At 39.3% G+C, this 144,179-nt stretch overlaps 5 protein-coding genes across 10 annotated transcripts; 3 read left to right on the plus strand and 2 right to left on the minus strand.

Moving 5' to 3' along the window:
* Window positions 1-3,829: 3,829 nt before the first annotated feature.
* On the minus strand, window positions 3,830-9,178 carry SMN1 (survival of motor neuron 1, telomeric). 2 transcript variants are annotated; one of them, XM_083884607.1, is made up of 9 exons: window positions 9,130-9,178; window positions 8,881-8,952; window positions 8,659-8,784; window positions 8,182-8,382; window positions 7,657-7,803; window positions 6,570-6,641; window positions 5,952-6,062; window positions 5,021-5,106; window positions 3,830-4,390 (listed from the first exon to the last, which is right to left on the minus strand). In XM_083884607.1, the coding sequence occupies exons 1-8, from the start codon at window positions 9,166-9,168 to the stop codon at window positions 5,050-5,052; spliced, it is 825 nt and encodes a 274-aa protein (XP_083740733.1). In that variant the 5' UTR covers window positions 9,169-9,178; the 3' UTR covers window positions 3,830-4,390; window positions 5,021-5,049. The 2 variants fall into 2 exon arrangements, with proteins under 2 accessions (XP_083740733.1, XP_083740732.1); XM_083884606.1 differs by having other exon boundaries at window positions 3,830-5,106.
* A 1,592-nt stretch (window positions 9,179-10,770) lies between these two features.
* SERF1A (small EDRK-rich factor 1A) lies at window positions 10,771-15,158 on the minus strand. The gene is made up of 3 exons (XM_083882920.1): window positions 15,049-15,158; window positions 11,812-11,920; window positions 10,771-11,282 (listed from the first exon to the last, which is right to left on the minus strand). Exons 1-3 carry the CDS (start codon window positions 15,053-15,055, stop codon window positions 11,210-11,212), a joined length of 189 nt encoding a protein of 62 aa, XP_083739046.1. The 5' UTR covers window positions 15,056-15,158; the 3' UTR covers window positions 10,771-11,209.
* Window positions 15,159-15,619: 461 nt separating this feature from the next.
* BDP1 (BDP1 general transcription factor IIIB subunit) lies at window positions 15,620-67,616 on the plus strand (the record flags this gene model as incomplete). 5 transcript variants are annotated; one of them, XM_083883956.1, is made up of 42 exons in its annotated part: window positions 15,620-15,795; window positions 19,987-20,539; window positions 21,234-21,340; window positions 22,328-22,387; window positions 22,743-22,883; window positions 23,791-23,924; window positions 24,905-24,999; window positions 25,559-25,613; window positions 26,290-26,433; window positions 27,997-28,281; window positions 28,610-28,784; window positions 29,812-29,971; window positions 32,337-32,413; window positions 33,790-33,931; window positions 34,073-34,149; window positions 34,737-34,896; window positions 35,315-35,397; window positions 36,587-36,815; window positions 38,270-38,454; window positions 39,107-39,320; window positions 40,359-40,546; window positions 41,123-41,198; window positions 42,702-42,817; window positions 43,524-43,749; window positions 44,261-44,445; window positions 47,581-47,773; window positions 48,758-48,969; window positions 49,889-50,279; window positions 52,311-52,427; window positions 52,695-52,731; window positions 53,141-53,224; window positions 53,874-54,105; window positions 55,030-55,187; window positions 55,823-55,964; window positions 56,530-56,716; window positions 57,990-58,050; window positions 59,569-59,758; window positions 61,179-61,383; window positions 62,277-62,319; window positions 63,126-63,420; window positions 64,626-64,854; window positions 65,205-67,616. In XM_083883956.1, the coding sequence occupies 42 exons, from the start codon at window positions 15,620-15,622 to the stop codon at window positions 65,331-65,333; spliced, it is 6,948 nt and encodes a 2,315-aa protein (XP_083740082.1). In that variant the 3' UTR covers window positions 65,334-67,616. The 5 variants fall into 5 exon arrangements, with proteins under 5 accessions (XP_083740082.1, XP_083740084.1, XP_083740083.1 ...); XM_083883958.1 differs by having other exon boundaries at window positions 49,889-50,195; XM_083883957.1 differs by having other exon boundaries at window positions 43,527-43,749.
* A 619-nt stretch (window positions 67,617-68,235) lies between these two features.
* MCCC2 (methylcrotonyl-CoA carboxylase subunit 2) lies at window positions 68,236-104,576 on the plus strand (the record flags this gene model as incomplete). Its single annotated transcript, XM_083884134.1, has 17 exons — window positions 68,236-68,367; window positions 71,829-71,895; window positions 75,162-75,246; window positions 75,493-75,594; window positions 76,208-76,335; window positions 78,667-78,779; window positions 83,745-83,858; window positions 88,996-89,060; window positions 89,967-90,066; window positions 90,997-91,092; window positions 92,288-92,360; window positions 92,560-92,636; window positions 94,675-94,741; window positions 95,012-95,168; window positions 95,953-96,067; window positions 97,349-97,434; window positions 104,145-104,576. The coding sequence occupies 17 exons, from the start codon at window positions 68,236-68,238 to the stop codon at window positions 104,260-104,262; spliced, it is 1,695 nt and encodes a 564-aa protein (XP_083740260.1). The 3' UTR covers window positions 104,263-104,576.
* A 6,644-nt stretch (window positions 104,577-111,220) lies between these two features.
* On the plus strand, window positions 111,221-112,053 carry CARTPT (CART prepropeptide; the record flags this gene model as incomplete). The annotated part of the gene is made up of 3 exons (XM_083884286.1): window positions 111,221-111,364; window positions 111,521-111,604; window positions 111,946-112,053. The coding sequence occupies 3 exons, from the start codon at window positions 111,221-111,223 to the stop codon at window positions 112,051-112,053; spliced, it is 336 nt and encodes a 111-aa protein (XP_083740412.1).
* Between the last annotated feature and the right edge of the window lie 32,126 nt (window positions 112,054-144,179).

Below are 144,179 nucleotides of genomic sequence, written 5' to 3' on the forward strand. Positions count from 1 at the left end.
GGCTCCGGAGGGGATCGGGCTGGGCTGGGGCAGAGCCGTGCCCCGGCCCCCCTGGCTGCCGGCACCCCCGGCCCGGGGCGAGGGCGGGATCTCTCCCCCAACTCTGCGCTGGGCCTGACAGAGCGGCTGCCAGCGGCTCCGGCCTGCAGAGTGAGGCGCCATGGGGCACGGCTTTGGAACTTGTGCGGCTGCCTTGGCAGAGATCACTGACCACTGCAGGCCTGGGAAAGCTTTAACTCTTTCCTGACACAGATTGATATTTTAAACTCTAACCCCTTGTTGGGGGTTAGGTTTGTTCTTTTTTTATCTTTAAGAGTTTTTTCCCCATAAGTCACCAAGGAGACTAAGTGTTAGATACTTAAGAGTACTTGACCAAAACAAAGAGATGGCCAAAGCTCGGCTGGGGAGGTTTTTCCTTACCTGTTGTAACTCCAGAAGGGAGGGGGTAACTGCCTTCCCTGATAACAAGCTAGCTGTTAAAACCGGGTGGGGCATTGTTTCTTATCTCCGCTCAGTCTTCCACTGCCCCCATGGGAATATCTTCTGTTAATGGACCATTAAAGCTCACTAATGGCATGACACATTTCATCATCCTATTGTGAGATGCTCCACCCAGGGAGAAGGAGCCAAACCATTTCCACCTAGATAAAAAGGAGCCACAAGTGTCACCAGGCACTCCCGTGTTTCCATGGGAAAGACTGGACCCACCTCGGGACCCCTGGCTCCACAGGACCATCTCTGCTTCCAACAGGCCCACATCTGCCACTCCAGGAGGGCTGACTTTGGACTGTTTCCAACACCCTGACCAACAGGGTGTCAGGTTGTAGTTCTGACCCTGTCAAAGTTTTCCAGGATTGTTTGTTTGTTTCTTTGCTTATTCTTTTGTATTATAACATTTGTATTTTTAATATCCCTAGTAAAGAACTGCTATTCCTATTCCCAAAATCTTTGCTTGACAGCCTTTTAATTGCAAATTTATAACAATTTGAAAAGAGGAGGAGGGACTTACATTCCAAAGGAGACTCCAATCTTCCTGGGCAGATACCTGTATCCAAACCAAGACACTCTTCTCGGAGATGAGAGAAAAGGCTAAGTTGGAGACATGTAAAAGGACAATATGGAGATCTCAAAGTCAGTAGAGTGACTTTTTTTTTAAGTGATAGAGATGACAAGTTGCCTTGGTTCTAGGCTGAAAATCTCCTATGGATTATGGTAACAGGATAATCTTTTCAAACGTGGACAATATAAATTGGGGAGATGATTTGTGGATTTGAGCAAAGGTAGCTGTGATGAACTGAGTAAATATTTTTTGTGCCCCCATGAGAAGTTGAACAGAGAAAGAGGAGAAGAAGCCTTCTGCCAGTGAAGTGAGAAGACCATCTCTGTTCCCTGAACTGAAAAAAACCTTTTTTTTTTTTTTTTTAATAGCTCATTTTTAAAACGTACCACCCCAATTTGTGAAATCCATGGCTTAAAGGTAGTCATGGGAAAGGCCTACATGATATAAGAAGTTCCACAGATTGTCTGGGCAGGCTGCTTTTGTATGAAAGTTACCAAAGCACAGTAGTGACTTCTCTCTCTCAAAGACTGATTAAAAAATGTTTTGTAAGTAGTACTGATCTGGAGTTTTGAGTTTTGCCTCTTTACATTGTTTGTAGAAAATGAACAGTTTGTAGTGAAAGGGTTGGTTTTAGAAATTCATTTGTGCTGGGTTGTTTTTTTTTTTCCTTTCTTATTTTTCTCCTCTTAGTGTATGTTAATAAAATGTATCTGGCTTTGCTTCTAAGTTGAGCCTGCTTTTGCCTTTTTCCTCCCAAAAATCCTATCTCTCTTAGCAAACAAATTTGGCAAATGTAAAACCACCACACAGGGCCAAACCTGGGAAAGGAGCTTTGTAACTTTGCTGCTAGTTATATTAGCTTATATGTCATAGCTGTTCAAACTCTGTATTTCCAAAATGTTTTTTGAATGTAATTATTTTCTAGTAGAGTCTTAAAACTACCATATTATACATAGGCCAGGGAAAATGTTTTTTTCCTGTGAACAAAAAAAGTCTGTCTTATTATCTGCCTTTGTTTTTTACATGCATTTCAGTATATGTAGTGACTTAATTACAGGAGCCACATCTTGTAACCAGGGTGACCATAAGGCAAGGCTGGAAAGCTCATGTGATGTACTCAGGCCTGAAAGAGATTGCTGTGCTTGGTATGTCCAACTCTGCAGAGCTGATCTGATGTCTGACCTGCAGTGGCTGCCCAAGTGGGTGTTTTATTTGCTTTGTTCTGTAAGAGTGGCATTTGAACACTTGTAAACACACCAGTATCTTATACTACTAGGCACTGATACGCCTGCCAGAGTATCCTATATCAATCTCCTCAGCCTGAGTATCAATCACAATCCTCAAATGTGTACAGTTCAAAGTTCTACTATTTTTTTCAACCTAGCAGCAACAAATTTATTTTTAATGTACCATACCTCAGCTTCACTGTTTATTTGTTCACGTTTCATATAGCACCGGAGCATCTTTAAATCTTTATTGACACCTGTTTGATTTTGCAGTGCAAGTAGCAAACTATGGACATTTCCAGAAGCTCGGAAAGCTGTTAGCAAATCACTATGTTACAGAAATTTCTTTAGAATACTTGATAATGTGTCTGCTTTAAAAGAAGTGCCATTATCTGCATATTCACACATCAGATCACAGCCAGAGCAGCAGCAATGATGGATTTCATCACTGTTTCTTGATTGTCTGGTCCCGTGACAATAGCAAAGAGGGGTTGGCTCCTTGATACAGAGGCCTTTAAAATAATGATGAAAGATCTCTAGTGGAGGAGTTTAAAATTACGTTAGCATTGGGTTTTGCTCCTTTCACCACTTTTTCAAGCCTAGAAAAGTTTTAAAGTGTTAGGGTTTGGGGTTTTTTTCCCTTGTCTTCTTGTCTTAGTAACTACACACCTCCACTGCAAATAAACACTGTCCTGGTTCCAGCCAGGATAGCGTTAATTTCCCCAGCAGCCAGGAGAAGGCATGACTCAAAGTCCCAGATTATTCTATACCACCTCACATTTTCAATGGGGATGGAAGAAGGGACCTTTCCAGGTCACATATCCTGGCAGTGGTCAGCTGTTGTTGAGAGTTCTCAGTGTGGTGGGCACTCATGTACATCCTTTTATTAATATTCTATTCAGTCGTCTTGCTTGTAATTAAATCAGTTACAAGAATCATTTGTTTAAAACATAAACCACTTTACCGAAGTCAGAACTGCAGTGAAATTGTTGTAAGCTAGATTTTACTAGTGTTAAGAACTGATGAAGGCCACTTTTTGTAACAATGCCAGACACCAACACAACTAATTGAAGACGAGGGCAATCTCAAAAGATGATTTGGAAACAATTGGAAAAAAAAAAAGCCTTCAAAATGGCTTAGGTAAGTTATGAATAAGTTGATGAATAAGACTTTTTTTGCTCAATTACTTGTGGGAAAACTGATCTTCTGACACATGACCACAGCAGGAAAAGGAAGTGAAGTTCACACCTATATTTCCCTGAAAAGCAAACCACTGGCATTAACTAAATCAATGCCTAGTTTTGTGGCTACAGCCTCTATTAAGAGTAGAGTAAAATTCAGGCCTACATTGTAAGGGCTAAAACCTATGTTCATACTTACCTTTCTACAGGCTTTCCCTAATTTGCTTTCAGTAACGGTTATCAGAAAAAGGCAACATATCAAGGCTTTCTGCTGTATTTCAGCCATTCATCCAACTGAAACATGCCTATGGAAGCTCAAAATAAAAACCACCCCAAAACAAATTACATCCCTAAACTCAAAGTTTAAAAAGTAGAACTTTATTCACACATTTGAAACAAGACAATAGCCTTTCTGAAACCAGCTGTCGTATTTCATGATTCTAATCAGACCTGTAAGATGTCCCTCCTATTATGACAGTCCACTGTTTTCCATGTCAGTGCCACCAGTGGCCACTGTAACACACAATGCTGCTGTAACTCTCTCCTAAATAAAGATACCATAATTATTCGTTCTGGTGCTGCCATTCAGACAGAATGTCTGAGAAATGCAAGACATGTTGAGAGATAAGTGGTATTACATGGTAAATCCATCATGTGGTAAGAAGACTAGAAACTGCCTCAGGGAAGTAAAAAGTATTTTGTTGCTGCAGTGCTTTTGAAACACATTTGACTGAAGGTCTTTAAGAAATAGCTCATTTCAATGCACATTTAATTACTAGTCTGAAGTTATTTATTTATTAATGGGGACAGCTCAGCGTTAAGAAAATATTACGGCTAATTGTCTTGATAAAATTCAGTTTTTCACCATCAACCACCAATGCATAAGTGATATACACCTCTCAGTGGGAAAAATTTGTACCTGGCTTTAAAAAAGAAGCAAAAATTAGTATAAAAGAGCTTTTTGGTTTTAAACATACGAAGAATTACTCAATTGCACAGAAATTACATGTCACAGAAAATCAGAAAAATATCCCCCAGGAGAATATAGCTTTGTTTCATCAGGAAGTGAACAATACAGTGGAGAATTCTGGACAAAGCATTTCAAATAAAAGCATGGGCACTGAAGTACTGAGAACTGAACTGCTCAACATTACCAAACTGAATTTGTCCTGGAAAGAAAGTTTAGCTACAACCTACCATTCCATCTGTGTAAGGAAACACAGATGAAAAAAACTGCATTTCACTTACAACCTTTTGTTCCCAAAACAGCTCACTATGAACCATAAATAATTCAAATAAGCTGCACTGTTAATCCTGATGTACATCGATGCTGTAGTTAAAACTCTGATCAGAGGAATTTTACTTTCCTTCGTTCTAGCCACAAAAATAAAATTCCACAGCTGCTCAGAAAAGCAGGGATTACAACTGGCAGAAGTAGTCTTTACAGAGCCACAAGGATGGATGCAAGTCCCAAAGCCAAGAGGTTTTTGAAAGAAGTTCAAAACTTGACTGTATCTTCATTTACCACAAATTACCATTTACCATTTACTTACAATCCTTCAGAACAATCGTGGATATTCAGTTACTTTGCATGTGTTTGTCTCTCCAGCGCTGCTTCCATTCGGCTTTGTTTTAAACCCTACAGGATACAATTTAGTAAAATCTTGGTTTGCCAACATGCAGATAAAAGCTTTAGTTGCAGAACAAAAACATTTCTGGATAATATTTTTCAGTCCTCTACAAATCGCAAACAGTTTTTAACCTTCTTTGGAAATCAGAATGGGCAGTTTAAAAACAATAAAAGCCACAAACTACATGTCTTCTTTACAATTAGAGGCTATACAAAATACTTTTAAATATATACTTCTTGTTCAGTTGAAAGTAAATCCCCAATTATGTATAATCTGAAGCACCAAATCCCCCCTGTCCAACTTCCTCAGTGCAAAGACTTCATTGTGTCATTTTCTTTCTTCATAAGTGCACAGATGAAAACATGAATCAGTAACACAGGTCATAGATTTTCACTATGCTGACAGCCTCTACTGGACCTTTACAACGGCATGAAAACATTTACTGATGAACAATCATTGCAAAAGTGCTAAATCTGATTTCAAATGTGATACTACCACTCATACTGTAAGAAAATACATAGAGAAGTATTGAAAAATAAACGTATTTACTCCACTTGTCTACAAAGACAGAATTGGTTGTTTTAGAATGGCTGTAAAACAGTGGCTGTAAAAGTGCCTGACAGTCAAACGAAGTACTAGAACATCAACAATATATATATAAAAAATATGCTGGCTCGTGTGAATTCTACTCAATGACAATACTTATACAATACAAAGAACTCTTAAATGTAGTGACTGTAAATTAGAATAAGACACCTAAAAAGCAGCCCCCCGTATGGCTTCTTGCTGCAAACGGGAGCACCAACAGCAGTGCAAAATTACCAAGACACTTCAAAACCACTGCAGCACATACCAGGTAATATCCAGTGTGGTAACCACTCATGTACCAGGCTATCAACATGCTCCCCAATGCTTCGTCGTCTTCAGCAGTGTCTGGCCTCATGGGTGGTGGTGGAGGAATCAACTAAGAAATCAAAAGGAAATGTCTGTGTTTCAATAGTTCCCCAGATTAGAGAGCACCTAATTCTAAAAGATTAAATCATAAAACATAAAAATAGGAACATATACTCAGTTTGTTCTCTGAAAAGGAGTCAAAGATGGTGTTTTATTACATGAACACATGTCATTTCTAAAGCCTAGGAAAAACAAGACTCCCCAGCTTAACTGTACACAAAAGTGTTACTAGCAGAAAATACTATCTTCTTCAGTGAAATACTGTTAATATAAAGTGTAGTTTCTTCAAATAATTTACACTCTGTTCTCACCACTGTCACAGAAATGACTGCAAAACCGACCTTGTATGTCAGATTATCATAATATTTGCAGCTGAATGTGTTAACTAACACATGAAAAATACAGGCAAACAGAACAAATGTGTTCTGAAAACAAAGGCAGTGAGCACATTCAGTGAGAAAACCTGAGAACACCAGAGAACACCAATACCCATCTTCCCCATTCTTCTGTTACTTACTGGTGGTCCTGCTGGGAAGGGTGGAGGCCAGCAAGATAAAAATGATGGAGGTACCTTGAATTTTGATCCAGACTACGTGGGGAAAAAAAAGTGGAACAGTACAAATTAAAAGGGAATTTGAGGTATTAGGATTTGACTTAAGAGAGTTATGTGAAACAATTCACGTACCTTAAACAATAGACAACACACCCCAGCCATTTAATGAAAATACAGACAGTAGCTATTTCTGAGGCACATTCCATAACTTGAGAAGTACAACTTAGGATTACTCATGTCACTGAGGCAAACACTACTGAAACACGCCTCTGATTAATACAACATCTTTTAGTTTTCCTAAGTGGAAGTCAATGGTCACACTCTCAACAGGAAGAAACAGATCAAATAGTCACACAGGCAAACAGACAATTTCTCTGCTCCTGTGCAGATGGGGCATAAATTACATTATGTCAGTGAATGTCCTTAAAGAAAGATCTAGGTACAAATCAACTGATACAAAAGAGAAAATAAAACCTTATAAAGAAATCTTTCACAAAACCAGTAATATTTAGAAAACAAAATGCTGTGTTGTAGAAAACAACTACAGTATTACTTAGACTCCTACACAACAGGAAAACTGAAGGGTGTATCAATGCTCCACTCACTCCTAATTCAAGAGGGCAGCTACAACTAAGAGGCTCTATGACATGTGGACATCACCTTTAATGCCTTCAATGTCCTGTGAAGTGAAACATACCAACTTGCTAGAAAAAGAAAAATCTTAAACATCAACAGCACTGTCATTAATCACACCACCAGAATCCAGGGAACAGTATCTCTCTTTTAAGATAAAAGGTAATTTGAAAGCAAGGGTTAGCTAAGGACCAGAAGGTTTTCATCACTAGACAACAGCACTGCAGAAGGACTATACTGTGCCAGATTATTATAAAATGGCAAACCAACAGATACTGACATGCATATCTGTACATCCCTCCTCAAAATGCTGCTAATTGAATTCTAGACCATGATAAATATCATACTGTCTCAGGATTTACAATAACACCAGGCTTAACAATCATACATAAATTATTTCAATTAAGGTTGAGCTTACCTTTCCTAGGCCTGGGACTGGCGGTGGTGGTGTGGGAAATCTCAAGTTTTGAGGGGAAAATCTTGCTTTTGTGTAGTTGTTTTTGTTTCGAGATGACTGGGAAGATTTTTCACTTTCATCTGTTGAATAGGGAGTCTCATTTTCATTCTAGAAGACAAAGATATTTTTATGAAATGAACTAAGAGTTTGCAACAAGCAATTTTAGCGTGAAAAAGCTTGGTAAGTCCCATTCACACCATTCCCTCTCTCTAGCCCACCCAGTCCAACTCAGGAATAATTTTATCTGCCCACCATTTTAGCTATATTATCTTTCACTGGTGAATTTCTTCTTGTCCCCACCCTTTCTTCCATGCTGAGTTCAAGAAGCAAAGGGATGCTTTCATTCCCTCCATCAGTTTGTGTCTGTTTACAGCAGAATTGTGCATCGCTTCTCACTCTGAACACCAACAGCGCCACCAATTATACTAAAATAAGTTAATTCTCCTGCTTTTGCATTTCTTTACAGAAGAATGAAAAGTCTCTCACCTCCCCAGAATGCCCCATCTCATTTACTGTTTCATCGCTGGCTGGAGGAAGTAGATCAGACAGGTTCTGCTCCTCCTGATTTCCATATCCTGTGTAAGTGACCACGCACGTGCCTCTCTTCTGGTTGATGGAGGCAATCGTTGCTAGATACAAATTACCATCCTCAGACCAAACAGCACTGCAGCTATCACCAACCTTCCACTGCAACAGAAGCAAGAGAAACGTGTAAATACCAACACCAACAGCTGGACAGAAGGTGCCTTTTCCTAAACTACTTTTTGTCCAGAAAGATGGACCCCACCTACAGTGTTCCCTCTGTATTTACTGAAATTCCTATACGTCACCTAAAAATAAAGTTCATAACGTAATCACACCACCACCCCAAAATGTTATTCTCAAGGTAATGAAGCAGCTGCTTCGGAGTACATAAGTACAGCATGCGGTAGGAGCACCACTGGCATTTACAAGTGAGACGACCTGTTTCAAAGGCGCTGTATTGTTCTTGTTTCTATTTCTGTTCTTTTTATGGCTTTTTCTCTTTATCACCAGGCGCTGCTCCTGCTTGTCTGAAGGCTCCGAGCACTCCCCATTCTTTAAGGCATTCTTAGGGAAGAGAAAGGAGAAACAGTAAATGCCAATCCAGCGGCCTCAGCCCCGGCCACGATCCAGGATCCAGCCACGGCCGCGCCGACTCCTCACCTTGAAGGAGGCCACCGCCTTGTCGTACGCCTTGATGAGGGCCGTGTCGTCCCAGATGTCCGAGTCGTCGCTCTGGGGATGCCACACAGCCTTTAGCGCCATCGCCAGCCCCTGCCTGCCCGGCCCCGCTCCCACCTGCCCGGTGCTCCCCTCACCTGCCCGGTGCCCCCGCCTGCCTGGTACTCCCCTCACCTGCCCGGTGCTCCCCTCACCTGCCCGGTGCCCCCGCCTGCCCGGTACTCCCCTCACCTGCTCGGTGCCGCGCCGGAACAGCACCCCGTCCGCCATGACCGCGCGCCCGCCGCGCATGCGCCCAGCCCCGCGCCCGCCGCGCTGCCGGAAGCGGCGTCGCCCCGCGCGCCTCCCCGGGCCCGCTCCGGCGGGAAACGCGCCCCGGCGGAACCAACGGCGGGCGAGCAAAGGAGCTGCTGCTGTGCTCGGTGCTGGACTCCTCAGGACAGCAAAGACAAGAGATACTGGAAAGGGTGCGGCAAAGGGCCACAAAGATGATTTGGGGTCTGGAGCAGCTCTTACGAGCAGAGGCTGCAGGAGCTGGGCCTGTTCAGTCTAGAGGAGACTGAGAGAGGGTCTCATCAAAACATACAAACACCTCTAAGGCAGGTGCCCAGACCGTGGTGCCAGACTCTTTTCAGGGGTGCTCAGCAACAGGACAAGGAGTAATGGCCATAAACTAAAACACAAAAAGCTCCACCTCAGTGTGACAAAGAACTTACATTGAGGGTGGCAGAGCATGGAGCAGGCTGCCTAGGAAGGTCATGGAGTCTCCCTCTCTGGAGACATTGAGGCTCATCTGCTCCAGGTGACCCTTCCTCGCCAGGGCACTTGGACTGGATGAGCTCCACAGGTCCCTTCCAACCCCAACAATTCTGATTCTGTGAATTTGCTTAGTTTCTCACTAACTGCTGGTGTTATGGTGCCAGCACCAGCTACGTTTTCCTTCCAACTCTCCTCAAGCTGTCCCAGGGGCCTGTTAACCAAAAAATGAATGCACTTAGATGGAACAAATCTTAGAAAACAGAGGCTTCAAAAGCTCTTTCTAGAGACTGAATCAGTTGCTGAGGAATACAATCAGTGCAGGCAGCTCTGGGCGCAGCTGCAGGGGGAGCCCAAGTCACAAGGCTGTGAATTGCCAACCCACAGCCCAACAGAGGGCACAAGGACCTATGCCACCAGCCATCAAACTGAGACACAGCAGGAGCCAGGACCCACCTCTAGCCTGTAAGGGTATAAAAGCCCAAGGTTTTCTTTGTTTAGGGTCCTTCCACAGAGGCACTGAGTTGAGCTGCGACTTTGATATAGTTATTGCACCAAGATTAAATTATACTAAAGATCAGGATGTATGACACTCTGCTCCAGGAAACCTGGGGTTGAACGGGTAAGGAGTCCAGTCTGGTCTGTGAGTGTGAGGGGTGTTAGCTACAAAGAGGCCTCACAGCCCCTTCGAACCCAGCTCAGGTGGTGCAAATGTGACTGCCAGAGTGGCTTCTGGATGGTCAGATGAGGAAGTTTCCTCAAGTTTTCCCCTGCTTTTATTCCTGAGACAGGTTTAAGCAGTAGTTTCAAATAATTTCAGGATCTGCTTCCATTGGATCTCAATGTTGAGCCTGCACCTTCTGTAACTTAGTATCAGGACTCAACTTAGTCACTTGTACACCAACAAAGTCTGCAACTAAAGAGGCATCTTCTTCTACAGGGCAGACTTAAATTGCATGTGACAGTGCTTATAACATGCATTTCTTATAAACTTTACACATCATATTACACTTACATTCTTATACTGCATTTCTCCACAAGATTATCCATTCCTTATCTTCTTGATAACTTCTTAGAAATCAACTGATATTGAAGCATTACCATTTCAGATTAGACAGCATTTCATGCAACATTTTATTGTAAAAATATTTTGAGATTTACAGTTCAGATCTCTGCAAGGTTAAGCACATTTTATAAGTGTGTTCCATTCTGAATGAAGCTCTACTTTCAAGAATTCAGGCAACCAAATGTGGTCTAACTGCAGATTCAGAAATTCTGTTACTGGAACCACTAAGTAAAACTAACAAATGCAAAAGCTAGAATAAAGCTATTGCTTGGTACTTTTATTCATACACATGCAGAAGAGTGTAGTCAGTTTTGAAAGAGCACTGTAGAGAACTAGGCCTATAGTAACCAGAAAATACTCTTAACTAATGCTAGTTGAACATCTCTGCACAATAAACATTTAATCATTTAATGGCCAGACACTTTTATGAATGATCTTATAGATCCTTCTGCTTCATCAGGGCACTCTTATCTTCTTCATAGCAGCAGCTCATTTTGCTCCTGCCTGCAGAGACTTCCTTTCATTAGCTGCTTTTTGCTTTTGCTGCATGATTTCAGAGTCCCTGTGAAGAAAAAACAGTTGGATATCAGAAACTGGCTCCCAATTTTTCTAAGCAGAATTCCCTGCCTTTAATAACCCCCACCAGAAGAAGGAAAAAAGATCAGCATAAAATTTCTCAGTTAGACACAGTGTTTTTATTACCCTGGTAGTAAAGTTTTTCAGTGCATGCATTATTTCATAAGGCAGACAATTTACTTGATTAGTAGACCTCATCTAATTATTTTGGTTTTAGAAGTAAAGGACATAAGTGATCAAACATTTTTAAGAAAGCATTTCACAATCTTTTACTGTTTGCTGTAGGCAAAAAGGTCCTCAAAAAAATTAAAAAGCTTTGCAGGACTTAATAATAATAAATCTCTGTAACAGCAGATACAGCACAATTTTATCCGCGATTTATGCTCTGGCAAGTGATTTAGCCAATGAATAAAAAAAGTATTCAAATGCTGTGTCAGCTAAGATACTGGATTCTTTCTGACCCACTTTCCTCTACTTTTTCTGCCTAAACATTTACTCAACTTTGAGATTTTTACCTCTGTTTCCTCTGAGAAGCAGACAAGCTATCTTCTTTTCTTTTGCCTTTGTGGATTTCCTGAGTTTTCTTCAGGTTCTTTTGGCGGGCAAGTTCACGCTGGTTCCCACCTGCAAGATAATATACAGTTAAACAAGTACTATCACTTGTTCTTTTCCACACAGTCTATCTGCGAAAAAGTCTGTTATAAAGGCAGTACAGTTTGGCACAATGTATAGAGCAGGTATGGTCATATCTTCTACCTCAAGTGTCCTCTCCCAGTGTAAACAGGAGAAATTAAAGGCTCACAGTTCCAAAATTTTCAATTCTATACATCATATTTAAGAGATTAACAGAATTCTAATATTCCTTGCAGAAACCAAATGTAGTTTGCCATAAAAGACTGAGAGAAAACCATCTTGCCAACAGGCTGGGCAAAATTATGCCAGTAACTCATCCAAAGAGGAGTCATTCACTCTCAAATAGATTCCAGCATTCAATATAGCTTGCAAATTAATTTTAGACTGAAAGATGCATTGAAATTGATTACACTCAAATACTATTGAAGAGGTAACCTCAAAATATTTTTTTAATTTGAAATCAAGTGCAGAACTTAAGCCTGGGCCTTAGCAACTGGGTGGCATTACTTCCAACAAGAGTGAAAAGAGTAACATTACTTCCATATGTATATAAAGACACAAACCCACATCACTGTCAGTAGAGAGGACACTTCTTCAGGGAACAGACAGCTTTCCCCACGACTACCAACAAGACAGAAATGCAATCTCTTTGATCACATGAAGTTCCTGAGGGGACAACATCAAAACTATACACCTAAATACTCAGGGTCTTCCAGGCACTGGCCACAGAGTGCAAACTCTTCTGCATTAGCTGGCAATGTCTCCTCAGTATTCTCTTCCTTAGTTCTATTTTGCTCCAATCTGTCAGACCTGGTTCACTGGCTTGGTAGTTCTTCTTGCTCTATTTCTTTTGGAATGACAATGTTCCAGATGTGCTATGCATAATCATTTGTGGTGTTGAACTAATATGATCAAATTCTTTTATGCTCAAAAATGACAATTCCATCTCTCCATAATTTCTTTTGTGTCTCTTTTCAGTCTCTCTACAGTCTTAAGACTGCCTATGCCATCTTTCAGTCTCAAAGTCAGAGATCTCAATCTTCAGTGCCCGTAATTTCTGGTCTTCGAAAGCTTCTTAGGACAGGTCACTTTTAAACAACAACCTGCTGGTATGATCGACCACTTTGTACCCACACCATTTCTGAGCAGACAAAGGTACCTGCAATGTCAACAAGTAGACGAGAACAGCCCTGCAGGGGTTTGTGCAATCTTCCCAACAGCCTGAGGACTCTCCGGTGAGAGAAGCCAGAGATCAAGCGAAAACAGCCCAGTACGACTGCTGCTTCCCAAGGGCTGCTCCTGTCTTGGAAGATATTTTTTTTCCGTGACAGGACATTAGGCACTACCTTTTGGAAAAGCTAAGGAAACTCTTACTCATCATCCTCACTAGCATCCTGTCCCCAAAGTCCATCTATAAGAAGGGCAGCTGTTTGTTCAGAGGCTGAAGCAAACCAGCTGTCTCTGGCAGTATTAGTTTTGATTAGAACTTGATGACTCATGAACAGATGACACATTCCAGCCCATAAATGGTTCCTGAATTTGGTGGTGATCAGGAGGCAAGAACATTCATTATATGAACGACTGGGCAACAATGAAAGAGCTCTTCTACAGTACTTTAACAAAAAACAAAACAAAACAAAACAAACAAACAAAAACCCCACAACAAAACCAAACAAAAGTATCTTCTTTTATCATGAAGAAAACGGAGAGGAAGTCAAAACAAACACTGAAGCCAGAGTTAACCTCCACCCCAAACCTCTCATACTTCCTTGTGAGCAGTTACTCTCCACCTTTAACCTCCAGATCTTTGTTGTTTCCCAAGCAAACACTGAGCACGGGCTCTGCAATTTTTCCATACACACGGTAAGGTTTGAAATTTAGGAACAGAACTCAATTGTATCACTGAAAAGCACCCGGCAAGGCAAAGCAGAGATGGTAGAAAAGCTGAGCAATACAGAATGCACACAAAGCATAGAGTACCAAACAACTGTCTGAAGAGAAACTTTTACCATCAACGCTTCCAAGTATACATTGCCAAGGACCATTTGGCACCATTACTTCACCTGTGCTGAATAATTATCTCTACCTTCAGGAGAACCACTGGTGCTTTCCAATATCAGCCTAATCTTCCATGAAATTGTCCCAACAAGACAACTCAGTTTCCTGAAATTCAAGCATGAATTGCCACAAAACTCTGCCACCAGTACACTCCTCCTGCTTATACACTTTCATACATTCCTCCCATCCTGGCCTGCTTGTGCAAGACGTATCCCTTAGTTCAACCTGCCCTTGCTCTTTCAACTCCAAGAGAAGAAAACCGCCAGCAAAACCCGCAGATGTGCCTCTTTATTATGCTCTGTGCAGAACCTGTTTACGTTCCAGGTCTTCAGCTGCACTTCAGCAGCAGTGTGCCTTCGTAACTGTATTTTTGAGATGAATGTGAACGCACAGCCTCAAAACTGTTATTTTTTTCGAGCGAATGTGAAAGCACGACCTCAATTAAACACAAGGAGTTTCTGTATTGCCAAACATAAGAGGCAGAAGGCACAGGAGGAGCATCCTGGGTCCGGTTCACTGTTCTCCGCCATTTTAGAGCGGCGGTACCAACGCTGCCGTTCCTCAGCATCAACACGGTGATGGTTCACCGAGTGCTCCTGCCCTTCTAACAACAGCCTCAACAGCCACAAGTTAGCCAGCATAGTATTCAATGTTCAGCACTGATATAAGAGTCCTTTATTTTCAGTCTGGGCGACTATCGGGACTGAAATGGAGTGCTGTTTCAGTCCATCATCACCTTGGTTTCTCCCCCGGTCTCGCCACCGCTGCACCGCCAGAAGGCGGAGGAGGATGTTTTCGCCTCCAGCTTCGGACGACGGCAGGACGTGGGAAAAAGCCTCCTCCACACGCACTCACCACCGGCGAGATTTCGCTGGTGGGATGCCAAGTCCGCAAAGAGTCAGACGCAGCGGCGGCCGATTCCCGGCCTCCGGCCCAGGCACGGCCCCCAGCCGGACCGCCCTCGCTATCGTGCCCACGCCTGGAACCGACCGGGGCGGCGGCCCAAGTCCCACTGTCCGCTTCGCTACCTGACAGGCTCTAAGCCAGCCCCCGGTACTTACGGGTCATGGCGAGACGCTCAGGCCGCGCAGCACGGCTACCGCTACCACCGCTACCTGACCTACAACGCCCACCCCGCTCGCACCGGCACGGCCGTCTGGTGCGCCCTCCGCCGCCGCCGCCCTTTATACCGTCCCGGCGGTTACTGACGTCACGGCGCCGCGCGGGCCCAGCCCAATCAGCGGGACGCGCACCGCCCCGTGGGCGGGAGGCCTGCGAGATTCTGGCCGTGCGTCCGCCCTGGGCCCGGGAGTACAGGAGGGGCGTGGGGGCTCTGGTGTAACAGGCTGTGTTCAGGGGCAAGGCAGGCGCCTGGAAGGCCGCCGAGAGCCGGCTGAGCCGGGGGCTACGCGGCTGAGGAGCTGCTGGGGCGTTAGAGGTGCCTACGCCGCCCTTGTTGGTTACCCCTCACAGGCTCCCCCCTCGTGCCCCTCCTCCCCCGGAGTGCGCACGCTGATGACGTATCGGGGCGCGCGGCCGGGGCGGCACGCCGTGGGCCGGCTGGGCTCCCGGCACCCCCGGGCCGCCGCCGCGTGCTGCTGACGCCCCGAGCCCGCTCCCGCCGCCGCCGCCATGTTCCGGCGGGCCCGGCTCACCGTGCGGCCCAATGTGCGGCCCCCGGGCAGGGCCGTCGCCACCGGCTCTGGCGGGGGGGACGCGGAGCCGCCGGAACCCCCAGGTTCGGACGCCCCGGCGGCGGATAGAGCAGGGACGGCGGCAGGATCGGCGGATGCGCGGTGTGCCGAGAGGTGAGTCCCGCCGAGCTCGCCCCGGCAGGGCAATGTCGGGCCGCCCAGCAGCGTTGGGCCGCGGATCCCCGGAGCAGGACGGGCCTGTGCAGGGCGGGACCCGGCGGAGCCCGGGAGGTAGCGGTGTCTTCTCTAGTGCTGGTTGTCTTGGCCTGTCACCGTCTGGTTATCAGACTGGGGGCTGCCTTGTCCTGCAGACCTCGTGGAAGGGGCGTACGATCGGTGCCCGGTGTCTGCGCCTCCGCGGTTGTCAGACAAGGACTTCGGCGTGTTGGACGCGTTCGCAGCCTAAGCTGAACTCGCGTTTCTTCACTGCCATTGTGCAGCCTGGATTAACATTGGAATGGATTGCTCAGAGAGGTGGTAGAGTCACCGTCCTTGGAGATACTTATGGAAAGACTGGACATGACATTTAGTGCCATTGTCTGGTTGACAAGGTGGTGTTGGGTCATAGGTTGGACTCGACGATCTCGAGGTGTTTTCCAACCTAATTGATTCTGTGATTCTGTAAGTTAAGACTGCAAAGGAGTGGCCCAGTGTGGTCTGACACTAGTTTTTTTTTTTTTTTTTTTTTTTTTTTTTTTTTTTTTTTTTTTTTTTTTTTTTTTTTCTGGCTTCACAGCAGCCAGGAGTAGTCCTGGTTTGCTCTGTGCAGCAATTCTTTGTGCTCTGTAACCAGATGAACTTGATTTTGCATTTCTACAGCATTTTCTCTTTTATATTCATTTCTTCATGCATCGGCAAGGGAGGACTTCCCGTCTTTTTGCAGGGTTTTTTGTGTTCTGGGTTTTAAGTGCTTTTTATTATGATGGAAGCACATGGTAAATTTTGCTTTAGGACTGATCCTCCCTGAGGACCTCCCTGTTGTGAGTTAAGCATGGTTGGTTGCTAAACCCCATGCAGTTTATTGCTTGCTCCCCCACACCCCTGTCCCTCCCCGCCTCGTGAGATGGACAGAAAATCTAAATGGCAAAAGTGCAAGAAAAGGTGTGTCAAGATAGAGACTGTTCAATAGATAAAGGAAGAGCTGTGCTCATATGCAAAGCAAAATTAGGAATTCATCCACCACTACATGCAGGTGTTTTACTGTCTCCAGGAAAAAAGCTCGCAACATTTATTTGGGAAGACAAACACCTTAAGTCCAAATGTCCTCCTTTCTTTCTTCTTCCCCCAGCTTTTAATGAGGAACATGATGCCAGATGGAGTGGGATATCCTTTCAGCTGTCCTGGCTGCTTCCCCTGCCAGCTTCTTGCCCATCCCCAGTGTGGTCAGGCGTGGGACAGTTTGAGAAAAGACCTTGGTGCTGTATAATCATTGCTCAGCATTACCTGAAAACATGGGTGTGCCGTCAGTGCTGTTGTGTCACAAATCTGAAACAGCACCATGTGAGCTACTGTGAAGGAAGTTAACTCTGTCCTCACCAAAGGCAGTACAGATCAGCGTTTTGGGACATTTCCTCAGTCAGATAAATGTTCTTCAGAACAACAGTCACACTTCTTTTGTACAGTTGGGTTTGAGTCTTTCATAGGTCTTTCATAGTCTCTGTTCTTTTAGTTGAATCTTGTCCCTTATGACTGTCTGATGAAAGAGTGTTAGTCTTCTGTCTCAGTAGGCTGGAAATTCAGGTATCAGAGTAGTTGGCAATGGCATGTCTTCAGAAAACCAATGCTGCTTTTTATTCAACTTGTATCTTACATCTTTGCTTGTTTTGCATTGTGCTTCAAGGATGCCATTCTTTCAAGTTGTATTTATAAAATTTTTATGTTACAGGATCACCTTACTGGATATTTTGCTATCTATTTCTTTTTAATGGAGAAATTTTTACTATTTTTCATTTAGGTGTTACTGTTGCTGTTTCAACAGAGTTGTTAAAGACTTTTGTGTTTGTAATCTAGCGGGTGCGTCAGTGTAATATAATTTTAAATTTCAAAACTAGATATCAGTGCAACTCTGATCTATTCTCATGGCCTAAAAATAGGCATTTGCCATATAACCTTCTGACAGGGTAGCCCACCTATCTGACCAAGGGAAGCCAGTTCATGTAATCTTTCTAGATTTCAGTAAAACTTTAGAGACTGGCTCTCACAGTATCCTTCCTTCTGGACAAGAACATCTGGCACACATCTGGATGAACACGTCATGTTGGGCACAAAGGATTACAATGAATGGGGTGACATCTGACTGCAGACCTGTCACTTATGGGGTTCCACAGGGCTCCATCCTCATCCCTGTGCTCTTCAACATCTTCATAAATGACCTGGGCACAGGAATCAAAGATATATTAAGTAAGTTTGCAGGTGATACAAAATGGGAGAACCTGTTGACTCCCTTGAGGACAGGGAGGCCCTGCAGAGAGACTTCAACAAATTGGACGACTGGGCAAACACCAGGCATATGAAGTTCAGAAAGGGAAAGTGCTAGATTCTGCACCTGGGGTGGGGCAGCCCTGCGTGTAAGGACAGACTGGGGAACAAGAGACTGAAGGAAAATGACCTGGGGGTCCTGGTCAATGGCAAGTTGAACATGAGCCAGCAGTGTCCTGGCAGCCGGGAGGGTCTCCTGTGTCCTGGGGTGCATCAGGCACAGCATCACAGCCGGGTAAGGGAGGGGACTGTCCTGCTCTGCTCTGCTCTGGGGCAGCCTCACCTCAAGTGCTGGGGGCAGTTTTGCATATCACAGTGTAAGACAGACATTAAGCTGTTAGAGACATCCAAAGGAGAGCAACAAAGATGGTGAAGGGCCTTGAGGTGAAGCTGCGTGAGGAGTGGCTGAGGTCACTTGATCTGCTCAGTCTGGAGGAGGCTGAGGGGAGACCTCATTGCAGTCTACAGCTTCTTCATGAGGGGATGTGGAGGGGCAGACCCCAATATCTTCACTCACAGCTGCTCAAGTCTGTGTCTGTAGCATCAGTCACTTTATTGTTTTGTTTTGTATATACTGAATAAGTTTTGATAATTATCAGGGAGGGGAAAATTTTATAAATGTGAGAATTCTAATTTTGTAATACACTTTCTGTTAAATTGTATTTAACCATTCAGAAATCCAGTGTTGCACTCAGGTTGAAAGCTCCACATAACACAGGTGGTATAGAAGAGGTGAATGAATAATTACTTCATTGTCTTCTACTGTAGAAAGAACAGTAGGTATTGAGTGGAACTTGCAGGGGATCTCATTCAAAATACATAAATAGGCACCATGTAGTAAACCCTCTAAACTCTTTGCCCATGGGTTTTCTGTACTGAAAATGCGTATGAACTCACGGTGTGGGACAAATTGATTCAGCCATTTAACAGAGGCTGCTAAATGCAAGCCCATCATCTGCAGCATTTGCCTGAATCAAAGACAGTAGCTGGAGAGAATTTTGAAAAGTTTCACTGTATGTTTATGCTTTTTTTATATTTCTTGGAAAGCATTTTCTTCTCACCATTTTTAAAAATGTGTAAGTTAACCATGGGTGTGGTTGTCCTAATGTACAGAAACAAGTCATAGTTCCAACGTAAATTAAAAAAACCTCTCTTTATGACTTAGTTATAATTATACTGCACTCTTATTATGAGCAACAGCCATGAAGCTGAATACTGATGGAGTCAGCAGATTTGGGATGATCATAATGGTTGGCAATTTTACTTGCACTTTGAAAATTATTTCTGCATAAGTGATAGAAAAATACTTACATACAAATTTTTCCAGGGACATTAAGAGTTATTGAAATGTTAAGTGTGATCAGCAGTATGACTGCTGAAGTTTTTCTGGAAGTCACAGTTTATTAACACCTGCTTGCAAATGTGTTACAGGAATGTTCAGTTTTACTGTAATAAAAGTCATCAAACCACCGTTACATACAGCTTTGTTAAAGTGTTTTTAATATGTTGCCTATGTTATGTGGGTAATTTTTTATAAAGCTTTCAGCTGAGACAGCCTTCCAGAAAAATAGGAGGGTTGTGGGAATGTGTTAGTGTTGCAAGCTTGTTGATCAGTGATTAGCATTAGAAAATAATATGGCAGTTCTTAGAGCTGATTATTTTTTGAGGATGTACCAGCTACAGGTTGGTCCTAGCATGGTTTCCTGTGTATAACTACTCTCCTATAGCCTAATGTTTATACTGATTAGCTGATAAACACATCTTGAAAGTAAGAGTAACAAATCTGTCACTGTAAAGAACTTCAGAATACTCTCTTAAATTTTCCAGTGATGACAAGGCGAATAATACAAGTGCCACTGGGGAAGCTAGTAAACCTGCAGAGATGCTTACACAGAGAAGAAAACGTATCTCTACCATGCCAAATCTTGTCAAACCCAGAGCTGGACCATTGTCTGCTCAGCGTTCTGCACCAAAACCGCAGAGGCGAACATCACAGGCTTCTGATGGCAGTGCTTCACTTCAGAAGGATCCCTCCCCATCAGAAAAGAGTAATGTTGAAAGTTCTGTAAAGTCTCCCATGCTTCCTGAGAAGAAAACACCTGTCCCACAAGTGCCACAATTTTCGCCACTAAAAAAAATGGTGAACAAAGAGCAGACTATTGGTGTAGCTGCTCCAAAAAATGATGATAGCTCACAGAAGAATGTACCCTCTCCTCTCAAGGAGAGACCAACACAGGAAAGATCATGCACCCAGGAGGAAAAGCTACCTGTGAAATCTTCTCCTGAGAAAGTCAAACGAACGTATTCTGACCGTGAAAGGATCCTCAAAGCTCGGAAATTAAGAGAAATGCTTAAAGAAGAGCTGAAGAAAGAGCGGATGGTAAGGCCTCTGTGTTGAGCAGTGCTTATCTGTGAGGGGCAAGACGTGATTCGCCCTGCATACATTATCTCTTGCTGTAGTGTTTTCTGATGATTGTCAGCTGCTTACTGCTAGTAGTAGTCTGTCATACCTCATAACTCTCTTATGTGTTTATTCTGTTTATAAGCAGTAGTAGCACTTTGTTCCCTAACAATACAGATTTTACAAGGAATTGCCTATCTTTTTATTTGGTTAGACCACAAGTCTTTTTGACGTGACACTTGGTTTTATTTTATAGTCAGCATTCTAATTTTGAAAGTTTCACAGTTTGTAATACAGCAGGGAAGTGGGCTGCAAGAAACTTGGATTTGGGATGCCTCATATTTTTTCAGGTTTATCATTGTCAGAGTTCTGTAATTTTGAATAACTTTCAACCTATTTGTGCCAGGTATTGAATACTTTTGAAAGGGTCAGTGGCTTAAGGGTCTGTAATGCCCTATCTAAAAAAGGGACATTTTTAAGATAATCTTGCTTTGGTTCTTGGGAGCGGGGTGTGTGGGTGTGGGGGAGTGTGTGTGTGTGAACAACAGAATTCCATGAATGGGATACTTTGTAAACAAAAAAAAGTAATAATAATTTGTGAAATATAAAATACTTTTAGAGTGCATCTAAGGTTTTTTTGTTTTCTTTTGTTTCATTTTGGTTTATATGGAAGAAGTTGAAACACAGGCCTCCAGTAATCGAAGGGCGTTCTCCACCAGATCGCTCTAAAATGACCATGAGAGACTTAATATACTATCTGCCAGAAAACAATCCTATGAAGTAAGTATGACTTCTTTTCTCTCTTCTTAGGTTAAATTACTTTTTGACCTCTATAATATTAAATATGGAGTATTAGCACAGATACAATACTGTTGCAATGGTAACAAAAGCTTCTAGACTAGCTTCTAGTTTTCATGTCTGCTTAATTCTAGTACAGAAGTGAGAATGGAGCTTAGTGTACTTTTTGAAATACACAAATATGAATCTGTCTCTAGTGTTGATTTATCTCTGTAGAAATACAAAATAGTAGATTTCTTTTTTCCAACTCTCTGCTGTGAAATTTTTAGTTGTGGCTGTTAGAGATATTGTAATTGCCCACCAGATCGAGTGGACTCAGGAAGCTAAGCGTTTCTCCTTCTAGGTGCTGAAGTGCAAAATGCACTGTAAGACCCTTGAGGTCTTTACATTCCATTCCATGTGGATGAATGTAGCTGCTGCTGCTCCACTGACGTTTCACCAGCAGCAAGGCTGAGTTGCATACAGGGAACACTAATGCAGCTGGCTGCACAGACTGCCACAGACAGCAGAGCAGGGCCTTTTTCCTGCAACTACCAAAAGCAATCACATGAATAGAAGTACAATAACCCAAGTCCTATTCTTTCAGTAGTAGATGAGTTTTCTGGTGTTGTCTGTTAGCACCTGCTTGTTAATGTTTGTGTGCTTGTGTGTTTTATTTATCACTGCTCTTATTTTTTCTTTTACACTGAATAGTCCCTAAGGAGGTAAAAAGCAAGGTGCTCTCCCATTCCCTGTATCCTTACAATGGATTTGTGCTTGAAATGTGTTTTTTGTCCTTGCTTGTACAAAAAAGAGCAAAATTTACTAAGCAGTGGTGGTTGTGTAGCTCAGTCTAGATGCAATACAAAGAACTGAAAGAAAAAAAGCTTTGTGTTTTTTTGTCCATTGTCCATTAAAAGCCATTTTTGTGGAAGAAAGCAGAAATGTATCTGTACAATCAATCATCTCTAGCTTTTTATGACATTCTAGGTCTTCATTGGTAGAAGAAAAGAGAACAGAAAAAAGTTCTGCACTGAGTCAAATGAAAGAGTAAGTCTTGATGGGGAAGTATAGTAAAAACGTTTTCTGGTGCATAAAACCTGCATTTCTGTGATAATACTAACAGTGTAGGTATATTTTTTTGCTGTTTCAATATCACAGCCTAATTTATAAAAAATGTAATTTGGGCATGTAGGATGGTTAAAGAACAGTTACTTTCAGTGTTAAGTTTTGCATATTTCCATTTCACAGTGGAATGAAAAGCAGGTTTCAAAGTTCACATATTGACTGATTTCTTGATGTGTTGCCTTGCAGGGTGGTTCATCAAATTGTTGAATGTCTGACATACTCAGCAGCAATTCAAAACACTTAACAGTATTTTCACTTGCTATCTTAAAAATTGTAGACAGGAAGAGAGAAGTACTCCTGATCATGAAGAAGAGGAAGAGGAAGAAGAAGAGAATGGGGAAGAAAGTCAGGATGGTCCACTTCTTGTTCCTCGTGTGAAAGTAGCAGAAGATGGTTCAATCATTCTGGATGAAGAAAGGTGACAAATTCTGTGCCTGACTCATGGACAGTACTGCATTGCAGCTCAGTTTGTAAATAGAGAACTACTTTGGATTGGGATGAGTATGAGTGTATTTATGTTTGAGAGTTGAGCTACACCGACTTAGGAAACAGTGCAAGGATGTGACAAAATACAAGCAGCAGTAATCTGCATCTCTGTAGTGCCATACTTTATGAGAAATGTTGTTGGGGAAGGAGCTTGAGTGGAAGGTGGCATATTTTATTACTGTGAATGAACACTGAAGATTTGTCAAACTTCCAAATGTCTTCTGTTAGCTGACGTTTTTGCTTCTCACAGGTAACATGCATCTGGTTACTGTTATTTGGTTATAAGTACAATTTGCTCCAGCTTTGCATCTTGCCTGTTGCTGCCTTATTCTTCTGTCAGTGTTTTCAGTAACTTTGCTCAGATTATGATGTTTAAAAAGTAGATTATTAAATTTCTGAGTTCCCCAAAGGTATTAAACACAAGATTTAGGTCAAGGTTTAAGGATAAAGAGAGCCTGGTTAAAGAATTTCGAAGTATAGTAGAAGAATATTGAGAGGTTCTCATGGTTTTACAAAATGGATTTCTCAAATGTAAAAAAAAGTTGTGGTGGTTGTTTTGTTTGTTTGTTTGTTTGTTTGTTGTTTTTAAGCTACTTAACTATGTATGTCTGTATTATATGTTACAAAACAGAAAATGCAAATTTATTCACAGAGGGTGAATTAGGATATTGTTTTCTTGCTGCATTCCCATATTAAAGTACACGTTAGTGTAATTATTAATTACACAGTAGAAATGCTCACTTGTGGAAAAAGAATTGAATAGCTGTCTTATAAAGATCTACTATGTGTTTTCTTAGTAATATTTTGAGGTGAGTCTTCTTGTGTGTTTTTTTTCCCAGCTTAACCGTGGAAGTTCTAAGAACAAAAGGCCCATGTGTTGTCGAAGAAAATGATCCCATCTTTGAGCGTGGCTCTACAACTACATATTCTAGCTTCAGGAAAAGTTTTTACACAAAACCATGGTCAAATAAAGGTAAGTATATTTTTGGTTTCAAGTTTTGAGTCTACAGAAAAATCCTAGTTTTCACCTTTCACCTGTCATGCTTTATATTTGACAGTTTTCATCCCTAGTGGAGTAAATGGATCTACTTGCATGTCATCTCATGTCATCTCAACCCTTCACACTTAAAATCGACAGAGCTGTGGTATTTACTGTGAAAACTCTAATTTTTAAAAAATCCGGTACCTTTTAATATGTAGGTTATCTGTGCTTTTTTTTCTACCATGGATGTTTGGATGCTGATGAAATGCTAGTCTGCTTTATCAAGAGCATAATTTTGGATTCTGGTTTACAGAGATTCGAGTTCTTTATGGTACTTAACTGGGTTCTCCCAGCATGGGCAGAAATAGATTGTATAAGGTATCTCTGTGTGGACTGATTTCAGTGCAAGTGGACAGCTGTGTTCTTATGAGTGGGTGGGTTGGGTTTTTCATTACTCCTGCTGTGAATACATCTAGGCTTACAATACTGTGCCAGACTTTTTACAATTGGAAGTTACTTTTTACAGCTATAGGGGGAGAAATTAGCTTCAGAATTCACTGTACTCTCTTTGGAATGCACTCTTTTCCTGTTAATAATGGAGACAGTAGATTTACATGATGTTTTTCTGATTTCTATTTGTGCTTGTGTTTGTAATAAAAATGGACACGGGCAATTTGTGATTGGTTATCTTAGATTTACTAACTTTAGAAAACACACTTCCCATTCTGTAATTTAGTAATAGATCAGACAATTCTTTCTGTTGGTAGTTCATTTGGAAAATGTTATTAGAGGGACCTAGGTAAAATAACAAACAGACTCCATATATACTCACCTGGACTTGCAGCTACAATAGACAACCTCAAAGTTACTGATCTTATGATGTTGAGTTTGCAAGGCGTTTTTATTTTTGATAGCAAGAAGGATGGTTTCGTAAATATTTAAGTTTGTGTAATATTTTCTTTCCCTTCTAGAAACAGACATGTTCTTTTTAGCTATCAGTATGGTAGGAACAGACTTCTCCTTGATTGGGCGGCTGTTTCCTCACAGAGCCAGAGCAGAAATTAAGGTAAAAATTAAAACACTCAATAAAACAAACATCTGGTTTTACTTTTCTTTTTCTTATTTGCATTCCTGTGCTTCCTCCAGTAGTGTTGATAATTTTGATGTGAATTTTCTCCACAGCAGTGCTTGTTTTCTGATACCTGTTTCAAGAGGTTATAAGTATCCGAAACATTAAAATGCTGGTTGAATTTCAGAGAATGTAGCATACTTAAAGACACTTTGTTTTAGATAAAGAATGTTGATGTGCCTAAATGGCTGTTCGGTGAGAGGCTTCTGTGTTATGTCTTTTGTTGAACGCAGCCGGGAAAGTCTTTGATATTTGCTCAGATTGAAAAGTTGGGAAAAGGTGTAGAAAATAATAAAAAGTGTAGCTGGTGATAGCTATGGTAACAGATTTTATATTTAAAAATTAATTACAAAGTTGTGTTCCATGGATATGCGTGTGAATTTCAACAACTTTAGTTGGTTTGTTGCACTGAAGGCTTACTTTGAGCTGCCATTTTGTAGAACATGTTGTTGCATTTCTTGGTTAATGATAAATGCCACTGTGCATTTGCTTTTAGAACAAGTTCAAACGTGAGGAAAAAGCTAATGCTTGGAGAATAGACAAAGCTTTCAGTAAGTAAATATTCCTTACCCTACAATGAGTCATTAAATAGTAGCCATCTATCTCCATGGTAATTTCTGTGCTTTGCCTTGTTTGAATTGCTTAGAAGAAAGTTTTTGCTCATAGATGAAACCAGAAACTGTGGAATCTTAGGTTTTCATAACAAGCATAGTTAACAATAATGATCTTTAGGTTTGTTTTCTATCTTTCCTAGATGTCTGCTAAATGAGATTAATATAAACTTTCTTCTCTTCATTCAGTTGAAGATAATTATTCTTCTTCATGGGAATTTCTAGCACAGTTATTTATTGTAAATTGCTTTGAGACTCCTTACAGCCTTTTTTTGTTAGCTGAATGAGGTACATATGTCCTACAAGCAGCATGTTAATATGTTATTTGGTACTATGGTACGGTTTATGCATTTGGCAGTTCTTAAGTTTTCTGCACTACTTATTTTTATAATTATAATTGTTTTTTAAAACCAAACTACCATAATCCAATCACCTTTATGTCAACTTCAGCCCCTGCTTAAATGATACTGTAAATACTTTCAAGAACTCTCTGTTTAAATGTGTTTAACCTTTGCTTTTGATATTATGTTATGTATCACTAGTTATTTTACAAAGACAAAACTTGAAAAAATAATCAATTTGGTATCTGTTCTGTTTCTTTGCTTTAATATGATAGAAGAAAAACGACCTTTTGATTTTGAATTCTTTGCCCGGCTGCTTGAGAAGGTCTTAGCAGATGAGGAAAAGAGAAAGCAAAAGACTGTTAAAAGCCAGAGGCCAAAAGAAAAAAAGTCTCCAAGGTCACAGAAGAAGTCAAAAGGTACTTTAAAAGAGTCCTTGAGAAGGCATTACAGAGCAGTAGTCAGTAATGTGTTGCTAGCAGAGGAAAAATCACATAGGGCATCACGTTTTCCTTGCCTGTTGTGGACAGGACTAGAAGATCTTAGCTTCATAGTGTTAACTTTTTCAAGTGTAGTTTACTTATGTACAGGATGGTAATAATTAGTAAGAGAGCAAAAACATGATACCACAGTGAAAATGGTGCTCTTCTGCAATCTGAAGCACTGATACTCTGATTTACCAGTTGTTAAGTATCTCCATGAGTTGCTAATGAATTCATTTGTAGAATTTTTTGGGCCAAAATCATGGTTTAGGCAAACTTTCCATGTTCAAAGTTTGCTTGCATTTAAAATCCTCTTGTTTTGAGGGTTCTGTTTCTCCTTTAATAGTAGTTGAACTTCCTGAGTCTGAAGGGTATGATTCTTTTCAGAGAATCACATGAAAGTTATTTTGTCTTCCTGGTCTGTTCAAAATAAAGATTATGTTTAATTACTGTTGATCACTACTGTGTCTTACTGCCTCAGTACCTGGGAAAAGACTTTTGACAGATGTGCTTTAATTAAAAACAGTTATACTGACACCACTTCGTACATTTCATGCTAATTCTGTGGCAATGTTCACTTGTTTGTTCCACAAGGACCCATCTTTTATAAGTGGTATTGTGAAACAAACAAGTGAACATCTTTTTAAAGGGGATGCTAGCTAAGAAGCAACATCTCTTAAAATTGAAATAGTTGCTGCTTTTCTATAGCCTTGTTTTGGATTTGATTAAGTAAAATATCCCATGTATTATGACTTAAAACCATGTAGAGAAATCTCGTATCTACACTTCGATATTAAAGGTACGTCAAGTGTAAAGCAATGTGAGTATGCTTTTCTACTTTTCTTGCATTTTGGACTTCTTAATTGCAGGGAAACAAGTTCATTTGAGATGAATGAAAGGGAAAGGAAAAGTAATTTGTGGTTAAATACAGGATCAAGACAAAATGTCCTTAAAATAGGGGGGAGGAAAATTTTAGAAACTGATTAAACCCAAAAAATAACTTGTTAATTATTAGCTAGGTAATATTTCAGCTTTCTTACGTAAGCTAGAATGATCAACTGTTATACATTTCTGGATGAAAAATTGGTTTTGCTTGGTGTACATTCTGTAACCACCGTCACCTATTTCTGCAGACATACAAAAGTTCTTTATAGGACTATTGATGTCTCTTTTCCCTGAATCCAGATGTGATTGTATAAACTGCAAAAAAGCACAGGCATAATAGCATTTACTAAATTGGCTTTACACCCATATTAACTTTCTCCTTGTGAAGTATTGTCCCATCTACAGAATGTGTTTTATATTAAATACTGAAGTTAATCTATACTGAAGCTTTTCTGGCAGGTCAATGACTGACATTCCCCAGTCCTGCTCACACACCTGGCAGTGTATTGGCAGTGATACATGAGTACACAAATGCTTTTCACAGAAATGCCTTTGCTGTTTGTTGCTCCTAGTACTCCACTAGTCTATTAACCGAGAACCATATTGTCTCAATAGCAAAAACTGCCAGCACAGAAGCTGCCAATGATCAAGATGAACTTCACGAAGCTGGAATTTCTGATGCAGAAACAGAAGCAGATGGTGTGACAGCTGAGAAAGAAAATGAGGAATCTTTGGGCATTTCTGAACAGGCAGAAGAACAGGTTGCATTAGAGCCAGCATTAGCAAAAAAGAAGAGAAAGAAGAAGAGAAAAGATGATCTGGAACAGGAAGTAGAGAATATTCCAGAAGAAATGCCTGTTCCTTCAAAAACTGCTGAAGACGGGAAGTCTTCTAATAAAAGTAATAGGCAAAAAGGCTCACTTTCATATTCAAATAGAAATTTTGTATAAAGTAATTGGAAACTTAATAGTCAGAATTTGGTCTTTGATTTATATTGCTGATCTGCCTTGTAGGAGGTTGTAAAACAATGCCTTTTAAAATCAACTTTTATTCTAAATCTAAACATACTTTGTTTTAGGTGAGAACAGTTCTCTTAAATCTTAATACTTAGACTTTTTCTACTAGGATTTTATATTAAGTCTTCTTCACTGTAGCTAGGCTTTGATTACTGGAATCCTAAGATGTTTCCCAGAATGTCCAAACTGATTTAATTCTTATTAATTATCAGGGGAAAAAGTGATATATGATGCAAGCAGTGATGGTCATGCTACCTGTGGAGAAGAAATGGATTGTGCTATTGAAGGAAAACAATATGAGATTGCTGTAACAGAAGGAGAGAGATCAGAGTCTTGTTCACCAGTGAATAACGAAATGGAAAGAGAAGATGGTGTCAATTTATGCAGGTAATGTTTATAATGGTAAGCTTAGGCGAAACAAAAAAAAATAGTGTAAAGTTTTAATATTGGTTTTATTTGTTCATGATTACCACCACTTAACCACCACAGATTGTGCAGATTTCTGAGAAGTCTCCTGGGGTTTAGTAAACTATTTATGATTTACATGCTCAAAATATTCTCCACCCTAATGGGCTGCCCTCACATAATAAATGTACATAATTACTGAAGTCACCTCCAAAAGTTATTTCATGTTTTAAGAGTGTTTAGGAAGACCATTGTTTATTCTAACTTCTAATATTTCTCTTGAAGCACTGCTTGATAATGTTGCTAAGTTGAGTTACAGTATGTTGGGAATTTTTATCTGTAATAAAATTACTCTTGTGGAAAAGTAAAGTTGCTTAGATTTTATTTTTGCAGAATTCAGTGAGAGGCAAGCTTTTGGGTTCAGTTTTGGGCATACTTTTACAACAAAGAAAGTGAATGTTGGTTTATTAAACTTGTTATATGTGAAGGTGGTAAATCTAAAAACTCTTTATGATACTGTGAGTGCTGCTTCAGAATTTTGTGTGATATTTTGTTGTATTTAGCTATATTGTAATTGTTATTTTATACATATTTATGTATATATATAGATTCCCAGAAACTTCCATTTTCTTAAATAGTTCATTACAAGTATATGAAGAGACAGTTATTTGCCTTTGGATTCAACCTAGATTGTTATGAAAGATCAGAGGAAAAAAACATTGGTGTGCAGTTGTCCATTTTAAAGTTTATTTTCTTAAAAGCAATCAGTCTAGAACAATCAGATGAGATTTTAACTTCATCTTATAATTGCAATGCAAAAGTACAAAAGTTGTTTTAAAGCTCATAGTCTGCAAATATTACTAAAACTTTGTGAGATTCTCTGCAACATGGGTAGTTATTTAGTGTCAAAATTGCATTGTTTTTCTATGCAACTTCCTCGGTCTGTAAGGAGAAATAGCTTTTTTTCTACAGGTACACTAATGTTCTTGTATGCTTTTATTTATTTCAGCCTTGAAGGTAGCAGTGACATTATAGTAGAAGCAGAACCTGCTAAATTGAGAACCAGAGATATTAGAGATGATATATCACAGGAAAGCCAAATTCCAGAGTTACCAGTTTCAAATATTAGAAGCAAGGAAACACAATCTGTAGAAACTACAGAATCTAAGGTATTACTATTTTTTTATGTAGTTCTTCTCAAGATCTTGCCCTTCATCATTAAAAGTGGTTTGTAAATCAAATTTCATTGTTTTTGTGATGTTTTCACCACTAGGTGGAAAACAATCAAGAGGTGTAAGGACATAATCAAAAGTGAAATGCTGTCAATTCTCCCAGGCTTAATGGGCTGTCTGTTAATGCAGATGAATTCAGAGAGTATATTGTGCATGCCTGACTTACCTCATAGACAATTTAACACGGCGGAACAGTTTAAGTATTTAAAAGTGGAGGACTGCAATATGAACAGCTAGGTGTTGGAGCAGGATTTTGCTGGCGTATGCTTACTGGCACAGTGTTGGAAAATAATTTGTGTGGAACATGCATTGGATGGTTTGTGCTGCTCCACAAATGATCTGAATGATGGAGCAGGGTGTAACCTCAGCAAGTTTACAGATTAGGCAGATCTAGAAGGAATTGCTTCCCAAAGACAAAGACACCCAAAGGTTGTACTGGGCTCCAAAGGAACCTGGAGAAGCGGGCTGACAGGAACCTCAGGAAGTTCAGCAAAGGGAGGGAGATGCAAAGTCCTGCAGCAGGGGAGGAGCAACGCAAGGCACCAGCGCGTGCTGCAAGCCACCCAGATGGAAAGCAGCTTTGCAGAAAAGAACCTGGCTGTCCTGGCGGTCTCCAAGTGGAACATGAACCAGGAACGTGCTGTGGCTGCACAAACAGCTCACAGTGACCTGGGCTGCAGCAGGAGAAGCCTTGCCAGCAGGCCGAAGGAGGTGATCCCTGCCCCTTGTTCAGCTTCACTGAAGAAGCCACACCTGGAGGACTGACAAGTTCTGGGCTCCCTGGTAGGAGAGACCTGGACACACCGGAACAGCCCCTCAAAGGGTCATACAGATGGTAAAAGGGGTGGAAGCATCTCTCCTATGACAAAAAGCTGAAGGAGCAGGAACTGTTCAACCCAGAGAGAAAGCTCAGGGGGATCTCTTCAACAGACAGTTCCACAAAAGCCTTAGGGAGGGTTCAAACAGGACAGGGCCAGGCTCTTTCCAGGGCTGCCCAGTGACAGGACAAGAGACAATGGGCAAAGAATGCAAGACAGGAGGTTCCTTCTGAGCACCAGGAAATCCTGTTTCGCTGTGAGGGTTACCAAGCACTGGTACAGGCTGCCCAGAGAGACTGTGGAGTCTCCATCCTTGGCAAGATTCAGAAGCTGTCTGGACACAGTATTGGGCAACCAGCTCCAGGTGCCTTGATGTATTGGTTTTGCCTGGCCTGGTTTTGGTAACAACGGGCTACAGGGGTGACTTCTCTGAAAAGCTGCTGGAACCTTCTTCAATGCCCCGCAGAGCCGATCATGACTAGGCCAATTAGAAATGATGGTAACTCCTCTTTGATAACATATTTAAGAAGAATTCAAAACAAAAAGGGGTTGTGCAGTTGTAATTGCAACCAGAGAAGAACAGGGAGAGAACATGTGAGAAGAACAAGTCTGCAAACACCAAGGTCAGTGGAGAAGGAGGGACAGGAGTTGTTCCAGGCACTGGAGCAGAGATTCCCCTGCAGCCCATGGTGCAGGCCATGATGAAGCAGCTGTGCCCCTGCAGCCCGTGGGGATCCACAGGGGATGCAGAGATCCACCTGCAGCCCGTGGAGGTGCCCATGCTGGAGCACATGGGTGCCTGGAGGAGCCTGTGACCCTGTGAGAGACCTGTGGAGAGAAGGGCCTTGCTCCCAGGCTGGAGCAGCCTGTCCTTGAAGGACTGCACCCCATGGAAGAGTGACCCACACTGCAACAGTTTGAGGGGGAGTGTTGCTCATGAGATGGAGCCACGTCAGAGAAGCTCATGGAGATCTGTCTCCTGTGGGAGGGACTCCAGGTACAGCAGGAGAGGGACTCCTCTCCCTGAGCAGTGGGAGCATCCTCAGGTCATGAACTGACCATAACCCTCATTCCCTGTCTCCTTGCACTGCTGGGACATAGAGCTGGAAGGAGGGAGAGGTGTGTGGAAGGTGTTCTTAAGGGTTTATTATAGTTCTCATTATCCTCTGATTTTGTTAGTAATAAATTCATTTTGTATTTCTAAGTTGAGCCTGTTTTGTCTGTGATGCTGTTTAGTGGATGATCTTTCTCCTGGTCCTTATCTCCATCCATAAACCCTGTGTTAGATTTTCTCTCGTCTGTCCAGCTGCAGAGAGGAGTGAGTGAGCAGCTTTGGTGGGTGCCTGGCATCTGCCTAGGTTAACCCACTACGCTTGATCAGGGGGTTGGACTAGGAGACCCCTAGCAGACCTTTCTACTCTCAACCACTGTGGCAATCTTGCTTCTGCTTTTCTTTACATTAAAACATTTTTTTTCTTCCTCAGAACGAAGATACACATCACTCACAAAAAACAGATGGAAAGCAGAGTGCATCAGAAGGTGGTTCACAGTCTGAAATCATGTAAGTAGAATTATTTTACTTCACAGTGGCACTTGAACTAAACTGGGTCTGCTCAATTTGGATATAATTCCAGTTGACCATAGCAGATTGAACCAATCAGGAGATTGTGATATCTTGTTTTCCATATTCAGTGAAGCTTTTTGGTAGAAATTTTGATTACTGAGTAGCAGTGCATTAGCTAAGATCAAAAAGGTAGATAGGAATAGGGAGAAAGACTTAGCTAAACTTTGAGGGAAAAAACCTAGTCTTTCTACAAGAGCAAGGGAATGAAGAAATTCTGCTCATTCTGGGTAAAGCTTGGCTGTGAAATTTGATTTTTTTTGTTTTTTTAATAGAAGGGCCCTACTGAGTTTTTTGATGTTCATAGTTGTTCATCAGAACTTATTAGCTGTACACATCATGTGATGGTGTATTTCTTCTTTCCTATTTGGGAACTGTTCCTCTTTGGAACTTGGTGCAAGCTTCTAAGATAGAAGATACTCCAAAATGTCTCTGGCTTCTCTGTACTCCTTTATGAATTTAATTTTGGTGACTGTTTCTTACATTGAGAAGTGGTATTTAAAGAAGTCTATGCCTAAGACTGTGCATTTTTGCATGATGATCAACTTCTTATTTCAAGATACAGTTTTTTAAAGGTGATTTAGAGATGGGGTACTAGTTAATGCTAAGTTGGTTTTCATACTTCTGTCTTTCCCTTTTTGAATGGCAGCTCACTCTTACGATAAACACTGTCAAAGCTTTATTTGTCCTGTTCTAGGGAGAATATAAGAAAAAGTAGTAGTTCCCAATCTGAAGATTATTGATAAGGTTTAGGGCTGTGTCAGTGTGTGAATCCTAGGACATGCCATTGCAATGGTTAAGGACACAGAGAGTGATGTATGTACCCCATTCCTCAGTAAGACGTGGATGTTGGCAGTAGGACAAGGTATTTGAAAAAAGTTTGGTTTTCCATGACTGAGATAGCTTTGAAATGTGATGGGGGGACAGGAGAGGTGGATGCAAATCATTGTATTTAGAGCAGATTTATATTGTTTCTATATAAAATTAAACACAGTGGCATGAATTGTGAATCCCTAGGAGAATAAATATTCCTGTTTACTTAATAGCAGGAAATCCTTCAAGTATTTTTAAGTAGATTCCACTGAAAGCCAGCAAAGTTGTTAAGGTTTATTTGATGCTCTTTTCATAACTTTGTAGCATGTCTTTTCATATCAGAAAGATGCAATGGTTCATTTTTTTTTTTCTGATTATTGTCTTGCTGCATGCAATACCTTGACCCATACAGTCTGTGATGCTCTTGAAGTACATGTTGAACCATATAAGACTTTAGGTTTTTCTTTGGTAATAATGTATACCACCTTTCTTTGTATCTTCAGGAGAACTGAAAAGTCAGCAGATAGAAGGCACTTGAAAAGACCTAAACCCAATTTAGTGAGATCACCTGGAAGGAAGGAGATGGCAACACAAGACAAAATGGAGACGAAAACTTCTCCAATTCTTGCAAATGCAGGTGAAAAGGTCAGAAAGAGGAATGTTACTTAGTATGTTCTTGATGCTGCATCTGTTTTGCTCAATGGAGATATGCAGGTCAGTGACAGTCTTAGAAATAACAATACCTGCACACTTGTCTAAGGGTAATATTCCTTGCCTCAATTTCAGTGCTCTGAAGAGGACAACAGAAGAAGCAGAAATGAAGGCATGGAAGTAGAAAACAGGGATTTGGATACTGCATCTCAGTAAGTATTGAAATCACTTTTCCAGTCTCCTGGTATTAACTGAGTATAATTGTTAATTGGTTCTATATAGTCCTCTTAGAAAAAGATAACAATAACTGTGAAGCTGTAATATAAATTTCAAAATCGACTTTAGCATTTTTTTTGGATGATATCAGGTGGTACTTAAGTAGAAGGTATGTACATCTTTTCTGGAAAGTTGATGAAAGGATTGCATGATGAAGTAACAACAATGCCTGTAATTTGAGAGGGGGCGAGTGATAACTATGGCTTTGCTTTCCTCCTAGCCTCAGTTATGAGAGATGATGGTTCTGCTTCTGGCATTTGCAGAAGTAGCTGTGGTATCAATCTAGTTAGGTTTTTCCCATGTGTGACAAATTAATCTCTTTTTAATATGTAGATAAATTGAGTTTGCCCACATTGTAAGACAAACAAAGTCTTGTTTCTTGTGTGAAGCAACTTGCATGAGTTTGGGCAGATCTTTCTGAAGACAACACAATTCCAGTAAAGAAATCTGTGCAAGACATTGTATTGTTAGATAGGCTTGAATATTGTGGAGTAAATGTCGCTGTTGTGGATCCTTTGTGCAGAGAACCCGAAAAAACTGCAATTGCAAAGACAATAGTTAGAGGATATCGACAGAGATTTAAACCTAATGTTACAAGATCATCTGGAAGGAAAGAAGAGCCTGAAAAAGATGCAGGAAATGATAAAATGTCCCTTCTACAACCTAAGGGAGAAGCTGAGAAGGTATTTAATAAAGTAACATAACTGAAGATAATGTGTTAGCTAAAAAGCTGCTGGATGCAACCGTAATGTTATCTTTTTTTTTCTTTACTTTTTTGCTCCCAAGTATGACCAGGAATTAGCCACTTACTTAACCTGCTTTTAGTGACAGATGGTATTGCTTAGTAACCTCAAATACGGTGAGAGGTTGTTACAATACAGTAGATACCAATAGTCTTTCATGTCCTGCAGCAAATACAGATTCAGGTGCTTGCTTTAGTTTTTACTGCACATGTCTGACTGTGAAATTTACCCTGTAATTTTTGTGTGTCATAAGCCATCTGTTTTGTCTCCTCTTATAAACAGTTACTGAGTCAGTTAGGTGATGCTGTACTTTATGAATGTAAGACAGTTCATGTCATAATACTCTGTTTCTGTTCAGAATAATGACAAAGGTAATGGATCTGATGTTACCAGTGAAGATGCTGCAGAAAAAGATGACAAAATCCTGGAGACAATGCCTCAGTAAGTATGACAAAAATAAGAAGATAAGTGCTGTGTCCCGCAATTTATCATTCTTGTCACTTCTGGTAGTATTTTGTAGTGTGGTAATTATAGAAGTTTTTGAAACAGCTTCTGTAGTACGGATATTGAGGGCAAAATAAGAATCTTCATTAACTTATGAAACATACATGAAGCATTTTCATTCTTGAAGTGGTACTTTTTAAATTATAAGTCAGTCATGGTAAATGTAAAAAAGTTGAAAACTTAGTCCCATGAAAACTAAAACAAGCCTTAGCTACTTGCTTTTAATACTAAAATGCATCCATTTTAACAGTGGTTAAGTATTTAAACAATAGGAGTAAGTGTTTTTAAAATTGTAGTTAACTGTTAGGTGTCAAATAAGAGGAAGAAAAGAAATCCAGTATGTGGGCAATGTAAGGCACATATTTATTTTGTAGTTTTCTTCAGTGAAGTGGCAGCTGTAGTGTAAAAGGAATAATATGTTTTACAGAAGAGATTGTAAAAAATAAAAACTTAAAAAAAACAGCTTTCCCCCAAATATTCCCCCACAAAAAAATCCCCAAAACAACCTAAACCAAGACAGAAATAAAAAAACCCAAAACATAAACTTTTCTTTTAAAAGTGAATAGTTTAAAAGGATGGATGGAGATAAACTGGGTGTGATAATCTGCCAGAAAATATTTTCGGTTATTTCTTTCATTAATCTGCTCTTTAACTTGATGCTCAGTGTAAAAAGGTGTTGAAGAATCTGACAGTTCTAATAATGAACTACTGATATTTTTACATTAGTAAGCTAAAAAAGTTATTTATGTATTTTCTGAATACACTAAAGAAAAACTCTGAATATTTGCATATTTTTTTATCTCTTTGTTAAATTAGGTCCATCTGCCTCTAGACTAGATAGGAATACAAAGAGATTACAAATGCATTATGGATCAGAAAAATATCTCTCTAGTGTGGTATCCTGTCACCAATGGGAAGAGGAAAATAACAGGGCAAACATAAGTTTAAACTCTCAGTCCCTAGTAGATACACTTCCAATTTTATTATTTCAGGAAGCTAGTAATATACATTTTAGGTAAGTGTATATTAAGAATTTAAAAGAAAGGAGGAAAAAAAATCACTTCTCCAAGTCTGCTCCCACTTTCAGATGTGGTGTGCACTTCATGGATAGTATATGTTTTTCCAGGGCTAATGAAACAGCTGGTTTAAAAGATGGCAAACGGATCGTGTTGAATCAAACACCTCTAAAGAGAGGTAGAATACAGAGACCAGCACCAAATCTAGGAAGAACTGTTGCAAGGCCAAAACAACAGATAGATGATAAAGATCCTGAAGAGGAGACAACTGAAGGTGAAGAAGCAGGAAAAGGTGTCATACACCATCAATATGAAAACAATGATCCCTGCCTCAAAAGTGTAAGTTTCTGGAGCAGTTGTTTATGTATGCTGTTTTGTTGGGTCCTTAGTAAAAGCTTTGGTAACAAAGACCTAGGTACATACCACATAATTTGTAGGGATTGGTTTTGCATGCTTCATTTATTATTTCAGAATAAACTAAACTGTCATCAAATTTCCTCATTTTTGCACTTGGGTTCTGTTTTCTGTGGTATCAGGTTTAACCCCAGTCAGCAACCAAGTATGAACTCACTTGCTCACCACCCCACCAGCAGCACTTGGAGACAGAACTGGAAGGGTAAAAGCTGGAAAACGAGCTGGATGTAAGGTTTAATAGGGAGATGTAAGGTTTAATAGGGAAAGCAGAAGCTACACTTGTGTGCAGAGCATGGGCAGAAACTCTTCTATTACTTCCCATGAAAAGGCAGGTGTTCCACCACATCCAGGAAAGCTGGGCTTCATCACAACAAGTGGTTATTTGGGAAGATAAAAGCCATTCCCCCCACTTTATATACTGAGCTGCATGTCAGCACAACATGGAATATCCCTTTGGTTAGTTGCGGTCATGTGTCCTGGCTGTGTCCCCTCCCATCCTTCCATGCTCCCCCAGGTTCCTCTCCAGCTTGCCAATATGAAAAGCAGAAAAGGCCTTGGCTCTGTGTAAGCCCTGCTCAGCAATAATTAAAACATTTCTGTATTATCAAACCTGTATGTAGCACAAACCCAACACACAGCCCCATACTTGACACTGAAGAAAGCTAACTCTACCCTAGGCAAAACCAATATACGTGGAAATGGAATATATCTCACTTTGTTGTATTGTGATACCAGATCTGAAAAGAGAAATGCAAAGAAAAAATGTCTTGGAAGATGTTGTAATGAATAAGCAGATAGTACTCAGTTTTCTGATGCAGAAAAGCCAATTCTTTATTCACAAAGCTCATATTTATAGGAAATATCAGAAGGGACTGTGTTAAATCTAACTGGTCAGCAATACAGTGAAACTCAGTTCATTGGTTGGTAAGGGCTATTGTATATATCTGTCAAATTTTCTCTCTCTAGATATATTTTTTCTTCACTGATTCTCATGGGACAGATTCATTGTTTATACAGGTGCAAATTTATTTTTCTCTCTAAGACTAGGTTATTATATTCATTCTTGTAGTATTTCTTTATGGGAACTTCAAAGCTACTTCTAGCTTAGCTAGTGTAGCAGGGCCTAAACCATATCTTATAAGGTCTTTCTTTTATAATACCTCTAGTAACAGGAAGATGAACAACTTAAAAGAGAAAATATAAGAAAAATAACTTTTTACTTTTATAGTAGACAGTAATATTAGTTGGATGCACAAGAAGCAAGAGAAATTGTAGTGCTTCTGTAGAAAATAATAAAACTTTATTTTCCTCCTACTCTCCTAGAAGAGAGATTCAGCAAATGTTTCATCTTAACAGAGTGGAACTTCTGTTTGTTTTAGGATTTAGCTGTTTGTGAAGACACTGAGCCATCCAGTGTGATACTAGAAGATGTTTCTACAGATTCTGAGATGAACTCAGTATATACAAGACAGTGTTTCCAAGAAAAGTCCTCAAAAGCAGAAAGCTATGAAAGTGAAAAGGGATTGTCAGATGTTTCGAAACAGGTTTCAGATTCCAATACAGGGTAAGGTTATTTCTCTTTAATGGAGAGAAGGGATGGTTCAAAGCGATCAATATCTTTAGGTATTGTACTGTTTTACATTCAACTCCAGCATTACAAACAAGTTTTATATAAAGACATAGTTAATCAAGACAGTACTGGACTTTACCAAACAAAACCCCAAGAGCTTGAAAGCATTAAATTTGCATGCTGTTGGATGTTAATTTGATCTTTAGACTATTGGCCTAATTTTCTAAAAAATCCACTTTTCTAATGCTCAGCCCCTGTGATTGTCTTCATCATGTTGATCTCCACGGTGCATTCCAGTGTGCTTCTATAAATCCCTGAGTACAGGGTCTGCTATGCTATTAAAGTGTCTCTTAAAAAAAATGGTCAACCACAGGTATCCTGTAAGTCTGCTGGGTAGCTTTAAACATGATTAGAGGAAGATATTTGTAAAATGTATATATCATGTTAAAATGTCTCAACTTGTCTTCCAGGTCTCAAGTGGAAGTTGCAGTTAACTTACCTTTGCTTACCTATTCATAAGATATAGAGGCTTTTGGTGATGATGGCTGTGTTGTTCTTGGATCCTTTTCATGTCACTGATGTTGTTATTGCTCTGAGAGCTGTGTACAAGTATGCCATATTATCCTATGCCTGTTTGTTGTTGTAGGGAATCTTATCATCAAAAGGAAGATGAGAAAACTGTTGTATCATCAATTTGCCTACTGAGGACACAATTCCAGAGACCGAAGCCAAATTTAAGAACAACTAGTGCAAAGAAGGTTCTGGATGTAAATAGTAAAGGTGCATCACAGAAAGATACCAACAAGGAAGAAAATTTGACCCAGTGTGATAGTGAATGTAGCATCCTTCCTGACACAGATGTAAGGCTTTTGGTTTTTTCCTTTAGTTATATTTGAGCTTTTGGTTTTGTGAAATGAAGTACTGATGATTAAAAAAAAATACGAAGTTAACTTTTTGAAACAATTTTTTCAAAAGCTAAAATTTTCTTCATTAAAACTTGTGTACTTTTCACTTGGTCATATGTAAGGAGAAAAAGATGACTGAATCCCTTGTTATGTGTCCAGATGTCTTTCTGACCTAAGGTTTTGGAGTCTCTTGTGCTATTAAAGGAATTTCCAACTGCCCTGCCTTGGAAAAGTGAAGATTAAAGATACCCCAGGTGTAAAAAAGGGCTTCTCCCCCATGGATCCTTGTAGACGTTGTGCAAACCTTTCTCTGGGTTTCACAAGTCCATCATCCATCCCATGGTGTATCCGCTTTCCCTGTTTCCCCATTGGCTATGAGGCCTTGGTGTCCTGCTCATCTCTTGGTCACTTGCCTCCTTCTCTGCCCCTTGTACCCCCACTAACCTGAGACCCTGTATAACTGAGGAAAATCACATGGTCATCCTCTCTGGCTCTGGATTCACCTTCAGCACACTGGAATAAACACTTGCTGGAAATCGATTTGGGGCTGGGAGCCTTCTGCCTCTTGCTGAGCTAGCCTTGTAATGTGTGTGGTTGTGTGACCTTGAATTGCTGCCTGAATAGTTCTCAAGCAGTTTCTCTACAGAGAGGCTGACTGGAATCTAGAAGGGCTCTGGCTACACCCCAAAAAGACACACTGTTACACAAGGTGACATTATAGAGTTGGCAGGGAAGAACAAAAAAGTATTAATAGAAGATGGCACAGAAGAAATACAGATTTCAAGCTATTTTGTCTTAAATAAAAAAGTGTGTATTTGTCCTGGAAAGACTAGGAAATCATTAGTTAGTAGTTACAGAAGAGTTTTGTAAGAGGCTGCAAAAAGCTCTCTGAGTTTTTCAGAGAGTGATAAGTACCAAACTTCATAGACATCATAAAGTCTCCTTTTGGTTTGTTATTACAGCTTTTTCTGGTTCTTTCATTTATTTTTTCAGAAAGCAGGAAAATGCGAAGCCTTAAATGCACTAGCATCCTTGGGAAAGGAAAAGCCACTTCAGTCTCAGGAAGTTTCTGAGAGGCCAAGTTGTAAGTCCCCAGAAACATTTTCAAGATCAGAGGATGGTGAACTGGAGTTCTGTCTACTTGAAATTAGCCAAGATGACGTTTCTACTACTGTTACAGGGTAAGGGCTTAGCTACTTTTGATTCTTGACTGTAACAGTGAAAGAATTTTACAAGAAAAACAGTGTGCCAATGGATTGCCATCTGGCAACCATAGTCTGATGACATTACTGCACAAAATTTCCATTCTCATAGTTTAATACTAGTGATACTACAATTTCAGTAGCTTCTATACTAAGCACGACTTTAATTGAACATTCACTTTGTAACTGTTTCATCAGCTGAAAGACTGGATTCATTTTATGTAAAATGAAATGGTAGTTTGCTTATCAGAGAAACCATATGAAAATTGCTTTAGTTTTTAGCAACAAGTAGTCAGTAAGTTAATACCTTCAGTGAGTTAGTTAATTCTGTTGTTGGAAGTATTTAGAAGACCGATGCTTTGAAACTTTTGCTGGAAAAAAATTGTCATTTGTAATTTAAACTCAGCTGAACTTTTAGTTCACAAGATTTCTCTTAAAAATTCAGTGTTTTTTGCATGTAATACTAATGGACCTGTGTTTGTGTTTGTAACACGCATTTATACTAAGTTTTGGGTTATTTTTTTTGTCTTAATTTTGTACTGATGACAAAAACAGCACTCAAGAAGAGCATCAACAAGCACCTCTTCCACCTGTACAGCTAGCACAGAACAAGAGGTACAAGTCAAACTTGGTAAGTACTTTTGGAAAGAAGGAGTGTATATACAAATATACAAATACCAGAAAATGAGAGGAAGAAAAAGCCTGAAGCAGAGCAGAAAGATGAGCTTGACCATACTGTCATAGTAGATCTTAATAAGAGTAAGGCTCTGCCTTCAAAGCTGGTTTGAAGTGCATGTTCACTTTTATGAAGTTAAATGAAAACATTGAAGTTGCATTGCCTGAAGCTGAGACAATATATTAGATGAAAAAAAAAAATACCCAAGTCCTGGTAAGCTGAGGTATTGTAGGTATGAAATCACTGAGGTCTACAACTTGAAGTATTAGTTATTTTTTTGCAAAGGACCTGTTTTTGATTGGACTGCATCATAGGAAAAAAGTGCTCACATTTATACAAACTCTAAAATAAAAATGCATAAAAATTAGCTTTTTTCTCATTTCATCTTTCCTGTTTGGATGGTCAAGTGTTGAGCAATCTAGTATAATGTCTCATGTCAAGGCAGAGGACAGCTATTTTTATGAAAAAAAAAGGGGTTTTAAAATTTGATAAGCTCCAACTGCTGTCATCACTACAGTACATGATGCTCTTCTATTTCATACAAGTAACTGACACTGTGTGTCCCCACAGACACTTCACTAGGGACTGTAAAAGGTGTGGAAATCCTTGAAAGCCATTTACAGTATGATGTGTTCTCTGTAACTGTTTTGTGGATTGCACATGAATCGTGGAATGGAATTAGGGATATCTTTGTAGACTTGCCTTAGATTTGGAATACAGCTAAACTTTGCGAGAGTGACTGATATTTTGGATTGGTTCTAGCTGGTTTTGTTCTTGAGCCTATGAAAAGTACTTGTGTCCTGCATTCGTCTCTGATCTCCCTTTGGTGCCATGGTTGGCTCACCCTGGCTGAGATAGTTCCTTGTGGTTCAGCTTTGGCTGCTCTTAGACCTGTGGCCTGTGAACCATGCACATGCATCTGCTCTGTACTGGGCAAATCTGTAGAACCAGAGCAGGTCTAACGATCCTTTTTACTAATCAAGCTGTCACAGGCCTGAAGTGGTAAAGGATATGTTTGAGTGGCTGCTTTGTGGAACCATTGTGGCAAATACAGACATAAAGCTTATTAGACCTTCTGGATCTTGAGGCTGTTATTGTGGCTTGGGTGTGTCTGTGCTGCCCTCTGCAGTGTCCAGTTTTCAAAGGTTTTCCATTTGCTGAACTATCTTGTTTCCACGGTGCTTCATGTATTAGGGAATTGATTGAATACTAAATAGATGAGTGTTTCCCACAATGCTTGGGTGCACATAGTATTTAAGAGCTTAGCTCTAGGTATCCCAGGAGTATGAAGATTCCTGTTCCTTTTTGCATATAAATTGAATTATGATAAGATAATTCTTACCTTTATTCAAACTGGGAAAGTAGCATAATTTCTATTTTTGTATATAAAATCTATGTTTGTTTTAGAAGCTTACATACTTCTATTTTTCTTCATTCTTCTTTTATTGTAAATTAAAGGCTGAAAATGAAGCTGTATTGTGTCAAGATGATGTATTGAGCAAAGAGGAACAAGAGCAGCAAGAGGTGCCTCAGGTGCTCTCTATCTCTGAAACCTTATTGTCTGAACAAAGCAGGTGAGATTTGAGTTTAGCAAAATTGCATTTGAAAAGCTTTTGCCTGTGCATAATGAGATACCTTTGCAAATGGCAAGTCTTCTCTTCCTTGTCTTTTGTCTTCCTGCAGTATTTCATTTTCAGTGCCCACAAATAGCTTCTTCCAGTGTTTTCAGAGCACATTTTTTTAGCTGCACTCCTCATCTTTGCTTATCTGGTACATACTTGATCTGTAAGAGCTCATTGTTCTTCTTGACCAAGGTTTTTTTTACTGGGTCTGTATTTGCTTAAGTAGCAATCACACATGTAAGATACAAATGTAACATACATTTACACATGTAAGATACATGTAACATACAAATTTTGCATAATGACAGAGACTTGACTTTCATTGATCCATCCATGTGCTCTTCTATTTTACTGTCACTGTTGTTAAAATAAGATCTTAAGTGTGTGCTAGACTGCCAATACTTTGATGTTAGTATGGTTAGCAACGTGACTTGTTTTTTAAGTTAAAAATGCCTTGACATTTTGTTATTTCTGCTCCAAAGTTAACCATAAATGAGAAATATATTTGAAAATACAATTTTATTGATCTTAAACAAAGCAGTGTGTTAGTCTCTTGTGTAAGTGTTGATTTAAAACTTAAGCGCAGAAGTGCTTTTTTTCTCTCCCAGGCAAAGTCAAGTGTGACTTTCCTGTTTCTGTTTGTTTGCTTTAAATTCAGCAGTACTGAAAAAATTACCTCCCAAGAAGGCAAGCTGAGTGCTCTGAAGCCAGGACAATTCATAAGGATTGAATCTGTGAGAACTAGACCAAACCTAGAAAGAACATACAGCGAAAAGAAAGAACATCCAGTAGTACAAAAACTTGCTGCCCCAAATGAAGAGGAAATAAATCAAGGAGAGAATCTGCCTGTGGTGGAAGAATCTGAAAACCCTCTCTCCTCAAAAGTGAGATTTTCTTCATTTATTTTTGACTACACTTTCTGATGCTTGATTCTGCACAAGCTGTTTTTAAGACATCTAAATAAGCTGTTGTAAATGCATTAATTAATTTCAGCCTAGTAAAAATTCTTGTTCAGTATTTGCACGCTATTAGAAGGTTTTCCAAAATTCTGTTAAATGGCACATTGATAAGACACATAAAGACTTCACTTGAACTTTGACATTTCAGTCATATTCATGATACATTATTAGTTACTTGCATGCTATATTTCTGATGCTGGGTTTCTTCTGAGCTCGTTGGTTGCTTCTCATGAAGGACTATATTGGTTGCAGTATCTGTTTTTATAAGCTGAATGCCTTTGTAGAGAAACAAGGAACAGTGGTGGTGCCATAAACTACTTGGAAGTTTTTAAATGAAGTTTCATCTCAAAATAACAACTTGATCATAATTTGCAATACGTTATTTTACAAGTGATATATTTTGTGCTAATATTGTTCTTTTTTTCTCAAATCAAAGGATGACATGGAGGTGTTGCTTGTGGGAAATCTGGCCAAGAATGACAATCCAGATGTAAATTCAAAAGGCATGACATCAGGAATGCTTTGTTCTTCTAAGAAATCACCAAGTTGCAACAGCAGAAGAGAGCTGGAGGAGTGTCTGCCTACAGATGGTATAGGAAGCATTCAAGATACCGCAGAAAGGTAAAGTTACCTTCTGGCAAAGTAAAAAAATCTCTGATTTTGGTTTCAGCTGGGGTAGAGTTTATCTTCTTCTTAGTAGCTGGTACAATGCTGCATTTTGGATTCAGTGTGAGAATAGCATTGATAACACAGTGGCATTTTAGTTGTCATTGAGCAGTGCTTACCTTGAGTTGAGGACTTTTCAGTGTCTCAGGGTCTGCCAGTGAGCAGGTGCACAAATAGTTGAGGGGGAGCACAGCTGGGACAGCTGTTCTGAACTGGCCAAAAGGATATTCCATACCAAGGAATGTCATGCTCAGTCTATAAACTGGAGGGACCTGGCCGGGGGCTGCTAAACACTGTTTGGGGACAAACTGGGCATCAGCCAGCAAGCAGTGAGCAGTTGTATATCACTTATTTGCCTTGTTTTTTTATTCCCCTCTGTCTGTGTATGTTTGCCTCTCCTTTTCATTATTTTATATTTTATTTGTTTTGGTTACTATACTGTTCTTATCTAAACCCACAAGGTTTACCTTTTCTTTCCAATTCTCCTTGTGCCTGGGGTTTGAGGGCTGAATGACTGCATGGCAATTACTTACCGGTTGAGGTTAAGCCATGACAGCACTTTAAAAGTTTCGTGCATTTGTCCAGTTGTTTTCATACAGCACTTGCTTTTGGAAGCACAGGCTCTGAGCTGTACTAACTATTATCTACTATGTGCTGTGAAAGTCACTAGGTGGCATTCTTAAATAATACAAGAGTTTTTAACAGAATTAGGCAATTTTTTTCAAGGCTGTTTTCCTTTTCCATGAAGGTACTTCATGGGTTAGAGTAGAAACAAGTAATCAGGGTTTAGCTGTCTGCATTTCTCACTAATAAATTCCTAGGGTACAATGTACCATGAATATGGACCAGAGACTGAGCAGTGCCATTTGCACTCCCTTATAATTGAGAAGTGGAAAGAAGACAGCAAGCTCATTTTATGTTTCTGTAGGATATATTCTGAGTCTCTTCAATTTTTATTTCCAGTAGAAGAACTTACTGTAATGATGCTTATAATGTACATGCAGTATGAGGCAGATGGTGCCACTTTTATGGGAGAGTTCTGCATTATGTTATCAGCTACCTTTGCTCAGTCTTAGCTTACAGAGAGCAGCTGTAAATCAATATATTTTACAATTTTGCTGTTTTCTGAAATTAACTTCAGTTTGCATCTATCTCTGAAACTCTAAAACTGTTTAAAATCTCTTCCATGAATTATGCTGAAATTGTGTCCCAGGGTCTTACTTGACAGTCTTCTTGTATTCTATGATAGTGGACTTTCACAGACTCACAGAATAACTGAGAGTGGAGGGGCCTGCTAAAAATCTTCTGGTCCGACTGCTAGTCAAGGCACCTGGAGCTGGTTGCCCAATACTGTGTCCAGACAGCTTCTGAATCTTGCCAAGGATGGAGACTCCACAGTCTCTCTGGGCAGCCTGTACCAGTGCTTGGTAACCCTCACAGCGAAACAGGATTTCCTGGTGCTCAGAAGGAACCTCCTGTCTTGCATTCTTTGCCCATTGTCTCTTGTCCTGTCACTGGGCAGCCCTGGAAAGAGCCTGGCCCTGTCCTGTTTGAACCCTCCCTAAGGCTTTTGTGGAACTGTCTGTTGAAGAGATCCCCCTGAGCTTTCTCTCTGGGTTGAACAGTTCCTGCTCCTTCAGCTTTTTGTCATAGGAGAGATGCTTCCACCCCTTTTACCATCTGTATGACCCTTTGAGGGGCTGTTCCGGTGTGTCCAGGTCTCTCCTACCAGGGAGCCCAGAACTTGTCAGTCCTCCAGGTGTGGCTTCTTCAGTGAAGCTGAACAAGGGGCAGGGATCACCTCCTTTGGCCTGCTGGCAAGGCTTCTCCTGCTGCAGCCCGGGTCACTGTGAGCTGTTTGTGCAGCCACAGCACGTTCCTGGTTCATGTTCCACTTGGAGACCGCCAGGACAGCCAGGTTCTTTTCTGCAAAGCTGCTTTCCATCTGGGTGGCTTGCAGCACGCGCTGGTGCCTTGCGTTGCTCCTCCCCTGCTGCAGGACTTTGCATCTCCCTCCCTTTGCTGAACTTCCTGAGGTTCCTGTCAGCCCGCTTCTCCAGCTTCTCCAGGTTCCTTTGGAGCCCAGTACAACCTTTGGGTGTCTTTGTCTTTGGGAAGCAATTCCTTCTAGATCTGCCTAATCTGTAAACTTGCTGAGGTTACACCCTGCTCCATCATTCAGATCATTTGTGGAGATACTGGACAGCAGGTGATACAGTATTGACTCAGGGGGCACACTGTTGGTTGTTGGTCTCTAACCGGTCACTGATGACAAACCTCAGAACCTGACAACTCAGTCAGTTTTTAGTGTACTGCCAATACACTTCCAGCTCCCTTATCAGCATGTTAGAAGAGACAGTGCTCAACAGTGTTACGAGCCTTACTGGAGTCCAGGCAGACACTATTTACTGGTCTCCCTTCATTTATTGAGACAGTCATTGCATTGGAAGATATTACCAAATTGATTAAACGTAACTTCTGCATTATGAATCCATGCTGACTACTCCTAGTTAGGTTGTTTTTCATGTGTCTGGAAAAAGTTTCCAGCTTTAGTTGCTCCATCACTTTTCCCAGGGACTGAGATGAGGCTGGCTAAATTGTATTTTTCTGTATTACTCTTACTCCCTTTTGCTCAAGTCTTGAGTTTGGAAGGCCAGGATTTCTGTCTCACTGATCTGAATGTCTTTAAACAGATGTAAGAATTGTATCCTTTTGAAAAGCAGTGGAACCTTGATTGCTGCAATTAGTAGATTAATTTTAGTGAACTGCAATTGCCTGCTTAATTTTGGACATCTGTGTTTGTATACCTGACACTTTCCAATCTCTCTGACTTCCTGTTGTTTTCCTTCCAAAAATCTTTCCCAAAAGTAATCAGGAATGTCCACTGCTGTGGATGAATTATCTCCTTTATGCAGTGGGGTTTTTTTTCTTTATTTATTTATTTTACATGTAGCCAACAAAGCAAATAAAAATTCAAAACACAAATTCATTTATAGTTAGAAGTACTAAATATCTGATAGCAAACCAGGCTTATAGAATGTACTCTGTAGTTAGTTCTTCAGAAGTAAAAGTTGAAACATATTTTTGTAGGTCAAATGATAAATTGAATTCTGGAGAAGAAAGTGAACAGAGAGCAAGGGAACCCAATTGCAACCCAAGGCCAGACCTAATGAGACTCACTAGGAAAAGAGATTATCCTGAAGAGTGTGAAAACAGAGAAGAGGACAACACTGAGGGAAATAAAGAAGAGTTTTTGGTGTTATTAAAAACAGGTGTATCAGGGGTAAGTGCTGATCATGTATTTTGAGCCAGTAATACCTCAGTCCTGTTGCCAAAGTTCTTAAAAAGCTGGCACAGAAACAAGAATGTGGCTGAAAAGGTTAATGTGATTATTTGATTTTTTTAAAAATTCACTATTGGAAACTATCTGAATAAATGGACTTAGAATTTAAAAACTGTGGAAATACTTAATATACACTGTTGTCTTCAGTTCTGTGGTTTCTATGATAAGAAATTTGAATTATAATAAATACATGCTAACATTGTTAAAAATAATTTACTGTTTGTTATTGATTGGACAGTGGAAAATAAGGCAGTTAGTTAACTTCAGATACTACCTAAAATGGATGTTAACATACTTAGAAATTAAAATGATAATGAACAAAGTTCAGACCTTCTTAAACTTGCTCAGCAGTCCTGACTTAGTCCAAACTACTTCCATCTGTGTCTGATGCTGTGATAACCAAGTCAAGTTTATCTGGTGTTCCCTATTTTCTATATGGATGACTAAAAACTTCTAGTTAAAATATTGTTTTAGCCAAGTATCCATAGTTGACAGAACTGTGGTTGCTGATATTTGTCTGTATATATGTTTAATAATATTTAAATGCTTTTATATAAAATATGATAGTTTTTTTGTTGTTCCCAAGGGAGAAAAAAAATTGTTCCTGCAAATTGTTCTTTAAATTAATAGGTAATTTTAGAAAATGATTCATCTTTCCAGCTTCTAAAGAGATGTTGCTCTTGATAAATTGAGCATGGTCTTGCTGTATTAACTACCAGCAGCACTGGGAATTCAACCATCATAGATAATACCAGTTAATGATACCTCTGCTATAGAGCCCAAAATTAGAGACAATGAGGAAGAATATACTAAGTTATCAGAGATGACAGCTGGGCATGTTCTCAAGAGCCTCAAACAAAGTTCTTTAAGTTACCAAAACCAGTTACAAATGTTTGGCATTTAATAATTTACTCCTCTGTTCAGCAAAATTCCAGTAATACAGTGGAAGCTGGATCCTTCTCAGAAGCTACAAGGAAATACAATTTTGCAGAGAATGTTGAAGAAACATCTTGTAAGAAAATCAGACAGGACATTACACTCCAGTCTCCAGGGGTATCATCAGAGAGTCAAGTAGAACAAGATAATGATTCTCAGCTTCCTACCTCACAGGAAAAGCATTCAGGCAATCTCACAAGGTAGAACAACTGTTTTGCTTTGTAAACCAAACTCAGTTAATTGATAATTATTGGCCGTAGTTCTGCCATATGTTATGTAAGTGCATGCAGCATGTCAGTTTTTGTGTCTTAAATCTGAACTTAGCAGATGTGTGGAGATACTCCTTTGTCTCTTACTTTGCCTGTATTCTCATAAAATGAATACAGCTACCACTCTCACCAGTCCATCCCATGGTTTCAACAGAAATTCCTGATTTTTTAGAGGAGGACTAGAGAGTACCCATATTTGGGGGCACAGGGCAGAGAGAACCTAAAGGGAAGCTTTGTGCTAGAAGTGCCCTCTGCAGCCATTTGCTTCTGCTCCCCACCTGTTTACCAAGGAGGATGTTTTGGGGGGGAAGTTTGTCATTACTTTTGATACTCAAAGTGGTTGTGCCCATGATTTTGAGGAAGGAAACTGTAGGTAACTTATTATTGAAGAGAATGCTGTCTGAGAACCCAAAGCAGGTAAGTAGTTATCATCTAACACTTTCACTTTGTAAACAGTAGTCTGATCAATTAAGTATCATAGTTTGGGACTTCTGGTGTAGCTTTAGTAAAAGACAACTGAAGTGTTCCTGTGGCTTACAAAGTATGTGACTTCCACATCCCTTTAAAATTAAAATTACTTCATGCTTTGTTAATCAAAGAATTGTGTATCTTGCAAGTTTAATTGGGAAAATTTCTAGCATTCTGAAACTGCTTAATACACATTTGCAGTCAGCACCTTATGTACACAGGAAGAAATTAATTTTCTGATTAAATGCTTATTTGTCACTATTAACTAAATAATTTGCATTGTTGGTCACAATGATAACTTTGTAAATTGAGTTTATTTTGATTTGTAATATCTCTCTCTTTCGAAGGTCTTGGATTTAATTGTTTTTGTTCTGTACTTTAGAAGGCAGTTCAGGAGATCATCAAAACAGACAGCACTGCCAGAACATGTGTTGAAGCCAAAAACTGCTACTTCTTCTGCCTCTGAATGTGAGGCTGATTGCAGTGAGAAGAGGAGTCAAAGACAAGAAGCTAAACTGAGAGTTACCAGAGACAGAAGTCTGAAAACTACACAGAGAAGAAAATCTGAGAAGGAACCCAGAAGTTCAGAGATAACCTTTGTCACCCTTCGGGCTTCTCAAGAGGAGGAGGATGAGGAGCCAGATGACTTTGAGCTTGATGATGAAGAAGAATGCTTTGCATCAGAGGAAGTAAATAAGGCTCCAGTGTTTGTTCCTATAGGTCTTCGATCTCCAAAACCAATTCCTGTGCAGATACAGGAAACCATGGAGGAGGTATTGTGTAGCTGGGTTCTGCATATGCAATTTTGTTCTGATTGTTTTAAAAATATTTTATTCTAATTGTGTCTCTGAGTATTTGAGTTTTATCGAGCTCAAGTTAAGAATGGTGTTGAGAGTAGTAGGGATGTTGGTTTGCACATACACTTGGTTTTGAACTTAATACTGTGTCAGCCTAAGATCCAGTTATGTCATCAGGTTTACAAACTGTATGTAGGTCTGCAGGGTACTCATCAGTTTGCTTATTGGGATTGAATACAGGCCTAGACTCGATGCTCATCCATGTGTTTTTTAGGCTCAAGATGGATCAGATGGAGCACTTTGATTTCATATTTGAATGTTAGGAAATAAGGGTGTGAAGAAAATGTTTCTGTATGTCATGTCCCCCTTGCCAAGAAACTTCTAACTGTCAGGTAGGCTGACCTGACCAGCAGCCAGACATACACATCTGCTTGCTCGCTCTGTTTTCCTGTGGGAGAAGGAGAAATTAGAAGGAGGACAAGAAGATTTCTCTATTGATATAAAGACAGTTACATACATTAAGGAAAATCTGTGTGTAAATGAAAATCAAATTAAGGAATTTGTTTGTTCCTTTCCATTGTCAGGTTACTTCCTGGAAATCAGGGTCTCAGTCTGTGTAAGAGTAGCTTTGGAAGAAAAATGCCCTAACCACAAATGGGCTCCTCTTCTCCCTCCTTTCCCTGAGCTTTTATTGCTGAATGTGTTGTCATATGATATAGAATTCCCCTTTGATCAGTTTGGGTCAGCTGTCCTAGCTGTGCTTTCCTGACCTCTTACTTACCCCGGCCTCCTTGCTGGGTAAAAGAATAGGAAAAAGCTTTGACATTGTGCAGGAATAGCAAAACCACTGGTATGTTACCAACACTACTGTAGTTATAAATCCAAGAGACAGCACTATGTGGGCTGGTATGAGGAGAAACAACTTCATCCCAGCCATGCCCAGTACAATCTTCACCCTTTATTTCATACAATTTGTATCATGCCAAGGTCTTACACTATCCAGTACAAGATCTTTTTCTATTTTTTTCTTATCATCGCCTCTTTCCATTTACTTCAGTGCTTTTTGCTTTCTACTGCTTTTTTTGCTTACTACTACTGCTAGTCCTCTTCCTCTCTTTGCCCATTGAAATTCTGCTTTTTATTGTCTCCTGAATTAATCACACTGTTTCTTTCTTCGGGTGAAACAGCAGAATAATTTAAAGCTCAGTCAAAACACCAAGGGATCTCTAGAACAATAATGGGTGTCAAAGTTGCTGCATGGAAACTTTTGCTGAATCCTTGATTTCAGTGATGTGGAATATATTCTGTGTGGAGATTACAGTCAAGTTGCCTAGTTTAACATTTAGGAGAAATGAGTACTAATGAGAGATGTGCTTAGATACTTGAGGACCCAGCTGTTGTAAAATTTAGATAGGTGAGTTGAAAGTCTGTAGAGTGGAGGCCTTTGAGAGCAGCCCAGATTGAGCAGTGTTTTCCGTGAGAACTTCCCTGGAAATATCATAAACTTTCTATCAAATTTCAAGTCCTCATTTCTGAAAATGACAAATGTCTGAAGTTCTCAGTGAAAATACAGTGCTGAAGAAGATTAAAAAAATAGGTTAAATGGTGAGCGGATGTGTTTCTATGTCTCCATGTCTATTCCCTATCTCGCTTTGGAAATATGTCTGAACTGTTTTTCCATCCTGAAGACTTCGAGGTAAACAGTCACTATAAAAAAATCTCAGCTGCATAACTTAGTATGGTGGAGAAATGAGTGATTAGAAACAAGGCCTTAGGTTGTCTCATGCTTCCACTTAGCTAACAGGTAGCAGTATCTGTTCTTCTTTCTGTTGATACCACTTCTTCCTTCTCAAATCAGAATGTAGGATTTTTGCCAAGAATCTCTCTAGATCTAGATGGATCTAGATGTTGAACATCTGTTAAATATATAGGTTTATAAAAAATTGCACTTGACAGATTTTCTTTTGCATCTGATGAACTAAAATACCTGTAAAATTACTTCTACAGCTTGAAATATCTGTGAATATCCCAGATGTGCAGCTGGCTAAGGATGCTGAAAGTCTTTCTTGTGCTTCTATCCAACCAGTAGTACAGAGGGAAGAAAAAGTAAACACCTCAACAGCTGTAAGAATGTCTTTTGTCTGTTTCATTGGTCATACAAAGCTATTTCAGCAGTGTCTTGTTGCCATGTGTGAATGTAACTGTATCTTATTAGACTGATACCTATCCCACACAGATGTGAGGCACAGCTGTGGGAAAACTGCGTTAGTAAATATTGTTAGCCTTAAAACTGGGGTAACTAGTGGGCACAGAATTTACATGTAAGCATTAAATAAAAATTATTCTATAATTTTATATAGAATTTTGATACTGTTTTTCTTTGTATTTAAGGAAGCAGCCATCCATGACAATCCAGATCTGGACAAAGGTAGATATGAAAAATGTATTTCCTGCTACCAATATATACATTTCCCCCTTTCTTAAAATATGCTTCCAGAGGTGACACCATCTTGGCTGACAGGCTCAGCTCTATTATGCAGTGGGTCAGCTGGAGCTGGCTGTGTCCAGCAGGTGGCCCCTGCTGCCAGCAGCTTGCCACCTGTATCCAGTACACCATTAAAGGCAGTTGTGTTGCTGCTCAGTGTTTTAACAGTAGTTTGAACTTGCTAGATGAGAATGGCTGCTTGTCTGCAAGCATTTTGATCCATAAATAAGGTCAACTTTAAAAATACGTACTTCACTGTATTGGTGGTAGTGTCAAATAATTTTTGAATATGGGTAAGTGGATTTCTGGTTAATGTGCTTGTGACTTCTAATATGTGTGAACAACTTCACAGGAATTAATGATGGAAGCACTGAAGCTGCTATGACTTTACTTGCAATGGGTGATCCAAATTTCCAGTTAAAAACAAGCACTGAAGGTATGATCTGATTTATGGGACAAAGCCTTGCTTTCATGCTTTCTGGGTCCACCTAAGGAGGGATGGAGCAGTGGTCTTCCAAAGGTCTTCCACATGCTGCTGCATAGCAGGAAGTCAAGAATCTTTTATGCTTTTAGTCCTGTTGCATTGTAGCACATAGTGAGTCCAGGCAGTGCAGGTTGGCTGGAAAGAGGCAGTCACTCTAGTGAATACTGTCAAGTCTCTATCACTGCTAGACAGTTGTTTCTGTGATCTGTTTTAGGAAGCATACGTTTGAATTGATCTGGGCACGTAAACTGGATGAAAGAAAGGGATCAAGCTTAAATGACTGTAACTTTCAGTGATCTTTTCAGACCTTTAATGTGAAGCATAGCCTTTTCATCTTAATTAGCTACAACCTAAAATTACCTGTGTTTTTTATAGATTTTTTTGTAGTATTTATTATCTACTTTCATTCACTGAATGCTAGTTTTTGTATTTTTACTACAAAAAGTGTTCTCTTAGGACTGTATTTATCTGGGATTTGAATTTCTGTCTTTGGAAAATACAAACTTGGTTAAATGAAGCTTGAAGTTCTATAGCTTTATGTACATGCCAAACCTGAGGGTTTTAAATGAAGTTTTACCATTCTGTTTATTGTTATAACCAGAACAGACACATATGTCACCTGCTCAAGATGACTTCGACACAGCTGATAGCCATGTAATTCACACCTACTCCAAAGAAAATAGAACTTGTAGTCAGTATTTGCTTGCTTCAGACACTTCTATCAAGGAATTACTGCCTTCTGAGGATGGAAACAACATCAGTGTAGAGCATCAAATCACTGGCACAAGAATAGGTGTAGAAGAATATTCGGAGATGGATGCTCCTGATACCAGGTTAAATTACTACTTCATTTTTTATTAGTGAGGGAGATCCTCTGGCACTGCTTACTTTTGCTGGGTTCTTTCTGGCATTTTTATTGATTTGCAAGCAGTCTTGTTTTAGTTAAGGTTTCTCAGTTTATGTTATCTAGTATTTAATCTGCAAACACTCCTCTTTCTTACTACTTACATTGTAATTTTGGGTATCTATAACTAGTTTTTCTCTCACAAAATAAGAGATTACCTGGAGAAGGGAAGGAGAAAAAAAGAGCAAACTAATGATGTACTGGATCACGGTTAATTATCAAGATCATTTTTGAAAAGTTCTCTACAGCTAAAAAGACCAAGGCAAATTGCTTAAGTGTCACTGCTGCTGTGGGGTGTAGATCAAAGATTTAGAGCAAAGGGATGGCAAGAAACCAGTTATCTTCCATCATGATGGTTTTTAGTGGTTGATGTTTTATAATTTTGCATTTGTGAATTATAAGACAGCTTAATGGGACACCTTTCCAGAGAAACATCTGCTTGTGGTCGCATATTATTTGAAAGACCATTTAACTTGTTGATTGCTTGAACAAACTGTGAGATTATACTCTCTGAAAAATCATAATCCAAGAGAACTTATTTTGCATCCAGTTTAATTATATTATTAAACCAGGACCTACTACCACGTCATGTGTATTAGATATTCTCCTATTATTTAAGCATTTCAATTTTTAAAAAATTCCTTTACGTTAGAAACATACCTAGGTTACAGCATACCTGTCTGTTTAAATTCACAGATGCTTTTTATGGTTTTTTATCCTGCAAGATAGTTTTCTGTCTTCTCTGCCAGTTGCAGCCTGCATTTCAGGTCTTCATTGTCTGATCTGCCCCATATCTTCACTAACTGTCAAAAATCAAGGACTCTATTGAAGACATTTTTCCTTTTACTTGCAGTGGTACCCCTCTGCCTGTGGTGAACAGTAGGAGACTTACAGGAGGCGGACATCTGGAGCCTGAGCCAACCTCTGGAATATCAAGGTCCAATGAAAACTTAATTGAAGAGATACTTAATTCAAATTTACTTGTGGAACAACTAGAACAAATTCAAACTGGTAAGCCTGTTTCTTATCCTAGGGCTCTAAAATGGTTATTCGATAGATTCACATCTATTCATGAAATCAAACAAAGCTGAAAGTCTTCACTTTCTGTTCATGTTCACAGATGATACATTACCATTGTAATGCAGGGTACCCATTTGTGATACAGCTTTATCACAAATAGGTATTCCTTTGAGTATAAAAATAAATGAAATTTGAATAGTAGGTTTTTTCTGCAGGTATTAAATTACCTGGAAAGCACTTAAATTACTGAACTGTCAATTACAGAAATACAGTCTAATACAATGTATTTTTTTCTATTATTACTGTCTTTTCCTTCCATTAAAAGTAGAAGAGGAGATAGAAAGAACTGGTTTTCTGTTCTTTAAGCAGTTACAGAAAAGGTAGTCTTCAAAATCTGAATCGTCTTCATACCACCAGTAAAATAGGAAAAGCAAGATGAGATATGTGTATGTACCTTATTTTATAAGACACAAGTATACATGTGCACATTCATATATATGTGTCTATATAAACATACTACAAAACTTTAATATAAACAAGATCATATGTAGAAAGTAATACAAATATGTATATACACCCACAGACTGAAAATACAGTATTTTAATTTTTATTCTGATAAAACTAAGATCCTACAAGTCTGAGGGGTAATGCAGAAATGCAGAAGGTGGAACCACAACCAGTCAGACCAGCTGCAGATGATTCTTCAGTTCTTCATGACTTCACAACTGGAAGTATGGAACTTAACAAGCAAGTAGACAAAACTGAGAGGTAGGAAGACTCATGATTTAATACTGACTTTATTCCTACTGTGTCTTAAAATATGCAGCTGAAGTTCAGGTGTAGTATGCAACTGTAATGGGAACAGTGTGCTCACTGACACTGTGTATGTTTATACGGATAGTGTACAATTTAGACATCAGGTTTTTCTCCCTTGCATATCATGCTACAGCTTTTGGAGATAGAACATTAACTTTTGCTTGCTATTTCAGAACTTTGTAATTACCTTGCTACTTAACTGTCTTTCATGACACTGCAAGGAAATCCTAAGGAGTTGACTCATTTAGAAATGTTAATGAGCTTGTAAGACTTCCTGCTTGGTTGTACTTTCAGTAGGAATGTCTCCATTAGTGGAGTTACAGAGGCCTTTCCCTGAAATCTTTCATGTAGATTTGGTCAAAGATTATGCATTCTGTTTAGTAAAATTATGTAGTTTTTAAACGGGTGCTCTTTTAATACGAATACGGTTCATATTAAATACGTTGTAACATGGAATTTAGTGTTTGCACAGGGCATCTTCATTTGATTTCAAATTAACTAGATATATACCTTGCAGAACAGAAAAGCAGATAAGAGATGCTTGTGGAAATTCAGGAGATTTAAGACATCTAACTGCATCACCAAAACCTGAAAAATCACACCTTGGATTAGAAGACTGCCCAAATCCAAGTTCTGTGGATGAACTGTCGGAGCGAAGTCCTTATCCTCTTGAGCACCATATAGGTACAGTCAGCTCTACTCAGGTAAAGAACAAGAACTTAATTACAGTCCAGAAGTCCCCATATATGGAAATTCTGTAAAGAAAGCGGTTTTCAGTGCAAATGTACCCACCAGTTCTAAAGACCTGGTATTTCAGCTGGTAAATGAAACTGCTTTTTCACAAGGGCATAGCCAAACAATTTTTCAGACAAACTTAATCTTTGCAAACTCTGTTTAGAACGTTTCAGTAATAAGTGATACCCATTAGCAAAATTGTGAAAAATTTTTAAGAAGTCTTGGTGGAAGAAATTACTGAGGATTTGTATATCCATTCAGTGTGACCTCTCACTGTTATGTTTGTTTATATTAAAATGAAGTTAAAATGTTACTGCTTGAATGGAGAATGTTCACTGTCATTTCCATTTGTTTTGTTTAAAGCAAACTGCATCCTTTGTTATGCTCTTTCTCATTTATTTAAAAAAAACAATTAAGAGATATAGATTATATAGATATATGTAAAAATTTTGCATATTTTTACATATATCTATATAATCTACATCATCATGTATGTTGTCACGGACAAACAATATGTCTTTCACACCCATTTCTTTGCAGTGGTTTGTGTTTCTGTTTTTTTCTAGTATAAATGAGAGTTACTTTATTTCTTCATAAGAGAATGTTCATTTGCAGTTCCCTCAGGATTTTTAGTGTTTTCGATCAGTGAGCATGTAGTTACAGTGGAACAGCTGATGCACAGAAGCTTGTTTCCTGAGTGCAGCAGGTGCTGTGTCAAGGCTGATTTCCTATTAGGACAACATGCAAGAATAATGTTGCTCTTACAGGCCTGGCAGAGAGTATGAGAAAAGGCAGCTTGCAGTAGATTATTCCTGATTTTAGCAAAGGGACAAGCTGTAGAAGGGAAGGGATAGATGAACTGTAGAGCTTGGTGTTTTTATTTGGCACTCAGTGTTTTGCTAAGGGTTGTAGGAATCTGCTTTCTTAGTGCCACTGAACAATTTATTGTGTGAGTCACCTCTGACAGAGTTGTGCTATAGGAAGTATAAATTTATGTTCACAAACCATCAATACAGACAACAAGCTGCATATAAATTTTATATTTCCCCAGTGTTTCTTGTCCTTGTTAGGCTAATATTCTTCAGCCTAGAACAGCTAGAAGTGAAAACTGACAAATGAAATAGCAATGATGTGATTGGATTTTTTGGCTCTTCAGCATTTGACATGCTTTGTTTCTTCCTGTTTCCTAGAGTAATTTCTCAGATTTATTAAGTTGTTTTATTTCAACTGTGTTGTTTCTAGAATGAAGCTTGTAATCAGGATTCTCAACAACATTGCGTAAGCAGCACTGAAGAAACTTCAGGTATAATGTGCTAATATTCAAAGTTAGCAAAAGCCCACGTTTGTGTATCTTGCCATTACTAAGAGCTGAATTCAAACCCTAAAATTTTCATTTAAAAGAAATCAAAATTTTCATTGACATGATTAATCAATCTATTCCACTAACACAAGTAATGATCCACAGCATAGTGACATTCCTCTCCCCAGCTTCTTGTCTTTACATTTCATTAACAGAAACTAGACTTGGGAACTATTTGAATAGCCCTTCATTAAGTTTAAATATCAGTGGATGGGAAACTTGTTCTCTTTGCCCTGTTGTGAGCCCCTGCTGCTTACCTTATGATAGGTATAGCAGTATTTAGAGCCCTTTATGCATCTCTGACTCACCCATCAAAAACTGAACACCACAGAGGGAGAGAAACTGTGTAGTTTTCCACTGGTTTAGTGAGCTATAGTTGTTCATGAAGTTATCAAGTGAATGCTGTTGTCAGAGTTGTGTGAGTAGGAGGGCTGTACTGTGCAAGTGTGAAGCAGGAGGGAAAGAAGAAAAGAAGTCTAAGACAATCAAACTTCTTCTTTAGCTCTACTCAGTTGACAGATTAATGCCTATCTAATCAGGTGATGAAAGTTACAAAGGTGATGTCTGCTGTTCCCTAGAAAAATTTGAAATGGTTGATTTGGAACCACTACTGGTCTTACATATGGGATAGTCATAGTGACAGAAGCCCAGAATACTTACTTTACATGGAAACTGCAGTCCAAACCTGTAACTCATTAGCTTGTGCCAAAGATCGGGCTGATACTTCTTCTTAGACGTCTGTTGCTATGCTCTTTATTTTAAGAATCTTAAGATGAAGCATCTTAAACTATGCTTAATTAGATGAAGAATCCAAGCAAGTTGAGTTTGGAATGAAAGCTTTACATCATTGACAGCTGGAGTACCATTGTTGTTTTCCATCTTTTGAAAACTTTACAAATATTTGTTCCTTAAATTCTAACAGATGGCAGCTGGCAGTTAATTATTAATGTCTGTTTGTTGATTAAATTATCTATATTTCTCATCTATTAAATTCAGGACTATGCTTCCCAACTCCTAATGTGCAGTGAGGGGAAAAATCCTGTGCTTACCTTCAAAACATCAGACATCTGCCATTTAAAAAAGTAACTCTTAATACCTAAGAATTGGAATTAAAGAGAGAGGGCCATTTGACCACCATGACATAAGTTTAATAAAACTGCAAATTGCTCTTTAATGCTAGAACACCCATTAAAAATCGTTACTGGGCATTTTTAATATTCCTCATTCTCAATAGTAATCAGAATTCCTCTGCAGTGAATAAGCACCTAGGAGATGATGATGTGTGTCTCATCTGAATAGACAGGAAACTTGCTGTCTCAAGAATATGCTCAATGCCTTTTTCCATGGAGAAATGTGTGCCTAAAATTTCAGTACTCCATGTAGGGAGGATATGAAGAGAACAGCATAATTTCATACTTGATTAATAGTTTTTTGTTATTTATTTCCCTGAATAAATTATAGTAGTGAATGATGATCATAGATGTCCAGAGGAAGAACAGACATTCATTTTAACATTGGTGGAAATCCCAGCTGACTCAAAAGCATTTGATGCATCTTCTATGGTGGAACAAACTTCAGAACCAGTACTACCAGCCCCAATACTTATCAGCAAAATAAATGCAAGTGAAACAACTGTGACTGAAGTGGAGAGGTAAATGGCTTTATTTTTTATTGAAGTGAAACACTTTGTGTACCTGGATTGTTCTCTGAATGTGCAGTACAGATTAGAACTTCTTAAAAGAAGAAATGTAAGACGAAGTAATTTTAACGAATTGATTAGAGAGTTAAGAAAGTAAAAATTAGGGCTCTACTCCGATTTGAGGAAGATTCTATAGGTGTTTCAAATCTAATGTTTTAGTTAGCTGGGATTTTAGCGTCACCTTAATCGTAACTTACCCTTTAGAGTAAGTCTTCCTTTTTAGCAGAAGTCATTTGTCCAGCTTGAGACTTATTTTGCCTTATGGATACTTACTTCCAATGCAAGGCAATTGAAATGAAAAAAGCTAAGCATGTTTGCATTTTTATAGTACTTCAACAGTTTTGTAGAATAGCTGTTTATTAATTGCTCTTCCAGATTTTTCATGTAGATGGTCTTCTTGGAAAATATGATAAACAGTAGATGTAAATTCTTATATCATTCTCTTGAGTTTGTTCTAGTCAAAAGGCTGAGAAGATGAAAACACAAGCTAACTGATTACTCCAAAGAATAATAGCTGGTTTGTCTACTGCAATCCAGAAGGGTTTAAATTTCTGTTACAAAGAGTACCTCTGAATGCAGTGTAACAAACCTTTTGTGTCAGCATTACAGCTGAACTAAATCTCTTAGTCATTTTGGGAGAAAAAATAATCAAAGGAAAAAAACATTATGAAAAATAGAATTGTTGCAAAGTAGTAAAAAAACCTTGCAAACCCTAATACTATATTAATGTAAGTCCTCAGATCGTAAGTAGAGATGTGATGCAATTCCACATAATTGTGGGGAATCTTTCCCTGTGATATCAGATGCTAATATCATTCCTTTATTGAAAGAATAGGTCTTTGAGTCAATGTTGGCTATACATTGTAAGAATTCTTACTCCTGTGGAACTACTGATGATAAACAGAATTGCTGACAGACAGAGTTAGAGTACATGTTCTGTCTTGCTGTTCCTGTACTGCTTTACCATATTTTCCTTGTCTCTGCTGCTTCTCGGTATGTCTTATATATGTCTGTATGTCTTTTGAGATCATACAGCATGTGGGGGTTCCACTGTGCAAATAAATAATACTGTATTTTAGCATTTTCTAGGGCAGTTAGTAAGTTGCCATATTTTTGCATCATATGAGAAGACCAAGTGGAGTTCAAGTAGAACAGTGAAACTAGATTCAATATGACTAGAAAAACTAATTTTAGATAGCACAACTAACTGTTTCTTGGTAGAAAAATGGTAGATTTGAAGTTAATATTGACATTAAGCAAGAAAGAGTATTACCATAGATTCATGTGTAATTTCCATATAGAAACATTATACAAAGTAAATTTTGGCTTATTGCACTGTCACAATAATGATTTTGTGTGTATATATAAACAGTACTGGATCCCTGACAACTGCAGCCGGTGAAGTTGCTGCAGCTTTAAACAGCAGTATGGAAACAGAACTAGAGGGTGCAGTAGACTCTGTTCCAAAATTGCAGACAGCTCAAAAACGATTGGCTGCTGAGCTTGAAGAGAATGATTTTCCTCCTTCCAAGAAAACTCATGTTGCAGTGGAAGATAACCTGGAAACGACTTACAAGGTGAGATCATAATTTGGTGAGTTTTCATGCATGGGATAGATGCGTAACACATTAAAGAGCATTTTAATTATCATTATTTTTTAATGGTGTCAGTTGCTTAAGTATGTATTGCCTATACAATTTAAAAGGAAAAACAACACCTATAGATTTTTAAATTTTTAAATCTACAACAAGTTTTGGGTATTAGTTTATTATTAGGGTTTTCTGAGAATTTGTAAGCTCTCAGGTTTTTTTAAATTAGACTTCCTAGTAGACAGACTTGTAGTATGTTATACTTGGTTCATTCCGCATTGCCTTTATGACAGTGGCATTGCAGGAGAGGAAAGTCTGGAGCATATTGGATGTCTGGCATGTTGTCTGGATTCACCGAATGATGTTTTGAATCTCTATTGTGTCTGTTACATCAAGAAGCTGTTAAATAGATATATATGTTCCTGTTGGTTCTTAACATAGCAGGTACTAGTTTATAAGAGCAAGCTGCCAGTAAAAACAAGCCACCATCTTTCCAGCTTCCTTTGTGCTTTTTTACAATATGACCAAGCTTGTGGCAGCAACTACCATTGATCTTTGTAAGTGGCCTATAGTGTACCTTGGTGTAGGAATGGGTGGTAATTCCCCACACAATTCAGAGAGCTTCTCTAGGAAAGGATGGATAACAATCTTTTTCCTTCTTTGATCTCTTATCTCAATATCCTTGTCATTAGTAATTTGTCATAAGAACACCTTGAAAAGCCTGCTCAGGAAATGAGTTAAGTGATGAATGATGCTGCACTGTCTTCTGTATCAGTCCTGCTTTTAGAACTGTGCATGTGTGATACGAGTTTATCAACTTCATTGTCTCTTCCATATTGAAAGCAATGAAAAAACTTATTTTTTTCTTTTGAAAAATACAGGGTTATTCAATTAAATCCACAGATGTCCCAGTGGTAACTTCTGGTATGTACACTTAAACTTGTAAACTAAAGTATAATGAATGTAAACACATCACAACTTAATACTGGTTGTCATGCTAAATAGTTCTGTCTGAGGCAATCTAATACAAAAATAAAAACAATTGTTGTTTCTATATGTTGTTAATTTAATAATGGTTCTAAAAGCATTGGTGTAGCTAGTTTGTTGGTGAAATTTGAGAGGGTTTTTTGACTAACATGTTATCTTCTCTTAAGCAAATATTTCTATGTGTTAAAGAGCACTAATAATCAAAAGTATTAATTGGCATTTTAACCACACTATGCCAAAATAGTTGATTTTTATTTTGTTTTTCATTTTTACTAAAAAAGTATGTAATTGTTTAGGAGCTTAATCTGCCTCTGAAGAAACAGAAAAAGCAGAACTGCTAACAATGTCATCTGCATTAATTTGAGCCTGTGATGGGCTTGGTGGACTATAATTTTCACCCTGAAAAAGACTTCTAAAAGAAGTTGTAGAAGCTTAAACAGCTAGGTGACTAGACTAAGTTCTGTGGTGTGCTGTAAAGCATGAGAGGGGGAAAAATGTGCTGTAAAATTTAAAATCACACTTCTACCAGCTTTTCCCCATAATATCTGTATGTTCTTACAAGCTTTAAAAGTAGACCATGGACTTTTAATTCGTAGCAGAGGTGATTCAAGAAAGTAAATGGACAAATGAAACTAAACAAAAATTCAGCCATTCTGTTGTAATGGTGGAAGCCATTTTAATAACATGCATTTTTGGGCTCTTGTGTTAACTTTGAAGTCTTTGACTCTCAACTCCTCTTACAGGGAATTCTTTTCAACAAACGGAGTCTTCAGCAAAGGAAAAAGTACTTACTTCTGTATTGGTTTCTGAGTCTATCTCACAACTGGCTGAGAGAAGCCAGCTTGAGACTTTAGAGAGCTTAGAGAAACCACCATGTGAGAATCCAGCATCCAAAAAGGAAGAGGAGGTTATGTCCAGATTAACCTCTAAGAGAAAAGCAGAAATAAGTGGACAAGAAAAGCAGGAGAATGTGCATGAATCTACACAGCTGGAACATACTGGAAACGCAACACCGTCTTCAAAAACTCCATTACTCAGGTATGCAATAATTGCAATAATGTTTTGTCTGCTTGTTCTGTAAAAAAAGATCCTGTTTCAATATTGACATCTTTTCAGTACCATTGTTTGTGACCTGCATGGTGAAGAGTTACAGTATTTATACTCCCCTGCAGATCAGAAAGGATCAAACTATCTGCTTTGAAATTTGCATTATTTTACTCATTAAATGAGTAGATCAACTGGAGGGCACTATTGATGTATCATGTGTCTATTTAGATGTGATAGATGCCTCTTGCCAGACAGACATGCATTGACTGTGATAGGAACTTAGGATAATTTGTTGTTTTCCATAGGTAAGTCTCATGTTGTGAGATATATACCCATCCACTCGTTTTGGTGTTTGTCCTGCCAGTAAGATCTGTTATGGGTACAGATTTAAATTAATTTTTAGATTACAGATTAATTTTTAGGACTAACTTAAGTCACTTCCCCAAAGGAGTACTATCTGTACTGTTTGGTTAAATGTTTTGAGTTCCTGCTCTCTGTTGCTCCTGTGCTCAAATATTCTGATTGTAGTACTCCACTGCCCTCTTCTAATCTGTCATTTACTTCTTCATTATGCTTTTGTGAGTACCAATACTGGCTATTTTTACTTGGGACATCCACAGCAATTGGATAGTGATGCATTAACATCAGAATCCTTGCCTTAAAGTTTACTTTCTGATTTGTAACCTCTTAACAATATGAAAAGTTAATGCTGTGTGTGTACCTCCCTCAGTGCCGTGATTTCCATAAGCTCACTGGTCTGGGTTTGCTGCTGTAAGTGGGCTAAAACCTGCAGCCTGTAGTCTGCTGTAGCCCCATCCTTGGGGATCAGGTTTTCCATTGATTACATGAAGGATGCTCAGAATTTTTAGTTTGTTCTTCAGGAGTGTGTCTCCATCCTTCTTGGAACCACTCTCTGAAACTCTGGTAGCTTGTTACAGGCTGTGGATTAGCAGCAACTTACTAGGTTCCTGCTCTCAGGGTTAAAAATTGTCGTTAATCTCTGTGACTGTTGAAAAAAATTCTTGTATCAAAATATTCAGTAATACTTTCTCAGAATTACTTTTTTGTTTAGAATTTTCATATATCCCATAGGTGTGTTTGTTTCCTATGTAATGGGTTGGACTCCTGCAATGCTATTTACATCTTTCTTTTATGGAGCAATCCTGTGACATCCTGACTATATTTGTTTTGCACAGGGGTGGACGAAAACCATTGGGATTTTTATCTTTAATTTGCAAAAAAAATAATTCGGAATCTGCAGAAGACACCAAAGGGAATAAAGGGAAGATCCAAAAGCCTCGAATTGTGACTCTAAAACGAAGTCTAAAGAAACCCACTCCATCCACTAAGGATTATGGGGAATCTTGTTCCTTTCCCTCTACTTCATCATCTGTGGAACATGAAGCTGCTGATGCTCCAGTTATGGTATGAGTTTACTTTTGAACACCCATGCATTTCTGAGGTGCGAAGAACAGAGAATTAGTTGTTTCAGGAGTGGGTAGATGGGTGTGTAGTATTCATGTTTTGAGAGCAGTATCTGCTCTGGTTCTGACTTGTGCATGTGTAGGAAACCTGTAAGGGAACTAAGTTGATTTTTCTCTGCATGGATATCTATTTATTTCTCATTTTCAGTAAACTTTTTTTTTTCCTTTGGTCAAAACTTCCTGCATAAATAAAGTAACCCTACAAAAAGCTCATGTACAGATATATGTAAATATATTTACACATACACACTGATAAAGACTGTTAAGAGCAACCTTTTCTTGTTTCATCAGGTTCCAAGTAACAACTCATCTGAGAAGCCACCTCTCTGTGCTAAAGACCAAGAGAAGGAAGGAGAGCCCACCAAAATCTCTGAGTACTTTTTCAGTGACATCTTCATGGAAGTGGATGACTCAGAATAGCAAATGGGTTTTATAAAAACCTAGGATCAGAATATACTTCAACAAGAAAAGACTATTTTAAAAGTTCCAATTTGTTCTGATACTCATTATGCCACACTTACTGTCAGCCAGTAATAACAGTACTCTTGTTAGTTAATGCTGTGAAGATAAAATGGATTCCTTCTGAAGCAACTCCAGGCACTTTCAAATGCTGACATAGTCTAAACCACTACAATGATGTCATTGGACCAGACTACCGATTGCTGGCTTATGGTTTCACTTGTTTAGACACTGATAGTGAGTGCATGACTATCCTACAAAAAAGTGCAATGAAATAATGTTTAATCTTGCAACAAGTATCCTTTTCCATTTTAATGCTAAAGCTTTTTGGTACTGACTATTCAAGTTCTTTACTTCTTTTTGTGAAGTATGTTAATTAGAAGGAGCAATGAACCTTTTGGGTATAATGTAATATATCAAGATCAGAATGCAAATACCAGAAATGATGTAGTAAATACATACATACATATGTCAAGCATTGCAGGTATTTTTATTAGAATCTCCAAATTACGTATTTTTGTAAGAGTTTTTTTAACCACATAATTTAAAAGATCCTAACCTGAAAAGCCCAATAAGATTGGTTCCTTAAAAATGTACTGGAAACTTAAAAACACAATTTATTAAAATATGATAACACAAGATTAATGTTTGCAACCTTTTTTATCACTTGAAGGAAGAGACTGATGTTTCCTTCTTGGTATAAGTGCTAATTTTCTTCTAAATTGGAAAACAAAGCTATAGATACAATTTCTTTTCTTTGTTTTTTCATATAGTTGTTTGTATATTTGCTGACTTCCTCAATTTCCCTTGTGCAAAGCAGCCCAAAGAGATTGGATTTAAACCATTATTATAAAATGTCACTTTTGAAGATCTTCTGCTTTGAAGCAGTTGAATTAAAAGGGTTTTCTCATGTTGCACGTCTGCTTGTACTGTAACTTGCTATAAAATTCTGCTGTAGCTTTAGATTTTAGTCTTAAGTTTTTACTTATCAAGAAATTTGTCTTGATGAGATAGTTAGGTTTATGCACTCTCCAAGTCAGGTGGTCACTGAAAGATTCAATACTTAGTCTGAAACTCCTCCTTGCACGAGTTGAATAGTCTTAAAATTTTTCCCATTACTTACTTAACACGTGCAGGTACTTGTACAGAACGATTTATTATGAAGGTAAAACTGATGTTTAAATGGTATTGATAATGGTCTCAAGAAATCTATCATCAGATTTGGACTGGCTAATCCTTTACTGGCAAGTAAATAATATAAATAAGTAGTTAATTTTGAAACAGTTGATGAAGTTTGAGAATGTTTTCCTTTTCAGAAGTTATTGGCAAGGCACCAAGGAAGGAACCTTTAAAACTTTGTCAGAGAGAAGAAATACAGAAAAAAAGCTACTGTTACTGCAAATTGGTATGTTAGCTGGTCTCTGTCAATGAAATGTCACTAGCAGCAGTGTATTCCTTGTGGTGATGGAAAAGGGACTAGTGGTCCCAGTGTAGAGTAACTTACTTGAAAGCATCTGATCAACCCATCTCACCCCCCAAAAAAAAACCTAAAACACCAACAGCAGTTTCAGTTCAGATGGTATCTTGTGCTTTGCCTAATCCGTTCAACTTGAAATGTTTATCTAAATATTGTTTTACTGTAAACATTATGAAAGAGATTAATGTATACATGTAACTCTATGTATTGTATATCTTGTAGATATTAAGTATGCAAGTGTTTACTTCCTGATATGTGTGGCATGTTTATATCACTTGCACTCATAGAGCCTAAAAATAGATTCTTGGGGAATGGCTATGAAATAATTGCTGTGAGTACCTTCTGAGTAAGTTCTGAGGGGATAATCATTCTGCGTTTAGTTGCATACATTTAAGCTTCATGTTACAAGGGGAGAAAAAAATCAACTACTTCATTACTGAGATTTATGGTGCCTTATCTGCATTGTTAATTGGGGCTATGCTTTCTCTTTCCTTGCAGCAAATTACATGCACTTTGTTAGAGGATTTTTTTTAAGAACAAATTCAGTTTGAATAGAAAAAAGACAATTTTGTGTTCTGTTTTGCATATGGAAGTTTTATAATGATGAAGGAGGTAAGAAAATATAATTGAAATCTCAATACGTATGGGGTAGCATTTTTACAAAGATGTGGCATAGAACTGCTTTGCTTAGAGTTGTCTGACACCTTGTATCATCACATATAAGCTTTCTGTGTGAAAGGAAGTAGTCCTATTCTGTATGTAAATTATGTGAATAAATTATTTTCTTTTACCTGTGTTTCTATTTCTTACAGTATCAGTTGCAGTTTTTAAATACTTTTAAGTACACGAAGCTAACAAGTGTGAACTAAAGGAAAAGCTCAGTTTTGGGCTGCACCACTGCGGGGCACACAGACCTGCCGGTAACAGGCTGGCTTGCTTTTGATGGGGGCGCTGTCGTTGCTCCCTGCCTTAGTTTTAGAATAGAGCTTAATTTACTTGGTATCACACTTAGTGGTGTTACCTTTCTCTAAAGACAACGGCCTTTTAAAGTAAAACTGGAATGCGGAAGAATAGGGAAAAATTCGACCAAGGATCGTTCAGATTTTAAAAGATCTGTCCCTAATACTGTATGACAAGTTTCTAAGAGGGGCAAGGGCTTTCCTAGGCTGTACAAACACGTAATACTGCGTGAGCAGTGGGGCGGCCCAAGACAACTCTTCCGAGAGGCCTTTCACCGCGTTCGCCTCCCCTCGGCCCGGGCCGGGGCTCGGCGCGGGCCCGGCCCCGCTGTGCCCATTGGCTGCGCCGGGGGGAGTGGCGGCGCGGCGGGGCCTGCCACGGCCGCCTCGGCTCGGCGTGCTCGGCTCGCTCGCTCCCGGCCCAGCCATGCTGCTGGGCGCCCCGCGGCTCCCGGGCCGCTGCCTGCGGCTGCTGCGCCCGCTGCTCGCCCGCGAGTACCGCGGCGAGGCGGTGGCGGCCGTGGGGTCCCCCCCCGACGCGGGCTCCGCGCTCTACCAGGTACCGGGGCGGCGGGCGGCGGCGCCGAGCGGGCCCGGGGCGGGGCGGGGCGGCTCCGGGGGCGTTCCGGCCCCGCCCGCGCGGGGGGAGCAGTGCCGCGGCTGCGCTCCGGGGCGGCCGGGCCTGCCCTGCCCTGCCCAGTGTGCGGGTCGGGCCAGCTGGTTTATTAAAAAACTATAGATATTGATCTAATACCAATATCCAACTATGACGGACGTCTATTGATTATTCAGGATGCAAAAGCCTAGTTTGACAGCTTCCATGATTTATCAGTTCCTTCAGTCTGGCTTCTGTTATCAAAAGGGAAGTCTTAGCTCCCTTACTCAGCGATATTTATTTTAACTAAAGTCTTTAATTCTTCTAAATCAGTGCTCCAGTGCCGTGTGTGCGGGCCGGGCCCGCGGGTGCCCGCTGGAAACAGCGTCGGTGCGTGCAGTCCTCTGCCCGGTGATGGATATTGCTGCACTTTTAACTCAGGATGGCGGCTCTCGCTGCATGCCAGGCGGCTCGATATCGTGCTAGTGAGGTGGAGGCGGGGTCTGTAGACAGTGTAAGATGGAGCCCAGTGATTTCGAGGTTGGGTGTTTCCATGTGTTTGCAAATTGATTTCCGTGTTGAAAACAGGTGGAATGTCTGTACAGAGTCATGGGCTTGCCTCCAAAAATCTAATCTTTTGAGTAGGAGGGTTAGATGTAATTCTGGTTGTCTTAACAAAACAGGAGCAGTACTTAGATCTGGTATAAATAGATTTAATTTTAATAGGGCATTATTAACATCATCATGTTCAAAAATTTTGTTTACAGTTAGGCGGAGAAAAACACGGCTTTAGGTAGGAATCAAGGCTGATAGAAGGGCAGTGTTTTCTTACTTGTTCACATAAAATGTAAAACTGTATGAAACGACATCTGTTCGTACTGAGAGAGGTCCATTGGTTCTGTGCTTTGTTTTGCAGGAACTAAATTTGGGACAGAAATTAGGTGACTGAAGCTTGTGTGTAATCTCAGTATTTGTCCATGTGTATGTGTGTATTTATATACATACAAAGCTGGTGCATGTGAAGAGCGTATATATGTGTACACATTCATATTTTGTGTGCCAAAAAAGATACTGTTTTAATAAAGGTGTTCACTCATCTAAGCTGTCCCCTGACTCACAGTTATGTCTGGATGCATCTCAACCTCAAAAGAAAAGCAAGGCTTGGTAAAATAGCTATTAGTGTTAGTATTTGGTAGGAATATTGATGGGATATTGTTATGCGTATGCATTGCTTTACAAACACAAAGAGCTGAAGTCCCTGCTGTGAGGCACTTAACCGTCTGAAAAAAAAGGTAATACCGGGAATAACAGTGCAAACACAAGAACGTGTTATGATACGTGATGAAGGTCTTGCCTCTAGTCAATGTCTACCTTTCTGGCTGTGAACTCAACTAGACAGACTGGCCTTCATGGTGCAAACTGTCTCTTTTAACTGTCTCTCAGGCAAAGGGGTAATTTAAAAGCGAGTGAGTCTCAATTCTGGAAAATGAAAGAAGGTCTCTTTGAAGATCCAGGGACTAGCTCTTCAATCCACTTTGATGGTGTAGCTGTAATTCAGGTAGTTGGTGCTTAAGTAACTGTAGGATTAGTCTATAGGGTTTGCCTCTTAGTTTTGCATTAAAATTAGTAAAAATCCTCATATTAACAGCAGAATTTTACTTAACTTGCTAGTATAAGGACCAGTTTCCAGAAAGAACTTGATGCCATTTCACTGACCTTTCTCTTCATTATTTAATGACAATAATGAAGAGCCCACAAATACATGGTAGAACTAGCACATTTGTTTCTGAGAGTAGTCTTTTCTGTGTGCACTCAGAATTACTTTAAAACATCCTCTCTTCTCTTCGGTGAAGTATAACAGGGTTCTATTCTGGTTTAAGGCATGAAAGACCATGACAGAATTTAAACAACTCAGATGTTCTTATGCAGTATTTTTTGTAGTTTATCTAAAAAGTCCTTTCACAGTTTTTTTTCATGTAGAGTAGCTAAACTAGCTACAGTGAATCAAAATCTAATGAAAAAGACTATGATTGTGATTACTGCTCCTATTAATATCTTCTGCCTTTTTAGCTGCTTTTTGCTTTTTTTTCCTATGTTAAAGGTGAGTTTTAAGAACAGTATTGTGTGCAAAAGGTGAATGGTTTAGAGAAAACAGACTGACTGAACAAGGAGAAACAGGGAAAATTTTTGATGTGTAAGGGTGCTGAATGACCCAGCCAGACAAGACGAACACTGATGCAGAGTAATACTGGGTGTTGTGACAACTGCAGACTTTGAAGAGTATGGAATTACAAGATATGTTTTTACCTTTCAAGAGAGTATTTTTAATCTATTTCTAGCAATTACAAAGGCAGAAAAATACATTCTTTTGAAAGTCACCATACAGCCAAAGCACTTCAAATCTGAGCTGAATCTGTACTTTTTTATTTTATTTCTGCTTTGCTTCTTTGCCTTTCGGTGCCTAAGTGAACAAACTCAACTGCAATATTTGCAGCTTCTTAAGGGAAACATTAAGCCTGAGTGTTCAAGTATATATGAACATAGAGTTACCAGCTGGATTTTTTCTGTCAAAGTAGACTCTAACATAATTCTCATATAAATGAGAATTAGACAAGGCAATAAGATCTTTTTTGTGCAGCATGTTCTTTTATTGCAGTTGCACTTTTCAAGAAGGTAGTAAAGTTCTTAATGTGTCTGCAAAAAGCCCCCAACAAATTAAGCTTGACTAATGCCTTTAAATCCCTAAGAAATTATAAAAAAACCCAACCTGCTGGAATGTGCACACAGAGTTTTGGATAATTCTGGTAGAAATGGTGACCTTCGTACTGATTCACTCATATTCAGAACATGAGTTTTGGTTTTTCTAGAGGTGTAATGGCAAGAACACCAACTTTAAAAAAACAACCCAAAAACGCAACCAAACCAAGACAAAACAAAACCAACTTTTGTTTTATCTATTTATTCAACCTAAGCAACAAGAATCTAAAAAGTGTTTACCAAAATCTATCTGACATAGGTAATTCATCCTTTGATACAAGTCATAAGAGCACTTAATTTGAATCTGCATTTTTTAAAAGTTAGTTTAAAATGCAAACAAACTTATGCCAAAAATAAACAAAATCTAAGAAACAGCACTCAGCTCTGTAGTGACTAGTTCTGTTTTGGTTTATTAAATTCAGAACTCGTCTTTTACTATCATAACACAGTAAGGCTCTTTGTAAAGCATTTTTATTAAATGCTTTGGGATGCTTGAGAGAAGCATAGGTAAAAATGTTACTACTTTAATGACAATACAGAGACAGTATTTAGTAAAGTAAAATTGGTTTTGGAAGAAAAATTAGTTTTGTACTTCTTATTTTTGTTTATTAAAAATAAATATAGTCACTCTTGGTTGAATTTAAAATTCTGTTTTGTTCCCCACTTAGGAGAACTATGAAAGAATGAAAGCACTGGTAACTGAACTACAAGAACAAGTGGAAAAAATCAGGTTAGGTAAGTACAATAGTCTAGATTTTAGAATAATAATCTGGCACTTGGGCTTGTTGAACCTCAAAGAGTTGGCCTTGGCCCCATTGATCCGGCCTGTCCAGAACTCTCTGCAGAACCTTCTTGCCCTCCAGCAGATCAACACTCCCTTCCAACTTAATGTTGTCTGGGAACTTACTGAGGATTCACTCAATCCTCTGTCCAGATTGTTGTTAAATTTACTAAGCAGGTCTGGCCCCAAAACTGAGCCCTGGGGAACCCCACTAGTAACCACCCATGAGCTGGATGTAACTCCAGGCACCTCCAGTTTCTGGGCCCAGCTGTCCAGACAGGGCCTTTTACCCAGCAAAGAGTGCACCAATCCAGGCCATGAACAGCCAGTTCCTCCAGGAGAATGCTGTAGGAGACAGCGCAAAAGGCTTTGTCAAAGTTCACAGAGACTACATCCACAGCCTTTCTCTCATCCACTACGTGGGTCGTCCTGTTACAGTAGGAGATCAGGTTGGTCAAGCAGGACCTGCCTTTCCCAAACCTTTGCTGGCTGGGCCTGATCCCCTGGTTTTCTGGTATGTGTTGCCTAATGGCACTCAACATGATCTGCTTCATGTCCTTCCCTGGCACCACTGTCAGACTGACAGGCCTGTAGTTCCCTGGACTGTCTCTTCAGCCCTTCCTTTGGATGGTGTCACACTGACTAACTTCCAGTCACCATGCTTAGCCAGGCCAGTAAGCGATGGAAAGTGCCTCTGTGAGCTCTTCCACCAGCTCCTCACTGCCCTTGGGTGGATCACATCTGCTCCCATAAGCCTGTGTGTGTATAAGTGGTGTAGCACGTCACTCACCAGTTCCCCTTGGATTAAGGGGGCTTCAGCTTGCTTCCTGTTGCATCCCTGCTCCTATCTTCCAGCTCAGTGTGCTGGTATCCATTTAAAGACTGAATCAAAGAAGGTATTAAGTGCCTTTTCCTCATCCTCTGTCACCATATTTCCCCATGCATCCAGTGAAGGATGGGGATTCTCCTTTGTCCTTCTTTTATTGGTTGATCTCTTCAAAATTCCTAACTGTAGTTGTGCTGGCAAAGAGAAAGTGGGTCTGTAGTAGTTTAAAAGATTGAAATCTGTGTTTCTTCTTTTTTACTTGTAAAGCTATCTGAATGAATTGTTGACTAGAATTAATGGAGACAATAAAATGAAAACATTTAATAAATGCTTATTATGCTGCTAGAGGCTGAGCATGTAGCTTTAATTCTGCCCTTTCTGTGACTATCATGATACTGTTTTTGTAATTTTATACACTCTTTCTTATATAATGCATTTTCTTTTACAACTTTGGAATGGAGCACAGTTAAGATTTTGTGCTCAGTGTTTTTTCTTTCTTGCTGTGAAGCAGGGATCTAGAGTTCCTGAGGAGATGTTAAAATCCATGGCCTGCCTCTGTCTTTTATGGGTATAGAGACTGTTCAGCAGTTCATGAACTAATGATGCATGTCTCATAAGTTAATGATTATGACCTTCTTCCTTGCTGCTTGTTTGCCTGTTCTTGCATGCTACACAATGACAGGAGAAGACCATAGTGCTAGTCTTTCCTTCATCTGGGCAACCTCTATCAGGATGTTAATACACAGTTTTGAGTGACATTGATTGCAATTGCTTTGTGTATCATTCAAGTATATAGGAAAAATTAGGTACTCGTGTTGAATACTTATGAAGGATATGTGCAATGTCCTTTAGTTTTCGCTGTAAAAGCTGTCTGCCAGAGGATGAGTTCTTGTTTGAGGTCTTTGTAATGAATGCTTTATTTAGCATTCATTAGCTGTTATTCAGTGTGTAGGGTTTTTCTGAACTCACATCCCACTCTACTGAGAAATCTACAGCTGTGCAATAGGAAGTGGTCCCTGCCCTTCTACAACAGGTGGTTTTCTGACAGGAGGCACAAGAAGTAGGTGAGATACCTTTACTCTCCATGACTGATGATAGCCCATCAGCAGTCACAGTGGTGTAGGCCTTGTTATAAAGGAGAAATTAAGAAGAAGTTTCAAATTAAATGCCTCCAAGTTTGTTTTATTGTAAAGGACACTGCTTCTCAGAATGGAGGTTAGTGCAGAATAGAGTGTCTTGATGTTTGGAAGAGGAATGTTCAATAGAGTAGCTGCAGGACCTGGGAAGCAAACATTCGTGATGCACAAAGATGACGAAAGTCCCAGGATGGAAATTATTTTTGCAGCATCATGCAGTGTAAATGAAAGACTTCAGAGGTCAGAGATAATCTAGTTACGATGTGAGATGTTGAGAACATGGATGAGAGTAGTATCTTTGTGGGTGGATATGAGAAGTTGTTTCTTAAGAAACTTGTACAGAAAGAATTTACAAGATTTAGACTTAGGCTGGATATACAGACCTAATGAACTGGCTGAACTGAAAATAAATTGTGGGCTTTCTGGCATGCCTAAAAGATAGGAAATTATGTGTGTAGTGATCAAGGAAGAAGGTGGGAGAAAGGACTTCAAAGGTAGGCTTAGAAGCTCTGTTTCAGTGATGCCTAGCTGACAGAGAAATCCTCGAGTCTCAGGTGAAATGTTAGCAAAACAGCACCTTCTTTATTTTGGACAGGGACACAATTTTAGAGTGATGAGGTGGATCAGTGATTTTGTCTACACGGAGAGACAATGTTTGTATAAGCTGTTGTTATAAAGAGTCTGAGGTGTGCCAACAAATCTTGAAGTGTTGAATGACACAAAGCTCTAGAGAGCTAAAGATATGATTTAGGACGACCTCTAGTGAAGGATTGAAATGAAACAAATATAATCTTGATACTAAATGCTATATGTCTGAATTCTGCTTACAGTTTTGGCATGGCCTAAGGAAGATAATCCAGATGGTGCTGGGTCATTCAGCATAGCTATTCCGAATGAGTTGTAGGCATTAGTATTTCCTGTAGTTTTACTGCTGTGCTTTCTATGTGTGTTTTCTGCCCTTGTGTTTATTGCCAAGCAGGGGGGGAAGTTTCAGACAACTGTGTTTATTAAAATCTTTACCTCAAGACTAACTGTAAAAAATGAGGAGGGAAATAAAATAGGTTCTAAAAGACAAGACCTTTTTATCAATACCTTCAATCTGTTTCAAGTAGAAACTATTATTTATTAAATTTATTATTAAGGTTCATACTTCAAAAACAGGGAACTCATCAGTGTTTCCATTCAAAGTTTTAATATAACTGATGATTTATCTTATCCGCATCCATAGAAAATGTGACAATTTACTGTTGTATCACAGGAGGTGGAGAAAAGGCTCGTAAGCTTCATACATCAAGAGGAAAGCTGTTACCTAGAGAGAGAATTGACAAGCTTATTGATCCTGGGTAGGTATTTCCTTTTTTTTCTAAAACATTTCAAGTTGTCTTTTGCAGGTAAATATTGCAACAGGTTTTTTTTCTCTTAGGTGCCATAAGCTCTAGCAAACAACATGATTGAAATTTTACAGAGGCATTCTTTGAAATACTGATCTCTTTAAATTTATTTTGTTTTAATTTAACCTTTTAAGTGACATTAAATGGCAGGTAGAACTAGTAATTTTTTACAGTTTTGTTTCATTTGTCATTGTTCAGATCTCCGTTTCTGGAGTTCTCCCAGTTTGCTGGTTACCAGTTATATGGTAATGAAGAGGTGCCTGCAGGAGGCATTATCACTGGCATTGGACGAGTATCTGGGTGAGAGATTCCAGTCATGTATATTACTTATGATATGAAAAGGAACAAGGTATAATTTTATTCAGTTTCCAGTATTAGGCTGTCAGGATTTTTAATGTTTTGTTTCTGACACTCAAAAAATCAGCAAAGTTGGTATGTCAATTTGTTTGGTCATAGCTAAAAGGAAGTAAGGTTTTTGGTTTTGGTTTTGGTTTGTTGCGGTTTTTTTAGCTAATGTATTCCACTAACTAAACAAAACACACATGGAGTTTCAGGTGTCCTATGAAGGAAAGAGACTAGTGCATCTGGAAAGCAATTTAAAAAAATAGGATGGTATTTTAGTCTAAAAGTTAGTTTTGCTTACTCAAAGTACCTCCAAGACTGTTCTTGAAATTAATTATGGTGCTATGCAGCATTATTTTACTCCCCACAATAATGGAACAAGACATTATAGTGCTGGGGTTGCTGTTACAATGTGCCCTTGAAGGAATACAGGTGAGAAGAGCTCTCTTAGAGCATCAGGGCTTCAAGAGTCCTTGGCATGTTGCAGTTCTTAACCAACATACATACATACATACATAGTATTTCTCAGTAGAAATACTTTTCTCTCTCATAAACTTTTTTTTATTTTTAGGACGGAATGCTTGATTGTTGCTAATGATGCAACTGTCAAAGGTGGTACCTATTATCCCATCACTGTTAAGAAACATTTACGTGCTCAAGAAATTGCAATGCAAAATCATCTCCCTTGCCTTTATTTGGGTAAGTCTCATTGCAGAAATAGCCAAGGTCCTGTGTTAAGGGCAGCTGTTGTGTCTGCAGATCTGACTAACCATGGATGAATTTAAAGCATGCCTATTCAATTGTATTTTCATCAATACTGTATAATCTCTATAGAGGGGTGGCACGTCTTAACTGGAGGCTGTATACAGGTTCTCAGCACTGTCCACTGCTCTGCTGTTGGGCTGCGTTCATAAAACACAGATGTAGCTGTTAACACTGTATCAATTCTTTCTGTCATGGATAAGCAATGTTTCCTGTGGACTCATCCAGTCAATTCAAATTACAGTTTAAAAAAAAAAAATTACAGTCTGGTGGAGAATGTATCTGTATAAGAAAACATACCAAGGAAATAAAAATAATAAGAGTCACAAAATTGTCAAAAATAGTTCGTATGAATAGATTTTTAGGATTTGAGATGAATTTCTTTTGAAGCAGGAATTTAATTGTATTTTATTTTACATTTTGAGTTTAATCTATTAGATCAGTATATAGCCAAACCTTCATGTAAGTTTTACTTATGTATGCTTTTATTGTAAAAGACGAAAAATATCTGTAATATATTACTGGTAGTGTTTTCCTAGCCTGGTTTTATACTAATAAAGGAGGTTTCTGCCAATGCTTTCCTTTCAGCCTGAATTCCTAGTCTAATGTCTTTTGAACCTATTAGCCAGTTTCAGTCAGCTTTGGCAGAGAGTTGTAAGAAAGTCATATTCCTGTGGATGTTGTGTTTGTCAGCATCAGAGGAGAAAGACCTACTCCATTTTAAAAAATAGGGCAGGTTATTCCTTGTCTATTCAGGTTAGTTTAGCAACTTAAATATCATCTGTTTGCCAGTCTGGATGCTTATATTAGTTAAATAGTCGACATAAATACAGGTCCTGGCCAGCACAAGTATTTGAAGTTTCTTGCCTGCTGATAAGTCAAATATGAATAAGACCAGTAGAAGGATTAGGAGAAGTGTGAACTCGAGACTGTTAGTGAGGTGGTTACAAGAACAGCACACTGTAGATTTTGTGGGATTGCCATAGAAAGAGTCCTGGAGGCAAGGGGAGGGCTAAATTTTATCTTAGTTGTTAAAAAACATAAGAAACTTAGCTTTGCTGTTTGCAGAATTACTGTTACAATTTTTTTTTTTTGTCTGAATTATCAACAAATTCTGTGTGTTCAGAGAAGTCATTTTTAGTGAGTATCAGTGAGTGACTGTGGGTGATTCTACTTTGTTTCAAGATCTACTATGTTTTAAGATCTTACAGAATTAGGAGAAGTGGGGCAGCTATGTCTTTAAAAGAAAAGTTTAGAGGTTTTATTCCATCTTTGAGACATACAGTCCTTGAATGTACAATGTCATTCATACCTGGTGAGTTACTTTACCCTTGCGGTTTCCGTACCTGGACTTGTTCAGTGGGTTTGAGCTGTGTGATAAGAGGAAGTGCTTTGTAGTCAGTCAGCGCTGTGCAGACCATGTAATTTTCACTCTGTTTGAGCTGCCTTTTCCACTGTGATAACAACTGCCTAGGTGCTAATTCTCATGTGGACAACTGGTGCTGTTTGTCACTGAGTCAGTCACTGGTGTGGGCATTTTGTTTTGGCCGCAGTCATGTAATATGGGACTCTACATACATACTGGTGGTTGTAGGTAAAAAATAATTACCAGGAGCCAGAGTTCTTAGAGATGCTTTACCTCCCCGTGCATTTCCGTATAGTCTACTATCTTTCTTCGGATACTTCTCATGACAGGTTTTTTCATTAATTGTGAGCACAGAGGTAGCTGCCATTGGTGACCTGTAAGCAGGAGGGTGTATCCTGAGGCAGGGGCACATAATAAATGAATCTTTCTAGAAATAGTTTATTGGTTTTGTTGTGAAGTTTAATCAAGCTAGGAAAGTACACAAGGCAGCACCTTTTGAACTCGGTGGTGATTAGTTCTGCCTTTTTCTGGAGCTTGTGACAGAATTGCAATAGAACAGTTGAGTTAAAATTGTACATTGAAAGTGTTCTTAGTTTAAACATTTTGCAGCAAGGTGAGTTTAAAAGTTTGTTTAGGGAGGTATGGTTGCATCTTTATGCATGTCTGAGTTTATTATCCATGAAAATCATAGGGATAGATGTTATTTTAGAGAGGGATGTTTACCATTTTTCTTCTTTATTTTTTGAAAAAGAACATGCTATTATACATACACTCATGGAAATATATGCAGTATTAGTGATAGTAATTGCTGTCTATTTCAGGTAACATGCAGATACTTTACCAACAAGTATATAATGCTGTTCAAAACGTGAATGTAATTAATATAATTTGGTTCATTCTAGTTGATTCAGGAGGGGCAAATTTACCTCGGCAAGCAGAAGTATTTCCAGATCGAGATCATTTTGGCCGTATTTTCTATAATCAAGCAGTCATGTCCTCACAAGGAATTCCACAGGTAATTTGTTTTTATCTAAGAGTTAAATGTACTAAATAGTTTTTTGTGCTTGCTGCCATTTTCTTTTTTCAAGGCTTGTGCCCCTGTTTTGTTTCTGATGGCACTGTGTTGTGTTAACCTGATGGCACAGTCTGGGGCTTGGAAGCACTGTAAACACAGTAACTGTCCACAAGAATTCATTATAGTTTTGAAGAAACTGTCTGCTTTCTTGGTCTTACTGTTAATGATTTGACCTACCTGCTCCTGACTGGGAGTAGGAGAGAAACAGACTTGGAAACATGGTTTGTAGGGCCATTTGAGAAAGCAGTAGAAAATGTCTTGGAACAGTTCTGCATCAGCACTGCAAAGGTGAGGACCCCCTTGAGGATGGCTAGTAAATGACACATATTTTCCACTAACAGGGGTATATGTGTATTTATAAATCCATTTTATACCCTGATGTGCTTTATGCTGAAACGTCCCTAATAATAGGGTTATTTTCTAACGTGTTAATGATGCATCGAATTACTGTTAGTCACAGTTCCTGGATTTAGAAGTGCTTTTGTGTCATGGTTCACTCAGTAATACATAGGGATCAGTTTTTTGATGCTAGGGAAGCAAAATCACATGTTTTGCTGAATCTGTTACTCATGAAGAATGTAAAATATTTGAGGGTTGCTGATGGGCAGCTATGGCTGTAGTGACAGTGGAGGGCAGGATGTACGGTCCTAATGGAGTTGAGAAGGACAGATAGCAGAATAAAGACTTGAAGGGAATACTTAGCAGAGACCTGTGAGAAGCTGCCAGGGAGGGTGGAAAAATCCACGATCTTTGAAGCTAACCTGCAAGTAAAGGATCATTACAGAAGAGCAAATGACCCACTAATTCCTACAGTTGCTGTCTACTCTGTCATCTCCCACCTCTTTGTATGATTTTGTAGCCTTCTCTTATACCTGCCTTGCACTCCCTTTTGGAGACCAAAAAATTGAAGCTTACTTAGCTGTTCTTCCTGCAGTGTTCCACACCTTTGATGGTCCTAATTCATCTTCTTTTCCCAATCTTATTGTATCTTTTTTAACATGAAAGAGACAGACTGCACCAACAGTCCTTAAAACAAGTCAAAAAAAGATAAATTGTGTGGAAGTTCTTAGAACTACCAATTCTGAGCACTAGTTCTCAGAACTAATCTTTTTTTTCTTCAATCCCAAGGGAGAGCAGACAGCTTCCTCATTTAGCACTGAGGGACAGCAAAATTCATTTGATCCTGCAGAATTCTTTTAGTTTACCGGGAGAAAGTATATAAACGGTACAACAAAACAATAAACTAATAAAAGAAATAGACATTGTTTGAAACCTGCATTCTTTATGGACATTTGCAAGTGGTCAGGGCAAAAAGAATTTATGATCATAAATCCAGGTTCTCCTTGAGACCTGCGATGTATACAATCTGACAGATTAATGTACAGCTGATTACAATAAGAGATGAGGAATGCAGAACATGAAAAAAATTACTCAACCTCTGTTTTCTATACAATGATAACAGCAAAATCTATTCCGAGTGAGAAACAGGTCACACCTACTGTGGAACTTGTGATGACAATATTTATCTTCAAGAAAAATAAGTTCTCTACCACACTTTGAAACCCTGAAAAAACTGTCATTATCCTGACAAAAGGGCTGGGATACAGTTTAATTTGTGGGTGCCTGTAATGTGCCCTGAGGTTCTCCCAAGTTACGTGTCATAGCAGTTATTTCACCCATGTTGTCTAAGGCTGAGCTGTCACACAGCCAGACCTTTGGCAGTGCTATGACACCATACTACACGATCTAGTGCTCTTTTTCAGAAGGAATAAAACCCTTGAGAGACCATGCTCACTGGATTCTCCTGCCCTGGGGCTCAGGGGGAACACAATTCCAACCACTCACACAAGAGGCTTTGCTGGGACCTTGGGCCTTTACCTTTTTTTCTGGGGGAAGGAGGTAACAGAAGCCATTACTTCTGGGGGTGAAGCAGATGCACCCTAGAAGGGTGCATCCAGTCAAGGGTACAGTATTCAGTCTGACTCCTTATATGATAGATACTGGCTTTGCAGAATTTTTGAGGACACTGCCTGTGTTACCTTGATACCTTTTTGGCATGTTTTGGAAGCAAATCAGAGTCCAAATCTTAAACCATCTTTTACTCCTCCAAAGGATCTTAAGATCCATTGCCTCTATAAAAATCCAAGGCTGAAGATTCCAACACGCACTAAATCTCTTTAGGAAGTATGACATAAATTTACTCTCTGCAGTTCTTTTCAACAGTGGAAATGGACCAATTGTAGTGATTAGGTGGGTCTCCAGAGAAAAGCAGTGTTAAGTTAGAACAAAAATAGATAGGAGAAAAAGACACTTTGTAAGCTGGTCATTGTATAAGACTCCCTGATAGATCCAGGTTGGTCCTAGTGTTTTTGTGGAACAAGTGTCAAAGGAGTGATGTTTTGCTGAATTATCTTTTTTGAAAAAGTTTTGGAAAACCTTATTTTTGCTAGTGACTTCCATCATGATCTGCTATGGGAGTAATGATTTTTAGATGTTATGTCAAAGATAAATATGTATACCCAGCTTGCAAGGCTGAAATTACTGATGTTGGGCAGGACCTCTGTAAAAATGCTTGACCCTACAGTCATACTCTTGCTTGCAGCATATCTTGAAATGTATTTTACATACTCGTAAAATTGCATTAAAAAGTTGAATTTTTCTTTCAATTACCATATGGTGTTGTATTAGGAGTAATTGTATTCATATACAATAAAACTTAAATATCAGAAAGATTTGTCTTCTATTAAAACACATTTCTGTTTGTTATGACACTGATGAAAGTTAAATTTTCCAAGTATGACACTGATGAATGTTTATCTTTCTTCAAATATTTATGGAAGATTGGGAAAAATGTTTTACTGAAGCACTTCCTTTATTTAAAGGATGTCATAAGGGTGCCTTTTTCTGGGAGATGTATCTATGCTTTGTTTTATTTCAAAGAGACACTGTTAACATTTGTAAATTTATTATTGGTCCTGTGCTAACAGACTGTGGTAGCTAGAACCATATTCCCTGTCTGAGAACATGTTTCTTTAGAAAATGGAATTAGGAAATTATACTCTTTCTGATCTCTTTCTGACTCTGGTCAGTTCTTCTGAGATGATAGTCTGGACATCTTGAGTTTGCCAACTTATGTTCTGTGCTGTGTGGCCTGCTTTGAAGGTCTGTTTATCAGTTCATTAGTTCTTCTCAATTTGGCCCTCTAAAGTGATGGCTTTTTTTTCCCCCACTTTTTTATTTTCTAGTTGCTGATAGTGCTTTTAATTTCCCCCTCTACTTTTACCTGTGACTAATTTATTATCCACCCACTACATCTTAAATTACGTTGTTGCCTATATGGGTGTGAATCAGAAAGCTGTGATTAGCTGCTCATTAGCTGCTTCCTGAGCTCTCTCACACTCATATGCTGCGTGGATACCGTGGGGGATGGATCACTGGATATGAAATAGTGTATGTTCACTCAGGACTGTTGACTTTCATTGAACACATCAAGAATTTCTTTGCAGCAATTTAGAAAATGAGGTCAGGATGTAGGGCACTAATTGTGAATTTGACAAGTAGCTTTTATTTTTTCCAGTACATACATATTCCAGTTTTTATGTTGGAAAAAATTAACACCTGAGCTGTAGTTTAAATGCAGGCACATATTTTCAGTGTGAGCATGGTGAAATTAAAAATAAGAAAAAAACACAAATCCTGGAGGGAAAAAAGAAATAAATTTATTTGCACCCAGTTTCTCCTATTTCTAGAGGCTTATGTTATTTTTTAATTTGCCAGGAGTTATTTATTAAATGCACAAGAGAATACTGCTGATCAATCATGTGACTCTGAATGTAGTTTAAGATCCTGAAAACTGTTTGCTGTAAAGGCTGTTTGATTTGATGATAGCAGATTGACATAGTTCTTGTAGTCCTGCTTTAGATATGTGTAATGTGATATGGAAGTTTTATTTATCTGTGTGCTGTTTTCTTCTTCTAAATTATCATGTAACAGAGAACACTAATTGATGTCACCTTAGAAATATCTTGAAACAAACTGAACATAAAATAACGTTGTTTTCTGCGGGTTTTTTAGGAGTTGTTTGTGTGTGTGTATGTGCAGTTGTGAAAGAAGATGTTTGCCTTTTCCATATGAATATTCCTTTTCTTCTGCTCTACAAGTGTCTTGAAAGGGTCTTTGAAGATGCACCTGTGAAGGAGAAATCGAGAAACTTCACTTCCGTGATTATCTACAGTTACAGTATTTATCATATCTGGGGTCAAGTAATTTTTGTAAAATATCACCAAGATATTACTGGTAGAAAATGTTCGCTGGGTAGGTGTTCATCTCAAAATTAGGCAAAAGGATGAAGCAGAGATTGTTCATGCTGAAGCCTATAATGAGATGCTCAACACATCTCAAAAGGGCAAAATTAATTAGTTGATCTATTGAAGACATGAAGTAGCGTATTAGAAGATGGGAGAAATTTCCTTCAGAGGATGTTAACACTGGTGCAATTATGCCAATAAGCAGTAACTGGAGCCCTGACTTAAGCATAAATACTAGGAGAGACCTAGGTTTTAACCTTTACTGTTCATCAGTAAAACCAAACTCCATGATAGAATGTGTGTCTCTTCAAATATATCACATATGTAGCTCATGGTACTTCATATATGAGTTTTCCAACAGGGTAGTCTGAAGATCATAGTTCAAAAGACTGTTGAAATTGGAGGATTCCTTATTTTTTAAAGAAATGCTAAAACATAAAAAGTTTGCTCTATTAGACAAAAATAATCTTGCAGTGCTGTCCAATGACGTTAATAAAACGTATGTATTATGTATTAAAATACATAATATCTTGTGCCTTTGCTATTTTTAAGGGTTTAGATAGTTAACATTAACTTGTTCTTTTTGTTTTCCTGATAGATAGCAGTAGTCATGGGATCCTGTACAGCAGGAGGAGCATACGTACCTGCAATGGCTGATGAAAGTATTATTGTTGGCAAACAGGGAACGATATTCCTGGGAGGGCCACCACTGGTAAGGTTTTACAGCGGTTTCTAGTGACATGGCCCCTCTCCTCCCCCTCCCCCCAAATCGTGCTCTGATAATTGCACACCTTAAACAATTGAGACATTTCTTGGTGATATGTTTCTATATACTCTGTAGATTAGTTTGTGTTAGAGGTGTATATATATGCATCAGACTGAGTCAAGGTGCTTTCGTAGTACTGCTTTTAGACTGCTGTGCACAATTTAGGTGATAAAAACCATTCCTATATTCAATTACATACTCTCTAGGTTTGATGCAAAATTTGAAAAAATCACAGCCATGTGTATTGTATCTCAAAGTCAAGATCAAAGATAAAAGAATTTCTGAAACACGGCTGATCTGCTGAATTTTTATGTCAGTTTACTGACGAAGAAGACACGCTTACAATGCAGTTTGACCTTCCTTCTTACCTGACCTGACCTGACCTGACCTGACCTCCAGAAGTCCTGTGAATTAAACCTTGCTTTATTGTGGAACTCATAGTGGCATTTGTGACTGTGAAGTAATGCTGTATAAGAGAGCTTTAAAATTACAGTAGCTTGGCACAACAAAAGGGGTGCTTGAATGTGGTTTATTATTTTAGAAATAGCTGTATGTCCTAGTGTAGGCTCAGTTCTATACCAATACAGATAATAATACAATAATGTCAGTCTTTTGCTGACAAAGATTATTCTACTTAACATAAGCTTTATGAGAAAAAAAAGAATTTTTAGTAATAAATGTTAATGCTAGAACTAACAGAGCATCATTCATCATATCTGTTCAAGTCTCTATGAAACATGGCTGGATAAACTTGTGCTTATGACATAGTCAAATATTTGTCAAATTTATTGTTCAAACTGGTCTGAGACAGCACAATGGCTCTGTTTTGATTACAGTCTTTTGGGAACTTGAAGGTGTGCTTCCTGTGACAAAGCCAAATGTAAATCAAATGTCTCTCAAGAGTCCTTGCAATTTAAGCATGCCAAAATGGAGAAATTGCTTTGTTATGGCATTGTTAATGAAGATACTGCTCCATTGATTTCTCTAGTAACAGAGGAAGCAAAGTCTCTTGGAAGTCATTTCCTTCAACACTTAAAATACTGGGAAAATGTAGTGTGTCCCACTAAACTATAGGAAAACAGCCACTGGCAGATTTATTTGTCGACTAGTTTCTAAGGCATGATTGTGTTACTCTCATTAGAAGTATCAAGGACTCATCCTTTAATATGATTTAGTGTTTATAGCTTTGCTGTCATTTCCACAGCATATTTTTGTATTGCATTGTCTTCCTTTAGAGTGGATTTTTCCCCATTGTGTCATCTTGTTGATTAAAGTAGATTTGGCATTTTGTATCTCTCAAAGTTCAGTGTTCAGGCTTTTAAATTCTAGTGCAGTTAAAAAAAAAAGAGAGAGAAAAAAGGTCTTGCATTTGTACATCTTAAATAAATTCAGAATTTAACAGGCATGTAGAAAGCAGGGGCATGGGACACACACCTGAAAGTACAATGTTGCTTTGTTGTCTACCCTAATAAAAAAAAGGCATTTAGTTTGAAGAAATTTATTATTTTGGTGGAGGCTTTCCAAAATGATAAGAACAACAAAGTAATCAGGAAAAGGCGATGAAGTAATGAATAACAACTGTGTAATGTAATGGTAATTTATTTGCTTCTCATTAGGATTTTGTTAGAATTTTGTTGACAGTAATTGTTTCAAATTGTTTCAAATGTCCTACCTAGGCTTCTGTTCCTTTTTATCTTGTATTAGTGTTTTTCCATTTGTTTATAGGTGAACATAGACAAATCCTCAAATTAGAGTACTTCTCAATAAATCTGTCACTGTAATTTTGGATATTTGAAGTTTCTTGTTGAAAAGTGGCATAAACATGACTGAAGATGCTATTTGAGAATAATATTAGTTGAGTAAGTAACATGTGATTTGTACATTTTCCCTTTGAAATAAGAAAACTAGTGTGATGAAAGACATGAACTTTTTACATTAGACTGTTAGTAGATTTGTAGATAGTAGATAACTAAGAATAACTGGCCTAGTTGTAGGAACACCTGAGCTGTCAAAGTACAGACCTTTCCAAAATGTTTTCAGCAAGACATTAATACCCAGTATGACCCAGAAAGCTGGCTTGGAAGATGAGAAAAAGAGAACCAGATGCTTGTTCTCTGGGAATGGTAATCATTTAACATCACAAGGCAGTTTACATCATACGTGTACTGACATGTAGCACATGAGACTTTTGCCACGGTAGACAAGGAAAAGGGTGACCCAAGTCAGGCCTCCATGGAGGGGCTTGACTAGGCAAAGCAGTGACTGCAAGGGTGGTGTGAAGTTGGAAAGTTTTAAAATCTTTGCCCATTTTCAGGGGAAGATTTCACAACTATCCTCCAATTTAATTTGTTTCTTAGCAACCTGCAGATGTAATGATCCTTATCGTTGTGCGTATAGATCAAACTTTATTATCTCCACCTGTCAGCCTTTCTGTTCTGTACAGCTTTTCATATTCTCACCAAAATGTGAGAAAATAAAACTTGCCTTGTTCTAAGCATTAAAACTACTTCAGACTCCCCTAGAAACTCCTATTCCATGCTGTAGCAGATGTAGCCATTATTGAATAAATTCTGTTCCCCAAAATGTCTTTCCTATACGAAGAAAATTGGATTGGACTTTATTGCTTGCCAGCCTAAAACAAAACATCCTGAGAAATGAAAAAATAAAAATCCCTGGTGTTACTTATAATTAGACTTGAGATGTGTATGATAAAAAAATATGAATTGTAGGTACGGTCTGTCATCATAAAATGGAAGATTTCTTGGCCTACTTTTTTGGAAGGGTGAGGAGTAATGACTTCATAAACCGATCTCGATAGAAAAGGGCAAGTGTCACAGTAGCAGTAATATTCTGGGCCATTCTGCATTTTTCTAAAGTGGAGTATCTGTATCCTCATCTTTGGCAGTACTGCTTGCTAGTTCAGGATGTCATGTAGACCTATAGGCTCTTGTTCCAGAAACTTCTGATTCTTCCTTCATGAGGGAACATTTGCACACTTTCTGTGCTCAGAGGTGAAAAAAAAGTCTGGAAAAAAGAGGGAATAAATCTTTCAAATTCATGTCTATTTATGTACTGGGGACTTTCCTATATATTGGCCTCATCTGTTGTGGTAAATGCATATTATAGCTAAAGTTTATGTTTATTTCTTTTAATAATTTCTTGCTGAAGTAGCTTGAACAGGTGTTTCTTAGAAAATACCCACATATCTTGTTGAGGCTCTTACTTGCAGTCTGTTAGAATTTAATGAACTTTAAGGTAACTTCAACTAACTCTAAGTAACTTTAACTGTTACTTAAAACTGCAGTTTGTAGAATGCTGTGCTGTACTGCTGTATCTGGAAAGATGATGGAGTAAATACTCATGCTCACCTACTCTCAACAGAATAAGACACATTTGGGCTTCAGGGTGCAGCTCTGGGTGCTCCAGAATAAGCCTGAATGAGCCAGTGAAATTCCATGAAGATGATGGAGGTGGAGCATCTGTAAAATGAGGAGGGTGTGAGACTTCTCAATCTGGTGAAAACATGTCTTAGGGCAAATCTATCCATACCTTGCAAGGGGGAGTAGAGATAGTAGAGCCAAGCTTCTTATTGGTACTCTGTGATAGGTCAAGAGACTGCCAGGCGGAAACTGAAATAGAGGAAGTTCTGTTTAGTCGTAAGAAAACATTTTTCTGCAAGGATGGTCATGCCAGCCAAGTTGTCCAGAGAGTTTGTGGAGTCTCCATTCTTGAGCTATTCAAGCTTGAGCAGAGAAGTTAAACTTGGCAATCTCACATGGTGGCAGACAGAGTCCATAGCTCCAAAATTGTAATTTGAAGAAGGAAAACTTGAACTCTGTGGAAAAACAAAAAAGAAGTTTTTGGTAAAATATTTTAAAATGAGTCTCTGGATTTCCGTGCCAATGGAAATCATTGTGCTATTCGGCTTTGTGCCAAGTTCTGCAGTAGTTAATAGTATGTTAGAACTGGTTGCATAATGACAGATGTATGTAATTATTTCATAGAATCATAGAATAAAATCACACAGTCAAATGGTAGAATCACTTATAATACACCATAAAGGTCACTGAGTCTGGGTATTAACCTTGCACTGCCAAATGCACCACTAAACTGTGCATTATACCCTTAAATGCCACATCTGTAGGCATTTAAGTGATTCTAAGGATGGTTTCTCAACCACTGCTCTGGACAGCTGTTCCAATGCTATGTAACCCGTCCAGTGAAGAAATCTTCCTCCGTTCTCTTAAAGTATCTTCTTATGTTCACTGTTTATTGAAGACTCAAGTCTCTTAATTATGTCTCCGACAGAAACGTTCAATTAATTAGTATGCCAGACCTTCATGTATCATGGGTAATTCAAATTTCAGACTAGAATCCACTGCAGAAGAAATATCTATACCTAAATTTGCAAACTTGACAGTTTGGAAGTGCATGTGTATGAGAAAATACATGTATATAAAACTAGTGTGCTTCATTTTTAGATATGAAATTTCAAAACTGAAATCTGTTTTGGAAATGATGATATTTTTTCCTTCCCTTGCTTGTACTTTACCTCTGTACTCTCTCTGAGTGATGAATAATGGTTTCTCCAGCTTTCAAGTAATCCTCTTCAAAGCACTTACTCTAGAGTAGAAATGCTTCAAGAAGTCTTCTGGGGGTTTTTATTAACCCCAGTGGTAAATGATACTGCTTTGTTCTAAGAAGGAGACCATTCACTCTTAAATTGCCCTTTCGTGTCTAAGATTATACAGATTGTAGGCTTTGGATTGTGCAGTCCAGGTACTTTTATGGAGACATCATACTTGATCCAAGCAGTTACATGCCACTGATATGCTCTTTTAAGGAAAATTATTATTACTAAATTGTTGTGTATTTACTGAAAGGTTTAGAAAATAAAAAAGTAATTTTTACAAGATTCTCTGTTATCATATTTTAATATGCTCTGAGCAAGAGTAAACAGGAAAATATGGTCAATGAAGAAGCATTTTGCAAAGATGTCTCTCATTACTGTATCTAAGGTAGTATAAATATTAATGCAAGACAAGTGTCAACCGTGAAGCTCATTTTCCTTTTTTTGTTTCAGGTTAAAGCAGCAACAGGTGAACAGGTATCAGCAGAAGATCTTGGAGGGGCAGATCTTCACTGCAGGTTTAAAGAAATATTTTCCCAGAGTTAATTTCTTCCATATTTTAGATTGCCCCTTCCCCATGCCCTTCGCCTTCCCCTGCCCTTCTCTTATTTTATTTTGGTTTTAGATCTTTTTTAAGCTGTGTTTACCTTTTGAAAATTATTTCTGTGGTGTTGTCTGGTGCTGACTGATTGTTTTATTGTTGGGATCTCAGAGTTACATTGTGTTACTCTAGTTACTTTTCATTTACTGCTTTGAAATACTCACGTCTAGTGTGCAGCATCATGCAGTATATGGAGGACATTAATACTGAGTGTTAACAGAATAGTATGTGTTGAGAAACATTTTATAGATTGTATCTTTCTTACTGCCACCTAGAATTCACTACAAGCAACATCAAAATACTCTGTGCGTTTTGTAAAAAAACCACTTCTTAACAAACCCAAAAAATATATGCACTTTCAAGTTCTGCAATTAATAATAAACAAAATTAAGTATTATGGCACAGTAAGTTATGTATTGCTGTATATTAAATGCTTATTTGTTACTTCAATTTGAAGTGAATAAAGAATTATTTTGAAGGGCAGTTCATGCCATTTTTGTAAACACGTTTTTCTTTATAATTGAAATTAATTTTTGCTGCATATGAAAAATGCTTTTTATATTTTATATAGTCATTTAGGTTTTTTATTTCCTGCAGTTGCTATTTTATTTCATGTCTGATAACTTGAATGTACTATTTTGAAGAAAAGGTCAGGCATGAGATTTTTTTTTTAAAGTAATTTCATAATAAAACACACAGAGCTGAAATGTTGCATCTATATTTTCAAGGTCTTAGAAGGTTTAAAATTTCAAGCTTTCATTGTCTGATTTATGTTGTTTTTTTCCCCCAAAGTATTCATCTTGCTGTTGTTGTATATATACAGAAAATCTGGTGTAACAGATCATTATGCTTTGGATGACAACCATGCACTTCATCTGGCAAGGAAAGTTGTAAGAAGTTTGAATCTCCAGAAAAAAGTAGATGTAAGTGTGTAGAGTCTGAAAACACTACAGTGGTGAAATTAGAAATGCTTTTCTCTGCCTGATGGATATAACACTTGTTTTATAGAACACATATTTTTGTCTATGACTTTACACATTTGAAAATGGAAGTTATGCTTCTTGTCGTTAAAGATTTCTCTGATGCTTCAGTTCTGCTATTACATTCCTGCTGTATTACTCCCAGGAAAACTACTGGGATTAAATGCAAGGGTGAAGCAACTAGAAGAGTGCTCCAGAGTCATAGAATTGCACTTTTAGATTAATCCAGTCTTGCAAATTACTTAATTTAATTTTGAACCACATGATCATTTCCATGGACTTAAAATTAGATCCCTGCTAAAGCATCTTTTTGAATAGACATTTTCTGGGATTATTAAGGGGTTGAAAACTGAGAGGATAGACCTAATTCTTGACAATGAATGTTATTGATTTAAGAATTCCTTGTAGTAAATGGGGTGGTTAGCATATGGGGGTGGAATTGCCTCATCTTATTTTAGTAGGAAATATGAGAGGGTGAATGGAAGCTCAAGGAAGGCAAGATGTTGTATTCAGTTGTGTGACAAAATCCTAACACGTTTTTCAGAATGCTGCCTGCCTTAGAGGGCATGGGGGGAAAGTAAGCAAATAGGAGGACATGCCTAATTTTTTTATAATGGGAGAAGTGGAGCACATGTGGAGACATATGCAGGAGTAGGAAAAAGGTAACAGTGAGAAAGTGTTACCAACCTTCAGGTTAGGAAACTTGACCTTTGTGCAAAATGAGGACAAGCCAGTACAGGCATTTTGGTGTTGTTGGTGAAGAGAGATCTGTTCTCAAAGAAATTGATAAATTAATTGCTGTTTGAATTTTTAAGTCATAATGTGAGCTGACGATTCCTTTGTTATTTAAATTGTTTTGTTAAAATGCTATAGGTGACTGTGGAACCGTCAGAAGAGCCTTTATTTCCAGCTGATGAAATATATGGAATAGTTGGTGACCAGCTAAAAAGAACTTTTGATGTCAAAGAGGTATAGTATTAATGCAAGATCCATATGCCCATACATACATGCACAAATTCTCGTGCAGGAAATCACTCTTTATATTGTCGTTATTGATAATACCTAATTAATACCTTATTTCTTCACAGTTTTGTCCAGCAGACCCATTGTGATAGCAGTGACTTGTTGAAAATATAGTAGTTTTTGGTTATACTTTTCAGAAGTATTAGCAAGGATGAGAGATTGGTTACATTCTGAAAAAGCTGACAGAAATGGGAACTCCTAGTTGGCAAAGCATTCTGTTGACTTTCCCAGGGATATAATAGCTTTCTTTTTCTGTCAGTCCTGTGAAAGATGAGTTGTTTAAATATTTATGGTCTATAAGCACACCAAACAATTGAGCCTTCTCCCAACTCCATGCAAAGACTATTGTGCTCTACTGTAGGTCTAGTGTAATTATCTGCCTTAGAACCTTCATCTGAGCCAACATGCTTTCTCAAATTTTGCACAAATCTCACATTCTGAACCTTTTTCGCTACTAGTCAAGTATGTATTTTAGAAAGAGTCTTAATATGTACCTGTCTTAAAAATACTTGGCAGAAATTACTAGGATTTGCTTTGCATTAAGGGGAAAAAGAGATGAACAGTTTCACTGAGTTTCATACTTCACTCTCAGAAGTTGGAATAGGTCGGATTTATGTTCTTTTAAAGTTGAAATAAATATCTTCTGGCAAATGTCTTGCTAGCAGTGGATCTGTATTTATAAAAAATGGCTCCTTTGCATCAGAGAGAAACCTCCAATCAGTTCTTCATTATTTTTGTATGTCACAAACTCAAGCAAGCCTAAAAATAATCATATCTCTAAGAAGGCAACTCGTGAATATGTTTTTCTTCACAAATGAGTGGCTATTGATTAATGTTTAATGTAAGCAGAGGTTTTTGTTTGAAATTCAGCTAATCAGGAAAATGTTGCTCTGTGTAATTTAGGTATTTGACTGGAACTTTCTTAATCTTGAAATTCCATTTTTTACAAACATGTAGATGAATCACACTTTACCAACTAAATGGGCTTTGCCTGCCATTCAAACTGTTTATATGGTGGGCTGCATGATGTTCTATAAATGGTAAGGTTTTAAGTTATATGTTCTCATGGCCTTCCTTTCTAAGCAAATTAAAAACCTTGAAAGATTAGGAATTTAATGTTATTTTTCCATTTTTTCTTAAGGTCATCGCTAGAATTGTAGATGGAAGTAAATTTGATGAATTCAAAGCCTTGTATGGGGATACTTTAGTTACAGGTAAGTAGAAATATAATTATTCTGTGTAAGTTCCCACTGGTTTTATAGTTGGGTTTATTCTGGCTCACCCACTGATATTTTTAATGATGTTTATCTTCAGAGGAGTAGCAGTTGCTGTTACCAGGAGAAAGTATTACCTTTATATGCTGTGGAAAAATAAATACATGTGGAAATTTACAAATTAATCTCTCTCTTTTAGGATTTGCAAGAATTTTTGGTTACCCAGTAGGAATTATTGGAAACAATGGAGTTCTTTTCTCAGAGTCAGCAAAAAAGGTAAATGGATAGGTTATTAGCTTCTTTGCCATTGAGAAACAAAACTTCTGGTAGACAACTTGCTCTTGAGATGAGGAACATTTTTAAATAATGAAAGAGAACTGACTCCACGTTTTTCATGTAAATGTGAAACAAGTATAAGCTGTTAATAAGCTGTAAAAAAAATTGACCAAAATTTAGAAACAGTGTTTGGTAGATTTTTCTGATGTGAGGAAGATAGGCCAACAGCAGAACAGCATTTGGATTTGTGTGAATACAGTGTAGTTGAAATAATATATCCTGAAACTTAAATCTGTTATGAGACAAGTCCATCCTGATTACATCAAATACCATGTTGGGTATTTTTAACCTCTAAACTATTAAGTGCTACGGAAAATCACGTCATTGTTTTTGCAATAACTGGAAAATCTAAAACTTGGATTCCAGTACTCAGTTCATTGGTTTACCAGAGTTTTAATTTTCATACTTTGCTGCAGAATCTCCTGGCTTAGAATAATTAGTGAATACCTTGTGCAATCTCTCAATATTTGTGAGCTAAATTACCTATTTTGTGAATGAAAGGCTGTGTGTGAAGGAATATTGTGATTTTTTTTACAGTTAACAGTGCTTTACAGTTTGGACTTCAGGGAATTATGCTGATAAAGAGTATCTGGGTATTGGAAAGTGTTTACCTTGGCCTGTGTTGCTTGCTTTAGTTCTTTATTTTCTCAAGAAACAGCTGTCAATTGAATTTTTTGTAACAACAATTATATACGCTAGTTTTGTTCTAACAGGCTTCTTGAGCTAACAGTGAGGAAATCAGTATCGAGAATATAAAGATAAAGGAAGAATTGATGAGAGAGATGGAGAAAGGAAGTAATTTTACTGGATTTATTGCTATTATAAAATAATACACAAAATTGAGTTTCATGTGGTGAAGGAATACTTCCAACTTGGAGCACTGCCGTAAATGACATTTGTTTTCATCTGATGTTTGTTTTAGCAGTTATTTCCATGTAGAAAATAACTCTTGAAGTATTTTTAATACTTTCATTATTTTTCTAACAATTTAGTACTACAATGTTTTTTCCTAATAATGAGAAAAAAAGTAAGGAATCTTCATTTTCTGGCTTTTACTCACATATCAGTAGTGTAAAATGAAATTCAGTTCTAAAGAAACCTTTGTCCATGAAGTTGGTTCTATAAGCAACATACCTTAGCAATACTCCTTTTTCTCCCCTTGCATTTTTTTAATGAGTTGTTTTAGATTTTTCCTGTGATCATCACTGTACTATTCACGTGTTTCTCTGGAGAAGATTATATTTAATTATTTTTCTGTCTTTTTTCTTTTTATAACTTTTGCAGTTTTTATATAGTGAGGAGGTTAGATGTTTTCTCAGTTGTTGTGCTGCATAACCCTGTTGGGTTTTTTTTCCAGCAAGTGTATAAATAAGCCAAGGAACTTTATTGATCTAGATTAGTTGAAACAGGGGCTCAAAATCTACTATTTGTAACTTAGCTAGGAAGTTGGTTTTTTGCTAGTAAATAAGGAGAGGACATCTGCCTTCAGGAAAGTGAGAAAATGTTACAGTAATTGGCAGGGCCATGAGTAAATAATGTATATGGGCCTTCCCTAATTTTAGAGAATACTTTTCTTCTGTTCTGGAGAGGTGTTTTTCTGATTGTCCTAATTTCTTTGGCAGAGTCTTAGCAAACTCAATGTCAGATGCCACACTGGTGCTGTCCATGGTTTAACTGCATCTTGGCTGAGTCACAACAGCTGAGCTTTTCAGTATCAGTAGTAATGCTTTTTAAGGATATTATTTATGTTTTACCCATGGTCTCACACATTTTTGGAGATCTCTTACTTCTGCTACAATGAATGCATGTTTTGCAGTTAACTTAGGGTGAAGAAGTAGTGCAGCACTTCCTGATGTAAATACTGAACTCCATAGGTGGACTTCAGTGGAAGGATTTAGCGCAGACTCCGGAATGCTGGTAGTGGTAGCACTTGTCCAACTTTTAATGGCTCACTCTTTTCTTTTTTTCCTGTCCACAGGGTACACATTTTATCCAGTTGTGTTGCCAGAGAAATATTCCCATTGTGTTTTTGCAGAATATTACAGGTGAGTTAGATCAAGCTTTTGAGGTTTCACTTTGTTGTAGACGTTGCTGTTAATTGTTGATGCTGTGTTCTAGACAACCTCTTGTGTGCTTTGTAGTACCTGCATCTCCAGCCTGTTTGGAAATCAGCCTGTCAGCAGCTGGTGAAGGCCTTGCCTTATAATTTGCTTCTCAGTTCTTACAGCATGTGCTGTGAAGCACACAGTGTGATATCTGGCACAATATTATAATATAAAGATGGTGAGACTTTTGTTTATGTTGTATTTCTTTAGGTTTCATGGTTGGCAAAGAATATGAGGCTGGAGGGATAGCAAAAGATGGTGCCAAGATGGTAACTGCTGTAGCTTGTGCCAATGTACCTAAAATAACCGTCATTATTGGTGGCTCTTACGGAGCTGGAAACTACGGGATGTGTGGAAGAGCATATAGGTAAGCGTTGCTTCAGATTATGACAGCAGATAGAAATAATTTAAGAGAGCATAACCTTGAAGTAGCATTCTGTAAAATCATCTGGACTCTTGAAGAAGTTGAGCTGTTTGGAAAAGAAAAGAGTTCTTAATGAATATATTCATAAGTAAATAACAGCCTGAAATTTGTGGACACTGATAGGGCTTATGATTCCCTTGAATTAGGTGGCAGAGGAGACCTTCTAACAGTAAACCTGTTCACATCCTTTTTTCCCATTTCAGTTCTTGGTGGAAAAATTGTAAAGTCATTGGTCAGTATAGGCTGGTCCTATATTCATAGGCATTCATAGGAAGATTATATCAGCTTGTGGAAAAACTCCTTATTCGCTTCAGTCAGCCTTTTTTTGTGAGTAAGGTTTGTATAACTGCTAAAGATCTTTTTGTTGACCCTTTGGATATGTGTTATGTAATTTTTTACATTTCATTTTTCAAGGGTCCTGATACTCTTGAAGTTATTTGGGATGTTTAGGAGAGAAATCCCTGTCGGTTAAAAATGTGAGCTGAAGAGACTCAAAAAAGAAAAATTTTTAAGAAAAGATGTTTGAATAATGGAAGTTAACAGAATTTTTACATTTTCAAATGTAATGCTGCAAGCATTTAAGTATGTTACTGTACCTTTTAAAAAATATATATATATATTTTAAAATTGTTGTGCATAAAAATGTATTCTTAGTTGAGTGAGAATTAGTTCTTCACTAGAAAATATGACAATGTCTTACCTTAATGTTTAAAATGTATTTTTTCAGTCCAAGATTTCTATATATGTGGCCAAATGCTCGCATATCGGTGATGGGAGGGGAACAAGCTGCAACTGTTCTAGCTACAATAGCTAAGGACCAAAAAGCAAGGGAGGGAAAACAGGTATGTCTTTCTTCTTTAATTTCTAATAAAGTTATTATCATTTACTCTTTCACTGGAGTTGGTCACTTTGTGAGCTAGGAAAGGGTGGAAGGGAGTGAGACTACAGTAAACCTACCCACTACAGTGAGTGCCACCTAGTGCGCTCACAAACATGAAGCATTTGTGAAATATTATTGTTTACTTCTTTGAAATGTGAAGATAATTCCTAACATTTCTTATCTTTGCATAAAAAGAGGAGTATTTCATGTACCAACTTAGTTTTGTACTTTGTCCACCAAGTTATTAGTTCTACCCAAGATGAGCAACCAGGAATCCTCCTTGTTTTGGGAGTATGAAGAGGAATATGTCAAGATAAAGTGTCTTTCCAATTATTATGAAGGTGGCAGTTTTAGAGAAAGTTGATCTTCAAATGATTCACTGATTAAGAATTATGAAGCTTGTAACAGCAAAAGTCTGGAGAGGTTTGGAAAGGTTCTTGCTCATGTCAGCATTTTAATTGAAAATTAGAGGTATATTGTTAATATAATAAACGTATTTTATTAAATCTCACAGTAATATTTTTTTGTTTTGCTGCACACTCTTTTCTGCTGAGTTGGGTTTTTTTAATTGCAAAGTTTATGGCTGTACTACTGCATTGATCCCATAAGAAGTGGTTTTATTGTCATGTCTTAAAATAGTTCATATTTTTTGTGAATAGTTAACCAGAATAGCGAAGCAGCATGAACATGTTATCTCAGTGTCATTACTTTTCAACACCTGACTTGTTCTTTCTGTGGATAGAATCACTCTTATCTCTGTCTTTCTTAATTTCCCAAATCCATGACACCCAGAAAGAAGTTCAAGAAAAATAATTAGTAGTAGGTAAAAATGTCAGTCAAATGTGCTAGAGACTTGAAAGTTTTCTGAGTTACTGTGGCCAGTCTGGATCGTAGAGAAACCCAGTGCTAGAATAGCACAGACTTACTTTATTAAAAAATCTTGCCAAAGGCAACCTAAATTTTTTTTTTTCAATACACTAGCTTCAGTAATTTTTCAAGTGCTAGTCACCAATTACTCTTGCATTCAGTTAAGTATATGTTTATTCTCCTTTTTCCACCCACTTGATTTGGAAAGTGCTATTTTAATTTTGTTGTCAAACATGCAAAGTTGAAAATTGTGTGCTTAAAGAGTAAAAAAAATCTTTGGGCAGATAATTTAGGCATTTTCTTCAGGTTGATGCTGCATATAAAACTCTATCATTGGGGAAGAAAATACTAAAGTGTATTTTATGTGTTTTTTTAGTTGTCTGAGGCAGATGAAGCAGCTTTGAAGGAGCCAATCATTAGGAGGTTTGAGGAGGAAGGAAACCCTTATTACTCCAGTGCAAGGTAACATATAAATAACTATTCTAAGACTTAATTGTAATCATGAGACTTGACATCTAACTCTTGGTATTAAAGAACAGCAGAACAGCAATCAGAGGCTCTCAGCTGCTATTGATGGTAGAGGCTAGCATATTTCAGTGACCCATATGTCAGCTGTGAAAGCAGCACAGCTGGCAGTGAACAGCCTAGGAGACTCCTGGAGTAGAGGTCAGGGTATCAGACAAGCCAGCCAAAGGTGTGGCCTTCCAGGGCCTGGTGCTCACCAGTGCAGAGGGGCTCATTAAAGAGGTGATGGTTGGAAGCAAATGGAGCTGTAGGGGATACACTGTGACTGAGTTCAGAATCTCAAGGAATGCAGGGTGGCAAAGAGAGACTCTGGACTCTAAAATTTGGAAGAGTGTACTTCTAGCTGTTTAAAGTGGATGAGATTGCCTGGGAAACTCCTTAAGTACAGAGGAGCTGATTAGGAATGGCAATTCTTTAAAGGCACTTTTCTTAGAGCACAAGAGCTCTTTGTTCCTGTGTGTAGGAAAGTGATCATGGCAGGCTGGAAACTGACATGTCTGAGCAAGGATTTTCTCCTCAAACTGAGGAATAAGAAGGAAATGTACACACTGTGGAGCAGGGAGTGGTAACCTGGGAAGAGCTCCTTCTTCATGATCAGAAGTAAGATACAAAACTACTGTTAACTTCTTCTTTCTGTAGGGATAGTGGAATATGCTTAGCTGAGATATTTGTACCGGAGAAATCCACATTAGTTTTAATGTTTCATCAAATGAATACCTTCATCAGGCTTGAACTTAATGGGTAGTAAAAGAAATAGCACAAAAGTTTTTAATAGCTGACCTTTAACAGCTGACCTTGTGCTCTAAGGCAAGAAGAAAAAATGAAAAAAATAGATGTTACCATTTTTTATAACTGGATTTTAAGGAGAGGAGTATTCCACTTATAACATTTTAAAAATGAGTAAAAACGTCTGTATGTAAAATTAATCCCTACCCCAGAGAAGATGAATAATGTGATTTTTTTTTAATTTTTTTTTTTTTTACATTTACTTTTTTTTTAATATGTTCGCTGGAAACAGACTCTTTTACTCATGATTTATTTAACATTCAATATATTAGATATATTAGCAATATAAAAGCTTACCCTTTCCTCAAAACCAACAGATGATTGTCAGTATTTACAACAGTAAGTTACTAACCTGTAAGAAAGCAGTTTTACATGTAAATTTAAGACCAGCATTAAAAAATATCACATTTTAAATTTTTAATAATGTCTGATTTTAAGACATGAAACTTGAATGTTTAATACCAGCTTTATGCTCTCTAATAAGCAACTTTTATCAGTTTATGTTTTCAAAATATCTGGCTGTTTTGTGAATTTAAGTTGCAAATCTAATACTCACCCCAGCAAATAGCTTAAATTTGCCCAGCCAAGGCATGAGAAAGTGCTTTTAGTGCTTGGTGACATGTCATTTATTTGAAAAACCAGAGTAGTTATGCACTTCTTATTGTTTCCTCTTGGAAAGGAAATGTGATGTGCACAGATGTGAGTTGGCTGAGAACTAGCGTGGGTCTGGATTGCATGTGGTTGGGTTCATGTGACACTGCACTCAAGATAATAAGCCCAGCTGAAGTCAAATGTCAGAGCTGAAATCCCACTGAGGCTTATCTGGCTATAAGTAATGAAGGTGAAATGCCTCTTTTCACAAAGGAGTGCTTTTGACAGCAATGTGTGAGTGGCTCAGGTCAAAGCAGTCCTGGCTGGTTTCTCTCGCTTTTCAGTTCAAGTAGGTGCAGTCTGCATTGTCTAGGAGCTTTTAATTGCTCTCTTGTAGAGTTAATTGGATATTTCAGTGGATATAGTCATGTTTCCTGCCCTTTTATGCTTTGCATTAACTAATTCCTAAGCAAGATCTCAGATCAATAGTTCAGAAGTTTTCATTACTGTGGAGTGGGCTGTCCAAGCAGAAACAATGAGATGAAGTGGATTACAGTCTTTGCTGCAAGTGTACTCATGAGGAAGGATATACCACTCACCTTGAACCTTGTAGACAACCCTTTCCTCAGCCAACATCAGCAGCTACTCATTAGCAAGCATTTGCTGTAAATCAGGGAGGACTAACCTGTCCCTTTTGCAACCCATTCCTGTTGGGCTCCAAGCATGGTAAAAACCCAGCTGGTTGTCAATCAAATTTCAGGGTACTGAAATTGAAACTGAATCCAGACAGCCTTTGTTTTGTAAGATCCCTCCACCAAAAAGGTCAACAAGGAAACTAACAGTTTTGCATTTCGGAGAGAACAGAAAGGATAGATGGGCACAAAGATGGTTGTCCATACTACTGCTTGTGTGCAGTTGGTTTGGACTCCCTCTCGTGCTGTCCTCCAGCCTATTGTCTGCCTCACCCTTAATAGCCATTGAGATTGATGTGACCCTTCCATTTGACGTCATTAGGCTGTGAATCCAGCTTTTAGCAGTAATAAGGAGAGAGAAGGAAAACGCCCTAACGATCTTAAGAGACAAGAAAATATCCCTGTTTCTTGTGTTTATATCATTTTGCTTATAAGTGATAACTTGTTATATGTACAGGATGTCAATACTGTTCCCTGCAGTTGTATTTTCTAATCAGACTTTAACCAGTTTTTTGATTAGAACCTTACAAAATGAGCAGTCTTAATTAATGGCAGTCATTAGGCAGCACCCTTTTTAATGAGTTATATTAATCTGCTCACACGTTTCTTAAAAGATTTCAGTGGTTTGCATCTTAACAGATTACACAAGCATTTTACTCTAGGCAACTTCATTTCTTTTACTCACACTGTCTCAGTTACAGATATTTTATGAGTGTGGTGTGACTCATGTTCCTGCAATGGGGTTATAATAGGTAGTTTAATTATTAATGCAATACCCTTGTAGAGAATGCAGTTTTCTTTAAACAAAGAGAAGCAGAAGCCTAGAGTCACCATATGAAAGCAGCTTGACTTCCATGCAACATAGAATCTCTACGGTTGTCAATCTGAGTCAATTGCATTGTTACAAAAAAAAGAAAAAAACCCCTCAATCCAAAGTTTGGATATTTATTACAGCAGTAATCACTATGAGGTTGCAGCTTGCAAGATATTGTACTAAGTTGGTAATTCCTTTGGAGTCAGTTCATCCCTGCCCTTTCCAGGCCCTGAGCAGATGTGTTGCACGTTTTAAGTATTACGAATTCCCTCATTCTGTTTTGGTGTGTTTCATAAATAAGAAAGTTAATTACAGGTATTTGTTGGGAAAAATATTTATATGCAGAGAAAAAAAACCTGTAGCAGTCAAAAAACCAAAATTTGCCTAATAATAGAAATTACTATATTCAACATTGTTCATAAAGTTGGGTTTTTTTCATAATCTTAAGAAAACAGAAGGTTCAGATTGATTTGACCTCACTATTAAGGAGGATCTTTTCCATTTCTTTGGCAGATTAATTGACTATATTCATCATAACTAAATCAGAATACAAATACAAGGTGAAGAAATAAACAGCATGTGCATTAAATTTTGGTAATGCACACTCTGTGAAGTTGAAAGTATAGAAAATACTGTCTTGGCCATTCTGTCATGCTAAATTATATCAAGAGCTATAACCATTGTCTTGAGAAAAATCAAGAAAATGCAAACATCTCTTAACTAAGTCTCTGTAAAACCAATTTACACTTTCCTTAGACTATTTTGAACAAAAAAAATCTTCCAGTTGGTTTTGCTTTTGTATGGTAAAAAGTACTTTCTGATGGAGCATTGCCCAAATAAGCCCAAATATTTTAATGGGTTGCTACTTAAAATTTAAAGATACAGTTAGGAAGGAAGTTACTGACAGGCATCAGACAGCAGGAGTTTAGACCATGCACTTTATCCAAGTTATGATACAGAGAGCTCTTGTGTCATCTGAAACATAATTTGCTATTAGTACCACTTCATGCAGGTACAAATGTGGCTATTAGAATATTCCAGTGCTTGGGTTACTAGCCTCCTAGAAGTGAGGTACTGGCTGAGAATCCAAAAATGAGAAGTTAGATAGAGCTACAGTTTTCTTACATTTGTAGTTTGGGGTTATAGCAGGGGATTTTTTTTGCCATGCCAGAAGTTTTTCTCCTTTTTACATTTGAGAAAATTCTTTACTGCGAGGGTGGTGAGGCACTGGGACAGATTGCCCAGAGGAGCAGTCCTCTGCTCCATCCCTGGAAGTGTTCAATGCCAAGTTGGATGGGGCTCTGAGCAACCTGGTCTAGTTGAAGGTGTCCTTGCCCATGTTGAGGGGGTTGGAACTAGATGATCTTTAAGGTTCCTTCCAACCCAAACCATTCTATGATTCTGTCATTTTTCCATAATTCATTCTCTGCTTGTTGGGACCTGGCAGTCAGGTCAGTGACTGCCATAAATACTGTGGTGCAAGACTTCTTGAATCAAAATTTGGTTTTCACTCCCAGAAAAGAAGGAACCTTATTTTGTCCAATTAGCAGCAAAGTCTTCCCTTCTCCAAACCCTTTCTTCTTCTGTTCTTAGGTTTTGCTCTTGTGCCTCATTTAGTTTAACAGTCTCCTGCTTGGGAAGCTGTGCCGTTGTAAGATCTTTTTATAGTAGAGTACTCTTTCTAAGCTAGGTATCCTTTTTCTTCTCTGTTTAATAGTTTGAAAACATGCTCCTAGAGCTGAGCCTGAACCCTTGCGCTTGGTCTTGTTAAAGGTGTCTTCAACTGCAATTCTATTTTGTGCATCATAGGACAGATACACCTTGTAAAATAAAAACATATATTGTCAATCTCTTAGTATATTTATCTGATTTATCAATATTACTTTCACAGCAAATGGCAAAATAAAGCAAATATGGAAAACACTCAAGTGTCTGCTGCTGCCTTGAGTTTATCAGCATGTTTTTATGTACAGTTTGTAGTTGTCTTGAGGGTGAAATTGGTAGGATTGAAAGAAGAGTGCAAAATACCTTGTTTCCTGTCTAATAGATTTTGCTAAATTTATCTCCAAACAATATAAAATATGCAGATGGAACTTCAGTTAGAAAGGAAAGGCTGTGTCTTCTCTTAGTAAAATCAGTCTTAGCTCCCTATTCATGAGTGTTTCTTTCATTTTTAAATTTTCCACAAAGAATTAAGCATTAGCCAACACTGAAGTAAGTTCAGAAAGAATGCAAAATAAGTCTCTCTAGAGAAAGATGGGATGAAGGAGAGGCATCCCTCTCTTAACCAAAAATACTGTGCATGTGTTCTGCAGATGCTGAATAAAGTATGTGTTCAAGTGAGACTGGGTTTCAATAAGCAGTGTGGTATGTTGTTTAAATATCTTGCTGGGGAAATAACAATATTTACAGGACACTTTCATGGCCTGCTGGGAATTTCAACATGGATTTGAATTCAGGTAGAATGGAGCTGTCATTGAGAACTGATGCCACTAAGACCCTAAATTTTGAATAATATCAAAGAGACTATTTGCAAGTATTGACAATTTTGGGGACCTGGGAATTTGACAATTGCTCATTTATAATTTAATTGCCTTCAGGCCTGGATTAAGAAGGGTGGTATTTTCTAGTTCTTTAGAAATGAACTTAATGGTAAAATAAATGAAAGAAATTCTATTGGGTCTTGCTGAGGTGGAGTTCATTTTCCCACAGCAGCCCTCTTGGTGCTGTGCTTTGCATTAGTATCTGGAAAGGTGTTAACAGCGCAGCAGTGCCTTGGCTGAGCAGTGCTGGCACAGCACCAGCCTGTCCCTCTAGCATTTTCCCCCTCTTCAGTATTCTGGGGTGGGCGAGAACCTGGGAGGGGACACAACTAGGCCTGCTGACACAGATTAACCAAAGGGATATTCCGCAGCATATGACTTCAGCTCAGTTCCAAAAGCTAAGGAAATGAGAAGGAAGGTGGAACATTGGTTATTTACAGTGTTTGCTCTCCAAAGCAAATGCCTGCATACTGAAGCCCTGCTTCCTGGGAAGTGACTGGACATTGCTTGCTGATGGGAAGTAGAGAATTAAGTTGTTAACTTTTTTTTCTTTTTGTGCACATGCAAACTTTCACTTTTGCTTAGTAAACTATCTTATGTCAACCTATTGTTTTCCATCTTATTTTCTCTCCTCTGTCCAGCTGGGAAGGGGAAGAGATAGCAGCCCTGTGAGCACCTGGAATCCAGCAAAGGTCAACCCACCACAGAAAGTCTGAAAATACTTGAAATTTGTTCTGTCTTTTTAGTGATGAAAGAATAAACACTTGTATCATCTTCATCTGGCAGTTGAATGAACATGAATAGTGTGAATAATGATGTGACATAATCCTTAAAGTGCATGCATTTTCAGTAGAATTAAATAGGTCATTGGCAGATGGTCATTCTCCACATGAAAATAAACAAGCAAAGAGGGCTTTTTTTCTTGAAGGAGATGATTAAGAATGAAGAATCTGTTTAAAATATGTAGGTCTGACATTCTGCACTTACCTAAAGCGAAGTAGGTTGTTCTATAAGACAAATTCCATGGAGTAATGCACACCAGTCTGTTGCATTGGTGAACAGCCTGAGTTGACTCCATCATTTTAAGTATAAGTTAGCTCTTTGCTCCTCTTTACTTTATATGAAGCATTTCCAGTTCCATGGGTTTGAAAGTATACCAGCTGTATAAGTTGATTTCCTTTAATTGTTAAAAGTTTTTGTTTGTTTCTGGTTTTTCTCTAGATTATGGGATGACGGAGTTATTGATCCAGCTGACACAAGACTGGTTTTGGGTCTCAGTCTCAGCGCAGCACTGAATGCACCCACGAAGAAGACAGAATTTGGAGTTTTCAGGATGTAAACTTAAACATGTGATGATCGGAATTACTTCTATATATTTTATTTGGGGCTGGGCAGCACACTAGCTACAATATTGCAGTGATTAAAAATAAAGATTTGTAAGATGCTATTTTTAATGAAAATTTCATCATTGTTTTCACTGACTGAAACTGTCACACAGTGCTTCAGTTTTTTTATAGTAATTTGAGATAAGTGATTTAAGTGCTTATATAACTACTTTGCATGAATAAATTTCAGGTTCTAGCATTATGATTCATGTTTGATAAGAAACTATTGATATTATCTCTTATATAAATAAATGTGCAAAATAAGCTATGTATTTGCTTGTCAGCTCCTATGTTTCTTTTAATTCTTTTTTGTATGTCTCCTATAAATGCAAAGTACTTTTGCTGTCCAACAAAGAAAAACCCATATGTGCTAATAAATAGTATTTGTGAAAGGGAAGTGCTCTAAGGGCAGCCAGGGACTTCAACACATCACGAAATCACAAATTTCATGCAGTTGTTGTCATCTTGTTCTGTCTCTGGCTTTCATCCAAAAAACATTGCTTTTCTGTGTGGCTCCCTGAAGTCAAAGCAACTGTTGAACCTGATGAATGCATAATGTTTTCTGGAAGAGATGGGAGGTGTGTTCTGGTATCTGTGAAATCAGCAAGTTGCTGGGAGTATGTGTGAGAACAGGAATTAGCTGCAAAAGTGTTTAAGCCTGGCATGTGGTCCTTCTGGTAATTTTGTTTTCACAAAGGTAGTGTTTTCTCCACAAGGATCAGTGCTTTGCTCAGAGCAGAAGCCTGAAATCCACTGGCTTAAGGAGTTTCGAGATGTTGGAATGCTTTGGTTATTCTGGTTTATTTAGGGTAGCTTGTTGGAGTGTAAAGTTTTTCAAGAATTTAGCGTCTGTTATTTAATTTGTTCTCTGTTGAAACGTTGTGCCTTATAGAAACTACATACTGTTCTACCTGGGAACAAGGAGGTGATTTCATTTTATCTGGCTTTGCTCTACAAGTGCACAGATAACCACTGCTAGAAATATTCTTAACTGAAAGTCAAATCCAAGAAGAGCCAGTGCACATGAATAGAGGTCCTATCCTGTGCTGGCCTGGGGGGAGAGGAAAGACTGCTAAGAGGAGTGATCACCTGGGGTAAGGTGCTAGCTGTAATCTTCCTAAGCTTGTGTGAAGAGGAGTTCTCCTTGGATCCCGGAAGAGGATGGAAGGCCTGCTACCTAGTAGGCTTTCCAGTTGTGTATCAGACAGATGCAAAAGAGAAGAAGAAATAATTCTTTGGAATGGGGATCTTCAATATAAAATAGCAACAATGTAGACAGTGTAGCTTAGGTTGAACTGTGTGGTCTCTGGCACAATTCTGTATTGCACTAAAAGAGCAGTTTTCCCTGTCTTTTTACTGAGATGAAATGTATCCAAAGCCAGGTGTGTTCTGCACAAAAGATTACTTCTGTAGGTCTGCACTCTTATGCTTACTCTTAGTATATTAAATAATATTTAACATAGAATAATAATGTTAAATACTGCCAGCTAGGCACAGAGCTGTGCATTTGTGCCACTTGTCTCATTATACACATTTGTGAACATATCTGGCATAGACCCAAAATTTCTTGATCCCAAAAGTAAAATTAAATTATTTGTGGCTAGTAGGCTTCTGAAATGCATTTAAAAATACCCTACTTTTAAACACAGATTTTTATAATATATAAATACAAATATATATTTATAAAATATAAGCAAGGAGAAAAAGAGTTCCAGACCCTGGAATGCTGTTAGTGGCTTCCAGTAAGAAGAAATGCACTGTATTTTCTCCTACTCCAGCTGAATTATCAGTTCAGGCACATGACTTTCTGTCCTTAATTACAGCAGTCACTTTTGCCTGTCACTTCCAAAGCCATGAGGTCTACTGCCTGTTTCTGCTAAGAAATCTGATCTCCTCTGAGTAATTTTTTTTTTTTGAATATACTCTTTCAATTACTCTGGTAATTAAATCATGCCAAGTTGGAGGCAGTAAGATAATCTTGGGATACAGATGATAGAAGCAGGTATATTTGGAAAGATGCCTCTGAGAATGGTAATTCCCTGTTGCTTGTTACATCTGAAAAGACAGTTTTTACATTTGTCAAAATTTCTTCCTCTGAATATGTCTGCAAGCAAAGTCAAAACACGTCTGATTAAATAGGAGTGTTCTGCCTTAATAATATTTAGCTTTGCAAACATGTTAAGCAAATAAAATTAATCATCGTAGGCAAAATCATCCTATCAGCATGATCTGGTTAGCAGTCGCTACCAAGCAGGATCTTCAGTGCAGAACAGCAGTTCAGAGAGCCACTAGTGGTTATCACTCCTCCACTACACAGCTATTTTGGAAAAGCTTTTGCATGTTACCATGCTGCATTCTGTATGGGGCACTGACTGTTCACAGCGCCCCTCATGTGTGATGGTGTTTTGGTCACTGAGAAGGTCTCTTGCTGCCCAGAGGTTTGCTGAAAAACAGTGCTTTCCGTGGAGTCAGCAAGAGTGAGGGATTGGACCCCATGCTCGTACCACATTTGATAATGTTGGTAGAGCTATTCATGCTGTCTCAAAATAATCACTGAGAGCACTCACATTGTATCTGCCACCAGGAGTCTCATGCTTTAGCAGTAGCAGCTCCTTCTGCCATTACAACAGTAATTTTCAGTTTTCATTGGCATTGTACTACCAGTAGGATCTCTTTTGGAATGAAAGGAAATTTTAAACTCAAATTTTAAACCTAAAGGTAGCTGCCATTGTAAGGGCATAATATTTATGATGGCAGAGGCAATGTAGAAGTTGTGGGTGACTATTTCAAGACTTCCTACTTGTCTCTGGTACATGTAACCTCTTCACTGTAGTATTGAAGTATTGTTGAACTGACAACCACTAATCTGTTTCCTTACTGGAAAGGGTGGTACTTGGGATGACACTGATTTTTCAAGTGGAGGTTGAAGAACAAGGAAAATCGCTGTGCCATATTAAGCACACAAACTTTGTGGACCAGGACATCACACCACGTGCTCTAGAGTTCCTGGGAATCTTTGCTTCTGTCTAGTCTTACCTTGGGCATAGCTGTTCTGAGCTATGTGCCTCCCTCCAGCCCCTGAGAAGAGGGGAGGCCAAGAGGTTACCTAGTTCTGTTTCTCTGTGATAGTTAGACATGGTCTGTTTAAGAGGTGAACAGTTGACTGCGAGGAGTTTTAAAAGAGTCGATACTGTGACCTCAGGGGTGTTTTGAAACACCTCTACAGAAGGAAATGAGAAACCATGAATGAGATGGGCTAAGCTTGTCTTCATGCCCCTAGAGATGTTGCAGTAACCAAGGGTTTCCTTCTCAGATTATCTGGGCTGAGATGATAAATTCAGGATGGATTTTAAAAATGTACCCATTGCCATTTTCCTTTTTATTTTCATGGCAGCTAGGAAGGTGCTGGGAACCTGGGAGCTACAGCTTGGTCTTCAATCAAAATTGGTGGCAGTTTGTTTAACAAACATCAAGGTAGAGCCTCTGGAACGCAATCATTACAAGCCTGCTTCCAGGGCTGAAATGAGATGTGGATAGTGCAGAGCCTCTGCGATAACTCTGCTTGCAGAAATGGAGAAGCCATTGGGGACCTGTTCCCACCTCTCTTCCACCCATGTTAGTTTATTGGGAAGTTTATTGGGATTAGTTTACTGGGGAGTTTGTAGCCTCACTCTTTGTGTGGGCATTGGTATACGTGCTGTTGTTCTGAGAACCCATCTTTTATTTAAACGGCTTTTTTCCAATCTATTACTCATCAAGATTAATTGCTATCTCCTGCTGAAATAGATGTCTTTCAAGTATGCCTCTGGACTCTTTATTATTTCATGTGTGGCAGAACTCTGATTTATCTTAGATTTTTCTCACTGTTCAAGATTTCAGTAAAAAAAAGTCTTGATTCAGAAACCAATGATGCTATATTATTTTTAAACAGTGGTTTATAAATTAGGCAATTTAACAAGCCATTTATAAAAGCCTGCTGCTTTTCTGCAAAGACTTAAAGCATCCACTTAAAGCCAGATGTCCATTTTGGTGTCTCTGATTCAGTAGAGCACTTGTTTAAATGCTTGACACTAATCTCTACTGTCTAATAGTCCTAAAATCCATCCAACACTATGTCTATGACAAGCCAAAACTGGAACACACATAAATGCCTGAGAACTGCTCACCAGCATCAGCATAAGCTTCCATTATTTTCCCACATTTACAAGTACACTTAATTGATCATGATGGAAGAGTGTGATTATGAAAAGCATGTGTGATTTTCAAAATTATCCATTTGATGTACAGATGCTAATGCACATTGTTAATGTTCTGTTTGTATCATGTGCAATAACATTTGCATGGAGAAAGCTTTAAGAAACTTGAATAGTACTTAGGTATAACAGAGCTGTCCATCCCTAAGATCTGATCACACTTCATGCAGATTACCCCAAGCTGAGCTCTGAAGTGCCACAGGCTTCCCTCGTTCCATAGCCAGCTGTCTTATGACTGGCTACTGATGCTGTTGTAAAGTACCTGCCTTTTTGTAATTGTAAACTGAGATTTTCCATTTTTGTATCTTGACCCTTTTCTGCTCCTTGGACCTGTAGCTTCTGACACTTACTTAATAATCAGCTATCCTGCTGATATTAATCCTGCTGATTTTTTATCCCCTAGTGCTGGAGACAAAGTGTACCAGAATGGCTGAATGGAGAACAAGGGAATGATGTCTGCAGAGACATTGTGATACAGACAATAACAGGCACAGAAACTTGTAGTTTTGTGGGTTTCTGTAGCCAGACACAATGAATTTTGGAAACAAATTTGTAATTGTCTCCACATTCAACAATAATTTTACTGGAGTAGCTAACATTAATTCAGTCTTTTACTGTAAGCGTAAATTGGAAAGAAAACAGTGATGTTTTCTGAACATCTCTGGTGTGTTCAAAACTGCATGAGTAATCCTCATACTATAAAATATGGTTTGAATTTTTGGTCAGGCTTCACAGATGCTGCTTTTAAAGTTGAATAGGCCATATATCTGCCTCTCTGTATGAAGCATTGCATTTTTCATAGCCTGGGTAATTTCTGTGTTCTAAGAAACTTTGTTTTGGCACACCCATAATTTTCAGTACTGCATGTGGTGGTGGTTTTGCTCCAGCCTGGGAACAAAGCCTGGACTTTGCTATGAGTGGTTTACTACTAGCGTCACATCTGAAATCTTAGCCTTCCCTGTGGCTAAATGAAACTGGAGGATCCACGCAAGACAGCAGAGGACTTCTACTCTGACCAGCAATTACAAATGAGACCTTTGCTGGATGTGATGATCAATAGGAGCGTGTGGGAGGAAGTAACAGCAAGAGGTGAACATGCAGTACTGGAGGCCAGCAATGTGATAGAGAGATCAGAGCTTTTTTATTGCCTCAAACAAAATGCTGCTGTTGAAAATTACTTGTTAAACCACACTCCTTTTGTTCCCTTGAAAAAAAGCCTGCCTGCTTGGAAAGATACATGCCTCGACCTGTTTAATTTGTCTTTAAACAACTTTATGTGTGTGCTCACATTGTATTGGCTTTTCAAGCTGTTCCTAGCTCCCCTTCCTAGCATCCCTACAAATGACCAAATGAAAGAGTTCATTAACAAGCTGGGAGAGTTTTGTTAACAAGGTTTTCTAATTTCTTTCTCGAAATGATCCTCCATTCACCTAAGGAGACAGAGCCCAGTTCTTGCACCTGTTGGCTTGCGGGCAGGAACATCCCCATAGCCACTTCAGAGCCATGAGCTTGAAGTGAAGCCTCCTGACAGGCAGACCCAGCCCGCTGCCTCCTTGTCTCAACAACCAGGTTGACCAAATGTCTCATGCCACAAACTGCTGCCCAGCAACCCTGTTTTACCCCAGCCTTGGCCCAGAGGAGGCTGGAGAAGGCTGAGCACTGTCCTTCATCTTGCATGCTCTTCTTGGCATGCCACTGTTTTTGTTATTAGGAACAGCTGCCCCCGTCATCACCATGGCCGTGAGGCCTGGGCAGGTTTGACCTGCCAGGGATCTTTCAGTCAGAGTATTCATGGACACGAGGCCACTGGGCTTGCAGAATCAAACGTTGCTGGGAAGGTCTGGGTGACATGTGTACACTGATGCTAGGTCTCCTTTTGGCAACTGGACTTTTTCTCTCCAAAACGGAGGTGGCTTCATTTCACACACAGGATGTAAGAAACTGTTCAGTGGTATGATATTTGACCTCAACCACCATTCACAGTTCTGCTTGTATTACTTGAAGCAGTTACTTTTATCCTGGGCCTTTTGGTGCTGCTTATCTTGCTCCCAGTGGCCCTGAGACTCCCCACACTGTTCCTTCCCTCCTGTCCTTATTCAAGCATTCACATCCTCATCAGCTTATTGCTCACCATCACTATCTACCACCCCCCTCCCATCCCCCCCACTCCTTCAGGCTAATCCTCCCCAATGGTTCTTCCTTCGGGCACATTGTGTTATTCCTTAGCCCACAGCGTACTTGCTCTCCCTCCTGTCAGATCCCTGTCTCGACTGCCAAGCCTAGTCTCCCTATTCTGCAAGCCCAACCGCCACTTTCATCTCCGTGTGTCCAATGCCCACCTTCCCCCTCAACCATCCCAGCCCCCAGGGCCGAGGGAATAGTTTCCCACTCTGCTCACAGCCCTGGGCCGCAGCGAGCTCGGACAGGGCGCGGCTGGGCTGGCCGCCATCAGGTCAATCGGTCGCCCTCGGAGACGTATGTGCTGTTTGGCCCGACGGCGGGGGCCGGGCAGCGCTCTGGGGCGCCGACTGGGGCGGTGCGGGGCGCGGAGCCGAGCGGAGCGGAGCGGACCCCGGGGCGCGGCGGCGGGGGGCGCTGACGCAGGCGGGGCGGGCGCGGCGCTATAAAGCGGCGGCGGCGGCGGCGGGGCGGCAGCACCATGGAGAGCTGCCGGGCGCTGGCGCTGTGCGCAGTGGCCGCCGCGCTGCTGCTGAGCGCCCGCGGGCACGGAGCGACCCCGCCGCGCCCCGCCCGGGACCTGGGGCCGCCCGGCGGCGGCGGCGCCTCCCGGGAGAAGGAGCTGGTGCGGCGGGACGGGACGGGACGGGACGGGACGGGACGGGACGGGACGGGACGGGACGGGACGGGACGGGACGGGACGGGACGGGACGGGACGGGCGGGAAGGGGGCGCCGCCGGGGCGGGCGCGGTCTGACGGCGGCTCGGTGCTCTCTCGGCAGATCGAGGCGCTGCAGGAGGTGCTGGAGAAGCTCAAGAGCAAGAGGGGACCGCACTACGAGAAGAAGTTCGGGCAGGTGCCCATGGTGAGTGTCCCGGCGGGACGGGTCGGGACGCGACCGGGAAGGGAATAAAAAGGAAGGGGAAGGGGGCAGAGCAGAATGAGGCGGGACGGGACGGAATAACAGAGAAGGAAGGGACGGAATGGGGAAGAGACAGAATGAGGATTGAATGGGTACGGGACAGGGACGGAACAGAGACCGGGCGGGAATGGGATGGAAGGGAGACGAGAACAGGGAAGAGAAGGGAAGGGGAAAGGACAGAATGGCACTGGTCTAGGGACTAGGCTAGACGGCACAGGACGGGGCGGGACAGGAGCAGGCGGGCGCTGGTGGCGGTGGCACTCACCCCCGGCCGCTGCCCGCAGTGCGACGCCGGGGAGCAGTGCGCCGTGAGGAAAGGGGCTCGCATCGGGAAGCTCTGCGACTGCCCTCGGGGGACGTCGTGCAATTCCTTCCTCCTCAAGTGCCTGTAAGCAGAGGCGCCCCGGGACAAGCCCGGGAGCGCAGGCACTGACGTCTGGCCGCGGCGTGCCGGCGACTTCCCGCAGCTCCTTCGCCCGAGAAACGCAGCGAGAAGCCCCCACGTCGCCCGTGTAACGCTGTCCGTGACATCCGACATCCGTGGAGCTGTCTTCTTTCTCTCCCCCGCCCCACCCCGTCCTCTCCTTCCTCTTCTCCCCCGCTTGTTTTTGTCCGTCCAGGAAAATCCCGGGCCGTCCCTTGGGAGGAGAGGTGCCGGTCCCGGGAGCTGCAGTGCCGTCCCAGTGCAGACCCGAGCAGTGCCAAGCCGTGTCGGGAAGCAGTACTGGCCCCGTGCCGCGTCCCGGGCTGTCCGGCTCCTTCCTCGGGCGGGAAACATCCACCTACTGCCGGCTGGAGGAGCCGGGGCCAGGGAATTCCCCTGGGGTGGTTGGGACAGTGGGGGAGGCGGATGCGGGCGTGTCCCAAGAACCCCTCTCTCTTGCCTCCCCGCTGAGAGGACCCAGCCGGGCACACCCCAGAGCAAGCAGCCTGCAGCCCTCGGTGGGGTTCATCCACACCGCCGGCCTTAGGCCAAATCCAGCTGTGCTTACCCTGTGCTGTAGAAGGTCCGGCATGAGACACTGGTGGTGTGCAGGGGGTCCGGCACCAGCCTGGCTGGGGTGGGGCTGGGGGGAAATTGGTTGTTTACCAGGGTCACCACGGAGAGAAAGCTGTCTGGATTCGTTGCAAACCACCTGGGGATATCCTAGTCACCTAGACCAAACTGCTCACGTTTCTACAATGAACCGATGTACATAAACATGTCTGTCCTCCACAGGCACACTGTGTATTTCAGCAAACCCATTACGTGTTTTAATCCTTTGTTTGTCTCTGTTAATAAAGTCAGTGTTCTGGTGATGGGATTTTGGGTGTTTTAATTCACACATGGCTATCCCTAGCACTCAGAGGGAGAGGCTAAGGCTAGGTACCTCCAAAACTACTCTAAGTGTTACTGTGTGCTTCTGCCAGGCCAGGACAGGACTAGAAGCCAAGGTCCATGTGTTCCAGTGCTGCTCAGCTGACATCTTCTCCCTCCCCACAGACACTCAGAGGGACTGGGACAAACACAGAGGCTCAGGACCTCAGGTTTTTCTTTGGGAAAGAACAAGGTGCATCCCGGCTGCAGGGACTTGTCTGGGGGGACAGTGTATGGGGAGCAACCACCATAAGCTGGATCATCTTTGTTACTTTGTGTTTGATTCCCGTAAATGGTGGATCCCTGAAGGAACTTCTTGCCTCTCCTTTGTCACAATTCATCTGTGGGTGTCTTTGCGAGAACCAGCTCTTAATTCTATCAGCATGGAGATGAGGGGGTGCATGGACCAGGATACATACAGGGGAAAGACATACAAGGAATTTTCATATTTCATGCTGAAGAGAGCACAAATTTAGGTGTTTTGTGAGAAAAAGTCTTCTGTAAGGCAAAAAAGCAATGCTTTTTGTTTTACTCCTAAACAGTAAGAACACATAAGCAATTCTCGCTGAAACAGGTATGGACAAGCTGATTTCAAAAAGAGACCTACCACAGCTAATTTTGCTATCAGTATTACCACTGTTATTATTGCCAATATTGTAGTTGCTGAGGTTTATTGTTGTTATTAGTTATTATTTCCCAGGACAGGAATGACCTCTTCTTAGCCTGAGGAAGGACGAAATACAGGGTAACTGAAAACACCCAGAGTGTGAAGGCTGTTTTAATAGGTGGGGCCACAAGACTGAGGTATGCCATTCACGGGCAAGGGAGTACTGCCCTGGGGGACTGTGTATGTGGGGGAGTCAGGAGGGGAAGGTAAAATTAAAGCAAGAGCCATGGTGCACTCGGTGGGAACACTGTTCATTGAGAATTGACAGAAAGAAATAGATATGTAATGAGCAGGGATAGAGAAGTGAGGAGTGGCAGCCAGCTCTGCCTGTAACTTTTGTCACCGTGGGTGAGTGAGGCCTGTGAGGGAGAGGCATGACAGTGCATTTCGAGGGCGGGAGCCAAGTGTCAGGTTTTGTAAACATGTAACTGCTTGTGGATAGTTTTATTTCCAGAGATAACGTAGAAATTCTTAATTTCTCAAGGGATAATGAAATAATTTTCGTAGTATCTCTGTTTTGTTCCTATACAAACAATAACAAGGACTTGTATTTTGGCATTTTTTATACTCTGGCTGTTTGATGGTCCCATCAGTGCTGTGTCCAGCCCCAAGTACCACAGTAATCTCAATGAACTGCTCATGTATATTGACTCTACATGTAGCATTTACTGAAGGTGTATTTACAGAGAATTGGACTGAAACATGAAATATTGCACTTAAATATATCAAGAACTATTCAGCTTATATGCTGATTTTATAGTTCTTGTTTTGCCTGATTATAGTAATCAAAATTATGAATGTGGTTTACATAAAGATCAAAATTATAAATCTAAAACCTAACTTAAGGAATTAGGATTCCAAGTTTACTTTCATGATCCTGGCATTATGATAATACTCTGCAATGTTGTGTGCATTAACCTGAGGGTTCTTAGCTTGTTGATTATATACACTTACATAACATTACAGATATTCCTATTGTAGAGATGAAAAAAAAAATAGGTGATGAGAGAAACTTGTGCTGTAAGAGTCAAGATAGAACTAGCATTTGCATATTTTTCACTCCTGAAATCAATTACATTAAATTACACAATTTTTTAGTTTAAAATGTCTCCTGATTTCACCTTACTAACACTTCTAAGGTGGGCCCTACACACGTGTCCAAAACAAGAAGCACAGATTTTGAGGGTTCATTTTGGATTTAGATACCAGAGAGGGTTGCAAGAAAGTCTGGATTCAGTAACTGTGGTTCAGAATTAATGTGTTTACTGAGTATGAAGTTGAAAAACCCAGCTGCTTCAAGTCCTATTGTATTAGAAGTCAACCACAGTAAATCTGCTTGCCTCCTACCAATTCCATTTGAAGAACAAATTTTTCTTTTTGACTGGATCTTCCCCCTAGAATGAGATGTGAAAACCACTCCTGATGGGCTGATTGTCAGCTCATTTCTTTCAGTGTGGTGGGCTGACCAGCAGTTTCAGCTAGCCCCACAACCCAAGAGATCAGTGCTGTGTGCATAGGTTACTCCTCAGTTTCAGAGGCTTCTGGTAGCTCTGAAGCACTTGGGTTTGGCTAAAACATTACCCTTGTTTTGGCTAAAACAATACCCTGCATTACTCTGCACATGAAGACTAAAACACAGGGAGACATAATGAAAAAGTCTAGCTAAAAGACTTGTTAATTTAAGAGGGTACTATATATAACTGTTACCTGAAATAAATAAAAATTAAATACAGTGCTAGAAATCAAGGAATCTATGCAGAAACCCCATCTCTGTCAGTAGTCGAACCCCAATGAAGAAGCTAGTTGAACATCAAGCATCTGGACAAAGAGGCCCAGCCAGTCTGTCCAGTTTGTCCCTTCTCCTTGCCATCTGTGGGCTTTCCCCATGTTGAACCTGCTAGCACAGTGCACATCCTCCTTCTTCTAGAGCAAACCTCTTCCCAGAGAGCACCTAGTCAAAACTCAGAGATAAAGATGATCACATTACATTGCCTATCTGCAGCAAGTCTTCTTCAGGAGGCTCTACATCATTCTCGGGCTTGGTGTTCCTGGTGGAGGTAGGCACTGCTCTTCATTAACTGGCATTTGGAAAATGTATGCCCATGGGTGGCAGCCCCTGGGGTAACAGACTGCCTAAGTACTGAGAGGAAAACTGAGGTTCACATCAGAAGTCACAGAGTTTGGAGGCAACACTGCATGGATAAAATGTATTTCACATATGCTGGACAAATCCCATGACATTTTCACCTGAGGTGGGTTTTGCTGCTTCTCAGATTTTGGGGGTGGTTTTTTGTTGTTGTGGTAGGTTTGTGTGGTTTCGTTTGTTGCTCCCTCTTTCCCCACTACATTTCTTTCAGTATCTCTTTCTTTGAGTTAGCAGAGAAAATAGTTACACACTAATCAACACTGTTTGATAGAATACCTGGATGTTTTCAAGCGTTAGACTTTTTTGTAACTTGTATAGAAGTACATGATATTGTATCCAGCCAGTTGCTCTTCCTTGTAAGGTTTCAGTTTAACAAAAGTAATGGAGACTTTATGCCTTTTTGCTGGTGGTGGATCCACCACAGATTTGAGCTGGGCGAAAATGAAACCAGCAGAAGAACAAGAGGTGGCAGTGTTGCAATGGAATGACATTTTCAGCACACAGCTGTCTCTCGTCTAAATGAGTGTGTTAGCTTAACAGTCAAGAATGGAATTTTGGGGAATGAAAAGTGTTTGTTTGTTTGTTTGTTTGTTTGTTTGTTTTTACAGAGCAATAGTGCAATCTGGAACATGCAGCCATACTTTGCCTGTCTAGAGAATCTGTGACCCCTTACAACTACCAGCAAGTCACCATTCTTCACCACCTAGATCTAGGTCTCTAGGAGATGCGCAACACCTGTAACACCCCTTGCTGGGAAGCTAGGAAGGGAGGCTGCACAAAAAAAGACTCAGGAACCTGAGCAGCCTTTCTTCACCACCCCTCCCCCCACCCCCTTCCCAGTCCCTCATCCCAACTGCATGAGCCCTTTTTCAGCTCAGATCTGGGCCTTCAGATTTTGGCAAGACTGTGCAGATGGTGTGTGGGACCTGTCTGGAGCCCTTCCACACAGCCTGTCTGCAGTAGCAGCTGTGATGAGATTGGAAATGAAAACGTAAGAACTGATTAAGCATTCAAGGGTGGCTCTTTTAATTCCTTCCAAGTAAATGGCAAATACTCCTTGGTATGTGGTAATTGACTTGATTGCAACTTGGAGATCCTGGTTATTTTGCTTGGGAGGCCGAAGGTCTTTTCGCTTGCAGCACTACTGTAACAGAACAACCACGACCACATGGGAGCCAGACTTTGTCCCAGAAGTACTTCCCTTCTTTCAGTCCCCTGTGATTGTCTAGTAGGATCTTACAGGATTCACAGAAATGAAGACACCAATGCAAAGAACCAGCTGCTGAATTCCAGCTGTGAACCACAAATTACATTTCAGGCACAGAGAGAGTAGATGGTGGTGAGGGTTCGCTTCTATGCCTGGAAAGACAGACTCCCCTTGGAAGCTGTGCTAAGGCACACAGAGCAGGGAAAAGATTTGAAACAGCCAGCACAGCTTTACCAAGGGCAATTCCTGCCTGGCCAGCCCAGTGGCATTCTCTGGTGGTGACACTGGTGGAGTGACAAGTGAACAGCTATAGATACAATCTATCTGGACTTCTGTAAGGCCTTTGACACAGTCTACCACCATATCCTCCTCTCTAAATTGGAGACAGATGGATTTGATGGGTGGACTGCTTGGTGGATGAGGAATTTACCAGATGGTCACATCCAGAGAGTAGTGGTCAACTGCTTGATGTCCAGAGGGACGTCGGTTGAAAGTGGTGTCCCTCAGGGGTCCGTACTGGGATCAGTACCATTAAATGTCTTCAACAATGACACAGACAGTGGCATTAAGTGCAAGTATGCAGATGACATCAAGCTTAGTGGTGCAGCTGACATTCCTGAAGGACAGGATGCCATCCAGAGGGACATGGACAAGCTTAAGAAGGGGTCCGTAGAAACCTCATGAGGTTTAACAAGGCCAAGTTCAAGGTGCTGCACCTGGGTCAGGACAGCCCCCAGCACCAGCACAGGCTGAGGCTGCACAGATGGAGAGCAGCCCAGTGAGAAGGACTTGGGGGTGCTGGTGGGTGAGAGGCTGGACATGACCCAGCCATGGGCACTCCCAGCCCAGAAAGCCAAACCTGTCCTGGTCTACATCCAGAGCAGTGTGGGCAGGGGAGGGAGGGGATTCTGCCCCTCTGCTCTGCTCTGGTGAGGTCCCACCTGGAACCCTGCACCCAGCTCTGGGGTCCCAACACAGGAAAGACATGGAACTGCTGGAGTAGGTTCAGAGGATGGCTACAGAAATGATCAGAGGGATGGAAGACCTCACCTATGAGGAAAGACCGAGACATTTGGTATTCAGAGAACAGAAGGCTCCAGGAAGATCTTATTGCAGTCTTTCAATACTCACAGGGGGCATAAAATAAAGATGGGCCCTACTCTTGGCAGGGCCTCCTGTAATATATCAGGGGCAGTTGTTTTAAACTAAAAAAGGGTAAATTTAAGTTAGATATAAGGAAGTAATTCTATGATGAGGGCGGCAAAAAATGGCACAGGCGTCTTGGAGAACCTGGAAACACTCAAGGTCAGGTTGAATAGGGCTTGAGCAACATTATTTAGTTAAAGATGTCCCTGCTCATTGCAGGGAGGTATTGAACCAGGTCTAAAGGTCCCTTCCAACCCAAAGGATTGATTCCATGATTCTATAAAAAAGATATCATACTCTACCATTCTTCACAACAGACTTATTAACTCTAGTTAGTGGTCACACTAGATGTGCTGATTTTCTTCCTTATGGAGCTGGAGTTCTAGTATGTCTCTTTGCACTGATCTGGTTAAAGTACATTTCCTCTGACTAACCTTCCAGACTATTTAGAATTCATTAATGACACACAGTTTTCAGGTACACTCTTCTCTGTTGTATCAACTAGAAATATATCTGCTTATTCAAAAAAGTTTGGTAGACCAATCATGCATAGGTTCACCTTTTTTAAATAGCCTTGTGTTGGTTTTGCATGGCCTGGTTTTTGGTACCAGGAGGGTCACAGAGGTGGCTTCTGTGAGAAGCTACTGGAATATTTCACCATGTCTGTCAGAGCCATTCTCTGATGGCTCCGAAGATGGACATGCCACTGGCCAAGGCTGGGTCAATTGGAGATGCTGGTAACACCTCAGAGATAACAGATTTAAGGAGAAAATCAAAACAAAGTGGCACACAGTTTATTCTTCTAGCCAGAGAAGAGGAGGTGAGAACATAAGAGGGAAACAACATGGAGACACCAAGGTCAGTGGAGAAGGAGGAAGAGAAGTTGTTCCAGGCACTGGGGCAGAGATTCCTCTGCAGGCTGTGGTGCAATGGTGGAGCAGCTGTGCCCCTGCAGCCCGTGGGGATCCACAGGAGGATGCAGAGATCCACCCACAGCCCATGGGGGAGGTGCCCATGCCCGAGCAGGTGGATGCCTGGAGGAGGCTGTGATCCTGTGGGAAACCTAGTGGAGAAAGAGGCCCTCCCTCAGGCTGGAGCAGCCTGTCCTTCAAGGACTGCACCCCGTGGAAGAGTGACCCACACTGCAGCAGTTTCGGGAGGACCGTGTGCCTGTAGGAGAGACCCAGATTGCAGCAGATTTGGGAGGACTGCTGCTTGTGAAATTTGGAGCCATGCTGGAGAAGTTCACAGAGAACTGTCTCCTGTGGGAGGGACCCTGTGGTCTCGCAGGGGAAGGACTCCTCTCCCTGTGCAGCAGAAGAAAACCTCAGGTGATGGACTGACTGAAAACCCATGCCCTTTCTCCCTTTGCTGTCGGTGGGAGGGAAAGACTAGGGGGCAGGGGGTGGGAAAGATGTTTTTAAGGGCTTGTTTTACTTCTTAGTATTCTCCTCTGATTTTGTTGGTAATACATTCACTTCATAGCTCTAAGTTGAGCATGTTTTGCCTTTGGAGTGTTTTCTCCAGGTCCTTAACTCATGAAGTCTTCACTAAATTTTTCTCTCCTCTGCCCAGCAGGGGAGGATGAGTGAGTGACTTTTGCAGCTGTCTGGCCAATGTCAAACCACAAGCCTTCAAAAGAGCCATTGAGTTCACAAACATTTGCAACAAGATTTTACAAGCCTTGTTTAGAAGATTGCCACTTTTAAAAAAAATCACGTTTTCATGCCATCCAGAAGGAATTAAAGAAACCAAACCACAGACTCAATTGAGAAATGCAATAACTAAGCATTAAATGACTGCATCAATATCTTCCAGGCCAAGATAAAGACTTATTTGATATACAGAATTGTTTAAAGCATTAATGAATTCTGGTTGTTTAAAGTTGTTTAAAGACTTATTTGATATACAGAATTGTTTAAAGCATTAATGAATTTGTGAGACATCACTGGCAGTTGTCTGCTTGCGTTTATCCATAAAACAGGTAACACTTTAGACCAAAGCGCACATCCTTGCCAGATAGAGATCACAGAAATGAAACTAATGACCACAGTAAGATGATGTGTTAAACAAAATGCAACAGAAATTAAGAACATAATGAAAAGCATGAAGGCAAGTGAAAGATTATAACTTTTTAGGTGACATATCCATGGAGGATGGAGCCATAGTTTTATTGTAACCTCACCTCTTATTTGTATTGATGGAATAATCAGCAATCTTTATGAAGTACATCAGGGAGGATATTTTTCTGCACCTGAACACAGAATTTTTTGGTCTTATTTAAATTGTGATACTAAACTTGTGTGGAGATTAGTAGACAATGAACCTGTCGTTTTAAACAGTAGAATCGAGGAGGGATTAACTAATTTATTTTTATCAAAAAACAAGGGGACATTTTCTTCCTGACAATATATTATAAACACTAGTGCAAGTACAGGATTTCATAATGAACCAATTGAGGACAGCAGATGTGAAAGATGTAGTTCTGAATTTCTGTACAAAGTAATCCAAACAAGAAAACAACAAGAACAACAACACACTTCAGGGACAGTTTAGTTGCTGGAGAACTGATCCACTGGTGGTTGCATCAGTTGTTCTTTTATTTAGATACCAGTACCGTACCCTAGCCAAACTGTGTATTTGTTCTGATTTGGATTTACTTACGCCATTTCATTGCTATTACACTATTTATAGGGCTATTTCTATCTCATAAGTCCTTAACTGAGTAAAGTATTGGAGATCTGAAAAGCCATAGGAAACTTCCTAGCTTCTCTTGAAGACATGGTGGTAATTCTATTTTGAGAAACACCCAAGCTTTTTGGAAAGGCAATGGTAGCTCAAAAGAAGGACTTGGGGCAGAAGTTGTTCAGATTATTTGTTATCAGAATATTTCCGACAGCGTTAGAGAAAATTAACACGTGAGGTACATACAGCCGTGCTAATTACTGCTTTCCTGTCTGGGCAATAGCCAGCAGCTATTGGAGAAACATGTATAAGACTTCAGGTTCCTGCTGTTATGTCAGGTTTGGGGCCGTGGAAGGTGCTCCAGGACGAAGCTCCGGAGTCATTCTGAGTTTCTTGGCACGGGGTTTGGCTTTTGCGCACCGTGAACACAAGAGGGTGCTGGTTACTGTGCGGAGACTTTCCGTTAGGAAATAAGTTTTTTTTTTCGGCTGGTCTAGAATGAAAAAGAGAGAAGGAAGTCTGCTGCCCTGAAGACCCATATGCCGTGTACTGAAGTGACATGATCAAGGTCACCAGTATGCATGAAATCACATGTAAGTAAGCTTCCTTAACAGTATTGAAATTACAGGTATTTATTGTTTGCATCCCACTTCATCCTTTAGTCTTCCTGAGGTCAAAGAAAGCAGTATTAAAAAAGGATGCAATCTTGCAGCATCATTTCAGCAGGCTTGGGCACTTGGATAAAGTAACTGTGTAGTTCTCCCACGTGAGGGTTTAGCAAGGTCACCCCTGGGCTCAGAAGGCACACTGCACTGGAGACTTTTCATGCCACCCAAATTCTAGCTGGGCTTTTTTAGTCAATTTTGACTTGCTTTATGCCTCCGTTATGAGAATATTCTCATCCAGGCACTGTTAAATATATACACAGATTAGTTCTTAGACCATGTTCTACAAATTCAGCATGGGATGGAAGCTGAGGAAGTGTAAACAGTGTTTATTGGGATATTGCTGAAAAACAGTTCAGCAGTTAGTAGAGGAATTGTCACATCAGTTTGCTGGATTATGTATATTGTGCCTGGAAATGGGATATCTACATAAATGAGAAATTTATGAGGAGCCCAATTTGGCCATCCAGCATTTACCTGAGTAAATCTGATACATTGCCTGAGGAGGTACCACTTGAATTAAAATTAGTTCAAATACACACTTGGAGAAGAACAAGAGGCATTTAAGATAGACATGAGAAAGGTCTTCAGCTTTGATTTACAATATCTTATGAATATTGGGAATTTATTAACCAGCTTCCTGACTGTAAGACAGAGGTTTCAGAAACATGGAATTTATTCAGAGAAATTATAGTTTTGGTCAGGGTTGGAGGGGTTTGTGCTGTGTAAGAAAGACACTTATTCGCGCTTGTGCGCTTCTTTTGTGTTTATTGTGGTTCAAGAGAGACTGATGTTGAGGTAGGAAAGATAACCCAAAAAAGACACAGTGCTGTGTTAATCTTTAAACACCTTAAGTAGATTCTTCCCAATGTATTTCAGAATTGCTACTGTAGGCACACACAGTTACCTATCTATGAATCAACCAATAAATCTCCCTGCATGCTCTCATGCATACAGGTCAGCATAAGATGTAAGCAAGTTTCATCATGTGATGGAAAAAGAGGAAAGAGCTTTGCAATAGTTTTCCTTTTGTATATGCCAACTTTTTTTTCCAGTCCCTTCTTGTTCTTGAGCAAGCAGAACTACATTTTTAGTACCATTATTAACTTTATATTGTCTTTCTTAAGTAAGCCTAACTTTTTCTCCTTTGCATGGCAGTAAGTAAAGAGTTTAATTCAATTTCCTATTCAATTATAGGAATATAATTTTTCTTACTCTCCAGTTAGGCATGTACTTCAGCACTGAAAAAAGTTTTAGCTCTGAAAGAGTACAAATGCAGCAGTGAATACAAAAAGTGAGCTCTCGCAACTTAAATAGATATCTTGTCTTAATAATGATTTAATAGGGTAGAAACCAGCTAACAAACATAATGCAATTTACCCCTGAATTAATGAAGAAATGGTCTACAGAGCTGGCAGAAGCCATGAATCAAAGCATTTCTAAGTATATGCAAAATACTTAGCGTTAGGGACATTTGTCAATGGAGCCATCAAAAATTTAGTATTCATCAAGTACTAGCTTGAGTATGCTCTTGGAAAATAACCTAAGAAATTACCAGATTATGAAAGAGAATATTTTGAGGAGTTTTTACCAGCAGTCAACCTAGATTGAAATTAATTTTTTCAGTTGAGACATAGGCTCACCATTTTGTGTTCTATCCTTCTGATTTCATTCTTTATGGCAGATCAGTAAAGTCTTTGTAATTTACTGAAAAAAAAAAAAAAAAAAGAAGTAAGAAGCAAACAATGCTGTTGAAAAACAGCTCTCAATACAGAGCATCATCTGAGGACAACTTCTTGTTTGGACTTATGCACTAAGACTGTCTGTACTGTGAGTGAACAGTTATAATCTCCCTCTGGAAAAGATGTTTTGCAGTTTGATCTGGATGAGGATAGGCCTTTGTCTTCCAGAAGAGTCCTGACTGCTACTCTCCAGACAAGAACACATTGAAACAAGCAGTTTGTTTTCACTTGTGCCATGATCACAAAAGTATGAAACAAAAGAAACCTTTGTTTTGTGCTTTTCCTTGCCTCACTGCATGTCTCAATTGTGTTAGCAATTATCAGGTAGCAGGGCAGGGTAAAGTCAGTGCTAAACAGAACATGTAGTCACATGAAATCTGATAGAGATTCTAAGTGCCAGATCCAGAGTAGAGGATAATGGAATCGCTGGGAAAAATCAAGACTCTTCGCTTCCTCTTTTTCAGAAGATACTTTGCGTTACTAGTTTTCAATTACCTTTGCCTCCTCCTGCCTTCCCGCTCCCAGCTCATGGTATTTTCTTATTTTGGACATATGTTATATTCACAGTATATTTCCATGGTCACAGGAGCCAAGCTGACCAACTGCTGTTGAATGTCCATGATTAATGAAGAACATCCACTCGGCTGCTTGGTGGAGTACTTACATATTTCATTCCCCAGCTCCCTCCTGGACAAATTCTCTTCTTTTTTTACCAACACAAAGAGGCCTCCAAATTCCTTCTATTCCTCTATTACAAAACAGGAGCAGAGCATGTAAGTAGTAGGTGTTAGGCTGATAAGTGAAGCACAACAACTGAGTGTTGTTAAGGACTGAAGTTCATAGAAGATGTTCCAAACCAGTCCTTGCTAACAATGAACTCAATTCCAGGTCTGTATCCTCATCCTAAATAAAGATGAAACAATAGTTGTGCTGACACCAGCAAGGTCAGAATCTCACCCCAGGCCCTTGCCTTCCCCTTCCTTATAATTCTGCCCAGTCTTGTATTTGGCAAGAAAGATACAGATAATTTTCCTTGGTCTTGTTCAGCTCTTTCCTGCACCACTTATCATTCTTCTCAACATATCAGATCACCTTTAACATAAATTTAAAGTTTATATGCACAAAACAAGTAAAGCACACATACTCAGTAGGTGTACACTTACATGTACACGTGCATTACATGTATTGAGTATGTTTCTTATGATGTAGTAGACAGTTTACAGTATCTAGAGTATAGTAGACATATTGTTCCTAAAGCACAGTTTTTTCTTACACAAATAGTAAGATTTCAGCATAATTCCTGTCTCATCATAGAATATGCTTATGCTATGTAGTTTGTTGAGCATAAGGCCCAGTACTGTTTAGGTTCTACATGTGTACTACTAAAATACTGCCCTATGTAATGAAGATGTTAAAAAAGAAATTTCTTTGCCCTAGGTTCCTTACAGCAGAGTTTCTAACATTCAGCTGCAGAAAAAAAAATAACCAAATAATTGAATGGTACGTCAATAGGACAGCTAGAACCTAGTTAATCTATTGAGGGACCACCTACAAAAACCTTGTGGGTCTTTATTCCCTCAGAATTTATGCATTTGTTCCCCATGTGCCCTGCACATGCCTCTTGGTGCAATGGCAACTTTTGGTCTGGGGCCTCCTAACACCTTATAGAATTCTTTCCCGTGACCCTACAGGCAGGGCAGTAACTGTTCTTATCTTGTTGAGACACAGCTTCTGCTGAGGACTGCAGCCTCCTCAACTTCTGGTTTGTGCTTCATATGTACTGGTTTAGTTGGTAGAGAATGGGAAGCTAAGAAGTCTTTGGTTTAAAGTAAGGACTGCTAGGCAATAACTTAAACATTGGTTTGTAATCGACGTTACTCTCACTGTACATGCTAGTAGGAAAATTACTAAGAAAATTAACTCTATTCTAGCAGAAATATCTCTAGATGAAAGCCTGCAAGTATTGGCATACAACTCCAGAAAATTCAGCTACTCATGCTAAAGCAAGTAAGTTCAAGGCAAACAACATACTATATCACACTTTGTAATTTTAAGTTCCTTATTTTTACTTAAAACTTGTCTATTAAGCCAAACATTAATATCTCTCCACAAGGACCAGACCATAATCATTGTTTTCCAATATCAAATCCCTGTTTCCATTTTTCTTCAATTCATTCTAGAAGGTTAAATATCTTTCACCATTATTTTCCTTTCAGAAAACCAAGTAATATTTATTTTGCTTATTAGAGCACTAGCACAAGGTCCAGTATCACAGGCTAGGTGCTCAAATAAGGGAACACTACTTGTTTGAGAGCAAGATGTCACCTTGCCACGAGAAAGATGACAGTTGCTCTGTGGATCTGTGGTAGGTTTGGCACAATAGGAGAACTGAATTTTCAGTTCTGTCTGCATCCTGCTTTTAGAACAAAGGTAACGTGTTTTAGCCTTCAGACATTGTTATTTAAATACCAAATTAATGTCAACATCAATCAGGAGAGGAACATTCTCTACGTTTGTGAGAATGATGGAATTTCCTACAACTGTATTTGGTGTGCTACTCCATGTTTGTCATCGTGAGTGCACTGAAATACTAAAATGTGTTATATACAATAGGCATATATATAAAAGTTTAGGCATCACTTGAATGACTTCCCACTGCAGATACATACGTGGCTTAAGTGTAGAGGCTATATAAAACTGAATATTACATAGCTGAAAGCAATAAGAATATTCAATTATAATAAATTTATCATGGTGGGTGCAGATAACAAACCAAAGTTAGGTTTGGCAATGACATAGCCTAATCATAATAAACATATAAAAATAAAAATATACAGATCAAATGCAGTACTTGAGTGGCAATAATGAGTTTGAAGTGTAAAAGGACTATTTTTATGTGTACTTTCCTATACTTTTGTGTTATGTAATGTGAAATCCAGTTCTGCTTCATTATGTCTTTTTAAGTAGCACTGCTACTACTTGTGATCCAGCCTCTAATTTTAGATTCTCAAAGCAAAATTCTAGTTGTGTGAAGTACCACCTTATGTAGAGTAAATACATGAATTATGAAATTGCTACATTGAATTTATATTTTTCTTGGGGTTCCCTGTACAGTAATCATGAGACTTGGAAGATCAAGTTTTACTGTTTTATTTTTCTTAATTAAGTATTGAAAACAGATCAGTGAAATGCAGGTACAACATTTCATTAGTGGATGCTCATCCATTTTATGACTACCACTGTATTCTTATTGCCCAACACCCTTTATTAGATGGCTCTTAACAGAAAGTACACACATGAAAAGTACATAGGGATGGAAAACACAACCAGAAAGGGAGAAAATTATGTAAACAGAAATAATAATAATATGTAGACAACTCATAACCTCTCTATAAATGTGTAGATGTCAGATAGAAAAAACACTCAATTCTTGTCCTGTCCCCAGATGGACCCCTCAAGCCCCTTTCTTTCTGCCATCTCCACACTAACTTTTTCAGAGCATGTTAAGCTGTTTATCATCTCAGTAATAAAAAAACCCAAGTCAAATTCTGTCCCTCCTTTGGTTGTTAGATAACTAGTAAACACTTGCCTCATTGACTCAAAAACAGGGTCAGAAAAATGACATTTCAAGTTATCTATATAGACTAAAGCTGTTCCAAATGCCCTTTACAATGTATAACTTCCCTCTGCCGCAAACAGACAGGAAAGATGACAATATGTTGGCATAGCAGGTTTTTAGGTCAACAGCTATGCCAACATCTTGCCTTCCCTCCAGCTCTGCATAAAGGAACTTCTTGGAAAGGTGTCTGTGGTACTTGTACAATCTTTAAGTGTGATTTGTTTGATCTAAAATAGAAAACCGAAGTTTATGTAAAAGCTTCACACTGTTATGTAAAACATCTGAATATCAGTCTCACCATACAGTGTACAGCAATGCTAAAGCAAGTGGGTTTTTACCCCTTAGGCTAGGAGATCTAAAAAAACCTCTGACAAAAGCCAAGTTTGTAATTCTGTGCCTATAACAGTTGCAGAGCAGAGACAGTGTTCCTTAACTATTTTTCACAAAGTAATAATGTATTCAAGTCTTTTCTTACCAAAGCATCAATAAAATCCAAGAGAGAGGGTGGATGATCCAGAGCTGTATCTTATACACTGCAGTGGATTCATATTCTCAAGTGGCTTTGTTTTAAACTCATTTTCTGTTTGGTTTCTCTTTTTTTCCCAGATTCACCTACACAAAGTGATTACAAAGGAAGAGATTTAAACACACATTTGCTGTTACGAAAATAAATCAGCAGCTCCATTCATACTTAGAAATCACACCGCCACCTTGTTGTGATCTATTTCCACTCACACAAACAATTGCAGACGGTATTTTTGGGAGCAGTGGATTTACCAAGGAGACAGATTTTCAGGAGGAAAGTGGTAGTCATTACAAAACTGGAGACAGACTCCTCCAATTTACCTTGCCCACGGTGCACACTTCCACTGTTCGATGGTTGATTGGTGTTTTCGCTTATTTTAAACAAAAGGAGGGGAGATACTTTATTTCTCTAATAATTTACCTGGTTCTATAAAGCAGTCAAAATGGCAAGAGTGAAATGTAAGAGTCTAATAAGTGTAAAGGCAGCTGATAACCCCTGGAGCACATTGACTACTAGGTCAGTCATTCACAACACCAAACATGCTTTACTGAACAGATGACATGGTCAGCTGTGGAAGTTGCCAACTATACCTTTAATTTTCATTTCCAAACTCGGTATTCAAACCTGACACCTTGAGTTTAAATCAGCATTGTGGAGTCTTCTTAGTTTAGGGATATTTTTTCCTCCAGATTTTTAAGAATGAAGAGAAAAGCAAAGGAAAAATTGTTTATATTTGTTGCAACATCTTTGATGTAAGAGAAGTGCATTCACTGTCACCAGACATCCTGGTATTTTAAAATATTGTAGGTAATCTTCAAAGAAGCTGGGGTTCAGTAAAATCTTTCAAAGTTGAGGCTGCACAACGCAAGCCTCCTTCGGGTGTTACCTCACTATCAATGATCAAGCCACTTCAAAATATACAACCTAGAACCCTCTAAAAAAGAGAGTGAAGACAGAATATCACATTTTTCCATATTATATGAATAGAACAGAAAACATTCTGAAGCCAAGCACTTAATCACATTTCAAAACCCTGCAGGAGTGCACCTTTTGTTATCCTTGTTAACACTTGTATCTTTAATTAACATCACTATTAGCATGTGAGCTGTCTAACACAAATGAAAGCCTGTTTTCCACCAATTACTCTCTTCTAAGAAAACTGCAGAATTGAAGACACTATATTTCAAAGGGGCCCCTTTGGAATCGCATTTAAGGAAAAGTTCTTAAATCTACCATTTGGGAATATTATCAGTGAAATCATTAGAATTTTCCATGTAGGTATCTCAAGATGGGAAAAAGTTTAAAATCTTCAAAATGGAAAGTAAATTGTAAGTTTCAAATGCTTATTTCATGAAAATTCATGGATGTACAGAAAAAACATATTTACTTGCCTATTTTGTGTTTGCTAAACCTTTCTTTCTGGCTTCAGAATTTAGTTTATAAATATTGTATGAAGCTTGTACGTTCATACATAACTTTTCATTACCCTTATCTTACATATCTTTTAAAAGTCAGTGTGGTTATTTTAAAACTTTTGCAATAATCTCTGAATTTGTTTAAGATCATGACTTTTCCAATCCTTTTTTTCTGAATTGAAAACTGCTTATATTTGGGATCATATTCTGCAGAATGTTTGGGTATATGTGTACTCACATCAGTAGAAGGTTTTTATACTCTGACATGACATAAAGTAAACAAGATTTAAATTAAACAGCTGCATCAGCAGACAAGATCAGGGTGTGTTAACATTGATGCTCTCTGACCTGCCAATTTGATGTCTCATACAATCACTTCTGTCCTAACAAAGCCTGTTTTTTCGGAGGGTAGTGTAAGAAATGCAGCTTAGTCTGGACTTTGGCCAAGGGAGGCATTATTTCAAAGCTGGCTGTGCCACTGACCCAAAGAGTCTGGATTTGGCATGCTGTGATGACCCAAAATCTAATCAGTTCAAACACAGGCAAGACTATGCTTTGCGGCAGTAACAAGCTGCTGCTGGAAGTTATCCCATTTGACAAATCCACCTCTGAAACTGAAAGCAGAGATGGGTAGAGCTTCCAGCACTAACATGAGGAGCTTGAAGCACAAGATTCTGACAATCTGCTAATAAAGTACCTTTGATGCCACAGCTCATTTTAGACAAAGTTTACTGTGAAAGAAAAAAGCTACTTGTATATAATCTAATATAATTAATGGCTTTTGCATATTTTGTAGATTTTTTTTTCCCACAGACCCTATGAGCTACAAAAACCAACAGGTTAAGTATCTGGCAGTACATCAAATGCTACCTAACACATGAAGCAAACCAGCTGCTGAAAGAACCATTTTCTGACTAAGGAAAAGCATGTAATTATAATTGATAAAACCAGAGGTGGGATAGTGTGTTTTTCTAAATAACTTGCCAACTTCATCCGTTCTCCCTGTTAAAAAGTTCAGTAGCAGAGCACAATTTATCTTCAGTACAGCCAGGTCAGAATATGAAAGCAAGCAGACTACACGCTTATTTCACTTGATGCGTTATAGCGTCTCTTACTCTCAGACTGCTTGTCCCAACTTTCAAACACTCTGCAACAGGGGAGCAGGGAAGAGATACAGCACAAGGAGACATAACACACACAAAAGGAAGGAGGGTGATAACACAGGAGAATGGAAGCTTGCAACAGCAAGGACCCACAGAAAGAGGAGAATTCCCCAAAGCCTGAGATGCCCTTGCAGAATCACTTCAACACCCTGTATACTGGGAAGAAAGACCTGCAAGATCACAAGAAGCACCAGGGCTCAGTAAGGCAGCCCTATCTGCTCCCTATATAACAACCAGGAGGGCAGCCCCTTCTGGTCCCACATCACAGCCAGCACAACTAAGAAAAGGCAATGGGTGACAGCAGTAGGTGACTTCTGAGAGGTTCAGAGGCACCGAGAGACCTGACACACAGTCTGCAGAGGTGCTGCTTATTGGGGAGTCGTAGCAGGGATGTCACTGATAGGCTACTGAGCCTTGTACAGTGCGTGATTACACATGGCTGTTTTTTCACATGTCACAGCAACAGTGACATAGCCAGGAGAAGACTGAAGAGTATCAAGAAGGATTACAGAGCCCTGACTGTGACAGTAAGGGATTCTGAAGGGCAGGTAGTTTTTTCATCAATCCTTTTGGTCAAAGGGAAGGTATTTGAAGGGACAAGTGGAATGAGGCTAAAGGCAGGGCAGGGACAAGGTGACATTATAGCAGGGGCCTGCTACAGGCTGCCTGACCAAGAACACTGAGCAGATAGACAAATAGGAGAAGCCTCTGTAGACAAATAGGAGCAGCCTCACATTCACAAGTCTGGTCCACAAAGGGGACTTGAACCATTCCAACAGCTGTTGGACATAAGCAGTCCAGGAGGTTCCTGGAATGCGTTGATGACAACTTCCTTCTCCAAGTGACAGAGAAGCCAACAGGGAAAGGTGCTATTCTGGATCTTGTTCGCATCAACAAGGAGCAGCTGGTGTGGAATAGGGAGCTCCAGGACAGCCTTGGCTGTAGTGACCATGAAGTGGTGAACTTCAAGATCCTTAGGCCACAAGGAAGGGGCAGAGCAAGCTCACTCCTTGACTTCAGGAGAGCAGATTATGCTGTTGAAGGATCTGTTCAGTAGAGTACCATGGGATAAAATCCTGGAGGGAAAGGAGAAAGCTTGATAATATTGAAGAGTTCCCTTCTTCAGGCTGAGGAGTGATCTCAACAAAGACCATGTCAGATAAATTTGCTAGGAGGCCTGTATGGACGAACAAAGAGCACCTAGACAAACTCAAACACAAAAAGAAAGCCTAAACAGCATGGAAACAAGGACAGACAGACTCTGGAGAATACAGAGAGATTGTCTGAGCAGACAGATTGCATGATTCTATGAAAACTAAATCCCTGATAGAATTAAATCTGGCCTTCATTTAAAGGGATGTCAAGAGCAACAAGAAAAGCTTCTGTAGGTACATTGGTGATAAAAGGAAGACTAAGGAAAATATGGATCCTCTTCAGAAAGAAAGAGAAGACCTGATTATCAAGGATATAGAGAAAGCTGAGGTACTCAATGGCTTTTTACCTCAGTCTTTACCTGCAAATGCTCCAGTCAAAGGTAAAGCAGGTAAAGGCAGGGACAGGGGAGAATGAAGAACCAGTCCCTGCGGAGAAGATCTGGTTTGAGAACATCTAAGGAAACTGAAGGTGCACAAGTCCATAGGACATGATGAGATGCACCCACATCTCCTGAGGGAACTGGCAGATGAACAGCCTACTACCCATCCAATCAGAGAACTTGTTACAGTCTGAAGAAATTCCCACTGAGAAAAAACATGACCCTCATTTTTTAAAGGGGGAAAAAAAGAAAGGCCTGGTGAACTACAGGCCAGCCAATCTCACCTCTGTGTCAGGTAAGATTGTGAAATAGATTCCCCTGGAAATTGTGCAAAGGCAATGGAAAATAAAGAGGAACTAAAGAACATGAAAAACAGAAAAAAGAACATGGCTTCACTAAGGACAAACGATGAGCGACAAATTTGGTAGCCTTATACAGTGGGGTTACAGCAGTGGTAGACAAGGGAAGGGCAACAGACACTATCTGCCTGGACTTATGCAAAGGATTTTACACTGTCGCACATGGCATTCTTGTCCCTGCATTAAAGAGGCATTGATTTGATGGATGGACCACTCAGTCTATAAGGAATTGGATGGTTGCACTCAAAGAGCTGCGTTCAGTGTCCAAATGGAGACCAGTGACAAGTGCTGTCCCTCAGGGATCAGTACTGGCACCATCACTGTTCAAGATTTGTCAGTGACACATACAGTAGTATCAAGGGCACCCTCAGCAAGTTTTCCACAGACACCAAGCTGTGTGGGGCAGTCAACATGCTGCAAAGAAGGGATGCCATCCAGAGGGGCCTGGACAGGCTGGAGAGGTGGGGCTGTGCAAACCCCATGATGGTCAAAATGGCCAAGTGCAAGGTCCTGTACCTGGGTCAGGGCAATCCCAAGCACAGCTGCAGGCTGGGCAGAGAATGGAATTGAGAGCAGCCCTGGAGAGAAGCACTTGGGGCTGTTGACGTAAAAGAGGCTGAACATGATCTGTCAATGTGCGCTCATGGCCCAGAAATTCAAGCATGCCCTGGGCTGCATCAAAAGCAGTGTGGCCAGCAGGGCAAGGGAGGGGATTCCATCTCTCTACTTTGGTCTGGCGAGACCCCACCAGGATTACTGTGCCCAGTTCTGTAGCCCCCAACATGAAAATAATGTGGACCTGCTGGAGAGTCCAGAGGAGTGCCAGAAATATTAAAGGGCTGGAGCACCTCTCCTATGAAAACAGACTTGGGGTTGTTCATCTTGGAGAGAATGCTGTTCTGAGGAGACCTTATAGCAGCCTTCAAGCACCTTTTGGTGCTGAAGAGGGACTTTTGACAAGGATATGTAGCGATAGGGCAAGGGGTAATGGCTTTAGGTTGAAAGGGGGAAGGTTCAGATTAGCCATCACATAGAAATCCTTCACCATGAGAGTGGTGAGGCCCTGGCACAGATTGCACAGAGAGGCTGCGGCCACCCCATCCCTGGAAGTGTTCAGTGCCAGGTTGGATGGAGCTCTGAGCAATCTGCTCTAGTGGAAAGTGTCCCTGCCTATGACAGAGGGGTTGGAACTAGATGATCTTTAAGGTCTCTTCCAACCCAACCTATTTCAATATTCTGTGATTCTATGAAAAGTGCTTGAATCAGACAGAGAATCAGCATTTCACTGAAGAAAAGCTGTAGCTTTAAAACAATCTTGAAACAAAGGGAAATCTACACATGGACAATGGAGGTTAAGCTTTTGGGAGGGAAGAAGGAAAGGGAGAAATTGTGACTGTTGATACTGATTCACTGGGATGAACCTTGCAGTAGGGAATGCAAAGTTACCTTCCAACCCCCAGCACTACTTCGTTATTTTGTATAGACCTGCTCAGAGCAGGTTTAGACAACCAGTATTCAAAGCAGTGGCAGCTGCCTAGAGCTTCTTGTATTGTAGGACTCCTACTATCAGAACCAGAAGCCACATTGGCATTAGCAGTAGCAGAGTATGTGTGAGGGAAAGCACCAGGAGAAAACAGGCAGCCTTGCGGGCATAGTTTAATCCCTGTAATTATGCAGACTTGGTAATGTAAAGATCTACAAACAAATTCTGAAGCTTCATAAAACTGGGAGTTTGGGACATTCCCTCAAGGATCTTTGTTTTTAAACCAAGTATTTTGGCAGCCTCTGATATGCACGATCCATTTCAATATATTTTTTTCACTAATTATAGAGACTATACCTAATTTCCTCAGAATAATAGTCTGAATTTTTTAAAGATAAGAGTCTGTCATAAATTGACTTAATTGCATTTTAATTAATTTTCATTTATTGTACTAGCTAAAGTATTTTCTCCCATTAAATGCAGAATAAGCACATTCTTGAAGGAAAGAAATACTTCACTTCAAGAAGACCAACCCAACACATGCACACACAACTCTGCTGAGGAGTAACACTCTTAATCCTACAGGACTGGTGAACAACCAGGAGGGGTTCCACGTTGTAGAGAGATAAAGGCCAAAGACATGTCAACTCTCCTACAGACTGGGTTGCCAAATGATATCTGGTAGATTTCTGAAAATCTGAAAGCATTCTGCACCAGGAAGAAGATGGAAGGAATGAGCAGGCAAACAGTTTCTAGAAGATTCTGCAATCCTAGTTCCCATGCAAATTTTCAGCTGGAAATGTATCAATACTAGAGAAGCAGCAGCTGGAAATAGAAAAGCATACAGCTGCTTGAAATACTCATCGAGGAAAACCTCATTTTCTTTCTTTTATAAAGCTCATATGTATTCCTCCCTCACACCAAATTACTTGACTATGGGGGATTTGATATATTATTAATCCAGAAATATTTATTCACTTACTACAGTATAAACCATTATTCATTCTAACTGCATTTGACTGAATAAGACTGTCCTCTGTCTTCAATTGAAGGATTCTTCCATATTAAGTTTTCCACGGGCTTCTAGTTAAATTAGAAAAAAAATTTCTTCCCTCCCTTGTTCCTAAAACCTATGAGACTATGCCACAGCCTAATGCACATAAATTTTCCTGCATGGTCTCAAAAGTTGCACCCTTGTCAAAGAGATTCCAGTCAATTTTGTGAATTTTGTGGGGGTTTAGCTGAGCCTATTTGGTATACATATGCTGCTTTTTTTCCCCTTTTCTTTTCTGGTATGTCTTGTTTTGGCATTTAAAACATTTTTTTAAAAAATGGTTGTGCAAATTTTTGTCAATCTTTGTATCTCCATGTTGAAGTTAATTAAGATATGACTGATCCTCATCTATCTTCATAAATTATGATGTTTAGGCTCAAGCTGAAAAACAATTTTAAATTACTTTAAATAAAATTAGCCTGTGAACTCTGTTGATCTTTGCATTGGATTTTACTTCAATCACTGAAACAATTTTATTTAAACTGGGATTTTTGTTCTTTAAAAGAATCTAACTTTTTGCAGATGGCTGTGGGAATAACAGGCATATAGGACAGACAATGTATTTTGACAAATGATGCATTATCTCTCTTTCTCTGGATGCTGAAATAAAGTGGAGTTTCAAAAGGGAAGATTAATGGGAAGATCCCAGAATTACTAATCCTGTGGAGGCCTAGTTTCTCAGATTTAGCTGAATTCCAAATCTCTGGAATACTCAGCAATCTTTAAGGTGGCCCCAGTGCCAAGAAACTGAGGTGTGTGATTGAACGAGTCTGTCTCAGTATTTAATGATGCATCACTGAACTGTGACCCACTAATACCCCTGACTTCACCTGATAATGGAAAAGCTGTCACCCTTATGCAGGTGTTTGATTCTAACAATTCACTTTCAAAAAATTCTGGCCTGTGAGTATGTTTAAAGACAATGTAGCTTCAGTTTAATTTCATTTGGTTACATTTATGTTTATGCAGATATAAATTAAATACATATTTTATCAATATTTGAATTAAGCAATACACTTTGAGTGTTCCAATGGTGAAGTCTGCAACATGAATAACAACTTCAAATCCTGTTGCTTATGAGTTAGATGGAAACAAAACCAATTCAAAGGGAATCAGATAAAACCAGATAGCAATACATGAAACTTGCCAAGATATGTGATGCTACAGATCCACCAATAATCCTGTAGTTCTTTTTTATGGAAGAAATTCCTGTGATTTTAATGCCAGCCCCCTGTATTAAAAAATTACCTGGACTAAAGCCTCAGGTTTTAAACTTCACTGCAGGTGATGGATGCATTTCCTCAATTAACTCCTCAATTTATCTAAAAAGTCTGCTCATTACGTTAATTTGTAAAAGTTAAAAGTGATACTACACTTTTAGATATTTATTTTGATTAACTAGAAAGTAATCATATCTGTTATTCAAAACTGAACCCAAGCTTGCATGAGATACCAGTAAGTCACATGACTAAGCAGGAAAGTAAGCATATTTTCCAAAAAATCAAACCAGTAATTTAAGTTCAAATAGAACAAATTACTAACATCAGTAAATCTGATAAAGGTGCTTGTCACAATTACAATAAACTTCTTGCCTGTCTTTAAGATTAAAATATTTAGGATGAAGTTTGGAATATGGGATCCTGAGATTTCTCAACCCTGCATTTGGATTCCAAATAGGTGTAACATGAACACCTCTCATCCTCACTGGAAGTAAAAACTCCAAAAACCAAAATTAATTAACAGCAGACAGTTCAGTCTTCTGAGAAAATGGGATTTTGCCACTGACTCAGTGGAAGCATGGATAGACTAATGATTATGTTTGGAAATCAGAATGTGAATGAAACCAGAGTGAGGTTAATAGCATTTCCAGTCTCCTGTATGAATTCTGTCCTTTGAATACATTCCATGAGGCACTAGTATGCCATGGGAAATAATAGGTTGCCATAAGAAAGAAAGAAAACAAACAAACAAACAAACAAACAAAAAAAACAAACAAAACAAAACAAAAACAACAAACCACCTAATTCTGGTTTTCTGAATAGTCTTTCTCCAATGACAACTGACAAGGTCAGTTAGCTAATACATGGCCGAATGCAAAACAAACCCCTTAAAAAATTTGCTAGAACAGACATCAGTGATGATGGGAAATTCTGTAATCTTTAAATAGGAACAGGGCATTCTATCAGCTTATAGTAAATTTAGCTTTGTCCCTGGAAGACTTAATTCTAACAGAATTTTGATAATTTAATTAATGGGTATGATTTTCTTCAGGAGTATCTTGAATACTGCCAGTACATATCTCCACAGTAAAGCGGATGTAATGGATAGCACCTGAATGCATTGTTTGATCAAAGATTATCATCCTTGAGTTGGAGCAAAGTTTGATACACACAAGAGATAACACTGTTAAGTGGAACAACTAAGGTAAATGCTGTTTTGTGAAAATGTAAGCTGACTAATATTTGAATATTCTCTATTGGCAAAGAAACAGCATAGGTTTTACTTCCTTTATTTGTCCAAACAGACTGAGAGAAGGAGTTCTCAAGACACAATCAAAAAATTCAAATGTGCTGTAGCAACACCGAACTGTTGCCGACATTGTCCTGTTTATACAAATAACTTTTAAACTATTGCTATCCTAAAAGCAGCTCCCCAATCGGTATGTGATTGTGTAGGATGCAGATGCTGAATGGCCATGGGACATGGTAATGACAATGGCTTAGGTATGTAAAATTGCATTTAAGTTCACTGTGATATGTTCACCTAAGGACACCACTGGGTCTGAACAAATATGTAATAAATATGTAACAAACCCTCTCTCTCATCAATAGGTCATGGTAACTAACAAAGGATATAGAGAGCCAAAAGCAGAACATAGTAATTTGTTTAGAGTCTTCAACTCTTTTGTTATTTCTACCCCATGTGTTTCACTTGGACTTCAGGGAAAGGCAGATATAAAGGACTAGCAGGCATATAGTGGAATTAGTTACTAACCTGCTGTTCTTCCCCAGTCTCCCAAATTAACCATTAAGTCTAGAAAAATAAATCACAACATGAGGTATAAATTGCTCTGCAGCCCACAGGCTGTCAGTTGTCCAAATGATTCAGCCCATTTTTTTTCCACTCAGTGTAGAAACCAGACACTGATCCCTCAACGTAGGAAAGCTCAGAAGTTATAAGAAAAATTACTGGACTGTAGTCCTCAGAGAAGCATACAATATCCATCCTTACCTTTGCATTATGATTAGTTCATATTAGCCATAATGTTAGGGAAATACGTTTGTGTTACCCACAAACTATTGTCTGTTACCATTGTCACAATAACAACTTGCCAGTTTACAGGGTAGGACTTCCACAACTAGACCTGGTTACAAATGAATAAAAAGGAGGTATAGACATCTGTCTTAAAAGGAGTTGGAGAGTTGAAAACACATCATTATTCCTTCAAGATTTTGCAAAAACCCATTTTAAAAATTTGTCTACTTAATCAAGTATTCTGTGCTATTTTCTGTTTCATTTTACTGTTCCTGACCCTATCTATCTGAAATTCTCTGTTGCACTTCAAAGCAAGGTGTTAATTACTATTCCTGGGTAACTTCTTACAGGGGCAGGTGTCTTGCAAATGTGTTCATGCAATTTAAAATATTCTTAAAATAGCTTGCTGTGAGCAGCATGTTCCTAAGTAGGTCTAAGAAACACTGATTAAGTAAAGCTCCCTACTGCGTCAAGAACATCTTTATTGGAAAGAAATTTGCAAATTAACCAAGGTTGATCTGGATTTCTGACTTTTCAGTATGGTTTAATCCTACTTCAGGTTCAACCAAGAAAGTTTTGGTTTTCAGTTTTGGGCTCAGACATTTTCAGTTCACTGCTTAGAAAGCTGTCTAATACCTACTACAGTGCTGCCTTTCTTCCCCTTCGTGCCATGACCTACACTGCCAATAAAGATACAACTTGTTATTGGAAGTTAGTTAAGGTGCATCAGTGATGAAATGCTAGGGACACAGAAAATGTTGATGGAATTTTGCATTTTCTTGTATTTTCTAGTTTGTTAGTTTTTTGGGGGGTTGTTTGTGGTGGGGTTTTTTTGTTTGTTTGGTTTGGTTGTTTTTTTTGTTGTTGTTGTTGTTGTTGTTTTTTTTTAATGTGGAGTTTTGAAAGGTAGTAGGTTGGCAATTCTGAAGAAGAATCATAGGAAAAGGGAAGGGTTCACCATGACTAGCCAATAAAAATTATGTGGATAGCACATGTTAATTACTCTTCCTCATCCAGAACTGGTTAAAGAACAGGTCCCTCTGTACAACTGGTTAAACCCAACGGCCTCTAGAGAACAGGTTTCTGGGGTGTACAATGGTGTGTCTGGTAGATACATATTGAATCCAATCTAAGGATACAGAAGGCATCACTACAGAAGACTCAGAGTGGCTGGTCACTTCTGATGGAGGATTCCTTGGACAGTCATTGCTGGAGAAGACCTGCTGAACTGGTCTCTGAGGGGTAACACATCAAGACCAACACAGTTACAGAGAAAAATTAATTTATTTCCTGTCCTTTTTATGAGAAGATTTTTATGCTCAGTAAGTGTTCTCCAATATCTGAGCATGACTAATTTAGCCAGAAAAATTAATTGCATTATTTGTTGCACCCAGTAACAGAAAGATTCCCCTAAAAGAGTAGTAGACTGGAAAACATCTACAGAGCTACTGCCAGGCAAGCTAACCTCTAAGTGGATTTTGATGAAGCTACCTTCTCTTTTAAAGTCTGCTTGAGAAAATCTGCAGAAAACATATTGACTTAGTCTTTGTTCAGTTTTGGTGGGGTTTTATTGTTGTTCTTGTTGTTTTTTAATAACTAAATGAGTTACCATTATTTGAATTATTAGATTCTAAGATAAAGGAATAAGACTTACAGAAGAGTTTTTAGGCATAGGTTTTATATTAAAAAACTGCAATGGCTTGAAATTTTCTCATTAATTTTCTCATGTATTGAAGTGGGTTTTGCACATGTACACAGTAAAAGGAAGAAATATCTTTTTTTGCCGCCCCTAAACCATACTAGTTAATTAAAACAAGATTTTGTGGCCATAGGGTCTCCATCAACAGATTTCTAAACAAACCTTTTGTGTTAAAGTCACGCATTCAATAAAAAAAAGCATCTTACTAGTAGCAAATAATGTTGTAGCGATATAAAATAGTACAAATATTGAAATTGGATTCCAGTCTTATGAACTTGATTTTTTCTTTTTTTTATACTAATTTTAAAGAAACTTAAAAATGCATTCAGAGCATAATAGTTCACTGCTCATTGGCTCTGTTTTAAAAATTTTATATATTTTAGCCTCTAATTTTCATCTCTTGGTTATCTTGAAAATTTGTGAATACTATTTGTAAGGACAACTGCTTCTTGTATTTTGCTGCAGGAAGTACTGGCTCAATTTCTCTGAATATCAGGGTTAATTGTGTTAACCAAGTCTGTGGAAATGACTTGTGTATAGCAGCCTACCAGATCAAATCTCAACAAATAATTATTTACTACCAAACCTAAATGCAGTTTTTTATTTCACTGACTTTCTTAAAGAAATTTGATTTTGTATTAACAATATTTACTAGCTATATGCTCGAAAGGTTTTCTTCTCACAAGTTTTTAGAATTTGCTACCTTATACTCTCAATTCAAAAGACTACGATCTGGGAAATCAGTAATGGTAGTACATGAAAAGATAGACTTTGCACTGCTTGTTGCAGACATTACAGGAGATACGTGAATTAGGGATAGGAGTGGGAGACAATGAAAAGAGTTATTTTGCAGGAAGACCTTCTAGAAAACTGAATTCCTTCTCAAGCCTCCTATGCAAAGCAGGTACCAGACTTCTTCCAAAGTTTTTACAAATGCCTACTAGTTGTCAGCACTTTGTTTTCTGAATAACCAGAAATACACAAAGACAGAACAATAGGTGTGATGAGAAGCTCTCTATGCTGCAGAAATAGTCACTGAAAGGATATCAGGCTAAGCTGGGATATCCAGAACATGCATCTGACTGTATTTACCCTACCATCTACCTGAGTCTTGCCGGTTTTGTGAAATTTAATTAGCTTGTTATGAGACACTCAGAAATCACACACAACACTTGAACTAAAGGCACACTTAGGAAAAATTTTAAGAAATGGTCTTTGGTCTGCAATAGATAAAATTAAATAAAGTCAAACCCTGATTAAATAAATGAGGTTAAATTAAATATGAAAGATATTAAAAAAACCCCAAACAACAAAACAGAGAGAGAGAATAATTATTTCACCAAATGAAGATGTGACTCTCCTAAGTTTGGTAGATGTGTTGATACAAGTTTTACAATAAAGTTAGTATTTTAAAAGAAATTACATTTCTCTGTTGTGGCAAAAAAAAAAAAAAAAAAAAAAAAAAAAAAAAAAAAAAAAAAAAAAAAAGGAAAAAAAGAAGTGTACAACTTGTGAAGGCCAGAAGCCCTTGATAAGAAGCACCAACACTGGTGTCATAGGCAAACTCATTTACTCATTTCATTGATGCCGTGGATCCATGGACATGCATTCTAAGCCTGTATATGAGTAGACAAAATGGATGTTGCTACAAATTGACTTTTTTTTGGTCAAAACAGAAAGACGTAACTCCTTCTAAAAGATAACAGCTAACTTTATTGTTACTACTAACATTTAAAACATACAGCAAAAGATGAAATCCAGAGAAGGAAGATCTATAGACTGTACAACAGGATGATACTATCCTATCATTTGGAATCAGGTCTCTCTTTAAAAACAAATCTCAAATTTAAGAACTAATTCATCTGCCCTATTCTCAAACTTGTCATAGCTCATAAAGACATTCATCCTACCACTAACCTTTCCTTTGATGGAAAGCTCTCACAGTATCTGTTCATCTGCCAACTGCACAGCATCACTAACAAAAGAAGGAAGACCAAGACACAGAAGAGATGGCCAGAGCTATTCTGAGCTCAGCCCAAACTTAAGTTCACCTATACCATAGAGGCAAATTCCTTTCCCTTCTGATCCCAACCCTCAAAGAACAACCAAATCCCCAGTATCATTCCTCACTGAACTTTACTTTTATTGTGGGTTTTGAACTTTCAAGACTAAAACTGTGCTTGAATTCCTCAATTTTGCCACCCTGTGATTCTTCCCACCCTCTAGACATGTTACTTCTCATACCATGTGTGGGAACGCCGTGCCCTTTTTTTCTGGACAGAATCTGACTACCCTCTCTATTGATTTTTAAGGAGAAATAGTATTGCTTAACTAGCTATTTCCTGAGGAGACACAACAGCCACATGGGTTGCTGAAATAAATGGAAATCACACAAAGAGTCACTAGCTAAGACTACAATTAAAATTTAGACATGGATTTCATTTTTACTCATAATTTCTTCACTTTCTTCCAGCCCTGTGTTTTCTCCTACTGTTCATGGCTCTTTCATGCAATACTCTTGTATTAAGAAAAAAAAACAACCCAAACAACTCCACATAGTAGAACAAACGTCATCCCTATATCTGAGATTTTAGAGCTCCAGGAAGTCTCCAAAAAGAGCCCAGTTTGCTTCATTTCTTGGAATAACGTTGTCACACAAAAAGAAAGCAAAACTTCAAGATAAGGGACCACTCAAAACTAAGCAGGGAGTGGGCTTCCTCCTGTAGCTGAGGACAATACTGGCTTGTTCTTTTGCCAAGCATCCCAATACAGTGACACACATCACCTCAAAGCAAAAATCCCAATTCTATTCCCAGGACAGAAACTCCTCTGTAACTGCAGAGTGTTCTGCAAATATTTAAAGCAGCCTGTTTGCTTTACAAAATCAAAAAAAAAGGCATAAACCTGCTGCCACCACTACTTGCACAAAGTCCAAAATTTGAGGTCACTCATAGGACTAATGCATTAGTAATCAGCCTTTGCAGCTAAACAGATACTTAAGAGATTTCTTTCTCTACATACTATTATGCTATTGCCTACACGGAGTAGTCTGCTACCTTGAAAACAACGCTTACCTTGTGTCACTCACTAGGAGAATTCTTGAATTTAAAGATTTAAAACTCATTCCATATGAAGAAAAGTTTTACTTACATTGACAATTCGATAAAATACTGGATTAATTATAACTGCCAATCTAACTTTTCTTTATTCCTCCCCAAAGCAGATGCAGGAAGCATTAAAAAAATAATGGCTACACACAACCATGACACTTGTTATAGAGTCCAGATGACAAACACTGCAGAATAAAATAAAGGTTATGACTGTTCAGCCAAGATTTGGGCTAGTCAGGTGGTGTAAAAGGATGATTTTTTTTCTCCTGTTTTTAACCAACCCTACCACACATGACTCAGATTCCTCTTAGTGTTAAAAGTTACACAAATCTTTTTATAAATTAGTTGAGAGGGTATTTTACTTCTTATAGTAAAAGTTTTATCTTGAAATAATCTATAAACAAATCAACTCTTTAAACTATATGTCTCTGAATACATTTACATGGGTAAATATTTTTGTCCTAGTTCTACTATATAAAGAAGTTTTCTGAAAAACTAAGTTAAGTGGGCTTAAACTGAAGCAGTACCAAAGAGAAATTTGACTTGTAGTGTAGCCTCACTGTGCTCAAGGGTTCCTTTTAAATATAAAAAACTAAAATCAAGAGATGCCAGTAAACCATGGGCTGCAAGTCCATAGTCTCTTGACACCTTTTTGCTGAATTAAAGATGAAGGTGTCAGTAGCAGCCTGTATCATAAATGTCTCAAACTCACTACCATGGAATAATTACTAGCTTGCAAAAAAACAGCCAACCAAATTTACTAAAGTAGCTTAGAGACAAAAAAAAAGTAAAAAAATTAAAATGTTGTATCGTTTCTAAGTTTTTGCTCAGTGAGAGCATGGACTTTGGAAAATTTTTTGTACTATGGCTCAGTCATAGGAACGAAAGGATCCAGTTAAATATTGTGGAAGAGCCACCAGTGCGAGTAAAAAGCAGCATGCTTGACAGTATCTGCAGGAAGAGATATTTCAGAGCTCTGCAAAGGGCTAAACATAACAAAGTATGTAATCAAACAGCACGTCTTACGAATGGCCAGCTGTACAACGCGGTACTCGCCCTATGAAAGCTTTTACCTCACAGCACACCTGAGCACACGGCAGCGCCTGCCTCTGGCTTTGTCCCCCATTATTTGCGCGAGAGAAATTTATTGTTTGGTCCTTACCGTTCACTCCTCAAGCACATTCCAGCTAACACCATTCCTTGTTTCGCGTTAGCGCAACTACTGTTTCAACAGGAAAGTGACTGTCAGGACTCCCCCTCTCCGGCCGAGGAGCAGACCCACCCTCTCTCCCGGGGACGGCTCCGGGGGGAGCGGAGCGCCGCGGGCGGGCGGGCGGGAGATCCGTGTTCCTCCCCACGTTCCTGCGCCCCGCCGGAGACGCGGGTTCGAGCCCCGGCCCGCTCGGGGGCTGCGGACACCCGACCCTCCGGGCGCCTCGCCTGCGGCCGCGGCTCTGGCCACGGACGGGTCCCTTCAGCCCGAGCTCCTCCGGAGACGCCGTGCTCCCCTTGCTCCAAACCGAGCCCGTCCCGACGGCAGACTCCCAGCCGAGGCCCGCCTCCGGCCGCGGGAGGGGAGGGTGGTCCCGCTCCCGACGGCGTCGGGCTCCCGCAGTCCCGGCCCCACAGGGACCCCCGGGATCGAGCTGCGCCAGCACATCCCCCAGCCGCGGCTCCGCGGCGCGA

This window comes from Zosterops lateralis (assembly GCF_965231275.1).
Source record: "Zosterops lateralis genome assembly, chromosome: Z".
Classification (NCBI taxonomy): domain Eukaryota; kingdom Metazoa; phylum Chordata; class Aves; order Passeriformes; family Zosteropidae; genus Zosterops; species Zosterops lateralis.

Coding starts and splice junctions, on each gene's coding strand:
- SMN1 (XM_083884607.1), bottom strand. CDS start 9,168: ATGGCGGACGGGGTGCTGTTCCGGCGCGGCACCGAGCAG. Junction 8,383..8,658: donor ATACAGCGCCTTTGAAACAG/GTCGTCTCACTT, acceptor CTTCTGTTGCAG/TGGAAGGTTGGTGATAGCTG. Junction 5,107..5,951: donor ACCACACTGGATATTACCTG/GTATGTGCTGCA, acceptor TGTATCCTGTAG/GGTTTAAAACAAAGCCGAAT.
- SERF1A (XM_083882920.1), bottom strand. Junction 11,283..11,811: donor GCTTCTCAGAGGAAACAGAG/GTAAAAATCTCA, acceptor TTTTCTTCACAG/GGACTCTGAAATCATGCAGC.